This window comes from Brachyistius frenatus, unplaced genomic scaffold (assembly GCF_029030835.1).
Source record: "Brachyistius frenatus isolate BFR_SWC_R1_liver_20210118 unplaced genomic scaffold, ASM2903083v1 Contig_81, whole genome shotgun sequence".
Classification (NCBI taxonomy): domain Eukaryota; kingdom Metazoa; phylum Chordata; class Actinopteri; family Embiotocidae; genus Brachyistius; species Brachyistius frenatus.
In genome coordinates this window covers 1,338,912-1,483,090 of record NW_027210680.1, presented here as the reverse complement: position 1 = coordinate 1,483,090, position 144,179 = coordinate 1,338,912, and the positions used below count along the sequence as shown (strand labels likewise).

Sequence of the window (144,179 nt, the reverse complement as noted above, 5' to 3'; positions counted from 1 at the left end):
GGTTTAATATTGCTGAGGCAATCCAGAGTCAAATGCAATGCAGGGAAGATAAAAGTAATGATTGAGTAAATATGGTTTATTAGCAAAATTACAACAGAGCTTTTTTTCCGTTCTTCTGACTTTATATATATTTTTTGACTGTCTTTTTAGAGTTTTGTCAAAATGAACTATGTTTTATTAGTGTATGCCAGTGGTTCATAAATGGGAGGGGTCACAATAAATCTCATTATCAGATAGGATACTTCTTCTTCAGAAAGTGATTTATTCTTCATCGTAAAGGTTCAGCCTCTTTATGCCTTTGATTGATTTAAAAGTCAGACTCTTATCTGACGCCCTCATATGTTTGTAATAGCTTGGATTGCTTGGAAGGTTTCAGCCTTGATTACACGGAGGTTACAAACTGTTTACTTCATGAACGTTTTGCCACATGCAGCGTGATGCAGACATCACGATCTTTTCAAGGGTCGTAAGTAAAAATGTTTGGGAACCGCTGGTGTATGTTATCGTGTTGCTTAGTAATGTTCCCGTAACCTCCCTTTGGCACTTGAACATGTAGAGTTTGTGTACAGAGAAAAAGGGGATGGATACTCGAATTAGTTTTGTTATTTTCCATTTCTGTGGGTGTGTTTGACCTTTTGGATAAGTTGAATTCAGTGAGTTGGGTGAAGGGAAAAAAAAAAAAGAAAAGAGAACCTGCTGCAGAGAACAGGGAAATTGGTTGCAGTGAGAAAAGAGAATCGTGGGAGCGGAAGGAAAGGATGAGAGAAGAGGAACAGAAACAAAACGAACCTGCGACGAGAGCTCAGGGGATTCAACATGTTACTTCCAGAGCAAACGAAAATCAACTTAAACCAAGTATCTGTATCATGAGTTGTGTACATCAAGTTTTCTACACGTTATAAATCTTGAAACAAAAACATAATAGATCAAAACATGCAGGCAATGACAGTAAAATTCATTCCTAGTGTGAAAAAAAAATCTGAAGGCCGAGCAAAACACAAACACAATATCAATACTTTATGTGTTTGTGTCTTCCACTCTTTCACCTTCACCTCCATCCAAAGTCAATAAAATGATGCTGCCTCATGAAGCTCCCCTCAGTGTTCAGTCCGCAGCCACTTAACTGTGACTCACTGTGTGTGTGTGTGTGTGTGTGTGTGTGTGTGTGTGTGTGTGTGTGTGTGTGTGTGTGTGTGTGTGTGTGTGTGTGTGTGTGTGTGTGTCCCCATGCACACGTAAACTGTCCTACTGTACACAACTTCTCTCTTAACCACTCCACTTCTAAGTTTTGGCCTCACTCTCTCTGGTCACCTGGGTATCAGAATCTGTGTGTGTGTGTGTGTGTGTGTGTGTGTGTGTGTGTGTGTGTGTGTGTGTGTGTGTGTGTGTGTGTGTGTGTGTGTGTGTGTGTGTGTGTGTGTGTGTGTGTGTGTGTGTGTGTAAAATTGTCAGTGTCTGTTTCTGTGTATCCTAAAGCTACAGCACTACAAATTTGTGCAATACATCATTTTCAGTCAGGCGTAAAATAAATGTGTGGCATCAGTGATTGCAATAGGAATGTATGTAAATGTACATGTATGCAGCTCACCACTTCAGCTGGTGTTGTGTGTTGTATTCTCTCTCCTCTGCAGCTTTCAGTTCATTGTATGCCTGGAGGAGACTTAGCCTCAGTTTGTTGACCTCACTTTCGGGCTCATCAGAGGTGCTCTGCTCCTCGGCACTCTCCACTTCAGACCGAAGTCTCTGCAGTTCAGCACGACACCTCTTTGCTTCTCCCAAAAGATGGATCTCGGATTCCTGAGCACTGCATAAAAATCGAGTATTTTTTTGTTCTGTGTATACTACATATACTCTAGTATATACGAGCTGCTGGGCTGATTTCCACTCTCACAACACAAAACCTGAATAAGGCATTACACACTGACCCCTTAATCTACATATATGTTTAATGATGTCACATATGCATGCTTTAGGGATGTTTTTAATTGACAGGTGTTTCAACTTATAGGGCAGTTCTTACTTCATACTGCATCAGATATATTCTCCAATACTTTGCCCAAAATTCTGATTTTTGTCCCCATGCGTAAGTGAGTGAGAAATGGACTTAATTTTAAGCCTCAAAAAAGGAGTGACACAACGAGATCTGATAAGGATTAAGTATCGCTTAAGGACAATTTCTGTTGGAAGCAAAAGATTTAACAGAAGTCCCCTCCCCTTATACAAAGACAAACGTGTTTTGTCAAGAACAATAGGACAACATACCTCTTCAAGGTTTCATGGAGGAGTTTGTAGCTGGCTTTCAGTTTGGTTAATTTGGTGTGGCTGATCTTGCCCAGTGACAACAGCTGAGGAGCACAAAAATATCAATATTACCAATGGTATGGTCTTGGATGAAAGACGGAAGAATAATTATGGATGCGGGGACTCAAACTGCACGGACGACATTTCCAAACTCCTATCAAATCTTTGAACTGCTTGGGTTTGAATCCTTCTGCGTGGCTTTGCCAGCTTAGATGTGATTACTTCAGAGTCTCTGATCTGACCCAGAGGTGCCTGTACAACAGCTGAAATATTAATAGAATTTCACAGTCTGTGGAAATCTCTAGTTGCCAGTTTTTTTCTGATTGAATATTCAATCAGGCAAAATGGCAGGCAACTAGACACACTTCTGACCAGTAAGCAGTTTTGTGCAATATTATTTAGTGACAAAATTAAGTTCCAGAAGTTGGAAAGTAAATCACAAGAAACTCGAATGTGCATTTCAAATTTCATAACAGTCAGAACCTTTTTACCAACAAATGCTTTGTTTCTGCTTTAATATGCAGGAAATTCAGTTACTGTTGTGAGAAAAAAGCTCTTTTATATCTGTCTGGACTTGCAAACAGAAAGAGTGGCTTTCTGCTGCCCATAAAAACAATTTAAACCAAGTTGGGGTGAATAAACCTTCATCATTAGAACAGATATCAACAGAATCAGAACATCTTATCAAGAGCAGTGGCAAAAACAAACATTAAACTATCTGCGATCTCAAAAGGAGAACACCATTTATTGAAAATGGCCCATATATAATGATACGTGCCCACAATTCAAGATTACAAGTACCATTATGTCTGAATGATTTAAAAAAAAAAAAGTCAATCAAAATAAAAGAAGATACACAGTGGTGAAACTCTGGAAAACAAAAACAACTGACAGCACAAGCAAAGACAAAGCTATCAGGTCAAAAGCGCTGCAAAAGGGAAATTGTAAGAGTAGTGAAATTCCTCTCCTTTCCAAGGGAGTTCTCTCTTTGTGTGTGTAACAGTGATAGAAACAGAGGACAGGTGTTGTTCCCCTCTTATCTTCAGAGCCAGGCTGGTAGAGTGGGGAGTAATGAGGGATAGCCTTGTCTGTATCAAAGAGCCGCAGGACTGAGAATATCTCAGGTCGGACTGTGTAGCAAGTAATCTGACGGCAGTGAACACACACAAGTGTTCTGATTACACACACACACACACACACACACACACACTTATCTCCTCCCGACTTCAAATATTAGGGATAGCCGATTATGTTTTCAGATTCATCCCATTATTTGTTTATCTGGCTTTGGTCAAAAGTGCTTGCAAGAACCCAACCACGTTCCAAGGGCTGAAAGGACAGAGATATCACTGTTGTGAATGATGAAGATTAGGGCTCTCGTTAATATGATTTATTCCAATGCTTTCACCCAAGGTCACATCACTACAAGTAATAACCGTGACGAGTATTACATATTATCTTCAAATGTTTAGCAGGTCATCTGGCTGTGAATTATCTCGAACTGCAACTTCAGTCACTCTAGGAATTATAATGACCAAGAAATGTGAAACTCTCATTTCATTGAACAATGTATAACAGAATTCGAGGCTAAATGATATTTTAAAAGCAGCCAGTTGTGTTTTCAGGGGCGTTGATGTCATGAGTGATGGAACAAACATCCAAGCCGTGCACTGGGCATTTATCTGAGAGAAGCAGCCTGAAGCAGTTTTGGGCAGCCTCTCTTAATTCTGGTGCCAAGACTTATCTTCAGCAGTAGAGGGTATTGGAGGCTTTTATGGGCGGTTGCATCAGGCACACATGTGGCAAACCATCTCTGAAGTGAGGCAGAAGATATTTACGCAGACACAACTACCACTACCACACAGACACGCACGCGAGCATGTGATCTGTCCTGCAGAAACCTTCCAGGAATATGAGTGTGTAGTGCAGCAGGTATGTGCTGTATGTGCGTGACAAAAAGAAGCTTTGATAGCCCCGCCCCCCTCAGGGTGAAAAATAATGACAATCGCCACGAGGCACAGACCTGCATTCCACTGTGTGATGAGAGAACCACCATCCTTCGCTCTCTCGCTCTCTCTGTGTGTGTCTCTACCGTCACGTCCTCATATTGACTGCTTGAATCGGAGTTGAGCCTAAAGCCAGATTGAATCACTTTGTAAGGAGAAGTTTTGTGCTGCAATATTTTCCTTAGTGTTCCTCCACTGAAGCTGTGAGCCATTTCTGGAGATGAAATCAATTGCTGGAACTGTGCCACTTCTCGAGAAATATAACGCCCGGGAATAAAGAGGAAAATAATGTAGCTATGTCCCACAAACAAATAATCAGTGCCAACTCAATGATACAACAAGGTCACAACAAGACTCCCAAGTAGGGTAACATTCAGCCTGAGAGAGTCACTGGATGAAGAAATGCTAGGACTGCTAGCTCTCACTGTCAGAGCTCATTTTAATAGCTTGCATTGCTCAATAATTTCTATAAGATGCTCCATGAGATTGCCTAATGTATGAAAAATGTTTGTGGGAAAGTATGAGTTTCAATCTCAATTACAATGATCCTTAAAAACCACCCAAATATGACCACAACACCACATCATCACTATATACGAAAAACATTGTTCATTTCACGGCTCCTTTATCTGTTTGTTAAATATTTAAACAATGCAAATTAATTCATAAATCTCCGGTGACATCAGAGCCATTAAAATTTTTAATTCATTTTATATCCTTGTTGTGTAATCTTATCAGCAGCTGGAGCCTCAGAGTGAAGGGGATGAGACCGTAGTTCGGTTCGGCTCAAGCGCTGTCCCATCGGCATACATCTGCCACGTGGAAGCATCTTTGAGGAAAGCACTTGTTGTAACATTCCAGCTGAATAGCCAGTTTTCTCACCTTTGATCTCCCTTCAGAGGAGGCAAGTTCAAGTTTTCTGAGAGAACATCAAGTTCAGAAGCCTGTTGCTGAAATTCAGGCCAAAGGCATTATTGAACAGACTTGTAGTAGGTTCAGCGTGACAAATTCCAGTTTTTGTATGTTTGTAACTTTCCAGTCATAATGTCCCCATTTGCCTTCATTGGAATGCAAGAACTTATTTCTAGTGAATCATTAAGCAGCATAAATTAAAAGCAGTTTCATTTAATGGTATTCTAACCAACAGGAAGCGAGCCACATGGGGGAAAAAAAAAAAAAAAACTTGCATTAAAAAGGCATCTTATTAGTTTGTTTTGCATCTCTTTTAGTGACATGTTGCAGGTGCCTGTTGTTGGTTACAAATGCTTTTGTATCAACATATTTTCTCCATGCTTGAGGGGAAGCTTTTTATATTCAGTCCAAACTTTTCAGACACAACACAGGAAAAGTCTGTCCATGGATACTTCACAACAGAACATTGCAACAAAAAAAGATACAGTGTGAAGTTATGCAAGATGGTATTGCTCCTATATATGGATAATCACAGTTTTGCACTCTATTCTTCACATGAAATGTGAGAAGAGCAATTGTGTAAAAAAAATTAAAACACATAAAAAAGGTTCAAACCTGGCGTACTTTCTGACTTTGGGAAGCTGTGTGGACAAGCACCAGAGACAGAATAGCAGTCTTTTAACATGGATATAAACAGTGAGTTTTTTTTTTTTTAGAAAGCATCTAAAGGTACATTAATACAAAAATACACACCGTGTGTTTTGGTTAGAAATTGTTTTGAAGAAAACAAAAAGGGCTACTTTACAGTGGGTAGGGATACAGGCTACGTATGATCAATAAATCACAAGTCAGCCACCTGAACATATCTGAATTGAAGTGGTTTTTGATTTTGAATGCAGGTCTATCATGAGTTGAGTGTGCACAGAGGACAGATTATCGGCAGGTATGTGATATTCAAGAATGTCAGCATTAAGGAACAAATCATTTTAAAGAAGTGAAGTGGATCTTGTGCTGAATTTGCAACAGCTTGATAAATGCAGAACAACAGGTCGTCTGTTGTACTGAACTGAAACCAACCTTTTCTATTGTTGCTGCGGGCCCAACCATGGATTTTACATTCACTGTGCTTGCCTCAGCCTAATTAGGAGATTGGTACTTTTTGTAGAGATCCAGTGTTTTCACTTAATGATCTGAACGAGGTCAACGTGAGGCCTTTCAATTGTACGGACATTTCAAAAGCACAAAACAACAAAGTGGGGAAAGACATCATGCCAATGTCAGCTGAGTGGATAGTTCCTGTGCACTGAGTCATTTCACTCTTCAGGGAAATGAGCTGACTTCAGAGTGAGGCGGGATGGCAACATGCACGGACTGCAGGCAAAAGGACCTCACTTTCCTCTTTCTTACGTCCCCCCTGCCTTTTTTTCTGCTTCTCCTTCCCACCACCAACACCACTCCCACAATCTGTCTGCATCTCCGTAGTTTTTCACAATGCTGTTGATATGGTGTTTTGCATTACGCAATAGTGCTGCCCCTCCCATTCTCTCCAACTCAGCACCCTCCCTCGCTCCCATCCCTCTCTCTGCCTCTCTCTCTCTCTCTCTCCCCCTCCCTCTCTGGTACTGATATTAATGACACAGCTATCTGAGGCAGCGGCAGTTCCCCTGCGCTCTCTCCCTCCTGCAGGCTGCACTCATACACACACACATCCACACACAGACACACATCCACATACTGTTAAACCAGTAAGATACTGGACACACAGTCACATACTCTCATACCTACAGACAATCTGCAGGCACACACACACACACACACACACACACACACACACACACACACACACACACACACACACACACACACACACACACACACACACACACACACACAGTCACCCTCCAAATTCACATCGGAGGCAGTTATAGACACTCTCGCTTTACACTCACTTATTTCTCCTTTACAAATCTCACAGAAAAATGAGGACAATTGTGCTTTGCGTTTGTGGCAGCCTCCTGCTCACAGCCACCTTGGTGCCGCGAACCAGCCGGGCAGCAGACTTTCCTGTTAACTCTCACCAGAGATGGGACGCTAGAGGACCCTATATTTTGGGATCTGAATCTGGCACCCCTGCCTCCTGCCCCATGAAACTTAGACCCTCGGGCCAGTGTGGGAGCTCTGGGTCCGGGGCAGAGGAGGGGGAGGACTGCCCCTACCAGCTCACCCTGCCTCCCCTCACCATCCAGCTGCCCAAGCAGTTCAGGCTGCTGGAGAAGACGATGAAGGAGCTCCAGAGCCTGAGGGAGGTGGTGAACAAGCTGAAAAGCGGGTGCCAGGAGTGCCGCGGGGCACGGGGCAACGGAGCTTTTGGACATCAGCAAGGAGACCAGGGACAGACGCAGGTCCCAATTCAGAGGGATGCTGGGGAAGAGGTGAGACTGGACCGGACAGGACAGGCGGTGCAAGGTGGGTCCAGCCAAGAGGAGAGGGGAGATAGGATGGTTCCTGGATCTACTTTGGATGGTACTGGACGGGGGCAAGGTTCCATTTTTGGGAAAATTACACCGAGCCCGAGCAGTACGCAGGAGATGCAGGTAAGAGGCAGACATCAGTCTTTTCTAAAATCAAAAACAGACACTAACACTTACTTGGAAAATGTAAGATTTTACTAAGGAATGAATATAATTTATTTAAAATGAAATCAGGTTAATTTTCAGAAATATTTACAGAAGTCTTAAATTGTCATGATGTATGTCAGTTAAAGGGAAATGCATGCTGTGTCACCTTGATCTGAAAATAGAATATAATTTTGGCATTGTTCAAACTGTAAAATCTAGACAAGTCCACATTTTCTGTATATAAACATAGTTTAGAGGGCTGTACAAACGTGGCCCTGCACGTTTGTGTATTTCCATCAAAACTGTGCAAATTGTCAGTGAGACAATATCATTATCAGCCTTGTGAAAATGTCAGGGATGCTGATCTAAATAAACTGAGTCTCCATTCAATGGCACCTAACATTTGCCCAGTCAAACGTACCCAGCTGGAATGTAAACTGGCCAGATGTTGAAAGACCTGGAAAGTCCTACCTGGCACCAATCCGCCAGGGAAAATTCCTGGTACTGTAAACAGGGTGGGGAACCAGCGTTAGACAGCAGCCAAATGGCGGTAAATTTCTGCTGTCTGGTGAGCTTGTTGACTCTCACAGCTACTTTGGCAGACGGCCAACCATCACGCAGACCGCGTGTCCATTCAAAAAAATTCAAATTGGCTGGTGAAACAATGAAGGAGGCTGGTGACTTCAGTAATCCACCTGCTTTGTATTCTGTGCCAAAAATGATTTTCTTTACGCCCGCTCTGGTCCTCTCAGGTGAAACTGAATAGGATGTCAGCCAGCCTGCGCAACGCCAGGAGCCAGATCTCAGCCCTGCAGGGCCGTCTGGAGGGTCTCAACCTGCTTAACATGGACAACGTGCAGGCCATGGTGGACAAACGGGTGGAGAACATCACTGGAGTGGTCAACAAGCTCAGCTCCACCTGCACCAACCAATGTGCAGTGCAGAACACACCTCAGTGTAAGCTTGCTTTTACTATAATTACTCTGGCAGCATTCTCTTGTCCTGTTACTTTTGCTCTGTTCTTATAGCTTCACCTTTATAAGCCCTCTCTATCTTCCTATAAGGGGTTTCAGTAAAATGAGAATGTGTTTTCTATTGTGTTACATTGCATTGTGTTCGATCTTTGCCATTTCATATTCCTTTCTTCCTCTCGTGTATTTTTGTAAGCTCTCTGAGCATGATCAAGAGCCCCACTTCTCTATTCTTTTCTATTCCCATAAATTCACCGCATACTGTTGTTATGGTAATGAAACTCCGGCACCAAATAAGTCCAAGCAGTTTGGGTTGCTGTGAGGAAAGTTTTCTGGCATAGGATGTATCCAATCATTCCTAAGTGAACTTTGTGGATTATGATCACTTCATAAACAATCAAAGCCTGGGTGGCCACCTTCACCCGACGAGGCCTTTCTTTCTGGGAAATGAAATCTTCCAGGTTAACACTGACCTTGTCAGCTGCACACAGTGGTTTGTTGTGACATGCCTTCTCCATTACCGATATGAACAATATTGCATATTTAGAAAATGTTCCATCATCGTAATGAGTGCAGAAGGTTCCCATATCGAGGACTGATCTGGAGCGGTCGGTTCTGTGCAGCCATAACAAGTGAAATAGCTTAAGGTTGAGATCATACGATACAAGAGAGAAGCAATATGGCAAATAAGGTCAAATGTGAGAATTCACATTTCCTCTTTTATAACTAATTCAAGTGCTATGACCCTCCTCGACTCACCATTTGCACAAACACAACAAGGGGAGAGAGAAAAAAAAAAAAAAAAGCTTAAAAAAGGTAAAAATCTGATGATACTGTCTGGAAAATCCCATCAATATGGATTGCAAACGAGCTAAGCATAACAAACACCCATTACATTGATGTAAAAGCTTATTTAGATGAGAGAACAGTAGAAATGCTGGCCACTTTTCAGTCAGAAAGTGAATAATAATATCCCGATACTGCATGAGTGAATGTGACACTATATTGGGGCTTTTATGTGGAAAACAGATGTGAGCTTATTTCTAAGTAGATTAGCTGGGACAGTGTGAAGGGAATCCCATCCCTTTCTCTTCGGTGTTTGCTTCTCTCCTAGACTTGCCTCTTTCTCCTTCAAATTCTCCTTCCCTTTCTGTCATTCCCCACCCCCCCGCCCCTTAATGTCTATCCTGAGAGCAGCATCCCTCTCTTCATCTCATATTATTTTTCTCTTTTGCCCAACTTTCACTGGTTTGCCGTCTCTTTAATTCTTTTTTTTGCCTTCCCTCCGTCTCTCCCCCTACTTCTCTTCCTCTGGAGGTCATGCTCTTGAGTACTCATTCCTGCATAAAACCACTTGCTCTCATTATCTCTTGCCAATACCACAACTAATGTAGGCGGCTTTCCTGACATTAGAGTAGTCACGGATGGCACACGGGGTCAGTAACACTTGTCTTTGTACATCAATCTGTCATGTTAAGGTCGCGAACTGGCAAATTATTCTGCCTCAAGTGAGGAAATTGAGGCTGGTGGTGTCTGAAGTCTGTCCAAAAGAAGCAGAAAAGAAACAGCTTGTGCTGCCAAGAAAATTGACCAATATCTTGTGATAAGAGTGCTGCGGTTTCACAATGTTGGAAACGCTCTTTAACTCAAATTACATTTTTTACCCAGAAATGGCACTAAAATCTGATAAACACATTTATTTTTGCAACCTTTAGAGAAGTCAAACAATCCTATTACAGTCCCATGTTAGCACACAGTGACAATTGCTCTTAATCTTTAAAAATGAATACCAGAGGCTGAATTAATATGTCCCTCTGCTTGCTCTTAATAGTCCTCGTGAAAAGGACTTCCATTGGTAAGTGTTTTCTGGTTGTTTATCACACTGTCAGAAGTGCTTAGTGAAGCAATTCATGGTAAAAATGGTTCCCCTGATTCCTGAATAAACTATTAGCTGACACATTCTAGCCAAGTCATTCAATAATTGTTCAATGGAGAATTACAGAAACTAAATCTATATCATTCTCATCCAAACAAAGACAAATAAGCAAAGAGACCCAAGGTGCACACATTTGGAAGCCATTTCAGGACATGCCATACAGAAAATGTGGGTTAAGAATGCGGCTACTGTTGTTGGATGTGTGCGAACTCCACTGGTACAACTCATTAGGCTACACTGTAGTTCTATATTCTACGGGTTGGAAAAAGGCCTTTGAGGGCACTTGGAAATAGCTGTACTACAAAACATTTAAAGCTTTTTTTTAAAGCCAACTATAGTGAAGACTAAAAAGAAAATACACCATTTGATGAGGACCATGCAGCAACTAAAAACTCCCACTGTGCCCAAACATTTCAAGCCAATGTAAAATTGTAAATTCCCTATCAAGCAGGACCGAGCACATTTGTAATGAGGCTTTTATCACTCAAAGAGCTGTAAGCTTGTATTTTCACCTTTTTTGCCAATTTCCATTTGTGCCGCCAGCTCTAATCTTCACTCTCATTTCTGCAAGGCATATATTGGGGACTAGAAGTGAAAGGACAGCAATGACAAGGGATTCCCAGTCCCCTGACAGGAACTGCTTCTCTACAATTGTAGTGACACACAACTTCCTAAAGGAAGGGTGGTTTTTTTTTTTTGGACCAGTCTCTTTCCATCAAAACAGAACTGCAATGTTCAATTTATGCTGTTTTGAAGAGAAAGATTGTACTATCACTTTCGATACACATTTCCTTCGTTGTCACAAGGCACACGTCCTTGATAGCAGTCGTCTTCCTTTCATGATAAGTTGTATGGTCTGAGGTCAAGCAGGCATTGTGGTACTTAGGCAGTGAAATAGTCGACGTGTCAAGTAGTCATCTATAAAAAGCAACTCAGTCAATATGTCATTGAAATGTTCAAGATAAGTTGACTTATCAGTCAAAGAAGCAAGCAACGAAGGAAGCAGGCCAGACAATCAAAAAATGTATGTAAACATATGCTGTTTTGGGGAAATTACTGCTGACGGTTTTTCTCAGAAACAATTTGGCATTATTGTGACTCAACAGTCAAAACAGATAAATTAGCCAACAGTCTTTCAGGCATCAGTAAGTGGCTGAGTTATTTAGGTCAGGCACAGTGGCAGAAGTACCTAGCTTGAGATGGCTCTTGTCTGTCGATGGACACTGGCTGCTCAGTCAGATGGAAGTGGACAAATAGGGAGGGAGATGTGAGGAGAAACTGCACTCAGACACTCAAAGTGAGTGAGACATCGAAAGCTATCACAGGGCACTACTTTGAATGCCAAATGCCGGCAGAGCTGTTGACGTGACAAGGACACATTTCAACCTCACGCTTGACTCCCGGACTGCTTTCCATATGGAGTGATTTTCCACCTGAAGTATTCCGTCCAATGTGGCAGAAAAATGCAGTGGATGGCTTTAGAGTCACAACAAGTAAAATCCATCCATGGTGCTTATATAGTTGCACCAGTTACAAGTCTAATTTCGCATTATGGCATCTTTGAAATAACACATTTCTCCCCTCCACAAACACTATTCAGTTTAGACTTCCCCTCCTTGTACCTAACGTCTGGCCCTCCGTACTCAGTATTGGTCCACCTACCCGAACTCTATTATAACCTACCAACCCATTAAACAGATTTACCAGTATGACGAAACTGTATCAACAATGGAGTTCATCAAATGGACACAAAAGTTGTCCACATGCTGCCTGCCTAATGTCAGGATGATTTAGACCCAAGGTGCTGAGCGTGCAGGGAGGGAGTACGCCTCTCTAATCCAGTTTTAAACTTTCCCACGTTTTGACAAGTCTGTTCCTTTCAGTTCCCAAATGCTAACTGACAGGGGCCTTTGGACCTCGGTTTTGGGTTGAGTACGTGGCCTGCAGTGCAACACAGGGGACAGAAAAATAGGGGGAGGGGGTGATCCCAGAAAGCAGTGAAGGTGTATAAAATGGGCCTGTGGTGCAGCACATGTGAAGGTTACTGACTTTCATCCCCCTGACAGCGGCGTTTGTCCTTTCACTTTCGTTACTTTCATGTTGGAGCCCTCTAATTGTCATTGTTACATTTCAGAAAAGCAAAGAAATGATGGAATAGACTGAAATGATAACTGAAAGACAGTATTTAAAGACACAAGTATTTTGTTATGCTACTATGCTTAAATTTGGTTAGAGTCACACAAGGAATGGCTTTGTTAACTAATGGGGAAAAGTCTGGTAGCAAAAGAAGACGGTGAGCTGTTTTGTGTTTGAATACATTCCCCGGAAATTAAAGCAAGAACGAGAATCTCTGCGACGGTAAAACCGGATTTCCAGCTAATTTATCTCCTTTTCTTCTCTTTAGTCTTCCTCCACCCCAGGGGCTGTGTCTATTACAGTCTCTTGGTTGGGCAGAGAAAAATGACAGACCAAAGTAAAATGATTACAGAATATGATCCAGTAACATCCCCTTAAAGCTGCCCTCTCTTCTCTTTTTCTTGCCGCCCAGCAGTCATCTTAGCCCCTCGGGACTGTTCAGACTACAATGTGCTGGAGGCGAGGAAGAATGGGGTGTACCGTGTGACTCCTGATCCCCGCAATGGGACTTTCGAGGTTTTCTGTGACATGGAGTCGTACGGAGGTGGCTGGACTGTCGTACAGCAACGGCTCGATGGGTCTGTCAGCTTCAACCGCACCTGGACTGAGTATAAGAAGGGCTTCGGGAACCTCAGGTATTTTTTTTAATTTTAGTTTTATGCTAATATACAGTTTGGTAATAAAATGGTGGAGTTGGTTGAAGGATTCATGGATTTATAAGTGATTTATAAGCTTAGTACAAGAAAAAGTAAAAAATTCCTGCTATTGGTATGCAGGATATGAGGCTCAAGTACCACATAACTGTAGGTAGAAGAGGGTGGATTTTAATAGGACCACAAAAGTGGTTGTATATTGACTTTTTGTTTGCTGACAGTAGCGGTGCCACCACATTTAGAGGGCAGTTGATGCTGTGTGAAACTGGAAACATTTCTAAAGTTTGACAAATAACCCTGTTTATATGATCAAGGCTTGACACGTCAAGTACTTGACAGAAGACCTGCATTATAAACTGGGCCATCTAACACGGAAAGAAGGTCTGATAAAAGATGTTACTGAGATGCATTATGGGATTTGTGGGATGCAGCATTTTTTAAAGCTCAACTCCCCAATTTTATTGAAGTGCAGTAAACTGCTGGAGCACCCTTTTAATAATGAAACAGGCAAAACACAATTCTCTAAAAAGTTCCACAAAAAAAACAGAGTGGTATTCTCTGGCCATCCCACAATTCAACTCTATCACATTTCAATTCAGAGCCGAGAGTGTTTTATCTCCAGCTGTGGAGAACACCCTCTGTGCTGCAATGTTAATACTGGGAAAAGCCATCATCGTCCAAAGCACTGTTAAGGGTGCAGTTCTTTTGAAGCAAAACGACTATGTAGACAGATTTCCCCAGAATTGGGTTATGTGCTGCAGTGTGTGTTTGTCAGGCAGTCTCAGTTGTTAGTTCTGGAGTTTGGTGCTTCACTGACATTAGTTTGTTGGTGACAGGATATTAAATATTCATGAAATACTTCCCCTTTGACTTGCCGAGCTCATTATTAAGTCATTAAATCCAAAATAAGCCCAAACACCTGCCTTTTTTTTTTTTCTTTTTTTTTTTTAAAGAGATAAACTACAAGATACCTCCAGTAGCTTATGTGTGAGCTGTTGCCATCTGGGTGTTATGCCATGGTTGTTGAACTTCAGCTTCTTCATTTGATAAACAAAGTATAAGTATCACAAGTAACACCCCTCAAACCCTCACAGCAGATTGCAAACCATGTGGCCACTGAATGAACTCCTATCAGTTTTCTCATCCACATGTAACTGGAGAACCTACCATCTTCTCAGGGGTGAGAGAGACTAATACAATGCTTTCAAAGAGAACATAATAAGGAACATACTTTTTATTTAACGTGTTTTTGTTACTCATAGTGACCCCCGTTTATCTATTGACATCGCTGCGCTCGCCAGTGGACCAACTTCGACATAATCTCATTTGAATCAGAACACGTTCACCCCTCCTCCCACAGCTTGAGAGAGCCCAATCGCTCAGTGCTTAGAGGACCTAATGACACACACCTGTTCTCCTGAGCACTGATTGTTCACCACCTGTTTTCTGTTGATTAGCACACATAAAACTAAGGAAATATACAGACCCATTGGACCCCATTTGACAGATCACAAACTTGTATATTTACTAACAAATAAAAAATAAACATTAATGCAATAAATGCAATAATCAGTGAACACGCTGCCTTTACTGCACCTTGATTCCAATTTCAGCCCCTTTTCTTTGTTCTCCTGTAAGTTTGTGTCAGAAATAACCACGGTAACTTCTTGATAACCATGCCTGCAGATCGAGCGTTACCTCCCACTAAAAGAATAAAGTCTTCTCTCATCCATTTTTCACTGTCACACTATTCTCCCCTTGCATCTGCTTCCCTGTCCTCCTGTGTGTAGGGGGATAAGTACATTTTGTCTGAATAACTCTATTCCCTTTCTAACCAACTATACAAGCGTGGATGACTTATTTTGTTCTCCTCTGTCCCCTTCAATGTCCCTCAACCTATTTTCTGTCCTGCAGAGGTGAGTTCTGGCTGGGCAATGACCATATCCATTTGCTGACAAAAGCCAAAGACATGATACTGCACATTGAGCTGGAGGACTTTGAGGGTGTCCGGGAATATGCAAAGTATGACCAGATGTATGTGGCCAATGAGTTCCTGCGCTACCGCCTGTCTGTCAGTGGATACAGGTACGGTGTTAGTATTTTCTGCACGCAAATACAACCAAACACAAGTCAGATTTGAGCACTCCATCTGATATATCAATGCCTCCTTGTAGTGGGACTGCTGGGAACGCCATCAGTTTCAACAAGCACTTCAACCACGACCAGAAGTTCTTCTCCACACCCGACCGCGACAACGACATGTACCCCTCCGGAAACTGCGGTGCCTACTACAGCTCCGGCTGGTGGTTTGACGCCTGCATGTCCGCCAATCTCAACGGGAAGTACTATCACAAGAGGTACAAGGGAGTCAGGAACGGGATCTTCTGGGGAACATGGCACAACATGTCGACAGAGTACTACCCCACCAACTACAGGCAGGCCTTCAAAACTGTCAAGATGATGATACGGCCCAAGAACTATGCTCCTTAAGAGGACAGGTGAATATTTGTGGGCGTGGTCAGGCAGACAGATAGGTGAAGAAACGCAAACAAAGACAAAGAATATGAAGGAACAAGTACATGAAGAGTCGTACACATAGTCATGCATCTTCACATATTTCCACATACATACGTGTACACTGAAAGACTATAAGACAGCTTGAATGCAGTAATAACAAAAATAATTGTGAAAAGTTTAAGTGTCCCATTTCTTTTTTCCACTGTAGTGAGCGTGGCCTTTAATATGTTGGATTAAAATGAGGATAATAAAGGACAATGGACCACAAATGATGATGGGCCAATAAAAAACCCCAAAAAAACATGCAGTGTAAAGGCCAACCTCCTACATGGGCCATAATATTATACGAAAGGGTTACCATTAGATTTTTCACTGGTCTCTGACATTTCTCTGCTTTCTGTCCCGCTGCCCTCTGGCTGTAAAACCAGCTGAGACACGGCACAGCACGTACTAGTAGTAAAAACTAATGAGCTATCATTTTCTCTGCTATCAATGATTTCATAATTAACAGCAGCCGCTCAAGTGAGGTATACGAGAGCTGATGATACAGTTTTGAGTGGGTTTGGAATTGAAAGACTTCACGCTGGGGTCAGAGTCAAGCTATAAGAAAAACTACAGCCAGTAATATATATATATATATCACTCTTTAGGAAGCTGTGCACAAGTAAAAGCTTCTGTGCCATTTATTGAATACACGGAGGCAGTTTGCTAATGTATTATCTTAGAGATATAAAACAGCCCAGTATGAATACGCAGTCTAATTTAAATTTCTTTTTGAGCGATTCCCACGTGCATTCTGCATTACTGATGCTTTAGTAAATTCCTCTTGACAGCAGCCACAGAGCAGGCCATTGCTGTTAGAGAGAGAGAGAGAAAAAAAAAAACACACTTCCAATTGTTTTTCAACTTCATCTCTGGGTGCACTGGACTACTGCACATCTCGATGCCATGCACCACTTGTAAAATTCTCCACGACTCACCACTTGTACAATACTGCTATCTAATGTTAGGAACCTGTACAGCACCATTTAATCCATTTTATACACACTGTGAACGGGAAGGATCGGGACAGAACTATTTCACTTTACGGATGTGTACAGTATTTATTTTACTTTGTGAGGTATGATAGCTTTTATATGATGCATAGGTCATGCAGTGCAGCGTCTAATGAGTGTCGATATTTGAGCAACGATAGAGTCTTTGCATAATTGTGACCATTCATAGCATATTTGGAGCTCTGTGTGTATACCACATTGATCTTTTTCTATCATTCAACTGTCGTACCAAAAGATATGCACTTTTTTTTATATTAAAAGAAATAAATAAAGTTTAAAATACATGGCTGTGTAGATTACAGTGTTTGGCAGTTTGAAATCATACTGATGCCTGTTCATCTTTTAAAAGCATCTTCTGTAGTGGAATCACCTTTCAATGAACGTATACTCAAAAAGTTTAGCATGAGTATTCATGAATAGAAAATGTCAAACTCTGAAGTGTCTGCCGTCTAGTATACAGGGCTACAGGATGCCTATAAAAATGGAGGATGAGGTGCTGCATGCCCATAATAAATGGGTGAATGAAGTGTAAAGCAACTAAACAAAAGATTGAGTTCATATTGACTTCACGGAGGATAAATGATCAAACTGTGGGACTGTGACTTTAATGTCTGTTTATTGTCTGTGATGATCAAGTTAATAAAAAAGTTCTGTGCTCATCCACGTGATGATTTCAAGTTCCAAGTATTCTTTTTTTTTTTTAGGTGTTAAAAATATTGTAAATATTATGGTAAATTTTGTAAACCACATAAATCCATTATTAGTACTAGCAGTTACATCATAAAGGTAAACCCCGTTTACAAACAAGACACATCTAGGCCACTGCATAATCTCTTAAAAGCATTCCTAATATTTCCTTGTATCTTTTTTTTAAAGCAATTAGGGTGAATAATGTCACTTTAACTGCCAAATACGATGTTTATCTTTCCTGTGACACCTCCTAAATGCCTCTCACAAAAAGTATGATCACACAACAGTCTTACCTCATCTATGCACTGGAAAACAGGACTGGCAGAGACATCGGGACTGGCAGAGGGCTGCTCCTCTGGGAGTGAAGCATCGGGTGCCGTGGCCGCGAGAGCGGTGCCCTTCTCCCTGAGGAGGTATCCTTCCTTCTCCTCTTGTTCCTCCACTTCAGCTCCTTCTCCACTGGGAGGCCTGCTATTCTGCTGCTTCTCATATAGATCCACTAACACAAAATACAGAGATACAGCGGATGAACAAATCCTTCTGCACGCATGAAAACAGGACACACACTGAACAAAAATCAACAACAAGCCATGTTAGATGATCTGCTCCTTAAGGTAAATATCTAATCAGCAAATCACGTGGCAGAAAGTCAATGCACTCAGATATGTGGATGGGGGTCAACAGGATTTATTACAGTCCATTTGTCACACACTTGCAGTTTCAGTATTCACAGTTGACTTTGAGGGACATTTTCCTTTAACAAAAATGACATAATGATGTGCTGATAAAAAAAAAAATATATATATATATAATCCATGTTTACAGGAGGTATTCAAATACTTGTGTGAAAAATGCTGGAGGAAATAAATCAAAGAAATATCTGGTGATTGTGAACCGAATATGAACTAAGAAAAATATATTACAACAGCATTCAGGTCTGGGTTTCCTTTAAAGTAAAGCTTGAAGTATCTCTGAGACATTGACAGCGACACCGTCTCGTCGTGAGGTTAACGCGTGTGCTCATATCGCTAAATAAAGCCAGCTCACGTTTGTGTCGGTGCTTGTTTTACTAAACGAGGAAACAAACATGTGAATACAAACGACTTACTTGTGAGTACTCTTGAGGCTTGGTGTGGGTATTAAAACTCCTGACCTGCTCGTGGGAGAAAACAACACAACTAAACGGTTTAAATAGTTTTACAGCGAATCTCAGCAAAACACAACCACAGCTCTCTGTCGGCTGGTGTTGTGGTTACCATAGGAACGACGTAATACGTCCCATTAAATGTTTGGTGAAATCCCTTATATTTACTCTGGTTTATTTAAGTTATGTTTATATTTTGCTCCTTAAAACTACTCGTTGATAATATGCACAGCGTACAGTGTAAGAGTGTTAAACAACTTTACTCGAAAAACCAAAGCCTTATTTTACACTTCCCGTTTCTGTCCAGCAGAGGGCGGCAACTAGTAACCTTGTCAGTGTGTCGCGCATTGGCCACACGCAGCTGCATCAAAGGCCAGCTGGATCAACACACTTACTGACTGAGTATCGAAAGTCTTAAAATGAAACTGGATTCAGGTGAATCCAAGGTGAAATGGTGGTGATGATGCAACGCCACCTTTCTCCTGTTAGCTTCTTTCCCACAGTGCACTCTGGGAGCTGGCATGGATCATTCCTCATTCCCTGCAACAGCTGCAGAGATTGGTCATCTCTCCAATAAACAGTATATGTGTGTGCATGCCAGAATGTGAGTTTGCATACAATATGCATAAAAGGGAAAAAACATGATTTCAACATAGGGAGCCTCTGCACTTGCATGTACATGTATACTAGGACATTTTAACTGGCACTGTTACAGTGATGGCTTTAATCAGCTGCATGTAATGTGTGGCCAACTGATTGTGATCCCCCCCCAGAACTTTCAGACAAGATATTTTTGTGTACAAAGTCAACAGATGAAATGACAGATCCTCACAGTGATTGCATTTTTGTTTGACACATTAACCATGGTTTTGGGTTCTTCTATAGATTTAGGAACTAGCGACACATGGGGAACAGCACCAGGTTTGAGCCACAACATAAAGTGAAAGTGGGGAAAGGTGAAGGGGTACTGCCACCCCACTCCCCTTAATCACAAGTAGACTTTTTTCAACTGACTTGCTAATTAAATGTGTTAATTACATGGACCTAATTTTACCATGCCTTTTTAAATCTGAAGCCAATTACACCTTAGTTTTGGGATGAATGATTTTTGGTGGAAGCCAGGGTTCCAAATTAGTCTCCAACAGTCTGGACATGCGAACTTCTAAGTGCTGGTAGGTTCCAGTGTATTTTTTTTTTTTTCATAAAAAAATATGGCCCTCTCTGTGCCCCTGGTGTTACCATTTTTGGTTACATAAAATGTGATCCAGACCTGAGCTATTTTGGGGTGAATAAGTCAGAATTGCAAATGTATGTGGTAATGCTGGATACAGAACTTTTATTAATAAAGTAGACATTGTTGGGTACCGAGTTCTTATTCATATTTTGCATACATTTTATCACCTTTTTAAGAGTCAAAATCTGCTGACGATATAGTGTATGTTATAAAACTCTGTTCCACCATGTCTTCCCGTCAACTCACCCATAATTACTGGCTTGCAATTTATGAGCTTGTGTCAAAGTAACTGCTGTGAAGTTTAACAACGTACAACAGATGTGATGATGCATGCTCTGTGGGGTTTCTGGGTCACTTAGCAGGGTTGAAAACTGGGATTATACAATGTGCAAAGGTCCCGATCATACTGTTGATGATGATACTGATCTTGTGAGCAGAACATGTAAAAATGAGGATTCAGAAATAGATAACCATCGCTTAAAAATATGAAATGTACTCATACACAATCCCTGTGGTTTTGTGCAAAAATAGGTGAAAAGCCACAGCCACTAGTGTAGATGTTACAATGTCTGCGTGCATGTCTGGCGTGGGTTTGTTTGCTCCAGAGCCTTGGAAAAAGTTACTGTACTCCAGGGCACAGAGTCCAGGCCTCAGTTTTACTGCTGTATTGTTGTCACAACAAATGCAACTTGGGGTTTGAAGAGGTCATTTTAACACCCCCCACCTCCTTTCCTCTCTCTTGTGTGAAGGGGTGTTGGGAGACCATTTCAACTGTCCTTATTAACACAATGCGCAATATTATTTTTCCATACACGTAATCTGATGTGACACTTTCTATTGACAAAAACTTTGTCCTTCCAGACAAGGCGTCTGGAAGCAGTTTATGAGCAAATGTTTAAAATCTCTTAAAACCTTAAAAGCAGCTTTTGGAGTGAATCATTTGTGCGTTTTTAGAGTAAAATTTGTGTTCTTGAGGGATCTTTACTTTATCTAGTGATAGAAAGGGATAGAATATGATATAACAATCGATCTAACTGCATGAGATGTTATGAGGTATGCAATTTGTTAGTGAGACGGAAACATAAAAGTTCTTCCAACTCCCTTTTGTCCTCGGTGTTGGATCAAACTTCACACTGTTTGGCTCTGTGTAAAATTTTGCACCATCAAATTTGAGTTTAGCGGACTATCTAAGACATAAATCACTGAGAGCTGCTTTTGGCCAACTGTCAGTCTGATGTCATTTATCAGAGTCTCTGCAGGATCTCTGTGGAGAATCTAGAGCATTGTTCCACAGTGTGTCAGTGGGCAGCCGGCGGACCCAGCGGAAAAGGGTTTTACTGTAATGATGACTGTAAGACCCCCTCCAGCTTGAACTCCTCTGGCTCACACAGTTCTTGCAAACTAAAAAAAATAAAAATCACATGTACTGGCCAGCTTTGTCTGTGTTTTCAGTATGCATGTCTCCAAGAAATGTCAACTGAAGCCATATGTGAGAGCCGGTAACAGCTGTGCACATTTTCAGAGGGATATCTTGACTCATGTGGAACAAATTTAACAGCGTTTTATCATCAATAACTTGATCAAAAGTTGGCATCATTTTGCATTTCATCATGTGTGCTTTTGCCATGTCATGATGGATCTTTGGCTTGTAATATATCAGAAATATTTACATGTTTTTACCCATTAAATCATCAAACAAACACAATTACTGGATTAGATAATCTAATTTAACATGCAGGATGTATTGCGTTTTTACGTTGAGGTCTGGGTGTCAAAACATCAGTTTTACGACCTGCTGGACTGCTTCACTTGGTTTTTATAGGATGATGTTTCTTTAATTACTACTTAGGACAACACCTGGCAAAAATATGGTATCTGTGTGTGTGCCAATGTGTGTTTGTAGGGGTAAACACTTTGGGTGACATTTGAAGTCTCTAATTATTGATCTTTATTATTGATGTCGTCCCACATTCAACAAGTCCACAGCCAACGGCGTGAATGAAATAAAACTCTGTTTTTATGGTTCTGTTACGGTCTATTGAGATGTTTCAAAGAAATGGGTTCGTGATGTAGTTAAAAATACTGATAAAGTTGCAATGACACAACCTTGTTCTCTCCATAAGTGGACACAGAATGATTCTCTCCGTGGTATCAACATGACTCAATTAATTTGTCCCCAATTGGAGACTACAACATTAAAAAGGCTTCTTCTCTTGCTCCTAACTCTCATGTGCTCTCTCTTGTTAATTAACCTGTGGCCTGTTCCTCATAAGGCCTTGTATACTTCTAAGTGAAGTACATGTGGTGCTGCTCATATGATATATATCTATATGCATGTGTAGCCTGTGCAACAGACTAATGTCCAATAAAATGATAATAAGTTGCCAACTGATACTTAACCATCTTAACCTCTAACGTTGGATGCTTGCCTCAGCGTTTAGTTATAGTATTTACTATGTACTTTTATCTCGGGGGCCACTTTTCTGATACACTTTACAGTTGTAGAATGTTGTTATTATGTTTACAGTATGTTTTTCACAATCAGCAATTTACATTTTGGATTTCTATTGTGTCTACAAAATACATGCTTCTACTGCCAAATGAATTTCCCTAAATTAAATAATTAAATTTACCCTGACTTTTGACATGAAACAATGACTGTATTTATTCTCAGCGCACATAAACGTTAATTCCTGGAAAAACGTTCTTTAAAAGATAATTACACATCATTTGGGGTAAGAAAAATACCAGCCTAACTCCATACTAAATGAAAGGCTGAATCAACTTTAGTTAATGCCTTTCACCTCACATGCCCAGTCTAATTATAGTTTACTGGAACCTACTGAATCACTCACTGTCTTTGTTCATGCAACTGTTTTTGAATTGTAACCACTGAAACAAAACAGAAAACTGTAGCAAATGCTAATACTGTGAACAATAAGACTGCAGCTATAGGTGCTTCCAATAGATACAGCACATATTGAAATATTATATCTTTAAAGTTTGAATACCGGTGCTGCGGTGGGTTCATTGACTCTAGCTATGTGACCCTCCACGACCTTTGAGATGAAATTTACCCCAGGACACCTTACAAATGTCCAAGGGGATTTGAATAAATTTACCACCACCTTCCTGTTTCCACTGAGCAAAAGACAAATAGTCCTGTATCTATTTTACTGCTCTCCATAAACATGTGTGGATTTCACGGTAAAGGATTTGGGGGGTAAATTCGAACACCACAAAGAGGTCGCACAGGTCACATTACCCGATTGGAATTTTTTTTTAACACTGAACCCAAATAAACAGACTAGGTCAGGTTGTCTTAGTGCACGGAGCACAATCAGTGTGTTTTAAGGGATAAATCAGTTTGACTTGATTCTCATGGGAAAGCACTCATGTTGCATAAACATCTCTCTGTTTGATTCAAACTTTACAAAAGTTAATTCAGGTGCCAGTACGGCCACTTTTACCGCTCCGCCAGTTGCTTTTGTTGATTCAGAGAAGATTAACATCCCTCACATTTCATCCATACCACCATGTGACTCACTGGTCGGACATACATATGAAACCTTGACCTTTATGGTCTTCTTCCTCTCAACTGTCATTTTTCATTCTGCTGGACAGAGAGCGATATTGGTTGTTTGATTTGAAAATGTATGTTAGAAGAAATAAACATTTTACTTAGTTTCCCTTCATGCTATTTTATACATCTCCACAATTCAGGCAAATGTTGTGCTTTTTTTCTGGGCAGTGTGAAAGATTTAGTGGCAGCTAGTGATGAGGTTAATCACTGCAACCAACTGAATAGTACTCACTTCACCCTCTCTTTTCAAGCATTCCCACAATCTCATCCAAACAACAATTCTTATTTTAAGGGTTTTATACACTCATTTATGAATATTGTATTACATTTTTGGGAACCAGTGGATTTAGTATTTTTAACTATATTGGTACTACCTAAGTAAAGAATCCAATTGTGTCTATCATATCATAGGTCTCCTTAATCACTCTATACTGTACAATAGTAAACAAAAAGACAACACAACAGAGGCGAGAAAGGTATTGGAAAACAGAGACAAGCGTGCATGTTTCATCATGTCAGAGGAGATTTAATCATCTACAAACATCTGTTGGTGACCCATCCTTAAGTGTATTAACCGCTTTTATGGGTAACACTGGAATGTCTGATGAGAGAGACAGAAAGACAGAAAGACAGAAAGACAGAAAGAAGAAAGAAAGAAAGAAAGAAAGAAAGAAAGAAAGAAAGAAAGAAAGAAAGAAAGAAAGAAAGAAAGAAAGAAAGAAAGAAGGGAAGAAAGAAAGATGGAGAGAAAGCCCAAGAGAAAGAGAAAAAGGCCCTGTTATGTGTGTCTGTGTAGGGTTATTTGATTTCTGACTTGCCCATTTGAGACGGATGGAAACAATTAACTTCATCTGTTCACCAGATCTCGAGGATTGCCTCTCATTTACATACATGTTCACTCTGTGGGTTTGTATGTGTGCACGTTGTGTGTGTGCTTCCTTTCCTTTCATCCCAGCCACAGTCATCTACAGACAGCCACATCCTTGAAAACTCCACCCTCGCTGGTTAAGATGGTCAATACTACAGAACATCTATGTGACAAATCATCTCCCACTTTCTCGGTTTCATATTCGGTCCGTTTCTGCCATATGGGTCTTTTTCTTCTGCTTTATCGCTGATATTTCTCTGCTTTTCTGTCCTTTGAGTGAACATCACTTTTTCTCATCATGATTTATTCTGTCTATTGCTCTCTTTTCTCTTTTACACACACAAACAAAAACACACACACACACACACACACACACACACACACACACACACACACACACACACACACACACACACACACACACACACACACACACACACACACACACACACACACGTTTCCATCACTTCAGAGGACATTACATTGACCTACATTAATTTCCTGGAAACTAATCAGACGATGTCTAACCTGACCTTTATTGTAACCTTAAGCTACAATAAGGTTTGAGGGTTTCCACCCTCAAAATGAATAAGTAACATTGTAGGGAGTTGCTTGTTGTCCTTAAAAGGGAAACAGGTCCTCACAATGTGATTGTAAAGACAGATTTATTTCCCCAAATCACACAACATCTGGTAAACATAGAGACTTACACCACTACTAAATGACAAGAACAAAATCTCAGAGGGAAAAATATACATTTCATATTCTTGGATTGGCTGTTTTGGGCTTATATTGAAAGACGATGGTGGAAAACTTAGTATTCAGTGTTGTGGAAATATGTGTCTGTGTTCAGGACAGTGGCCACACAGAGATAGAGTAATACCTCTTATTAAATGAAATCATATGGTATGCTGTGAGGTTTTTCAGTAAAGTATCATTAAGTAGCCTTGATATTTATATTTGACTAAGAACATAATTTTTTTTTAACTTGCAATAAATGATTTTGCGCTACTTAGAGCCAGTAGAAACCAGCTGAAACAAAACATCTGATGTTATGACATTATGAAAGTCATGAATTGACTAAATGTGCTAGCAAATAGCCTATTTACACATCCAGCAGATCCAGTGCAACATTAGCATTTTTTTTCAGGCCTGTGTAAGTAACTAAAATAAAATATAAGGCTACAAAACCCACATCATTTATAGGTGTATTTGCATGTTGTTCCTACATACATGTCCATCCTTTTAAATAAAGTGTGGCGGGTGAGCCTTCCGGTCACCAATCGACCAAAGTTCTCTTCCTGGAAATAAACTGTGAACTGTCTCAGTAATTCTTGGTATGAAACGCGACAAAGTAAGCCTTACATTTTGAGCATTTCCATATATCACCGACAATAAGCTCCATGTTCATCAAATTTCCTGTCAAGCTATAAGTCTATGAAACTTCAGTGAGTTGAAGGTAACACTGAGCTAGTCAGTTACAGCCACAGTGAGGAGAACCCATACTGCTATTGAAGTTCAGATACTTTTCAGCAAACACCAGTCAGGGTTGTGAGAATGTTTTCTAACTTTTCCTTCGTACTGTAATGCTCACTGCTAAGCTAACTGGTAGCTTTGGCTTGAGGAATAGCTGACAGCTTGGTGAAGCATTAAAGACGCATTGCAATAACCAGATTCTAAAGCCATTCAGTTTTTGTGGGGTTAACTAACTTTGTATTACAACTACAGTGTGGCTGAGCACATTTTGGTTATGACAATGTACACGCAAAAAAAGTAAGCAGTGATAACATAATTCAATGTCACGTTAAAGTGGAACATATTTACATTTGCCTACAAATGATGTGAAAAAGTGGAAAAAAAGGTAACTGAATAATTTATTAATGCTAATATACCATATGTTGTTGCGATGCATTATAATTCAATCCATTGTAATTCTTTTTATACTAAGATATCAGATTTTGCTGTGTTATGTGGTCATTAAGCTTGTTGTAATGAAGTATGTCTTAAGTATTGGTTACACATTATGACATATTCTAAATTAATTAAGAGGTTAATAAGATGTCATGTTAGAAACAGAGAGAGAACAGAATGATTCATCACTTTGCACCATGTTGGCAGGTTGTTTTTTTTAGACAACCGGATACAATGAGGATTTCATGATGGGTGCGGACGGTCGTGGAAGCGGTGTGGCCAACTGCAGGATGTCCTCAGAGGATCGCGATATTCTTTCAACAAACACTAGATAAGTCCTTTCACAGACACACTTTTAATTCTACTTGGGAAGAAGTACTCATAGTAATTGTACATCCAATATGCATACATAAGGACAAGGAACTGAACTGTTCTGGAGCTCCTTAATTTAAAGGAGCATTTATTGACAGTTACAACTTATTTTTTGTTTTCTAGATTTTTATTAGATTTTTTTTTGCATTCAAATTTAGCATTGTATTTGTGGTTTCATTGCTGTAGGGAAATAAAATTGTTCCCCATTTTACTCCACATCAACTCCTGTTGTGAGTTAAAGCAATACCATTCCTCGAACCTAGGCAGATATTAATTTCTCTTTTATTATCAAGAGTGATGAGAGTGAAGCATAACAATTAAGGTTGCAGGCCAGACAGACTGGAAGAACACAGTGTTTTCCTATCCATTATAAAGCTTTGGTGCAGCACTGAAGCCAAATTGGTCACTGGCTCAGCTGAATCATCAAAGAGAGATGTACAGTGGGTACAGAAAGTATTCAGACCCCTTTAAATTTTTCACTCTTTGTTTCATTGCAGCCATTTGCTAAAATCAAAAAAGTTCATTTTATTTCTCATTAATGTACACTCAGCACCCCATCTTGACAGAAAAAAACAGAAATGTAGAAATTTGTGCAAATTTATTAAAAAAGAAAAACTGAAATATCACATGGTCATAAGTATTCAGACCCTTTGCTGTGACACTCATATTTAACTCACATGCTGTCCATTTCTTCTGATCCTCCTTGAGATGGTTCTACTCCTTCATTGGAGTCCAGCTGTGTTTAATTAAACTGATTGGACTTGATTAGGAAAGGCACACACCTGTCTATATAAGACCTTACAGCTCACAGTGCATGTCAGAGCAAATGAGAATCATGAGGTCGAAGGAACTGTCCAAGGAGCTCAGAGACAGAATTGTGGCAAGGCACAGATCTGGCCAAGGTTACAAAATAATTTCTGCAGCACTCAAGGTTCCTAAGAGCACAGTGGCCTCCATAATCCTTTAATGGAAGAAGTTTGGGATGACCAGAACTCTTCCTAGACCTGGCCGTCCAGCCAAACTGAGCAATCGTGGGAGAAGAGCCTTGGTGAGAGAGGTAAAGAAGAACCCAAAGATCACTGTGGCTGAGCTCCAGAGATGCAGTAGGGAGATGGGAGAAAGTTCCACAAAGTCAACTATCACTGCAGCCCTCCACCAGTCGGGGCTTTATGGCAGAGTGGCCCGACGGAAGCCTCTCCTCAGTGCAAGACATATGAAAGCCCGCATAGAGTTTGCCAAAAAACACATGAAGGACTCCCAGACTATGAGAAATAAGATTCTCTGGTCTGATGAGACCAAGATTGAACTTTTTGGCGTTAATTCTAAGCGGTATGTGTGGAGAAAACCAGGCACTGCTCATCACCTGCCCAATACAATCCCAACAGTGAAACATGGTGGTGGCAGCATCATGCTATGGGGGTGTTTTTCAGCTGCAGGGACAGGACGACTGGTTGCAATTGAAGGAAAGATGAATGCGGCCAAGTACAGAGATATCCTGGAAGAAAACCTCTTCCAGAGTGCTCTGGACCTCAGACTGGGCCGAAGGTTCACCTTCCAACAAGACAATGACCCTAAGCACACAGCTAAAATAACAAAGGAGTGGCTTCGGAACAACTCTGTGACCATTCTTGACTGGCCCAGCCAGAGCCCTGACCTAAACCCAATTGAGCATCTCTGGAGAGACCTGAAAATGGCTGTCCACCAACGTTCACCATCCAACCTGACGGAACTGGAGAGGATCTGCAAGGAAGAATGGCAGAGGATCCCCAAATCCAGGTGTGAAAAGCTTGTTGCATCATTCCCAAGAAGACTCATGGCTGTACTCGCTCAAAAGGGTGCTTCTACTCAATACTGAGCAAAGGGTCTGAATACTTATGACCTTGTGATATTTCAGTTTTTCTTTTTTAATAAATTTGCACAAATTTCTACATTTCTGTTTTTTTCTGTCAAGATGGGGTGCTGAGTGTACATTAATGAGAAATAAAAGGAACTTTTTTGATTTTAGCAAATGGCTGCAATGAACAAAGAGTGAAAAATTTAAAGGGATCTGAATCCTTTCTGTACCCACTGTAACTGGTTGTATTTGGTCCGACCTCCAAATCTTCCACAAACATACCGTGTAAACAATGGGATAACATTTCCTTTAATTTTTTCTGATGTTGCCACATTTAACTGTTGTACAATACACTTTGAAATATCAAACTTTTTAATCAACAAAGTTGACATGTTTCAGATGCCCAGCGCAACAATGGGCAATAGACAAACTCTTTCCTGCTCAAACTCTCTTCCTTTTAAAATTTAGTTTCAGCAACCCATTCCAGCTCTGGCATTCTCGCTAATTCCACTTATTTTACCCCCAAAAGCCCCAAACTACTGCTTTCCTTTGTTTTATTTTTCTGAATGTACAAACCACAGAGACAGACTATGATTTTCCATGGTTGGTGGTGCCATCTTGATGAAGGCACAGTTCAGTTTTATTGCATGATATGCTTCATCCACAACTTATTTTTTTCTTTTAAGTGTTTTTTTTTTTCCTTTCCTGCCTGTGGTCAGACACAAACTGGGACTGTTTCTATGTAGTACGGAGGGTTTTCTGTTTAGTCCCTCAGGGAGTAGCCTGCACTCCAAAACCAAAATTATAGGAGTACAGAGCTCAGATTGAAGGGAAGAGAGGGAATGTGATTTTACACTGATGCAAACATCTGACTTTCAAAAGGACAATTAAGCTACTTTAAAGATCTAAAATTCATGAAAAACATAATAAAACTCTCTTGAAAGAGTCTTTAACTTCTTAACCAAGAGAAAAAGGTAACTTACCTATTGAACAACCAGGAATTTGAATATGCTTATACGTGTCTGGTCAGAGACCTCTTAAGTGAGGTCACCCAATTTCCTGAAAGAGGTCATGGCTCACTACTTTTCTGTCTCCCAGAGCTCAGTGAAACAATTACAGTCTAGAGCTGGAAACCGACCCCCAATTGTGACTCAGTCTTCATGCAGTTACACACATTCACAAATCCTCCGGAGTCCACTGCTTGGCGCTTGGCCAGCTTGCTGAGGGTCTTCGGAGCTTTCTACAGCAAAACAAAGTGATGACACATGTAACAGAGGCACAGGATCGCATGAAGAAATGAACGAATCACATTTAACAACATAGCAACTGATTCATTCTTTCAACAAGTTAACGTGCTCAGCAAAGGTAGAAGCTGAGATCAGAGTGAAGATATGCATCTCCAAACCCAGCTCCTGGCTCTCTTGGTGACCTTTGAACCCTCATTCAACTGGGGGGATGTTGGCCAGTGTCTGAGCATGTAATGGATGTGCAATTCACCATGCATGCATGAAGAAACACGCACAAACTGGAGATATATTTATTGTAAAGCAATATGTAGTTCAGTGCAAAGCATGATATGCAACACAAGTTGTTTTAGTGTATGATCCTATGATGCTCCCAAATACATTTTAAAACCTATGAAAAGCCTGTTAAACAATATATAACTTGGAGAGTATTAGTTGGAAATAGTCCATAATGTAGTTTATCCTTGTTGTACACTTTTACACTGCTGTTGCCCCAAACTAAACTCAAAAGTTCCCTTCAGGGCAAACGTATAATTTTATGATGGCTGTAATTTGAGTCTCAAAGAATACAATTTCACCTCACATCCAAGAACGGTATCTTATATTTTACCATAGCAGACGTAGATACTTTATTCTGCAAAATATTGTTCCAGAGGTTGTAAAATTTTTATTGTGTGCATGTGTGCAGACTTTTCTGTTTTCACAAACTCAATTAAAGACAGCCACAATTGAATTTCGATTAAACCCTTTTGGAGGAGATGCATTTGGAACAAGAAACTCAAATCTTAAAGGAGGTTTCTCTTCATTTTGTAGCTTGGATTTTTAAACAAAGGGCCGTTATAGAATAGTTTCAACTTGCAGAGGTTACAGGTGGCGACCTTATGAATCAGAATGCAGTCATAGAGTCTTTGGTTTCTATTGCTTACATTTTGTATTTCATTGTTTTTCAAACTCTGTGGCAGACCAATAAAAATTGTAGACCCATTGGTGGGACAATGGCCTCTTTGTTAAGTCAGTATGAAACAATGATGCCCACAAAACAAGACCAACTGTAGTTTATCTCACTTCAGTCCTCTTTCTCTTTGACTGTTTCTTTTTACACCACTTTTCATCACTATCCATGGAAACTGACATCATTGCAAAGTTTGGCCAATTAGCTGCTTTCTTGTGGTGTTTTTGATGGTACACAAATATGAAGGTATTTATTTTACATTACTCCGACTGCAGGAGTGCTTTCCTGTCTTCCTGCTGTTTTGGCTTTTCACCGTGAACTCAGTAGAGAGAGCAGCATTTCTAGTAAGTGTATAGTGCAACTTCCATCAACTGAAAACTGAACTGAGTGGATTAAAAACAAAATGCCACAAATTATCATATGATCTGTTACTGAATTTACTTCATTGCAAGAATCTTAAAAGTCCAAGGATTTTAACATCACATGCATACCACATGATTTAAATTGAAATGCAAAGTAACCAGCCCCACAGAACTCAGTAAAAAAAACAACAGAAGCAGGGATTTCAGAACAAAAAGCTGCATTTTGCTCCACTCACACTAAAACTACAAAAAGGGGTAAGGGTCAAATCCAAATGTGATGACATGTGGACGTTAAACATCGTACCATGGCAGTACCTAAAATACAAGAAAAGTATGTGCAAGTGTGTTTTAGAGGGTGTAATATAATATTGCAACATGTGAAACACGATAAAACATTTAGTGGGATTTAGGTATGTCCCAAATTCTTTCTCACAAAGCTGTTTTAATTCAGCAATTCTCAAAGTTTTTGGCTTTCATAATGTTTCATCAGAAAATAAAATGGAGAAGTGATATTGTATCGCAGACTCCACTTTGAATTACTGAAGCTAAGTTTAAATTTGTGTACAGTATGTCCATAAACACTGTATATATATAGCAAAAATTTGTATCAAACATCTGCCCATCTTTTTCTCGATGATAAGATTTAATTTTAGTTATCAGCTTTATAATGAAGATATTTTGTGGCAGAATTTGATCGACCAGCAACACTAGACATCATTTCAGAAAATTATCGGGCACACCGTGAACGTATTTCATTCCAACACACAAACGCTCCAGCACATACTTCCTTTGATTACGCCATAAAACACAAAGACATTTGAAGACAGCACAAAGAAGATACCTTTTAGTCATCTGGAAACGGGAAGTTAAATCATTATGGAATGATTTAAAGATGTATGTGTGAGCAGGCATGTCCATACCTGGCTCTATGTGCCAAGCTCTGTAGACCATCCTGTGATAAATGTATGTTATTATTATAGGTATGTTGGTATTATAGGTATGTTTAGATTGATATAACCACTTACAGGAAGTTCTTTGACATGCTCAGGCAAAGTGAACCCATGCATTGATTTGATTTTATGTTTTTCTGTTACTGTACTGTAAGTTATATCATTAATACAAACTATTCATGCCATTGTTTTTGAAAGAACTTCCTTTTTAGTGCCCAAAACTTTTGTGAAGTTCTACAGAAGATTTTACTTTCTGAACTGAAACAAAGAAAAGCAGTTTTTACAAAAAAGACAAAACAAACATAAAGACAGTTCATTGTCTGTGCTTCTGACCTAATCTGTCTTGCTCAGTTGGCCTCTTTAATCTTCTGTTGGTGGATGTTGTCAGCCAAGAGACAATTTGGAGTTTGGTTACGTGCTCAACTGATGTGTGTATAAGAAAAACAGTGACAGATATTGACACACACACACACACACACACACACACACACACACACACACACACACACACACACACACACACACACACACACACACACACACACACACACACACACACGTTTCTGTGCATTCCTTTAGGAGGAGATGACTCAAGGGTGAAGAAGTAACACGGGGAGGATGAGAAAAGGACAGATTAGGGGAGGAACATTGTGATTAACTAGAGATGAGAGCAAAGAGATAGAAAATGTGGAAAACAAGCAGATGAGAGGGAAGATGTGTAAGAGCTGAAAACTTTGCTGGCGAGCATGGTGCTATAAAGACAGGACAAGAAAAGGGGATATAGAGAAAAAAGGATTAGGCACTAAGGAGGGAAAGGATGAACAATGTCTGTTATTTGAATAATAACTATATATGTAATGTTTAAGCAAAGAAACCCTTTCATGCCCCATATCTGTACCCCCATTTACTGTCATTTTTCTGCTATCAAATCTCCAATAAAACTTTTTTTTTTTTTTACTCAGAGCCTCTCTGTTCACATCTTCCAGCATTGTTAGCAGTCATTATTTAATTAAAACCTCTAACTACTGGTTCTATGTTTTAAGGCATCAAGTCATTCATTCACAACAATGTATGCAGTCCATGTTTAAATGCAACTGGACAGATGTCATGCACAAATGCACTCAATCTTAATCATGAGGATCTGTAACAGTGTGTAGATCATAATTTATTATTCTTTTTTTAAAATAACACCAAGGTGACTCAAATGCAGGACACACTTGTGTACATATGTACATGCAGAATCCAAATCACGAGTAATACTGGTTTCCATCACATGATATGATGTTTGCATGGAACAGAAGGGAGATGGGGAAAAGAACACCAAAACAGGGTCCTTGAGAGCACTGGAAAGGAGGATTTTGGAGTACAAATCCCACAAACGCAAAATTGGGGGTCACTGGGAAAGGCGAACAGAAATACAATTTTGAGGCTGGCTGGAGGTAGCAGTCTTTTATATGGTTTCCAGTTAAGGAAAAAAACAAACAAACTTTCACACTTCACACACACAGTACCCCCAAACCAAACACACCACAAACCAGACGGCCAACTGAAAGCATTGACCCTCTGAAGACACATACACACAACTGAGCACCAAACCAACCCCTTGATATAACCTCTGATTCAGTCTGATTGCCATCAGGTGAGGGAGAACATCACAGGTGCAGCCAACTGCTACTAATGAGCCAAGGTGAGTGAGCCTCTGTCTCAGGATCCCTGGCATCATAGCAGATATATAAAAAAAAAAAGGTGGATGAAATGTGAAAGCAGTTCTGGAAGGCGATAAGTTAAAAAAAAAAAAAAAAAAAAAGGAAGACAAGAAGGAAAAGACACAAATTAAGACTCATAAAAAGGATGAGACTGACAAAAAAGTTAAGAAAAAGGAAAAGATATGTGTGCAATCTTTATCTGCTGTACAGATGTAAATTTTGGATACGAGAGAAGAGGTAGGGGAAGAGATGGCAGCTATGAGGGGAAGGGATCTGGGTTGAATGTCAGGGTTTTGGTGCGGGTTTTGGATGGGGAACAGCAACAGACTGCAGAACACAGGAGGATCTTTTACACTGATATCTTATGCTTTCACTGGAATGAGTCAGCGCATCCAGCTTGGCTAGATGCAGACATTTACCCTGTCACAGTTTCACTACACACTCAGCTCTAAGTTATTACAAGTCCTTTTATATATTGAAAATAAAGTTGTTCCACACTTGCATTTACTACAGTGATGATTGATTTGTAGATTGTAAAATCACATACACAACCTCCTTTTATGGCCTCTGCTTTTGTTCTTACATAGTACCCTGAAGTTCCCACTTCCCAAAAAGAACACTGATGTTGGCGTTCAATGGAAACTATTTCCAATGATCACACTTAAGTTTTAAAAAAAATAATTATTCAAAAAATAACCATGCATGACAACTACAGTTCAGGTAAGGTATGCTTAAGGCTAGGCTGCCAAAATAATGTTTGGTAGAGGGAAAGAACGTCTCGTTGGAGGTCTTTATCAAAATAAAACTACACTTGTGCACTACTGTCACTGCTGCTATAAACAGCATGATAAAATGGCCCGCAGATGATAGCCTAGCCAGATGTAACTACTAATAAATGCTTAATCCAGTGACTCAACCGACAGTCTGGTTAACTCAACAGGTAAAAGATCCTACTTCACCAAGGTTGCTATTAATGGTTCAGATTCCACCACGGCCTGTTGATGGTGATTCAACTTTTAGTGAAGTTAAAACGTTTGGAAAATTGAAAAGGTTTTGCATACACAACACATTACAGGAAGATATTTAATATCATTGCAGACCATCTTGAAAACATGTATATCTATTATCCAAAGAATGTCTACGGCAATTTTGGTTGCATTTGAATGAATATTTGTAGATGGTGGAGTTATAGGTTGCAGTGAGCCAAAGGTTTGTCACAATGCATTATGTCTCCTGAGAAGATAGGTGGTGCAGTGGTTACTGCTTTTGCCTCCCAGTAAGAAGGCTTTGGGTTCAATCCCCCCTTTGTCATGACTTTTCTTTTATATCATACACCAAATTATGAAAAAAAAAAAAGTCCTACTATAGCAAAAAGTTTCCCAAAAGTCATTTTTGGGTCACTTTTTGGACAACATGCTATAGTATGACCTTTGGGTCACTTTTTGGTCGCCACGCCATGGGCACACCGATTGACGAAAACTAATTCTAATGATAACTTTTGATTCCAAACATGTTAAGAGTGCACAGAATAAATTTCAAGTCGGTCCGACAAAATCTGTAGGAGGAATTTGTTAAAGTACAATGTGTGAATTGCCAAAAATGGCAACTAAATTCAAAATGGCGGACTTCCTGTTGAGTTGACGTAATGTTGCATTGGATTTTTTTTTTTTGTACATCTAGGTGTGATTCACATGTCCACCGAATTTCGTGCATGTGGGTAAATGTAGCCGCTGGGGCCTCTGTTTAGGGGCACTAGCGAGCCATTTGGCCACGCCCACTCACGATTCCACTAAAATAAGACATTTTTCACCGGGAGAGACACGTGTACCAACTTTCATGAGTTTTTGAGTATGATAAAGCTGCCAAAAATTCAATTGTTTACGGAAAATAATAATAATCGCTTCAATAACAATAGGGCTTTCGCACCATTGGTGCTCGGGCCCTATTAACTAAAAATGAAACAGTGACAGTTTCTCCTACCTTTTTTTTTCACTCCAGCATGTTTTCTTCTTTTTTCAACCTTCCCCCATCTGTCTGTCAGTGGCAGAGGGCTCTGAGAAGTCTTGTGATATGGACCAACAGATGAGCAGCTGTGGTATGCACTGGCATGAGAACAGCTTGGGACAGTGTCATCTTCACATTATCATCTACTTGGTAGCAGAAGGTCTGCAGTTAGATTTTTACTCTCACACAACAGAAAGTGATCATTATCAGACACCTCTGTTGGATCATCTACTCTATTTTAATAGTTTACTCATTACATTGAACATTTTCTTCAATGTATCTTGTGTCAGCAAGCACAGCAACGTAGCCAAGGTGTCCTGAAGTAGCAGCCTCTCTCTGTCTGTGACCCGATGCTGAGGTTACTGTTTAAACAATGAGACTATTATTGTTGTCATTCGCACTATCATTCTCCTGATATATAACATATAAGAGTCACTATTACACAGACAGAAGAAGTGATCCTTCACAGCCTTCCCTCAAACAAATACTCCCATTTGTGTTTCATTGGGATATAATTTTATTTTAAACAAACTTTGAATGTTTCAGATGATACTCATCTTAACATCAACCAGTTTTTATCTTCAATAATATGGAATAATCTGGAGTAATCTGGCGTAAAACTTCAATTTATATTTTACATTTGTTTGTTATTCGTTGTCAAAAGAAGCAACATCTCATCGCCACATAGGCTTGGTTTAAATGCATGTCTCTCCTCATGGGTCACAACGTTTCTTCTACTAGTTTGTTCACTCTGATGCTTTGTCATAAAGTAAATAAAATGTAATCTTTGGTGGGGCCAAATTGAGGATTTCCATTTAATGCCTGATTCCAATTATTGACAGGAGCATTACATCAGAACATGGGTGGAAACACTGGAACCAGATATCTAGCAATCCTGAAGGTGATTGAAACCATTAAATGTAAGACAGTTTGGAGCCAGAGAGCACATCTGTATGTACTGAATACTATACTGAATGTAGCCTGCAGCTCATGGGTATTAGAGATAGGCAAATTTGTAATTCCCTGGACAGGGAATATCTTATCAGCACAAACTTGAAATTCAGCCAGTACTGACAAAGATCATAATGTACATATCCAGAAACAAAAAGTTTTGGATACATTTTGCTCAGTACTCAATAGGCATTGTGGGATGAAAATGCTTTGAAGTGAGGTTTTTTCAGTTCTAATTTGATCCAATCCATTCTCCACGCAGACTCCAACACATCATCCTTCACCACAGTTGGTTTGACTGGGCACAGATTCCTCAGTCAAAGCAATTATGATTGGAACAACCCAAAAAGATGTTCCCTTTACTCTTTCCAATATGCTGTCAGTCGGGTTTACTCTTTTATGCAGCAGCGCAAAAGAGTAATATGGAGTGAAAGGATATTATGGTTCACACACTTTTTTTTAAGGCAGAGACCAGAAGCACTTTTAAGGCCGATGTTAAAAATGAAAGATTCAGACTTTTTACATAAACCAAACCACTGCAAATAATAATAATTAAAAAAAAATCTCCATAACATTTTCAGATGTTAGGGGCTCTTGAATGCGACTCACTAAAGCAACAATTAACCACACTGCTACTAATTAAAACTGTTTTATGTGCTGAAATTATACTAGACAACAACACAGTTAAACATCTTGAAGAAGTTAAAGAGAACCCATTTTCTTTTCAGAAAGTTATTCCACTGGTTTTTATATAAAAAAAAAAGCCCAATTTCTCCCTATATGGGTTATTAAATAATAAAACACAGCTGTTTTCCTATTTTTAAATGCATACATATAAAACATAGAACAAAGGGGATATCAAAATACAAATTATGTACAACTATATATACATTTGCAATTAATTATGGTTGTATGATTTTTACTCTGTTCCTCTTTTATCTCCAATTGAGGGAAAGATGTAGTAACAAAAGACATGATTATACTGTATTTCCTTGTAAACAAGGAAAGGTGAGAAAAGTCATAAATTTTTTTAATTTTCCTTAATAACTTTCTGACACTCAGTTATGTTAAAACCGATGACCTGTTTGAATTACTTCCACAGCTTGCTATATTTCAATCTCTGTATATCTGGAAAGCTTTTCTGAAAGTAAGCTCCATCAGATTGGCAGCTCATCACAAAGCCTGAGAAATGATCAAACTTTCTTTGCAAATGATTTTTACATAAATATATCTCTATTTTTCTTCCAGGCTCTGAAAACATTGGGCTTCCATGGACTCCTGTTTACTTGGCAGAGGAAATTTCCGGTGCTGGATAGCTTTGTCCTCGTGACCTTTCTGTGCACTTCCCACAGGGAGAATAGGTATGTGGCCTCTGGGCTAACATGACTTCAAGTTTTTGTCTTCTCTACTAAGATTTACACATGTAGGGTTTTGACCATTAGTCTGTTAAAATTGTGTGGTAAAGTTTGAAGATCAGGTGAAATATTACTGAGATTTTTCTTAATGTTTAACTGCATTAGTAAGAGAGTCCCATGTTAACATGTGTAAGCACTTAATCCTACAAGTACTCCCCAAAGCTGTCACAAATATTTTTCACTTGATTTTGTTCATCATGACTTCATCACTTTTGGTCCTGAGAAAGAACAGGAAGCCGAGACAGATAAACGTGTTTCTCTCTTACTTGTTATTTTATCACATTAGGGAGAATAGCTCAGCTGTGATGGTGATCGCTCTGACAAAAGTCATTGGGTGTAAGAAAGAGCCTGATGGTTTGACTTGGAAACCTTTAGTGCAACTCAGTGAAACATTTTATTACTGCAAATCCAGTAGGGTGCTCATTAAGTTGTGTCTACCTGATGCTGATTTGTGTAAACTCCTACTGCAATGGATGGCAATAGGTATGCAGTAGCTACTGTACAATCAAAATGTATTCTTCAGTTCCATAACAAGGTCCACAGCCTCTGACATTATTTGATGTTTAAAGTAGTGTTTGTTGAGCTTTTGGTCTTTTGGGAGCAGCAGATAAACCTAATTGACCTTTGAAGTACATTATCATTGAGTTAGAGTCATGTGTCAAGCCATCTCAAGAATGTAAATCTAATATTAGCTCCCGTTTTAGCACCGTTTTGGTGTCCATCAATTCCAGTGGGAAATATCTCCCTCTTATCTGCTAAATGTTCCACTATGTTCATGAGGTAGTGACTAACTGTTGCTTTCTGGTGATGGGCCGGCAGCATGCAGTGGGTTTATAATATGAGTTATAATATGAGTTACAGTACACTGTGATGGGATTTCTATTTCTATTGCAGTACTCAGTAACAAATTGCAACAGCAGCTGTTGATAAAAATGTATCCAAACAATCTCCTGTCCACCCTCCTGTTAGACTGGATTCGTAGTCCCTATTACTCTAAACACAGGTACAGTTTAGTGATGTTTAACCCTCGTGTTGTCCTTGGGTCAAAATGACCCGCAGCTGTGTTCAACCAAGTTCTATTTTATTTCTATATTTTTATATGTTTTGGGATCATTGGTCATCATTCTTTAAAGAAACCCTCACAGCCTCCTTGTCACCAATGATCCCAAAAATTATGAAAATAAAATAGAACTTGGTTGAACACAGCTACGTGTCATTTTGATCCAAGGACAACACGAGGGTTAAGTCATTAAAGCTCACACATTATTGTCTTCTTTGACACCCAGTTACATGTTTTAAAGCTTCTTTCTATTTTTTTCCCTCCAACTTTAATTTGTTTTTGCAGTTCATTGTTGTGATATGTTATTATTCTTTAATCCCCTCTGACATGACATCAACAGATTGTCTTAGACACCCAGTACATCATCGATCCCACAGATACAAAGGTGAAAAGGTGATTAATGGATTTTCTTTAAAAATGTCTTTATTCCTGTTTTTTTCCTATTTATTTGTCTCTAAGACAGAATTACTTGACACTTAGGTTGTCGGATTGCAACATAGTTATATTCCAGTCCTCCAGTGTCTTTCATTGCCTCTTGCTATTCTCAAGCACAGAAGAAAATAAAAGAGACAAAAGGGAGGATGTGTTAAAAAAAAAAAAAAATTACGCAAAACAAATAAATCACCAAAAGAAGTTGGAAGGGGGGCAAACTATGACAGAATGAGCAAGATAAAAAAAAAAAAAAGTGCGAAAAAGATTGGGAGAAGAAAAGTTGGGAAAATAAAGAAGGCAAAAAGAGGATGACGTGATTCCCAAAGCTCAAGAGTGATTAATGCTTGCTGTCTTTGAAGTGAGCAATTACCTGCAGAGCGAGGACTGGGTCAGTGCTATAGATTGAGTTTTGTAGAAGATATTCAGTGTACAGTGCTTTGATTAAATTTAATTCAAGTTTATAGCTTTAGCAGATTAAGATATGGAGTCATCTGGTTTATCTAAACTGTTGCATCCGTACGGTTATCTTTGTGTGTACATGTGTTGTTCTAGTGTGTTTCCGGTTTGCTATGGATGAGACAGAACGAAGGCCAAACAAAGACAGACAATGATAAAGAGACAATGCAAAGAGAGGAGAGCAGAGTTAAATAACTAAATATGTATGTCCTGGATTGAAAAGTGTCCCATAGCTGATACAATAAATAAAAACTCTCAGCCCTACCCAGAAAAGTTCATTCAGACCTACGATGTTTTCAACCCTCTTCAAAAGTGAATTTTACAGAGTACCTTTTGTATGAAACATTTATGTTTAGGACAATGCAAACTTTACATTACTATTTTTAATTTCTCTGGCAAAGCAATGGAAGTAAGTCCAATATTGACTTTTCTTTTTACTCTATTTCGGTCTCCACCACCTCGTGAGGAAAATTCATTTTCACTAAAAATGTTTGCTGCTTAGTGCTGATGTTGGTAATGTAGAAATAGAAGCTGGAAGTAGCTGCTTGCTATCAGTGGATTATCAATAATACATTTTTATAGTAGCTCTAAGTTAAGTTTTGCGTTGTGAAACCAAAATAATAGCCTTAAAGATGCCAAAACGATCTATTGATCTGAGAGGCACTGGAGAGTTATATTTCGCTGTGGTTTCATTACTATCAGCAACCTCTTTCACATACACATCGTCATTTGATTGATTGACTGATTGATTGATTGATTGATTGATTGATTGATTGATTGATTGATTCATTCATTCATTCATTGGTCTTAAAAATGTGAATTTTGCAGTTATAAATCAGATTAATATATTAATTATTACATTATTGTTATTATTACATTAATTAGATTCATATATTAATAATTAAAACTCTGTATACAAGTTCAAAAAATAGCAGTCACACAATGCTTCATTTTGTGTCACTCACAACGTATTTTCCCTGTGGCAAAGGCTGCAAAAGGAGAAAATGCACATGTACCCTAATTAGAGGGATGTTTTCATGTTTCTCCAAAGCAGATCACTAGAATAATTCATAATGGCATTTAGTTGAATTTCCTACCTCTCAGAAAGCCTTTTGTTTCTATTTGTTTTAATAGAGCACCATGTAGAGACAGCTTTGTTGTTTTTTCCAGATGATATAATATATGATTTTTCAAGGTATAAAAAGCGTAAACACACCTTGGAACCGCCTTGTCTGACAAAATTTGGCATGTTCACACATTTTGCTCTCATCAGAGATTTATTTAGAAATGTATATACTACGCGGAGGCTGTAACAATGTCTTAAATGTTGGTTTAAAAGTGGGTTCAAAAGTCGACCTGGCCCTTTAAATAATGCGTTTGAAGCATTTTAACAAGGGAAGCATCCTTCATCTCTCCACTGGCAGCACAGCTGGTCTGGCACACAAACAAGCCTTCCCATCCCTGCGTATGAACAAGCACACACTCACGTTGCAGCTCTTAAATGTGTCCTGCAAGCATGCTTTTGTAGAAGAGTGTAAACAGTAGGTGCATGTGTCTTTGAAGGCTGACTTCTGTATGTCCACTGACCGCTGCTCAACAGGATGATTGACTATTCTAGCCTTTCCTGTAAAAAAAAACAAAAAACAACAACAATCCGCATTTCCATTTCAGCTCCTCCTACTTGTTCAAGTTTAAGCGCCTTCAAGCCTTTATTAAGTGTTTGGCAGTAAACAATCCCTTTTAGACTCTGCAGAAAGAGGGTCCTAATATGGAGCTGTTTCGCTCAGTGTTGGAGAAGAGAAGAGAAGAGAAGAGAAGAGAAGAGAAGAGAAGAGAAGAGAAGAGAAGAGAAGAGAAGAGAAGAGAAGAGAAGAGAAGAGAAGAGAAGAGAAGCGTGCATGTTGATTATGAGGGATAAATGTTGTCCAGCAGTTAAACTACACAATATGCCCTTTACTTTTTGAATAAACTATCCTGCAGTAGGTATTTTGTGTCAGCAAAAAATGGTAGAGAATGTCCAGCCTTTCATGTAAATAAATGTCTGTTATGTCACTAACTTACGCCAAAAGAGGGAGAACAATGGTTACTGAACCTATGCCAGAAAGGGTAGGTGGCGCTAACGCAACAGGCTTTCTCTTTAACTGTCAACTGATGTCACACAGGTGACACCGCCTAGATCTTTGGGAAGTCTAAAAACAAAGATGCAATTACCGCTTGTCACCATAGGTGTCGCCAAGGAGAAGGATCTTTGAGATAACTTTAATGAATGTCTACCGAATTTCTCAATAATCCTTCCAATACCTATTACAACTACGAAAAACAGATGTCAAGCTGCTGGTGGTGCTAGAAATAAACCAGGGTACGCCAAAGTTAATAGAGTTTATACTCTGGGGACTAAAATTTCAGTATAAAATGTAATGATATACCATCCAACAGCTCAGATATTCCAGTCTGAACCAAAGCTGTGGACTGACTCACTTGACTAACGAACGAAACGGACACGCGTGTTTGTAGTGGTGGATGAGTGTTTTGCTTTTGTGTCACCCAGAAGCTCGATCTCCCTTTCTCTATCTCTTAAGTCTATGTTTGCAGCCTATCCTGAAGTAAATCCACCGGTTTAACAGAGGAGACCAGGGGAGGGTTGCAAGGCAGCCCTCCCACACATGCGTGAGAGTGTTTGTGTGTGTGTGTGTGTGTGTGTGTGTGTGTGTGTGTGTGTGTGTGTGTGTGTGTGTGTGTGTGTGTGTGTGTGTGTGTGTGTGTGTGTGTGTGTGTGCAATGCTAAACCAGACACAGCCTTGTGGCTCCTATGAGAATCAGTTTTACTCTGCTCACGGTCCGTCTCTCTGTCTCTCTCTTCACACTCAGCGCGATCCAGCTGAGTGGGTGAAAAGCAAGGGGGAGAGGGAGAGAGAGAGGGAGAGAGAAGGAAAGAGAGGAGAAGGAGCCACTCGTTCGTCCCTCACTTTCAGGCTCCAAGTTTACAGGCAGCCAGGCAGATTTTCTTGGCTTGGATGCAGCGCTCATGACAGGATCAGGAGCCTGGGACGCAGGACCAACCGGAGATCTGCAGGTCCTAGTGGATGAGCCCGAGCCAGATTCTCACCCTGCACAGGTAGGACTGAAACCTTGCTATCATACCAAAGCACATCCGATCTATCTACCTACATGAGATTATGCAGCTGAAACAACCGCTAATCCCCAAATCACTCTTGCTCAACCATTGTCCAATATGCAATACAACATGTTTGGCAACTATGACTTGGCACCATGCACGGCATATTTCTTAGTAATAAAATCTGATTCCCGACAGCTAATTAATTTAATTTAATCTTGAAGTAAAATAGGTACAAGGTTACAGAGTATCCTATAATATACCAAAGGATTACTTCTACCTCTTTTTTGTCATATTTTTTTTAACGTTTTACAAGACATATCACTCGCCTCCTTTTTTTTTTTTTTTTTTTTTTTTTTTTTTTTGCTCCTTTGTTCCTTAGACATTAGAGGCATGCACTGAGAGTCAATGTAGAGACAAAGAATGAGTACAACTGGGTCATGCTGAAAATGTCCTAACTGCTTCATGATAAGCAATTAAGAGATAAATTACAGCAAATGCAGCAACAACATCAGAAAGTGTGAATTTACCATCAAACATGATGAAATTATTGCAGTTTAGATGTCTTTTACACAAGCAAGATGGCAATGCAAGTGTGGAGATGTGAATGGACAGAGCTGAGCTACTGATATACCATCAGTTCATAACATTTATGCTGTAGCACTAAACAGCACTTATTGGAAAATGGACACATAGCTGACAAACAAGCACGAACAAAAACATGAAATCTTGTTTTAAAGATTTCCTTGAAGCTGAACCTTGTTCCAGCCTTGCAGCTGAGGAACTGCTGATGTAAGCCTCTTTGTTTCTACTACAAAAATTGCATTTGGAGTTGTTGAAGAGCTGCCAAGTTTATGGGGGGGTGGAGGGGGAGCATTGCATCCGGGCATTTATCTTAATTTCCCCACAGAGGCAGATAACCTCTGCAGCAACAACAAAACAAAAAAACCTTAAATTGCTTGTTTTAAGATGCTTCCTTAATGCTTCTGTTATGTAACTGGCTGGTGGTCCCACTCACACCGACATGACAGCTATAGGGCTGACCACCACTTCTACCAGAGTGAGGGGCTAATTTCTCCACTTGGACCCTCTTTTTATACTCTAATGAAAGATTTATGGGTAGCCATGCCCACTAAATGACTCATGAATACACAGCTAGTTCTTTATCTTGTTAAAAAAATGAATAGAATTTTCTCTCAGCCATGCGCCATCTGCAGATTTTCAAAATATTGACTTCAGGATTGCAAAAAGGGGAGTTTACTGTACAGCTGCTGGATGCATGTCCAGTATACTTGCAGGTTGTTTTGGTGTGTGTGTGTGTGTGTGTGTGTGTGTGTGTGTGTGTGTGTGTGTGTGTGTGTGTGTGTGTGTGTGTGTGTGTGTGTGTGTGTGTGTGTGTGTGTGTGTGTGTGTGTGTGTGTGTGTTTCACTCCGGAATTCTGCTCCGAGAAAATAAAAGGGGGGAAAGAGAAATGTGCTTCACTTGCAAGTTTACTCCGATTACAAAGTGTATGAATCCCTTGTACCGAACTTTCTGCTGTTTCAGCTTGCTGCAGTTAAGTAGAGCTCTTTGTAGTAACAAGAGTGCGAGCATGAGTGGGAGAATCCACATGAATGTGTGTGTGTGTGTGTGTGTGTGTGTGTGTGTGTGTGTGTGTGTGTGTGTGTGTGTGTGTGTGTGTGTGTGTGTGTGTGTGTGTGTGTGTGTGTGTGTGTGTGTGTGTGTGTGTGTGTGTGTGTGTGTGTGTGTGTAATCGCCAAGATGTGTCTGGCACTAATCCAGACCAGTCAGTCAGCGTAGCCAGGCAGTGGGGGAAGACTTTGTAATTATGTGTTTGTTTGAGCTTTGTTAAACAACTCGTGACAGCTTTTTAACTACCTTATTCTAATGAAGCAGAAACTCAAGATTTTGTAATAGATTACTAAACACAGTAAAACACTGCATAGCGTTTAAATGAATAGCTTCCCAAACTATTTGTTTTTCTGCCCCAGAATTTATCTACCTGACACATTTTTAGCTCCAGAATAATCCCATGAAGTTGAGTGTTTTATCGTTAGCAGTTTTAGAACATGGGGGGGGGGGGGTACCTCTGACTCCCTGAAAAACTAAAGTCTCCTTCTCTCTCTAGACTTTCTTTTTTCTGTGTCCCTCTTGACTTTCCTCTGCCGCAGAAATTAACTTGTCTGGTTTCAATTAGGCTCTCAGGGATGTGTGAGGATTCTTTCCTGCATGCTCTCCACAGCACATGTCTGTTTCTGTCACTTTTTCATCCTCAGGCTTTGTGATTAGACTTGTTTTTCCTCCTCTCCTCTGTCACAGTCTGCACTCTCATTCTTTCCCTGTATCCCTCCCCGTTTCTTTGCTATAGCTTGATGGCAGGTCTGTCAGCCACAGTCCTTTGGACAGACACACACACACACACACACACACACACACACACACACACACACACACACACACACACACACACACACACACACACACACACACACACACACACACACACACACACACACACACACGGGAAACTTAGCCCAAAGGAAACAGAGTCAGGTCAGCTTACCGGGAGGCTTTCTGGCATATGAAATGAAAAAAGCTCACCTATAAGCTCACTCCTTGTTCCTGCTCTCCAATTTTCTCTCACTTTTTCTTGCAATTAACTGGCCGATTGACCGACTTACGGCTTCTCTGTTCATGCAACTTGGATAGAAGCTGAATTTTTTTCATTTTTCCTTGAAACCTAGAGGGGAAAAAAGTTCAGTCTTGTTTTTACAGCCTTCCCTTCTTGTTCTCGCTTTCTCTGGGTAACACAGTGACCCTTGTGTTTCTGAGCTGTTTCCTCTGGATGTCTGAGCTCTTTCCATCCCCAGTGGCCAGTGTTACTGGAGCATGAAGATCCTTTGTGGGAAACCGGTGCAGGTAGCGACTCTGCATTTTCAAGGCTGTGCTGATTAGAGACTGTGATATGAATTAGTATGGATAAGACTTTTATGAGTAGGTCTTGGTTATTCTTCAGTCTACAAGTCGTGTTTGCACTGCCTGGTTTGCACTTCATTTTGATATTGTATGTTAAGCCAGGATCACGTACCTTCATCATGTAATGTCCCTGCAGTGATGGGGAAAAATACAGAAGGTCATGAGCAGTTTAGGACTAAAGCCTCGACACCCGATTGGGTGCCAGAGCAGTGGGAGCCAAAACCTTTGTCAAACATGTTTTCAACATTTTTGACTGGAGTCTGAATGAAAGTCACAAATTAAATCAGATGAGGTCTACCACGCTGCTGTTGCCTCTTTCTCCAGTTTGTTAGAAATGAAAATTATTTTTCTTGTCTGTTTCTGGGTTAACGGAACAAAACAAGTCTCCCCTCTCTGCCAGTGGAATCTCCCTTTAGGTGACATCATGATACTTTCTGTAAATCTTGTCCTTACGACTTTCCCAGGGCTTTTCACTTTCTCCCAGTAGTTTCTTTTCAGTCTGAAACACTGTTTGCAAATGGTTCCCAAGCCTGTGACCATCTGTATTTCTCCTGATCGCAGTCAGTGTCGCCTTCTTCTCTCACCCACTCTTCCTGATGTAGGTGGTTTGTGATGGTGTTAGAGGCCAACCTGTCTGTGTTTCCTATGGTCTGGTGAAGCCAAATGACCCATTTCAGCCCACACAGACAACTCAGAAAACATACACAGGCACACAAAGACAGACCATGTGTTCTTCTTCCAGTCTCTGCATGGATGACTGCAGTATGCATGTCTCTCTTTATGTCTATATACGTAAATATATTGTTATAATAGACAGTTTTTTTCTACTGTGTCTGCGTGTGTCCGCTGCTTAATTCACACATTTGCACTTTTACCTCCACCTCTTTGTGTTTCAATTTTCTCTTGTCTTGGCTAATGTCACCCCAAAATTCTGGTCAAAACACATTATGCAACACTCGCAACACTGCATTATACAGAATGTACATAATGTACAGTAGGTAGTGTGCTACTGTACATGTCACACTTTGAGTTGATGCTCTCATCAATTAATAACACTAAATATGAGTTGCAACTAATTTTGGACCATATACCTGCCTGAGTAGGGTGCAGTAGTTGGAGGATTATCTGTGCACAGTTGGTAAGCTAGCATCTACCCATAGCACGTGAGTTGTTTGGTAACATTGCGTTTGGTGTTAGTTTCGATGTGAGACGTTTAAGGGACATCATTTAATTGTAGCTACTCAAAACAGCCTTGCTTACACTCTCCCCCTCTAAAATGCATGAAACATAAAGATTTGTACCTTAACATGTAATGTCATTTTCTTTTTCTTAAAATGGATTTCATAAAATTCTCATCGAAAAAAAGGATTGTTCAGGAACCAGTATCAGAGTCAAGGTATCGATACCGGTATCAGTACCAATAGATATTCAGCTCTATCTATAAGTCTACACTCCCTGTGCACTGTTCCCCAAAACAAATTCCACCCAGAGAAACACAGCAGACATATAACTATTTATTCAGTGGTTTGTTTTGATTGAGAGTACATTTGTGCCGAGGACTTGCTGTCTTTTACTAATCAGACTTGGTAAATTGCTATGGCTTAATGAAACATTTTTTTTTTAGAAAGTATTAATGCAAATGATCAAATAATGATTTTTCCATTTGCTCAGCAGTTGGATACACAAGGATACGCTCAATCTTTATCACAACTGATGACATCATCATACTCTCAGTGTTACAAGTACAAATCTTTGAATGGCTCTCAGGCTGTTCTGCCTGATTATGGTCTGCTTGAAAAATCCACCCGATGTGGTTGTGCCAGGAATGTTATAAATAAAATGTCAAATAATTAGCACCCAATATAAAAACCAAACAACATCACCGTTAACAGAGTGACCCCAAGGCTTTTAAACTACACTCTCGTAAGCATGGAGGTCCTTTGCTAAACTGAGGAAACTGATAAAACTGTCATCCAAATATGGCACTACTCTACATAAAGTATGAAACATACAAAAGCAACTTTTTATTTTTCAAGCCTCAGACTCTTTCCACAAGTCTATTTTTACATAATCAAAACTGAGAGATATGTTACTATTATATTTTATATGTAGACCAAACTTTATGTTGGTACAGGACAGATGACAGGGGCAGCAAAAACAGTCTGCACATTTAGAGCAGGGTCCCTGAGGAAAAAAACCCAGAGGTCTTTCTGCTGGATGGGAGACAGATATTTTTAAGACTGCTTTGGGTTGGCACAGACTGACCAGTGGGATGTAGGGTGGGGAATGACACAAGATTAAAAGGGCTAATTTGGGCTGGTATGCCCATGAGTTGAACCGCATGGATGGGTTTGGCCCTGAGTGGGTTTGTTATGGTCACAGCCGTAATGTGTGCTGGATGTTGCAGGCTGACCGTGGCTATATTCTAAGAAGGGCTGGACTTTTCCTGCTGAACAGCTGAGATGTGGAAAAGATCTGACTAGTACCAGCAGTGGTTCAAATGACTTTGTGATGGTTCAATGGTTACAGAGGAAGTGGAGAAAAAATGTCTCTTTTGCAAAGAAAGTGAATGGTTATATTAGCCTGTTTCAAACGTGACATTTGCTTGTTATTCCAAGTGTCATCCAAAAGTAATTGAACTTTTCTGACTTTCTTGAATAGATATTTCGCCCTTCATCCAAAAGGCTTCTTCAATTCTAACATAGTGGAAAGGAGTTCCAGGTTTTACCCTCTTGTGGTGTCATTAACATCCTCAGAGTCAATGAGTGCACATGTGAGATATTTATGCTAAGCTAACCAGCTGCTGACTTTTGCTTCATATTTATTTACAGAAATGAGAGTGATATCATTTTCCCATCTAACTAAAATGTCAATGAAACCCTTAGGCAGTCAATACTAACGCCAAGTTTCCCCCCTTGAACAACTGACTTAACCTGAAAGCAGTGTCTGGGTCTACTCAAGACTTCTCTCCATGCTTTCCACCTCAGTCTTGTCTAGTCTGGAGTTTGTAGCACGAGTCTCTCCTTGTGTTGAAACATGTCTCTCATCAGCTGCACAGCACATGTTCTTGTGTCATGTAGCACAGACACAAGAACATGTGCTGTGCAGTTGATATAGGGTGTCCAAGCATATGGCAGACACAAACACAACAATCTACAGCAAGGGCACACTTGTACATAAATACAGTGAAGGAAGAAAGACAGACACAAACATATACACACTGATAGCTGGTGCCTGAAAAGACCACTTCACGAAGTTTTTGTTGAGATTGGAGAAACAGCTCACTCGTGCATTGTTGGATGTGACAGTTTCTGCAAAAGAAATTGAACTTTCATGTTTGCTTCATTTGAAGTGATTGATAGTTGGACAGTTGCAGAATGATCAGCGAGCTGGAAAGTGTGTCCCCAGATACATTCTCAGCTGTTTCTGTCTGTAGCTAGCATACATGCCCAGTCTGCTATTCACAATGGAACGACACCATCTGCATTGACAGGTTTGTTCCACTCTGTGAGACTGGAAGACGGTAAGAGGGCTGCGGTTTGGTACAGTTGGATTGAGTGAGCGTGTGTGTGTGTGTGTGTGTGTGTGTGTGTGTGTGTGTGTGTGTGTGTGTGTGTGTGTGTGTGTGTGTGTGTGTGTGTGTGTGTGTGTGTGTGCGTGCGTGCGTGCGTGCGTGCGTGTGTGTGTGTGTGCGCGCGCAGTGTTTCTTGGCAGAATCTTGGGCCCTGCCATTTTGACTCTGATCACACAGGGGACCCATGACTCACTTATTTTGCCATATAACCAATACACACACACACACATAGACACACAGTCATTGTCATAGGCAGCGAGCTCAGAACAAGTGTCTGTGTAGCAGAAAAATGACCGTTACCATCATTATTGAGCTATAAATTCTGATATTTCCATTCTTGGAATGTTCATTTTTGTGGCTGATGATAGTTTCAGTTTGGCAGTACAAATGACAAGACATCAAGGCTGCAAGGAAGAGCAAGACACACAGTCACTAAGGTGCTGTCAGATAGGTGCTTTAAGGCATGGTCAAATTTTGGGAAAAATTCCTTTTCTCTGAGGTACAGTAAAAAATTAAGCTACGTTCAGCTTAGTTAGCTTCACATAAAGCCTTTAAACAGGGAGATGTTCAAAGGATACCACATCTACTTATTATTCTTTCTAATCAGCACCAATTATGATATTATATGTCATTAAATCCATACAAAAACAAAAGTGTAAAAACGTTGACTTATGGTTTTACAGCGGCAATTGTGTGCAGTATTGTGACTTGGCCAGGTGCTGTAACTTCATGGGAATCTCCGTTGGTTTCCGGACAACCTAACAGAGATGATACCTCTACTGTCAAACTGTTTAACCAGGCAGGACATTATTTCTAACTAAGCAAATCTTTTAGTTACTTAAGCATAACCAAATCCGATAACAGCAGAGAGGTCTTGCTTAAATTCAGATATATGTACAAGTTGACTTTCACAAATGAAAACATAAATTTCAGATGTATTTTTTTGCGAGGGATTTGTTAAAACGCAATGATTCCAACATTCAATACACACAAATGCTCCCCAACAAAAAAAGAGTAAGACTATTTGAGAATTTGTCATCAAAATGAGGAGACTAAGTCTGTTTAAAATGATGTCAGCAAGAGAAATCATTTGAGTTTGTTCAATTGGAGGTAGACAACAGAGAAAACCGCTCTATATTTTAACCACGTTTTTAACCTTTGATATGTTAACATGTACCAAATGTCTTTCTTTTCCTCCAAAGCCTTTTTCCTGTTTTCTCTTCCTCACTCCCTCTCGACTCCCACTCTACCTTTCCTCTATTCTTTCCACGTGCGGTTTTACCACTTTAGTTGTCATCATCTCTCAACCAGCACAAACTCCTTAACATTTTACCATACAGATTCAAACTCTCTTCACTTGTAAACTTTTACTTTTCTTTTTTTAAAACATTCTTCTCACAAGTGTTGTAAATGTATTGCTTTCATTGAAGACCTTTTGAAAACTTAATTTTCCCTCTCTTCCTGTTTTTCTCTTCGTACACACAGCTGTGACCGGCCTCCTGTGTCCCGCCACACAAATCTTCCGACAACAATCTTCCAAGGTTGACCTGATTAACAAGGGGCAGAACTGCCTCTCTTCTATCGCCATGCATCTCCTCGCTACCTTCCTCCTCTTGCTGCTCCTCCGGTCAGCCGAGCCCCGGAGAGGCCCTCGGTCAAAGGCTGTGGAGAAGGGCGACTGGGGACGAGTACGGGGCAGAGGCAGGGCTGGGGTCTCGAGGCGCCAAACTCAGGAGTGTAAGGAATACATGGAGGCAGGAGAGAAGTACCTGGACTGCCAGAACAGGCAGCTGACCACTGTGATGCAGGACTGGCCCAAAGATATTCACCACCTACTGCTGGCAAGGAATAAGATTCAGGTATTTACAGCCAGATTTCCTCTGTTATTACGGAAAAGTTACTCGACACACCTACTCCAGGGAAGCTATATAACAAAATTAATAACACTTAACAAACTCTGTGAATGTTTCCTACAAGTTTGTGTTAAAAGTGAGGTTCTTTACATTAATTATCTCAGAGTTAAGTGTCTCGCGTGCCTTACACTGAATATAAACCTGGCAAGCTTGTTGATACCATGAGCATCTGCTCGCCATTTATTTGGGGCAGAGATCAAAGACTATTCCTCTACATTTGAGTGCATGCAGGTTTTTGCGTGTCTGAGCGAGCACACAGGATGTGTGTGTCACAGGTGTTGAAAGAAGCAAAACAAAATCCGATGCAGCGAGGTAATAAACAAAGACAAAGGAATTACAGACACCGATCAAAGCAGTAAAAAGTTAGTATAATTAGTGAAGGAAAGATGACCAAAGTGTTTTTTTGTTGGGTTTTTTTGCTTGCTGTGTCTGGTCCTGATGGATTTTGCATAATTATAGCATAAAGCTATAATCTGAGTTATAAAGCCATAACCTGAAGTTTGCACTACAAGCTGTAACGTATCTATTTTGTACTTTATATTTAAAACGTGTAATGTGACAGGTGTTGTTTGTGGTTGTAATTATGCATTTTATAAAGCTCATTATTGGAGTTTTACAGGCTGCAATTTTCCTATTTTGTTTTACTCTCATCGCTCACAAAAATCCTGCTTTCAGAGAATTTAGGAATTTGTGTCCACTAAAAAGCTTAGAAAAACTACTCTGTTCTTCCTACCCATGAGTCCACACAGTATACATCTGGTTGTTTAATTAAGACTTTTTTCACAGAGTAAACTGAATTTAGAAAGTGTTATCTGATTATGTAAAGGATCCATAGCCTGGATATAAAAATGGATGTAGTCTATTGGTCTTAAAGTGCAATACCACTGAGGGCCACTAGGGATTGGCCCCCAAAAAACTCTGCCTCCAATAGACTCTCATCCAAGAAATGTTAACTTCACTCATGAAATACAATGTTAACGATTTTTTTTTTCCACCAGTCATTAAGGCGTCATTAGTTAAATTGACTCTGTCTGATCAGTGTTCCGGTGGTTCTTCTAAAAATATTTCCATCATTAATTAGATATTAGGCCACAAAGAGGTATATAAGGGGACGTGTCTGGTTTGATTGACATGTCTGGGGTACAGTCAGGTTTCCCGTATAGATCGGTGGGCAGAGTGTCCTCTGGTTCTGAGTCAGATTAACCTGTCACTCCTATCCAGCTTTTCCAAACATGATCACTTCTGGCTCCAAAAAACACAAGATTGTGAAAATGCCAGACTTGAGGCTATGAAACCAATGTTTGATGTCACGGCTGCTACTTGGAGGCATCTTGCTTGTGGCTTTACTGGGCAAACTGGAAAAAAAAAATTTAAGATTGGAAACCATTTGATTTGCTCAGAGCTAATTTAGCTTCCCAGCTAGCATGGTGATTGCACTGCAGTGTCAACCTGTCAGGGTTTTCCAGATATAAAGGCCTGTCTAAATGACTGGGATGACAAGCCTTGGTGTGTGATGAATGAAAGAATTGAATCAATTCTTGGCAGCTGGTAAATGTCACAATACAGGCCTAGATCCACGAAAAACATTTGCTGACGGTTCACATCTCCCCCTTTAGGTTTTGAGAGACAACATGTTCGCTCAGTTTACCCAGCTGAAGAGCTTGGACCTCCAGCAGAACGACATCTCCATGGTGGAGGATGGTGCGTTCAGTGGCCTCTCCCAGCTCACCACCCTGCTCCTGCAGCACAACCAACTGAAATCTGCCGCTGAGGAGTTCCTGCTCCCTCTGCCACGCCTCACCTACCTCCGTGTCTATGACAACCCCTGGAGCTGCCTCTGCCCACTAGACAGCCTGATCAGAACCCTGCAGGTGCCGAGCAACCGCAACCTGGGCAACTACGCCAAGTGTGCAGAGCCTCATTCGATGATGGGCCAGAAGCTGAAAAAGCTGGATGTGGACTCATTGTGTGCGGGCAGGAAGCCGGTGGATGGAGAGGGATCGCGACCGAGGCCTCCACTGATAAAACTGAAGCCAGAGGCCACTGCTTTGTGCCGCACCTACATGTTTCCCAAACCTCTGCTGGACTGCAGCAACAAAGGTGAGAGAATGTCTAGCTCTGTATCGCTGTGACTATCCTGTGTTGTTTCACGTTAAATATTGTGAAATTACACAATAACACACAACACGTCTGACACACGATGCAGTTATGGCAGCACTGGGTACCTTTTTGCCTGTCAGCAGCATTGCTCTGTGAATGGTGGTCTGTCCAGATTGAAGCATCTCACCAACTATAAGATGGATTGCCATTAAATTTTCTGCAGACATTCATGGGACTCAACAAATAAATCTGGACTGAATGAATCAAATTGATAATACTAAAAGGAGTCATTTTGCAGAGCTTGTGAACATTTTAACCACCATTTTACCAACGCTCTTTTTCCAATTAATGTGTGGTGGGGGGAAATCAAAAATTGCCTCACTTCTTAATTTTGTTGCTTGGGACTTAGTGAATACAAGGAAGTGTTAGCATGTTAAGATGGTGAATATGGTAAATATTACACCTGTTAGCATGCTGAAGTTAGCTTTTAGCTCAAAATGCTGCTGGGCCTAAGTACAGCCTCAGAGCCTGCAGACATGAACTGTAATCATCAATCAGTCAATCACAAATGCACTAGAAAAACCCAATAGCTGCCAGTCCACAGATATGAGTCAGCTTGGAACAAACCAAATATGACTAGTGACATAAACTCACATAAAGTATCATTGCGTTTTTTTCTGCACCTGAAACTGTTCATTTGCAGCCAAACACCAGTGAAATCAATCAGTGTTAATTGTTGAGCTGCATCTTGGCCGCCTCTTGGACAGCTGTCATGTGGAACAAAAAATAATTTCTCTGTCCAAAACATCCAGACAAATGGGCTGCCCTGGCAGAGGAGTGGGTTACCTTACATAAAAGGTACATTTGTTAGGTTTGCTCAGCACTCTCACGCTTACTTGTCCAGCAAAATTGGGCCCGAGAGTTACTTTTGCTGTTTTGGTTTCAACCAGACTGCAAGCAGACATGTTTGTTTTATTAAGTTGGTGCATGAACTGTCTGAGCCTCACAGGGTGGAAAGGACCTCTGAGACTGGTTGTGGCTTTTTTTTTTTTTTCAAACTCACAGCAGCTTCTGGTGGAAAGGTTAGAGTGAAAGTCTGGCCTTTCATGCATATCATACATGCACAGATTTGTATTAAAAAGCAACTTCTTTCACTTCATTTTATAATATTTCTGGCATCCTGTTGTGATTCCTTCGTGTCATGTTGTATGAATAAGATGTATCTCAATTTGTGTTCTCGGTTTTAACAAGTAGTTAGCATGACACCTAAGTGAATCGAGGTTCACATTTTACATTTTTACATTACATTGTTCATCCGGTTAGTTTTTGTGGCACACAAAGCATCACTTTGCATGACACACCTTCGTCCTGTCATCATAACCCACGTGGGCTGCGTCTCCCTCTAGTTGACATTGTTTGATTTGTCGACGGGTGTATGGCTGACATTGGCATTTCCATTTCAATGGAGAAAAGATTAAATTTGTTGCCGCTATATTTATAATAGTCAGCCCAAATTACAATTAAATGCTTTGTCTCCTCTTCTCCTTATGTGCTGCTACTGAGGCTCTTTTTCACATCTCTACTTGTCTTTTTCTTCTTCTATTAGTGGGTGACAATAGCCTGGCTAAACTTCCTGTAATTGGTCTGAAAGTCTGAAACATCCAAAAATGTTTTTCCTTCTGCAAACAAACCGAACCATGGGTCAGTTCATTCCTGGATTGGTTCCAGGTCTGAGGCATCTTTCACACTTGGACTTTTAAGTTTGGTTTGAACCAAACTTAAAAGTCCAAAGAAGATAGGTGTAAAAGCACCTTCAGTCAAAATAAAAACATGAGACAAGGGAAAGTGAGTTTTTCTCCTGCTTTCTTTCTGTTTTCATGTGGTCCTCTCCCTGTGCAAAACTGCCGCTATGAGTCTGCTATCATAGTCGCAGTGACTGCTCCAAAATGTCTTTTCAAAGAGGCAGACATGACCATTTCTGAATTTGAGCAGATGGATCGCTCTTAGTTACTTTTATGTGGGCTCTTTATATTTAGCTGCTCTCTCATCTTCTCTGCTTTGTTGTTTTCTTGCTTTCCACAGAACTCAACACACTGTTCAACACACTAAGATGAAAGATTGTCTGTGTCCACGATTCAGACCAAGAGAAGTCCCACATTAAAATGAGCAACTGAATGCATCTATAAATGGCGAGTTTATGTCCCTCAGAGAAAGCGATCTTTCACAGAGCATCGACAGGCCACAACCACACAATGCAGCGTCTGTATTGTGTAAATGCCCAAGGAAGCTTTTTGCATATTTTCCGAATTCTTTTTTTTTTTACAGAATGAATTTTTAATCAATTCTTTATCTGAACCACCAGAAGGTTTCTCTTATTTTTCTCAAAGGCTGATTATTCCATTTATCTCTTTTTTTTATGCCCAGTTTTAATTCTCTCCATCCTGCCTCCTTCAAAACCATACCACACCATTAAAGCTATGTGATGTGTCAATTTTTGATTAATATACTGCAGCTGCAGTGCGTGACATTATGTACATGCTTTCTGTGCTTTTCATTTGAAAGGATGCTCCTACTGGTGTTCTGGGAGTTGATACCAGCCTTTTCATTTTGTTATTTTGTCTTCACTGGATCCCAGCACGATTGCTTTCATCAGTCAAAATTGTTGTATTAGCTGTGTGAAATCTAATCTCATGTAGTTATATCATTATACTTCCATGCTCCCCTTCCTTTTGTCTGTCTTTCCATCTAAACACTTACAGATGTGGACCAGAGTTTGGTATGCTGTAATATTACATAGCCTTGAACACCTTGAGTTATAATGTAATATGATATACAAATTCATAACCTATCAATTTGCATTCACTTAACCTCAACTCCCCGTGTCTCTCTCGGATTATATGGAGCTGCTTGATTTTACCTGGAGAGAGAAATGCGCCAAAAATGAAAAATTGAAGTGTAACTAAAGTGAAACCAGGCTGCACAGAGGGTGAACATGAGTGTTGGACTTTACATGTGAACAAGCAGGGAGTCAGAAATAGCTGGAAAACTCAGATCAGAGTGGAAATATACTCTGATCTGTGTGTCGTTAAAAATATTTTTTCTTCTTGTCTATCTCATACTGTGTTTTTCTCCCCAGTCTTCATGTCTTCCCTTCTTCTGATTTGAAGGCTGTTACTCTGAGGTGAACCACAACATATTTCAGTCTCCAAGTGGTTGGAGTTTTTCAGGCTGTGTCCCAAGATGGGACTTGGACTTTAAGAGTTACTCTGTGTTAACATCAACATCTCCCATCTAATTCCTTCCCTTTTATATAATGGACACATTATTGAGCTCCTTCCAAATTCCATATGTCCTGGATTTGTTGTCCTCTCAGAAGTCAGGCTTGTTATGCAAGTTTAAGGAATAGAAATCCTCAATTTTTGTGCACAATCATTTACAACCGCTGGAACAGGGGGGTAGAAAACTGTTTCCCACAAAGTCATTAGTCATTTTGTTAATATTTAGAATTACAGCAACCAGTTAAATAATTGTTTAGAGGTAAATTTGTATGTGGATTTTTTGCTACATAACATATGTTTAAGCATACCACATGCAGTTCAGCTGGGTTCAATGGTAACAGTCAAACAAAGTTAGCTGCACAGGTAGTTAGGAACGCCCTGTGTATATTGCAAACCATCAACGTGCAGTTTAAAGCAGAGGTCTCCCTCACAGCAACACTAGCGCAAAAAAGGAACGTTATCTTAAAGAAGTAGCAATGAATTATACTGTATTGTACTGAGTAAACCATCCCTCATTCTGAACATTGTAAAACACCAGACGTGCACATGCCAGATGTGTCACATTAGAGCAAAACCAGCTAGTTCGTTTTTCTCCCCCAGATTTTATGGTGTTGCTCAGAAACCCAACCACACCGTGTTGATTGTTTGGTTCCTAGACTTTGCCTTCCTGACTGTACCATAAATCGTAGGTTTCAGATGTATCATAAATCCTGTGTGAAACCTTCAGGCCAGCTGGGTAGGCAGCCGAAAAGTGAGTCATATACAGTATGGTGAGTCGACTGCACACACACACACTCACACGCACGTTATTATGTCATGCTCTCCCTGGACTTCCTGGATCAGAGAGAGAGAGAGAGAGAGAGAGAGAGAGAGAGAGAGAGAGAGAGAGAGAGAGAGGCAGATAGTCAGGAGAAAACAAAAACAAAAATCTTCCATTGTGTCATCATAGGAAGAGGTAGAGAGCATGAATGAGAGAGGACAGTATCAGACATCACTCTGTACTAATAGCAGGGTATAACTGCAGACTTTTGCATGCCAAAAAGGTTTTCTGCAGAAGTCTCAGTGTCCTGTCCACACGGGAACTGTGCTACTGAGGTGTAAAACGATGTGAAAACAGAACAGATCAGATCAATTTACCATGACCTAAATCCACGAGACCATCACTGTGTAAGGGAGGACTTGGCTACTATCACCATTATATATAATTGTAATAGATATAATATTCAGTCAGCGGAGTTGTCAGCACATTTAGAAAAAGCTTCACTTCTGCCATCAGGGCTTTGTGCAATAAATTCTCTGTCATTATTCAGGCAAAAGAAACAAGCATACCTTGTATGCAAAATCCACATGCACAATTGGAACGTATAGAAATAATATGTTATGTCATCTTGCTTGTTTAACTTTAATGATGAGAAAACACCAACGTTGTTCAGTGTTTTGTTTCGGCCTGAGTTTGACGATAATAAACAGAATAATCTTACTTCTTTTCCTATTATGTGATTACTGCATATACAACACAATCATGTTAAACTGTATTTCCTTTGATGCCATTAAACCACTCGTCTTGCTTCATAATTGTGACATGCATCTCGCTATGACCAGTGGGTTCTTTCCAGCAACAACAACAGTCAGCCGATGTAAGGTTTCCAAGGTGTTTATTCCACCCAATACAAACGAACCATGAATACTCCACAATTTCTGTCTTTTCTCTCAAGCAGCCACCCTGCTACTTCGTCCTCCCTCGCTCATCTGGTGACCTGCGTGGGTTTTATCTGGGTTCGGGAGGGACAATCAGGGATGTGATTCAGCTGGGGCTAATTATGCCCCTTCCAGGCACAGTGCCCTGAACCACTCTCCCAATCAGTCCCTCCTGCAGCTGAGCCAAACCACACCCCACCACCACAATAACTCAACTGTAAACAGCTTAGCAGCGAAGGTTGAAGTATCATCAGGCACATGCTAAATGTGGACTAATTCACTGCTACCTAATGTTACCTGTTCTGCACATAATCTGCATAAAACTGAAGAAAACATGGAAATCAATCTTTCCCCCTGTCAAGGCTGAGGCGTGGGTCCCAACTGCATGAATTCACTGTACTACGCACAGTTGACCCCTGGGTAATCATGTCAGCACTGTAAAAAATGAACTGCTTCCTCTTCTGCTGTCTAAACAGTATGAAATCGCAAGGCCTGCTCCAAATAGACTTGGTAGTCATGCGCAAAGTAAATATAAAAGCTCTGGAGTAGATGTATATTTCACGTTCTGCAGAAGTGACAATGGTAGCAATGCTGCAATATATATATTACAGAATATGAGGTGAAGAAAAGACTCAGGCTACAGACTTATACTTAACTTTACATGTCCATGTAAATCATCAGCAGTGCTAACCTATACCCACTCTGTCCAGATTAATGGGCTGCACTCGTACTAAATCATGGAAATAGCTTTGTTCTATCTATTGAAGCTATGCAAATACTGCTGTACATTTACTGCAATGCATACTCCAGGTGTTTTAACAAATGTTTGACCTCCGTGTGTCATTACTTATAGCTGGACCTCCATGTTTTGGCAACCGGTTGACTAAATTACTGCAAAAGTAATTTAATCCTTGCACGTTGACAAAAAGCAGGCAATAAAATTGACAGTTTATATATAAGAAATGATAAAATAACTGAGAAATGTAACAAACAAGCAGAATTTATTGTAGAGTTTTATATATATATATATATATATATATATATATATATATATAAAAAAGAAAGACTTGGAAGAGATTTTTGCAGGTAGTAACAGTGCAGAAAGCTCTTTTTTTTGACAAAAATGTCCAAGGGGAACAGATGTTCACAGATGTATAATGACTCCAGCAGATTCAGAAAAAGCTCAGTCCAAACCCGGTATTGAATGACAGACTCTCTCTTTCTCCCTCTCTCTGTCAGCAGTCTGGTTAATGGAGGTGTGCATTAACAGATGTTAAAGATATAGTTACGCTGTTAAAAATCACAAGATAACCCAAAGACTCCTGATAAAACGTCTGACTTCCTGAAAACACATTTAGCTTCAGGAAGCAATGCTAAAAGATTACAACAAAAGATAGTATCTCTATATCAATGTTACTGTTTTTTAAACGGTCTTACCCAGAGGAAAATAAGGCCTTCTGGTCACAGACACCACTTATCGTGTTTTAAACTACTGTTACTGCTGAATACACAGTGTGTGGGAGATTATTCTTGTCCACTGTAAAACACAGAAGACCACAGATGCATGTCTCTTGGACAGAGACCATTTGTTTTTGTTCCAAAGGGATGAAGTTTGATTTCTCAAAAGAGCCTGGGAATTTGAGTCTGATGTTAGAGTGATCGTGTTTTTCCATCCTTTTTTTTTGTTTCCCCATCTGAATGTGTTGTAGACACATGTACACCTAAAGCAGACAGGGATTCCCTTTGGACTATTCAGAGGAGCAGTTCTCACTGGAGGACTGACAGCTCACAACATGGAACTGAAGAGTCTCCAAAGTCTGGTCCTGCCTTTGTAAAAGTCTCTGCTTGTTTCACATTCATCAGCCATCACATCACAGAACAATAATAATTACACTTCCTCAGTATATTTGGCTATATCTGAGTATGTGTGTGTGTGTGTGTGTGTGTGTGTGTGTGTGTGTGTGTGTGTGTGTGTGTGTGTGTGTGTGTGTGTGTGTGTGTGTGTGTGTGTGTGTGTGTGTGTGTGTGTGTGTGTGTGTGTGTGTGTGTGTGTGTGTGTGTGTGTGTAATTGTGTTTTCATAGAGTCACTGATGATTTATGGCACCATGCCTTTGTGATAATGGGCCGCAACATCTGTGGCAGTAAAATGTGTGCATAAATACTGCAACATCTGCACAATAACACTGTCTATAAGCATTCTTCTGGTAAAATGGTGCAGATGGTGTAAACAAATACAGGCAGGAAACTAGTATGAATGCTTTACCACATGCATATCATACACAATATTTTTATTTTTTATTTACAAAGACAGCAGTTATTTTAGATCAAAATAAACAGTTTGATTGTATCTTAGGCAATACTAGCTGCCTAAACACACTCAGGTTTCCCCTCATCAGCAACCATTTTTCTTTAAAAACAAACACCCATGTTCATCGTGATGCAGCGTGCACAGGCCACCTACTGTGCTTTAAACAAAGTGATTGGGACATGAGATGTGGCCTCTAGTTTCAGGGATCTTCATGTTGTTGCACACACAGACAGGTGAAGTAATGACTGAGGGAACAACAAAATAAAATTCATTACCTGTTAAAATACCTTCAAAAGGCTTTGATCCATAAGTAGAGCTTGCGCAATCTCTTAACACAAACTCTGATCTGTTCATCGTTGGTGTGCATTTAAGTTTCAGCTCTTTTTTCTTTTTGTAGTTTTGGATTAAACGTATCAAATCTATGTTTCAACTGGCCTAACATTGCGGAGATGATATGACATTTATAATATGTGCCTGTGCGTGGGATTTAAAACTCCAGAGATGCTCTGCTATCGAGATCAGAATATGTAGGACTCACTGTTTGATGAATTAAAGTCTTCAAAGACAAATGTGTGTGTTTGGAAGAAAAATAAATATCCTGCTTGGCACATAAGTGAAATAGTGTTACATATGATGTCACCCTTGAGTCCATCTTGAAAATGTCAAATGTCCTGCACAACCCACAAAACATCTTGAAAACATTTAAAGATGCAGACAGATTGGATTTCCGGCTCTTCTGATTCCGGGTCTGTTCGATCTTTGTTCAGATCTCATTTGTTCTGCACATCTGTCTCAGACCTGTAAATCTATCAGCAAGTATACATGGATGCACCAAATGTTAAGTTGAACCTTTTACACACTATTGTTTATTCAAATGTTTGTATTGATTTCAACTGTGTTGCACAAATTTAAAAAACAAAGTGATAGATGAATGAATCTAACAATTATACATACTATCACATATTTATATACACTTATACTAATTGTGCTCACCAATGATAGAAATTAAATAAATCAAAATACCAAAAGAAAGAAAGGGAAAGGTTTAGGCTTGTTTGTTACACCAGCAGATACTAGCAGAGGGAGATTTGTGTGTAGAAGTTTTAAGACTAGCCTTGTATGGTAAATTTAACACTGCTCAAGTTTTAGATTTGCCATCACCTCCACTCAGCGTATGTGGGATGGTAACGCTGCCTGTTTCCAACAAAGATTCAGTTGTCGAGCTGATAATGTAGAAGAAGCTACTGCCTCTACCTGATTCACCAATAACTGCGGCTCGTTCGATGTCAAAGTCAAAGGGTTAGAATCAATATCTTACACATGCCTCAAACAGCTGCCTGAGGTTGACTGACTCTTGGTTACATTTTGGTTAAGAGACGAGGAAACAGTTCTTTGAATGTTCTGGTATAGGATGGATACCATTTGCTTTTAAAGGACAGTAAACATTCTCTCCTGCTGTCAGCTCCTTTCAGAGATAAAGACTGAAAGTTTCTCCATTTTTCTCCCTCTGCAGATTTGAATCACATCCCATCTGACCTACCGTCTGACATCGTGAAGATGGATCTGTCCAGCAACAGCATCAAACATCTCAGGCCCAAACAGTTCCTGCTGTCCAAAGACCTCAAGCTGCTCAACCTGAGCAACAACAGCCTGCACCGTATAGACACAGGTAACACAACGATCCCACCTTCAGAACGCACACACCAGAATGTACGTCTGGTTACACAAATAACTTTTACTGTCACGGCTCAGGGAATGAAGCCAAATCCACAGCTCAGACATTTTGCCTGATGAGCTTTATCAGGAACAGCATCAAACATCTCAGGCCCAAACGGTTCCTGCTGTTTGGAACAAACCAAATGGTGGCGGTGAACTGGTGGTATATGGCTTGTACTGAGGAAATGAATGGGTCAAGTGGATGCATTTGAGCAGAAGTGGGAAAGCACGGCAGGTGAAAGGTGCTTGTCTGAAACAAGTAAAATTGTATCATTATACTATGGCCACTGAGGTATTTGCTTCTGGCTGTCGGGCAGATGTTTGGTGAAGATGACAACATAGTCAAAAGTTCACTTTTGTTTCTGCTTCAGTGCCAGAGTGACTTCACTGACACAACAGGATTGGCTAAAGTGATAAGTTCAACATACGTGACACTTTGAACATGGCTTTTATATGCGAGATCAGATTTTGCAAAGTATCCACATGTAGAAAATTATATTTCTATAGATGTAGTCAGGACACATCATTGGGATTTATTTGTTACAAGAGCAGTGCACACGTCTTGCAGTGAGCTACATTAACAGCCACATATTAACACAGGCAATACACACACCAAAACATACAGAATACACATATAGGTGAAAAAACAGGTGCCATTGACATGTTTATTTCTAAATAATGAATCAGGATTAGGTTAAGGTTGAGCCTTTTTGAAATGTGGCAACACATCTCAGATTAAAGTGAAGGTTGTGAAATGTTTAGGTAGTTTCTTGTGGAAAAACTAGAACATTCAGTCCTCCAGAGATCAATCGTATTGAAGCAGTAGCTACTCTGAACACCAAGTCTGCCTCAGCAACAGAGCAGAGCCATTAAAAAAGTGCAGATTCATTACTCTCACCAAGCTAATGATGATAATAATGTCTGGGCTCATGTCTTCCTGCCCAGAAGGGAACTCCTCTACAAATGCTTGCAGTCCAGTTCACTACCCTGCAACACATGTAAACAATCTACTGCAGCTTGCTCTGGTGTCTCTAAAACTATTGGGAAACCAAAACAATAAATTCGGAGAGCATTTGATAGCTGCTGACATGTGGTCTTAATCCTCGCCCCCTCCTCTAATCAAGCTCATTTTCAGAGTCAAATAAAAAAGGTGGGTTATTTATGCTTTTCATGCAGGGGATGACCAGAGAAGGAAAAAGAAACATGAATGAAAATAGAGCACAAACGTCTCTGGTGCACAATGCAGATGCACAATTATTTGTAATCTTCTTTCAGTGTTGGTTTTGACCAATTCTTACGCCAGATCACTGTTTTTTCTTGGCCAGGCAAACCCCAAAATAGACGAAACAGTTGTTTACACAGTCACAGGAAAGTCCAGTACATTTAGAAGGTAATTTTCCGCACTTTCCTCCGACTGATAACTTGATATTTTAGGATTTGTCACAATATGTAGGGAGCCACCCATCTGGAACTCCAAACTCAGTGCAGACTGCAGACTATCCAACTTGTATTGTTTTTATTGCTTCTGTAAGTGAGACTCTGACAAGACGGTGAGATCAGGAGGGCTCGAAACAAAGGACAGATGGAAAGAACAGACATTTCACAGCAGCTAGGTAAGGGGGGGGTTGCTTTTTTTAAAAGATGCTTTTAGGTCTCTGGCAGAGAATGAGATGAAAAGATTTGCTGATTTCAGTTCCTGGGAAAATACCATGAAAAGTAAAGCAGAGTGGGGCTTCCTGTGGTCATAGTGGCTCCGAAAAGTAATGAACAGTAGCCAATTTGGGAGAGCCGTTCTCATGAGTGGAGAGATGAACCAGGAGCGTCCCTGACCCTGACATTACTCCTCCTCCCTCTGCTATAGTTCCCTCTATCTGTTCTATCCTCTGAGCTGAATGATTATATTATCTGTTACTATGGACACTGAAAAGATCTCAGTACCTAGCTTCAGTTTAAAAAAAAATAGCATTTGTTCTCACCATATTTGTCTCCTTCTATATGCTCCACACACTCTTGCTCCTCCTCCCATTGTCCTCCCCTCTTCCCTTCTGCTCTGTAAACATCAAAGCTGGGCCAAAGGCTAGTGGACAGCATGAAATCGTCTCCATAAATGTAATACTCCAAACACACACACAAACATGAATGCATGTGTACACATTAGAAACCAGACTGCTCACAATATCTGGAACAATTCAAGGACCTCAGCAGTCACCTTTTTAACTCAAATTAGTTGGGTTTTGGTGATGATGAAGCCCAACTCAAAGTCACTGTCCATTTATCTATTCAGGTTTTGGGTTTAGCTGTTAAATTCACTTGAATTATTTACATGCAGTTAATTAAGAAAGTGCAACTGCCTTTTAATCTGTAACAAAGTGTCATTTTCAGCATAGTTCAGATAACACTTGCCACACTATGAATTGCAATAGTTACCTAAAAACAAACTTGTAACTGCAATTTTGACGAGTACAATGTTTTTACTTTATTGGACAGATTAGGTGCAATAGAAGCATTCTAATATTTTATAATATTTCAGAATCAACCAGCTCAAGGTATACCGTTACTCACTCCTGAAAGACTTGCATTTTGGGCATATGGATTTGTCATCGGACAGCAACAATGTTGTGTTTGACTATTCTGTGTGTTTTCTTTAAAAGCAACGGACTATAAGGGTGCGATTCATTAAAACAACATTGTTAAACAGCTTTGTTTTAGGCCATTTGGGGGCAGAAGAAATCCACAACACAATGAAAAAGACTTTTGCTTTGCAAGATTTTTTTGCTGGCATTTAAGGAATGCTTATATAAGACAGGGAACAATGTATTCAACTGAAGCACCTAATCCAATGTTGACTTAAGTTTTAGCTTTGATTTTGTTCAACACTCTTGACAATATATCTTCCTATAGTTCCTGACTCCCATCAGTGTTTTGTCTGGTGATGGGCCGGTAGTGTACAGAAATATATACAAACTTTCTCTTTGAAAACAACCAGCTTCAGCTGAAATGGGGTTGATAAAAAAAACAAAAAACAGAAGCAACCAAAACAACAAGCTGAAAGAGGCTAATAATCGTAAGTACTAATAAGAACTGCAGTTGTGTGGTAATTCAATGTGGCGTCTTTCACATTACATAGTCATGTGATTATTTGTTGATAACTAAAATACTTCTTGGCTCTTGCTTTATGAAAACGTGAAGAAATAAGACACACAGGTAAAAAAAAAATCATCAGTCCTCTGACAGGAGGACAAAGGACAACGTTTTTTTGATATTCAAACAGCAACATGAGATGGCATCTAACTTGGCTTGTTTTTTTTTTCCCCTCCTAGCTGCGTTTGCAGGCCTGCTGTACCTGCGTGAGCTTGATCTGTCCAACAACAGCCTCCATCACTTCCAGTACGGCGTGCTGGAGGACCTCTACTTCCTACGGAAGCTCTCACTGGAGAACAACCCGTGGATCTGCGACTACAACATCCACTACTTGATCTATTGGCTCAAGCACCACCCCGGCGTCTATTACACCGGACTGACCTGCTCAGAGCCGCAGGAGTTCAGGGGCTGGCGTGTCGAAGATTACGTCAAGACCTACAACGGGGAATGTCCCAAGGATAAACAAACAGACACGGGACAGGGAGTACAAGGAGGGTCAGAAAACGAGGCTCAGGAAGTGGTGGGGGAGACGGGTGAGGGAGAGGGTGAACGTCTGCCTCAGCCTCTAAAAGAGAAGGTGCCCAACAGGTTTGAGATCATCAGGCTGAGTTAGGATGGAGGTGGATCAGCGGACTGGTTTGGTCTAGTGCGGAGAGAATTTTACACAAGAGGATTGAAATGGAGGTCTGAGGAGCTGAACGATGGATTAATAAAGGTAGACTCAGTGATTTGTTGTTTTTAAAAAAAAGTGATGTGGATCAAACTCATGAATTGGGCTAAATATGTCCTTTTAGGAGTCAACCTTCTTCATCTTGTTTGGGTTACAGAAGCTGCAGTGACATATTGCTGAGTTTACCTTTAAACTAAAGAGTAGGAGATGCATTTTATCTTTTCTTTTATCTTTTTTTTTTTTAAACATTCCCAATTCAGTCTGTTTCAGATTTAATTAACCCTCAATATCCCCAGCTTGTAAAATGTCCTGAATTAAATTCCCCACACAGTGAACTTCAGGTGCTCTTTTTTCCTACATTACAGTAATTTTAATATTGCCTTCAGGAAATACTTTTTTCTTTTCTTTTTTTTCCAAAGTGTTTTTGGTCTTTTTGTATTAATGTATGGTAATTTCTACCTGTTTTCTGAAAATAAAATTGGGTTTATTTTTTTCTTTGATTTTTTTTTTAAAATGATGGACATACGTGATTGAAACCCAAATTTGGGTAGATGTACTGAATTTGTACCCACAGTGCAACCACTCAGCCATGAAAAATAACAGGAAGTTGCGTCACACAGTAACTCATGGGTAAATAATTTCTTGCTCATCAGATGGAGCACAATTTTATGAGAAAAAGCCCAGACCACACCTGGATAGTTCCTTTAAATTACATCCAGACTGTCGCACTTAAATCAATAAACACTGATGCAGATTAACAGTAACAATCAGAGTGGATTTAGCTACATGACTTCAAGGTTGGTGTTTCAAAACGGTGTGTCAGCTTGGCACCAGACACAAAGACAGATGAGGTCCTGGATGTGAGCCCAGTCAGCTCAGCTCAGAGGAAGTAATCTTGGCAAAGTTCAGCCTGAAGGCTGACTTGACTTTTTCCGTCTCCTGGCTTGCATGTAAACTGAGTTAATTGTTTCTTAGTGCAACCCCATATGTTTTAAATCACCTCGGTCTTTACTGTGTAAGCAGTTATAGATTGTGTGTAACAGCACAGTGCCATCTAATGTTCACATGGAAGTAGTTGTGTCACAGGATGATATAAGGAAGCTTTTCTTCCAGTGCTCACATGAATGAGTGGAAAAAAAATCAACATCCATATGGTCCACAGAACACTGAAAGGTTTTAATTATATGTTTATTGTGTAAATCGTGTTATGACATTAATTCACAGTCAGCCTCTCTCTACCAGGGAGCTGTGGGGGATGTTGGACTGACAGCACTCTCCCACCATCACCCCAACCAATTAGGAAATATATGTAAGAAGCGTGCTTCCACTACACTTCAAGGTACTAGTAGAAATAAGCCACAGTGCATTAACATTTTAACATTTTAAAGACACTTAATTCGTCCCATATCTGTTCGTGACACCTTCATCCAATGCTTCTAGAGAGCCCTTGTTTTTTACAGCAAGTCAGATTTTATCTTCATCCTGTGAACCGATAAGAAAATGACAGAAACCAGTTAGAGAGGACATCCAAAGCCATTTATGACAACATACGACATCATGAAGCATGGAACTGTCACAGGTGAAAGGCAAATAGAAAAGTAAAATTCACAGTGTTTTGGCTTGTAGCAGGTTCTCCGGCACATTTTCATCCAGAGTGCAGCAGCAGAGGTTTAAGGCTCGTCACAGAGGCACCACAAGAGGTCACTTGGGTGAAATACTCAGAGTCTTATATTTAAAATCTAATAAACTTTTCCTAGTTTTTCAAAAGTTTTATTGACAGAGGGAAATAAGACACTATCTTTGTCTTATTTACTGCATTTGTTGTATTAGGGATAGCAGAGTTGAGGCCAATATACATGTTGAGAATGATTAGATTACAAACAATTCTTTAAAAATCAGAATTAGATTAGCTTTGTTCGTGCAAACGTAAAAACCAAGAAGAGCAACACCTCTACAGCATCTTTAGAAAATAGGACATTGACTGGGGGATTAAAACACACCTACTATAGTTAATTTATGTGACGTTAGTTTACTATAACTTTTCCAAAACACTGATCACACCCATCATCAGTGTCTCTGATTCCCTTACAGGTCAGCTCTGCTCTCAGGTCAGGTGAAGTCACACAAAAGTACACTGAATTGATTTTTCAATACTTTAAATAATTTCATAAACTTAAATAAAAGATTCTGAGTTCTTGAGGTCTTTTTCTGGCCCCAATCCACATTCATGCATTTCTTTTCTAGCATTCATGATAATAAAAGTGTCCTTCATCCTCTTCCTCTTCCACAGTCAGCTCTTAATTTCCAACCGCCTTTCGCCATCCCTGTACTATCAGCAACACGTCTTCTTCTCCTCTGGTGGTGTGTAGGCGACTGCGGTGCCGTTGACTGGTCGAGAGTTGTTTCGGAGGAGAACTCGAGGTGTGCTGCTGCTCTCCAAGTCCCCCTGCGGGACGTTGAGGCCGTTACGAGCCAGCAGCTCTTTGGCCATCATCATGAAGGCTTCCTCCACATTCTGACTCTCCTGGACAGATAAGAAGCTTTAGATAACAGATTTAACTCATTTCCTCTGTGTGTTTTTTTCATGTGCGAGTACCCTCATTACCTTTGCAGATGTTTCTAGAGCAGCTAGTATTCCTCTCTCCTTTGCCAGAGTGCAGGCTTCCTCAAACTGAACCTGACGTTCCTCCTCCAGGTCACATTTGTTACCTAGAAGGAGACAATCTGGGAGCTTTGAGGTGTTTGCACAATACCTTAAGTTATGTTAACACTGTTGTTAATGCGCCCAATTTAGATTCTAAGGCCAAAATGCTCAAGTGTACCTAGACCTACAGTATTACAAATAGTGCTGCAAGCATACGTTTTAAAGTGTAATGTGTTGTGTTGCAAAGAAATTAATCCAGTGAGGTGAAAGTTTATATTTCAAACTTGTTGACATTGAAAATATATCCATTTATTTTCAATGTCATTATAACCAAGTCCAAAACATTTGCCACCCAACCACTGCAGCAATTAGTGTTTTATTGCTTTGTTGAGTTGGGTGCAATGCCCTACATTTTCCAAACAGTACCTTTGAAGAAAGTACCATAGTTGAGTATTGTTACCATACCAGGGGTAAAACAGTATTATTGCCAAACCAAGTGGGAAAAGAGCTTTGCTGAGCTGGTTAAAAATCTAGACTTGTTGGGAGTTTCCTACGCAGGTACCATTCCTGCTTTCAATGCCCTGTGTGATTCTAGGTTTATTTAATTTGCAGATAGCAGAAAGATCTTAACTTTTAAAGGAGATGCTAAATCACTTAGCAGGTGTTGTTATTGCAGGACATTTCACAATGTTCTCAAATGTTTCTGTTATTTTGTCCACCCCATACACACTATACAGCAATCAGTATGTTAACAGTCCCATTCACACTCACCTATGAGAACCAGCACCACATTGGCTGCTCCGTACAGCTCCACCTCCTTGATCCAGTGGGTCACTGAGTCAAAGGTCGAGCGCCGTGTGATGTCATAGGTAATCATGGCGCCGTGAGCGCTGCGGTAGTAGCTCTGGGTGATCGTACGAAACCTCTCCTGACCTGCCGTGTCCCACACCTGCATCTGCTCCACACAGACGGACAATAAATCAGCTCTAACATACATTAATTAGAAACCCCTGTGGCTGTATGAGGCTACCAGGATAAAGTATTAGATCTGAAATTAAATTGTGTTTTCCTGCACAGGATCAAATCCTGCTCACAATGCTCTGTATGATGCCTCAAAAATAGGCATTCGGGCTCTAACATGCACATTAACTCCTATAAAAAGGCAACATATGGCTGATGTGCAAATAAACAACAAATAGGCATTGAAACACACATATACACTCACACACTCACATACACACACAGTTGAAATAGTGTTTCAGAACAGATCCCTTTGGTCTCCTTCAGCATGATTCTCCCTGAAGATCGAACAGACCACGCTCGCGTAGTAACAGCTGTCATAGCAACCAACTAAGACTCACCAGCCCAATCTATTTGTTTTCAGAGCTTTTGTTAACGGTTTGAACCATGTCTAATTTTGCTGTATGGGTAACCTTAAAAAACAGATCAGAAAAATGTTTCAACATCTGAGTAATGAAATTAGAGGTCACGTCTTTACATTTCTGAATATAAACCTGTAAACACATAATGATGATGGGACTACAGCCTTTTAAAAAGACTGACATTGCTTTTTCCTGCCTAATGAATACTGTATGTACAAAATTAATAAGGCAGTAAATTTAGTGCTCTTTTATTAAGTCATTTTTTTCCTTACAGTAGTTTCCAAATGCATGCCTGCTGCCTTGATTCATAAAGCTGTTATTTAACTTGTAGGCTATACAGTTTATGAAACCTTCTGCATTGATAGTTCACATGTTGCAGTATCAGCAGTGATTTTAACAGCAGAAGAGGAACTGATTAATTCATTTTAAATAGTGACCAAAGCTGAAAAGACTTTCCCCTTCTACGCAGTTTTAGGGAAAACAGAAAAACTGTTTTTGATAATTATTTTGATGTCACAGTGAAGTTGACCTTTGACCTTTTGGTTATAAAATACTATTACTGCATAATTTTATCATATTAAAAATTGACATAAAATGTTGTCTTAACTAGCATATAAATTCTTGAGTTATGGCCACAAATGTGTTTGTGACAACAGTGCTGTACTGCAGTGTCTGTGTCTACCCACTGAACAAAATAAAAGCCAATATTTTTCTGAGTAAAGAGGTATTATTTAATCCAAAACTGTTTTCAGAGCTATAGTATGCAGAACCTCTCACAAACCACGAAAACAATTATATCCTTTTCTTGCTTAATGGTAGCACAGAGAAGTCAATACAAGATTATTTTTGCCCTCACAAAAGCTCGAACAGAGAAACCTGAACAGCAGGTTCTGCATGTGAGCCGCTGGTCCAACTTGTTTTGAACTGACACTGTGACCAAAGGACACCTCACTGGAGTCTTATTTACTCCCAAACCGAGAAAAACCGTCACATCCGAGTGTCTAGAAAAGAAACCCAGGAATTGTTCCATTTAGTCAAACAATAACTTTGAATTTCCATTTTTTCCTTCTACTTTTCATTTAGTGTTTTAGCAGAAGTCCTGCAAACATTCTGTTGTTGTCAGCACAAGCTGACTCTACAATATTATTATTATTTAGCACGGATGTCTGCAGAGTTCAAGACCGTTTTCATACCCCATCTGAAATAGCTATATCACAGTCATATAAGAAAATTATTTTTAGTAGTCTCTAACAATATTTCTAATGATATAATTAATGGAATATATTTGACCCATTTAATCAACATAAAATGGATGGATGGATAAATTAACCTGTTTAGAATTAGATTTAATCACAGAGTTTCATTTAATATTTTGCCACAAATCAACACATGCATCTCTATGAATGAAACTCAAAAAAGGGAAACACACAAAACCACCCGCAAAAAGGACAATCCACTGTCAGAAGAGTTCTTAATCTACTTTCCATTGTGATTTCTTACACAGAAAAGCCTGTTGATACTTCTCTTGATGGGGTTTTGATATTCTCTTCCTCATGCTCTACATCCATATAATATGTTCTTCAGCATCCCTGTTTTTATGACCACTGCACATATTCTCAAACACACCACATGCTGAACTAACCTTCACTTTCCTCCCCTCGATATCCACAGTTCTTACAGTGAAATCCACCCCGATGGTGTTCTGCTGTTTCTCAGAGAAGAACCCTGACTTGAAATTCTGAACCACACAGGTTTTCCCCACGTTAGAGTCTCCGATGAGGATGATCTTGAACAGGAAATCAAAGGAGTCGTCATGTGCAGGTCCTGGTGTCTGCATGGTGGACAGTGTGTGTGTGTCTCTTTCTTTGGACGTGTGTGAATGGAGGAAACGATCTCTCCAGATCACCTGGAATGTTTGGCCTTTGAGGGCCGAGAGATGGTGGAGATCTTAATGGTTGAATAAAGGCTGAGTAATAAGACAGGAAAAAGTTGCTCCAGATGCTTCTTCCAGTGAAATCCACAGTTGGTCAGTAGGGTAGATTTCCAGCAACAGAGTAGATTTTGTTAAATTAGAGCATGTGCAGCCTGTAAAACTAGTTTAGGGCTGCAAGAAAATTCGTCAAGATGTCAAATGGAGCTTTTTGGAGGTTAGAAAGCACAAGAGAATCTATTTGCCTCTAAAATTTCAACTATTTACAGTGGACACATTCAATAGCACAAGGTATCAACTGATTCTGTTTTCAGCTGCTAAAAACTGAAAGTATTTTCTTAGTATTTATGTTTTCCCCCCGTCTTGAGTCCCCAGAAAGTTCAGTCTTTCCCTCCCCTCTTGTGCTCTTTCAGTGTGGACAAAACTGTTTCAGTTTTGCTTCTCCTTTCAGCTCCTTCTCAGGTGTTGACCCACTTTATGGCCCGCAGCAAAAGACAGCATGAATACACATCCCATCCTTTTTTCGTCCCCTTCCAGGTCAGGCTCTGTTTATGGAAAGAAAGAAAAAAAGGAACCTTGTCCAAAAAAGATGTTTGTCAGTGATCCCAGCTGCTGTCTAATCCACCTGCTGCTCTTTCACACACATGGCAGTATGTTTCGTCTACCTGACTTGCTCCTTCCCTTTATTTCTGTGTCCTTCCCCCATCAGTTTTTCCTGCTTTACAGGCTGATACTCTCCTGCTTCTCTCTCTCTCTTCACTGCACCTGTGGTAACAAAAGAAACCCGCCCTACCTGCTCTGGGTAAGTAGCCCAGCCCCATTACAGCTATTGGATCCTGGGAAATGCAGTCAGTTTGTCAGGAACTCACTGTCTTTAACCTCCACAAACACAATGCTACATTATTTTAACTGATTATATGTATTCAAGTACTGCTCTTATGTAGAAAGGTAATATATACATGTTTGACTTTTTAGTAGTTTCTTGTGGTGGCATTAAATGAATACCTGTATGTTCATGTAGACGATGAGTTATGGTTATAATTAGAACCTGTTTTTACACCCTAGAGTATTTTAAATTATGTATTTGTTCCGCTCTATCTGCATACTCAACACTTTATTCAAGCTATAGTAAACCGTTGTGGCTGCACCACAATTGTAACTAATTATTTCAGATGTTTGTGCCACAGTGTGCAGACACGTTTAGGATCTTTTAAAGCTTTAGGATCTCAGCTAGAATCTAAAATCAAGTTCTGTCAATTTGAGTAATGCTTACAAACATAGCAGCAGAGAGAAGTTATGTAATGGCATGCACACAATAGCAAATGTGGATTATGACTCATCTGTAAGCAAATAACTGTGAAAACAAAGAGGGTGTCAGAGATTTTAAAAGGTGAAAGGCTCTGCTATAACTGTCACACAGGTAGAAACTAATAGCTTGGCAGTGTCCCAGTTTACCTATGAGCTGTTTGAAATGAGGAAGTCATTCACAATGGTTTCATATTATTGGCTGTATGAAAGCAATGAGGTCACATCCTCTAGATTTTTATGCATATGTATTTTTTCAAACCTGAAAGAAAGTCATATTCTACTCTGAACAGGTTTACAGCTACAAAACCGCATAACCCATCATATAATTATGGTTTAAAGCCTCTGAGAATGGTGAGGAATGTGCACAACCACTGCACCAGCCACTCTCGGGTAAATACTTGACATCACTGCCGTGCGTTAAATCCCTTAATTCCTACATTTTTGAATGCACCTGAAGGCAGCACCGTCCACTCATCCAGCTCATCAGTGACGTCCTGTGCGGATACAGTAGATAGATGCCCTTACTGCTACGGTCTCCAGATCCTCATCCCTCCTAGTTTCTCTATGTAAAAGGGCGTTTTAAAGCCTGGGAGAGCAGCAGCAGCAGCAGCAGCATGCAGCGGAGCGCAGTGGTCGTGGTGGCGGACAAAACGAGCCTGAAAAGGCCGTTTATTTTTGCAAATGCTGTGCATATGGTAGGTACTTTTCCATGGGTTTGAATGCAATTAAAGCTGTGAGGCCTGTTTGATTTCTCTGTCATGCGATGAGAGGTTTTATTTGCTGCTGTTATTCGCACTCAGATCATCAATCAACCCAAACAAGATAATAGATTTATGTGTGTGCACGCTGCAGCGCCGCCCCTCCATTGAAATCACGTAGGTAGGCTACAATGTCTGCAGTATTTTATTTTTTGCCAGTATTATTTTAAGACAATGCACAAATGAGAAAGAAAATCTCTGCTGGCTTATTTAAAAGACGTCATTGGAATGGTTAAGTGTGCATTTATTAAGGATAACCATCATTTTTCTATCCCTCCTTATGCCTCCTCATCCACAGAAATATCTGTAATATTCTTATGATGCTGTTTACAGTGTGCTGTGTCTCTCTGCTGTGAGTCACATGCAGCACGGGCCTTTGTGTATTGGCTGTGATATCACTCTGTACTGTTCAGTAATCCTGCAAAGCGTGTCACTTTAATGAACCACAGCTCCTTTAAGTAGTGACATCTTTGAGTTCACATATTCAAAACATTTGATACATTTCCATCTGCAAAATAAAATTTACAGAGACACTGATATTATGAACCTAAAATATTTGTGTCATTTAACGTCTGTAGCCTTAAACACTTCATCCTTGTGTCGTTTTAACAAATGTTTATGTTCCTCTCTCCAAAAGGCGCTGTGTTTCTTCATGTTGACAATGACAGTAGCTTGGCACAGGGAGCTCTTACAAACCGGCAAAGTAAGATCGACTTGTGATGTTTGTTTCACTGGATGAAAATAGTTGCAGACGCAGATCATATTTAGTGGAGGCAGAAATAACTCCTGTCTTTGTCAGTCTTCAAAGGAGTCAACTGTTAATGCATGAGTTGACTTTGTCCTCCGTCAGTTTTGCCTTTCTTTTTTAATATTGTATATATTGTGTATCTCTGTTAGAGCTGTTTTCAATCGCTGATATGTAGGGAAGCTTGTTGAAGTATCCTCTGGCAAGAGTGAATTATCTTCACATGCTAGGCCTACCGTCCTGTAGCCGGCCCTGACCTTTGACCTTTTGTAGCTCGGCAGCACATCCTTGACAACAAAATCAAATTAATGTGAAGCATAAGTGAACAATTCAGGTCAGGTGAATTGTACTTCTTCCGCACATCAAATGAGCTTTTTTATTACATACATCAAAAACAAGTAATTGACAGAGCGTATCCTTCTAACAGCAGTGCGATTTTTCTCTTCAGATGGTGTCCAGTGTTTCTGTAGTGATCATGTACGTCATAGAGATTGGCTGCCTGCTGCTCTCGGTGCTCGGCGTGTTCGGAGCCTGCACAGGAAAGAGATGGTGTTTGATTCTGGTAAAAACAACAACAAAAAATACCTCCCCCATGTGCTTGAGTTACTACTGTGTGTGTATTATTGTATCTCTGCAGGTATCATAAGAACATACTTTCTTTTGTGTGTGTGTGTGTGTGTGTGTGTGTGTGTGTGTGTGTGTGTGTGTGTGTGTGTGTGTGTGTGTGTGTGCAGTATGCAGCTGGGATGGCGGCAGCCAGTCAAACAATAATCGTCAGAACGGCACTAAGTTACCAAGATGTTTATGAGGTATGCTACTTTCACAAGTGAATTTGTTTTTGTTTTTAACAATATTTATTTTAATCCTTTCTTTAGCCTACAACATCAGCAAACACTATTAAAAAGCTTTTACCTCAGTATGTCTGGATATATAAATGAACAGACTTTAATGGGATCTCTCTCCCCAGAAGCGTGTGGTCCGTGAGGAGTCGAAGTTGTTGTCCATGATGCCACTCAGTGGAACAAACAAAGCCAACAAGACACTGCTTTATAGTATTCAAAAAGAAGTAAGCAGCTGATTTTTTTTTTTTTCAGCTTGTTGTTCATTGCTTTCTAGTTTGATAATAATACATCCCCGTTTTCTTTAAAGGCCAGTGCACATAGATGTAAAATTAATAAATTATTATTTCATAATAATTTGACTTTTAGAAAATTACTCAAGGCCAGATTACAACACCATTGACATCTGTTTATATTCATCTTGGATCTTTTAGTTAAGACATCATTACCTAGCACAAACTATAGTGCGTGCTGATAGTCAAACAGATTTCGAATGTCTGACATTGTGAAAGCAAAAGTATGACATGAAAAAAACTTCATATGAAATGAATTTGTGTTCCGTTATATTTCAATTTGGGGGTTTAGCATGCCCCTTGTTGTGGAACTACAGTTCCCATAATGCTTTGGACATACAAGCAGGAAGTGTATTGTAACATTCAAGAGTGTTCCCACTCAGTATTAACTTCCCACTTCTTGTTTGTCACCAGCATTGGGTGATAAACATCTTCACACAAGCAAGCCACTAACATCCACTCTATTAACTTGTTCTGTGTTCACCACACAGTGAAGAATTCCCACCACACTGCTTCTAACCAAGGGGGATATTTGGGCTTTTTTTTTTGGCAACCTCAATCAGTAACATGTTGGCTCCCATACTTTGCTGTATTCTGGGAGTTTGCAGTCTAACCCCAAAGAAAAAAAGAATAAAAGGAAACCCAAAGCTGGTGCCAGAAGAAACAGGCGCTCAGTCTGCTCAACACATTCGACAGGATGAAAGCTAAAACCCCAAAAGAACACACACTCACACACACTCGGTTGGTAATCAAACCTGAGTAAAGGCACACCTGCAGTATATGTAGTCTTTGAGGCGTGGCTAGACGAGCAGGTGTGTCTTATCTTAAAGAAGTATTCCTTTGCTGTGGAGGAGTCGTTTTCACATTCAGCCATCAGCCTGAAAGATCAGGAGTTTTAAGTCAAATGTGAGGAATGATGCAAGAAATAAGTGCTCCAGCTTGTGTTGATGAAACTTGAAAGGATATTACAGCTTTCATGAAATGATCTAAATAAATGTTGCTTGCTGTGTGATATATTGTATAATGGACTTACTTTTTACTTGTGTTTGTCATCTCCAGTTTGAATGCTGTGGTCTCATTGAAGGCTACAAAGACTGGGGCTCCACCATCCCTACATCCTGTAACTGTCAGTATCCAGGAAAATGCGTGAGTGTCTCCCCTCATTAAAAACACATTGTCTATCAGCATTCAAAACACTTTAGATTTCTATTTAATTTACCTCGATTTTATTTTCATTGTTTCAGCCATTTTTGCTTTAAATTATTAATATTTTAATCAGACAAGTTTATTTTGTATTTTATTGCCATAGCAGCTGTTGATCATCCTGGGGTCCACAATTTGGTGAAATGCCCACATTAAAAATAATACAAGGTCCAAATACAAAATGTGAAAATGATTAACAAACTGATCTTAGTCAAACAGAATCAATACTAGAAGGCCAACAATATCAATAGATGGTTCAAATTACAGCATATGATATACACAAAATAAAAGAGAGAGTGTACACAGACAAGCGATAACTAATTATTACAACAACGCAACTTCATTTAAATACACAACTACTGTAAAGACTAAATGAAAACATGTATGTTTAGTTTGAATCTAATACTGTCTACAAAAGCCCTGCTAGTCTTAGTTTGAGGGATAACCAGTTGCACCGTACTGAGGAAGAAATGTGTGTTTGACTAGAGTACTGCAACACAGATGAAAAACGTGCAGCTACTCTGAAAAATACAGTTTTTCACATGAAAACAGGTAGATTGAAATGTAATCTGGCTTCACCTGAGAGCCTTGAAGGTCTGTTACACCTTTCAACACTTCTGGTACCATTTTAAAACAAAGAAGAAGCAACACGAAGCTGAGCTGCGAGGTAACTCTGCAGTGTTTAGCGTTCTTTCTGCAGATCACGACAACAACGTTGTAGTCATATGTTATGTGTTTGGTGATGGCCAAAACAATGAAAATATGTAAAGTGAGCCCATACTTTATGATTTATTTGAGGTTGTCATTTTGTCATATTACGAAAAGGTATTTCGTTCTCTTCAACAGATTCGACTACGGGGCAGCGCCACGCTTGGAGCTCCGAAGAACCAGTATGTTTATCAAGAGGTAAACGAATTCTAATAGTGTTTCTCATTGGATTATTTCACATAGTGAAGCAGTGCTGCTCGCTGGAGTTTAAAAAAAAAAAAAAAAACTGTTTTACAATACAATATAGAAAGAGGAAGTCTAAATGAACTGTAACCTGATCAGTTCCTTCTGTCGTACTTCTTTAAACCTTTATGGACCTGCACTTTTATTCACAGCCTTGCCTACCAATTTATGTTTCCGAACTGAAGCTTGCATTCTCGCTGGCGATGGCTATACAGTTTGGAAGTGGAGTGTTTTGGGTATGTGGTTTTCTTTTTATGCATTTAAATGTTTGGTAAGACTTTACCCAGCTATTCATTTTAAATAGCTTTATTATGCTTGACAAATTCAAAGCAGCATTAATATCTGGTGCTTTAGCAGTAAGTATGTTGAATTATCTGTCTTGATCTAACCTCTGCTTCCCTCTGCAGGTTGTTTTACTTGTTATGAGCATCAAGCTGATGGGCCAGATAAAAAGGAAACAGGAGTTCATGGCTCTTCTCCAGTCTAACAGATATGTACCTGGTGCTTTCTAGTCACCCTAGTATGTTTTAATACACATTACGACATACTATTAAGCATACCTGGTTTGCATTTGCACATAATGCTGTATACCATAACCTGGCTACTTTGTGCTAGAGCAATATATGTTATGATTTTTCTACATGTTTATGCATGTAAGTGATGTTTAAAAGTAATCGACATGCATAGATCAATTTCTGATTACTCTTTTTTGCCTTATTGCTATAAAAAAAAACAAAAAAAACAAAAACGAAGAAGCAATTTAATGAATTTAACCAATCTTTAATAATCATCACATTTTCATTTGTTTTCTTTGAGTAGCTGGAGCCACAATTTATTATTTAGATAAAGCGTTTTATTGTTTGGCTTATATTCTAAACGGAATTATTTCCATTGCCATCACACCTGGAGACATCAATGAGCCCTTGTAGTGATAGATATTAATACAGTTGCATCTATTTTACTTAAAACGTGCACACACACACATATAAATCCTGATTTTTTTTATTTTTTTTTTTAGTAGGGGGCAAATGAACATTTAATTTCAAAATAGAACAAAAATAAAGGTTCTTTAATTTTTTTTATTTTTTTTTTACGTACCATGTATTTAACTCTATGTCCTAAGCACACATTGCATTTTCAGCATTAGAGAAACCAATAATCTTTGAAAGAATTATAATATTAATAACCTTTATGTAGCACCTTTCTTAAACAGTGTTTACAAAGAAATATAATCATTTATTTATCAATGTATTTTCTTGGGTAAATAATCAGGTTAGACAAAGGAATGAGTCACATCTCTCATTGGGACACAGGAATGTCTTGATGTCTTGATGCCTTGCTGCACACACTGTACATTTGAAATGTCATCACCTGTTTTTCTTCAAGCACATTGAAACAATCTGTGCTCGCATCCACCAGGAGGAGAGGGGATTCTGTTTCGTTGCGCACTCCGTAGACATGCAGTAAAATAAAATATTGATTTCAAGGTGTGGGGAAGTTTAGGCGAGGCCACTGCAGACAGGTTTGAGAGGCTCTTCTTATTTCTGCAGAGACTGTAATGTTCCAACTAATGCCACTCCCACTGGAGAAGCCTTCCTGCCACGTCACTTCTAGTCTGACTTGCTGCATGAGCTGCCTGCAGTGGAAAAGTCTCTTTGACTAATGCATTGTCAAATGAATTTCATCTGAAACAGCATATCCAGTGTCTACCTGTGCACTTTAACCATTAATGCCTAATATACAGTATGTTCTTCCAAAGTGTTGTGTTTTTATTTCTGTCGTACACTGTTTTTATTTATTTATTTATGGGATATGTAATATTTTGTAAATAGCAGGAATAAAAATGTGATTCTTGTTTCTTGTCTGATTTTAATTTGAAGTTGCTTCTTAGAGCGTAGAAACTTTACATTCACTAAGTTGTGTCCCTGTGATGTCGTTCACAAGTCATGGTGGAATATAAAGGTAATATTAAGCCTTGCCGTGCCAGTACAACTTATGCATTATGAAAGCATAACCCATGACCATTTTTAAAGGTGGCCATGCACAACACAATCAATGAGGCTGCTCTACATTTGTATGATAAAAATGGATGTTGCACCTGCTGTGCTTAATTTCTGTTGCATCAAATTTGTTGGAGTTGCGGTTGAGAATTTTTAGAACAGGTTCAATAACATTTGTGTTTTCTGACTCAATATTATACAACTTGTATTTGCTTTCTTTTAGTACTACTTCAGTAAATGTCCACAGTTTATCTTTACCACAGGAGGTACATTGCTTAAATTCTAGTGTTAAAGTGAACTGTACATGTACGAGTTTCTTCCATAGCTGCTCAGACTCTAAAGGCTACGTGGTCTGAGAAAATACCTTGACATGACAGAAGTAAGCTTGTAACCTAAAGGCTGGATGTTGTTTTCCCCGTATGATACAGATCATTTACATTTGATCAGTGAGACTGATGACAAGTAGCTCATTACTGTTTATTAGTCATTTTAATTAACATGTCCTCCTGATAATGTTACATGTAGACAAGTTTTGGCCCTGGTGTTAAAGTTTTGTGCATTTTAAACAACGTGTCATACCAATAAAGACAAAAAAAAAATGTTTTAATACACAAAATATCAACAGTAATTCTCAAAAACCCAGGAAACACACACACAATATAAACACAAAGTTGTTTTTCTTTCTTTTCTTAAACATATGAGGCCAGTTGAGTTACACAGTGGCTCAACCTTCATGTACAGTCTCCTTTCACTTATGCAGTAGAAAAGGAGTGACAGCAAGGCTAACGAACAGATGCAGCTCGATTTCAATAGTTGCATCCCTATCGCTAATGATACAGTGCCATGAACAGAAATACCAGATCCTGAACACTAATGTTAGAAAGCATTACAAATGTAAAACAATTAACTGCAAATCTGGACAAAATGTAAAAAACTCAAAGTTTGCAAATAAATTGATTGAATAGAAAATGTAAAATGTAAAAGCTGCAAAACCACAGAATACAGAAGTTCTCATTAAAACTGCAGAATACCCCAAACCTAAATTATTGCTTTTTTTGGAAACCACATTATCTTTAACAATCCCTTTTTAATTATTCACTCTATTTGCATATCTAACCACAATTTTCTGCATGCTGACATCATGCAGGTGCTTCTGGGGAGAAAACACCACAAGAGAGTTCAATTTACACACATCATCACTTATTTGATCCCCATTGAAGTGAGTGGTTGGAAATATGTGTGGTTATCACAAAGTAAGGGGATTAACTCTTTCACAGTATGTGCCATCTCTGGCAGTAAAATAAATGTTCTTTCAAGGGTGTTAAAGAAAACCTACCCAAGATTCATGATACTGGATGTTCAAGCATCATAAATTCATGTCGGTGCTATTCCCATTGTTCCCAAAGTTATTCTGCTAAATATGCAAACAGTATGACCTTCGCCACAGTGAGCAGGAGCCCCCCCCCCCCAAAAAAAAAAAGTAATCAGGTGTCCTCTGGAGCTTCTGTGAGAGTGGTGTAGTTGCCTGCTTTTGCCTCTGAACTGTAAACCACTGCAGGGGTTTCCTGCTTCTGGTTCAGCTGGCACAAGACGACCACAGCCAACACGACTGACAACACCTGAAGGATAGTGAAACAGAGACGCTTCTTTACTTCCTAGTCTTCCTTTGTTGTTTTAATCTTGTGTGAAAACACTGTTTCAAACAAAGCTGTAATTTTACAAAGAGCCATAGGGGGGCAGGAAAGACAAAGCAAAAGAAGAGACAAGTATTAGCCTGAGAAACACAGAAGAGTAGCTCTTGGTTCCGAAGGTGACTGGCTGCAAAGTCTGGAATACAATAAGAGCCTGTTTACCACAATTTATATGATTAAATTTAGTCAATTTTGTGTAAATTACCATTTACGTTTACATATTGATTTCAAATTAGTAATTTGAACACCCATTTTTAAGCTTCAGGTGCTCAGAAACAAATTGAAAATTGCCCACTTCCTGTGTTGTGATTACTTGGGAGGAAACTTTCAAATAAAACCAAAACTCTGGAAACTCTACTTCAGATGAGATTTTGTCAACAGCTGTGAATTACAGTCCATATAAGTCAAGTGACCTCATTAAAAGGAAAAAAAGAGCAAAAATAAAAATGACAATCATGGGGACCATTGGTGCATGTTGTGAAGGTTAGCATCAGAGTTGGAAATTTACAAGTGAAGTAGATTCAAGCTGGTGGGAAAAATCGCACAGATAGTACATACCCACAATAATGTGACTCCTAGCATCGTGCCCAAAAGGGTATCTACTAAAATCATATCATTCGCGATGACGGATGGAAGACATGGCTGAAACAGGAGAACAGATCAATCAATGAAAAACAAATCAATGAAAAATTTCTTTGTAGTTCCAACTATAAGAAAAGTTCAGGGAGACGGTGATAATGTTTTAAAAGCCGAAATGAAGACGAGAGTAGTTGAACTAGTGACTGAACTGATAATGAGTAACTGAATGATGCTTCATTTTATGCGATCAGAAACCAAATAGGTCAGAAAACCACCATTTGAAACGATTCAGTTCTCACTTGGTTTGCTGTTTAGGTCAGAATAAAATATTAAGAAGGAAATAGAAAAATGGCATGAAAAATGACTTAAAATCATTTTTATTTATTTATTTTTTTAATCATGATGAATGTAAAGTCTGATATGCTCCATTCTCTTCGGGAACTATATTTGACAAGACAAACTCAGTATAATTAGTTCCACACTTTACAATAAATTCCTGATTTTATTTTGATATTCTTAATAGGTGTTCCTTAAAATTCAACAGGTGTACTGTTGTTTTATGTGCACACACTCAGTAGTGTATGTTTAAATGGAGACAAGCTCTTTCTTGCATCAATGAACACAGCAACAGTTTACCCATGTACCTGTACATGTATAAATTAGCATATTGATTAGAATGACTTTACCTTGCCATAAATCATGATGGGCTCGTCACCCACCCTGTCCTTAAACAGGCTGCTGTGTCTGGGAGCAGCCACCTACAATACACAGACATGAATTATTTACTGAGTGACTAATGCAGTGTAACATGTGCTAATAGAGTAGATAAGAATAAGATCAAAAGTTTTTAGGGTATTTTTTTTTTTAACCTAAGAATTGAGACCAATCAGAAATTTTAACCCAATTCCCTTATAGTGCCACACGAAAGCCATAGGGATCTTAAAAAATTCTCAATTAAGGGTAATGTGAATGAATGTCCAACATTTTAAGGCTATTAAGCAGAGTTTTTTTTAGACATTCCCTTTTAAATCTGAAATATAATCCTTGTAGTGGCTCTGGATGAAAATCAGCGGATCCCCATCGTCAAGAGCAGGGGTCTAGTGCTACTTGTTCTTAATTTAAAATAGATACAGGAAGTGTTGAGTTTGTATCAATGCAATTCAGGCTTCAAGTTGACCTGAATCAATCAATACACCTTAAATGTCAAATGACAACTCTGACCATTGCATTTGTTGTCATTGGCTCGCTTGTGTTACATATGCTTTACAGATGATTGCATCCTAAAGCATGTACAAAATATAAATAAATTTAAAACGGACCAAGACAACTGTGAAGTCTTTAGTCTGGACTAAACCACAAAACTATAACCCTGGCAGAAATGAATTCTAAAGGGGGATGAATTTTGATCTACATTGTTAAAAATGATCTGATCCACAATGATACACAGAATTCATGAATTCTAACAATAATACAAGACATAACTGAGTCCTGGTATCCAAGAGTTTAGTACAGAAATGGAGTAGCTTCCACACTCACACATAGATTAGTGGACTCTTCAGTACACAGGCAGGATTCTGGGATGTCGTAGTTCCACTCCACGTAGCCTTGATCCAGTCCACAACACTCCCACTGAGAAGCAGGTCATTAGACTACAAAGTCAGAATTTGTAACTAAAAAACAAATCCAGATCCCACCTCCTAACGATCAATCTGCCTTCTCTTCTGAGCAGCATTTGATTGGTGCTACTTGCTTCTTGGCTTGGCTTGTGTTTTCAGGAAGATACAGCCCTGTCAAACTCTAGTCCATGTCTCCGTCATCAGCAGACTACATTCCTGAAATGCACTAGAATTTGAGTGTTTCCTCTGCTCTAAATTCAGCTGTCCTCCAAAAACATCAACGGTAAGGTGTTCATTTTATTAGTAGAGCGAGTGCTTCTGTATTTTGTGTTTCCTGTGTCTCAAAAATCAAGTTGACTTAAGTGTCTTTGTTTAGTTTTGCCTTTAGCCTGAAATGTTGTGTGTTGTTTTTTTTCATTATTATTATTGATTCATCACTCTCCAAAGCGCTTGGTAGCTCATCTTTCTGAGATTTCCCTGTTTAAAAATACACTTGAACTTGAGCATGACTTCCAGCACGCACACACACACACCCACACAAGGTTACCTACTTCTCTCTGGAAATAATTGAGGCCATCTATAAAAGTCTCACTGGCATTCGCCAGTGGCAACAGATCCAGGTATTGCTTCTTCACTTCTTTAGCCAACTACAAAAAAAAAGATATATAGGTAATTTTTTTAAGGCTTAATTGTGACTCAATGTGCACATACACAAAAAAAAAAACATTTCACTGTCGACTTGGAGATACCTGTGGTCGCGAAGCATATCCTTGAATTTCACTCGCAAGCATGAACAGTGAGCTGAGAATCATTCCAACTACAAACTGGGACACAAACACACATACACAGATACAGGAATCAGATTTGTATCCATTATATTTTATTAAAAATGAATATTAGTATACGAAAACAAAAATGTGCTTCTTCTTTTCCTACCACTATTAAAGCCCACTTCTTGTGTTTGCAGGCACCGAACGCACCAGTGATGGTCAAGAGCAGAATTATGATGGCAATACCGTACAAGACATGTAGGGTTGCGAGCATTTCCTGCGTCTGTGGGGCAAGCAAACAGAAGGTCAGTAGGCTGGGCGAACAGAGCGCAACCCGAGTTCAGCGCGCCATGTGAGAATGCATGCACACTGCGGAGACTTTTAACAGTCGCCGAGTTATTAGTTAAAGGAACATGTCAGTGTTTTTGCACGTTTAAACTCCCAAATAAACAATGCGCAGTCTAGTTTGTATTTTTCTGATCTCTTTTAAATGCATGCTAAACAGTTTTTTTTTTTTTAATTTGAATGTATTTTGAAGGCAGCCACTGGTTCCTCTACCGTGCCAAAAACATTCAACAGACACGGGAAACTTGTTTACTCGTTTTGCCACAAACATGCTAACGGTTGCCTGGTAACATGGCTTACAAAATGGTTAAATGCTTAAGTGTGATGTACAAAATACTGGTAAAACACACACACACACACACACACACGCACGCACGCACGCACGCACACACACACACACACACACACACACACACACACACACACACACACACACACACACACACACACCATTGGCAGAAGACTGCAAATCTACCCCTCCTGATAAGATTGCTGTAACTGCATGCGTTACCTGGTCCTCTCTGTGTAAGTATCCATGGCTAAACAGAGCGAATCCCAGCAGCAGGAAGCTGATGATCTGCAACAGCAGCAACACACTTAATTATTCATTACCATCAGGTCAGCAAACAGCAAGTATTTTAATGATTTATCATGTAGACCAAAAAATGACTTGTGAGATATAAATCTATTCATAACAAAAATGTGTAATCTTTATAAGTTGCAGGTTTTCTTTGTAATCAAGTTTTTTTAATGACCTATCGGCAACCAAATTGTTGCATATTGCAGTTAAGCTTTTAGTAACTCTTTAGGGACAGTGAATTAAACACTGAAACACATTCTGCCTCTGTAGCTTTTCAAGCTGAGGAGCAAATAAGGTCACAATTCCCGTCTAAAGCGTGTTGTCTGTTATTTTTGCAACTCTGCTTCCAACGACTCTCCCATCCACCCACCAGATGTCCTCAAACTTCTCCCCAGTGTTTCTGTCACCCGAGTCTCCACATCCACGTGACCCCTCCCCCCCCCCCGTGTCTCATTCCCCAATCCCCTCACTTGTTTCTTCCATAGACCTTTTTCGATGGCAGACATTTTGACAGTACAGGTGGGCTAATAACAGCTGCTTTACATTTAGGGGAGGTCCTCAATGGAACTGAGACATATCTAATTCCACCTGTGCTTTCACTGACGAGTTTAAATATCAGCCATATAAAAGGTCTATTCCCAATCAGCACACAGTAGCTATGCTGTATATACCGGCCATCTTTCCCAGGTCTTTTTCCAGATCGTCTCATCATTCATGTTCTGCATGTCGTTGCATTCTTGCCATCTCGAATGCTGTTTTGTTCCACTACCAGCGTAGCGCCTTCCTCTAAGCTTTTACTCAAACTACAACTACAGAGCTGTTGCTGCCTGTCTGGTGGTCTGCGTTTGGGTTCTCCTTCCTGCCGCCTCATACAAACTGGGACAGGAAAGATTAAAGAGCTGTCCCATTTGGATAGGCCTGAAAGCCTGGGCGCTGTAACTGTTTGGGCCCATGCATCAGCAGTTTATCTGGCGTAAGAAGGGCAAGGTATATATGACAAAAGCATCCCAACAGTCAGGTATGGAGGGGGGTCTTTTATGTGATGTGGCTGTTTTTTCTGCAGATCCTTTGGCATATCAAGCCACATTGAAGAGGAAAAACGTGTTAATCACTGGACTTTCTGGCAAGACAAATGATCCTGCAAGTATACATCCAAATCAACCAAAGCTTGGTGCAGGAGTACTTCCTGTATTAAACTTGAGTGCCATCTCAGTCCCAGATTTGAATCTCACAGAAAACCTGTGCTCTGGTTTAAAAAAAAGCTGAGGCAGCACAGAAACTCAAGAATATTAGTTAACTGGAACGTTTGCACCTCATGAACAGGCTTAAAATTCCTAAAGAGATGTGAGAAACTGTACCGGAAATGTCTGGCATCGCTCAAATGTTGGATATCACCGCTGCAACTTCCTGAGAAATCAATTCACTCATCTACATAGTCCACTGACAGATATACAAAGTTGTTGTTAATTCAATTTGTTTGTTCTCACTTCAACAGCTGACAATTATGTGTTTGTTCATTTAAATGACACTTTCTAATTTGTGTTTACGGTTGAACCTAGTTACTTATTTGGCTATATTATAAACTGGCAGCAGAACATACATTGAGTCAACATCAAATATTTTTCTTAATCGATTATTTAATATGTTTTTAATTGATCCAGCGTTTTATTCTTTTTCAGTGTACTGGTAATCTAACAGATGGTTTCTGCTGACTTTGATAGTCAATTTATTCTGTTTGACCCTCCCCATGAGCTGTTACAGGCCAGTACCAGTGTCACAAAGTCTGTTCTGTTGTGAGCCTCGGGGCCAAATCAAGAGGAAGGCTATGTTGGTACACAGCCTCCATGGAGAGTCAAGTGCCATTTTGAATCCATAAATACTTAACAAGAGAGAGGCAACAGTCAGACTATCAGAAAACAAGTGGCAGTTAAAGCACACCAGGGGGGACACTGCTTGAACATGACAAACCACATTGCACAATAAACCACATGTTGCACAATCCAGTTCCCATAAATGAGAGAAGAGGGATGAGGGTAAACAGAAACTTCCCAGGTTTGATAAACCTGATAATTAAACTGAATTACATTGAATAATTGATCTTTGGTCGTGTTGTCTGTGCTAATGTGGCTTGCTTGAACCACATTCTCGAGGACACATTTGAACCACATGTTAGTCTGAAATGTCGACATTTAAATGGCTCAGGAGAAGTTCCAAAGATCACAAATAGTGCATCAGCACTGTTTTATTTTTTATTTTTACCAGAACATTTTCACCTTTCTGTCTTTTTACACAGCCATTCTCTCTTGATGAACAAATCTCCATTTTCTTAGTTTTTCTTTTATTCCAAGAAAAGAATCAATTTGGGGACATCACCTTTTTTTTTTTTTTCATTTTCACAACAAACAATGAATCAATCAAGACAACAAACATTTATTTAGTGTTACAATTACACTGACTCATAATGCTGACTAATCACCCAACACATTGTGTAACATCGTATTAGCATGTACTATAGTGTTAAATGTTAGAAGGGAGTTGTATTAGTTATTTTAAGGGCCTTTTGCTGCTCAACTATTATTGTTTTTTTGTTATGTAAAACAAAACAAAACAACAACAAAATTGGCTTATTTTTCCTGGTGAGATTACCACCACATCCATCACCTGTCCTCTACGAAGTTCACTTCTTTTTTTTTCTCCGATGTGTTTATTCCAACACATTTAGAATTTCAAAGTTACTCTCAGAAGTTCCAATAGCAGTGCAACTGGAATACCTCAAAATATTGTATCACATCTATTGAACAAGTCCCACTGAAAAGGATTGAAATGGGCTATATTAAATATCCAGCTGCATGAAGCTTTCATTCTTATGGTGTATAATAGAGTAATAAGTCAGGGATTCTTCGTGATAAAAGTTCAGGCATTAAGAATATCTCTGTTCCCTGTGATCGCGTACACCACACAAGTCCAAATTCTGCTTTTTATTTTTCTGTGGAAAAATGGCAATAACAATTACGCATACTGCCCCCCACAAAAGGCTTTTAAAATAACACCCAACCCACGTCACTGGTGGTGCCAAATACGAAACATTCACACGTTAACTCAGGGCACTCTGGGAAAACCCCGTTACTTATCTCAACACAATAAAATACGAACAATAATCTTCACATCTGCTCACTCACGTCGTTCAGCGGAATCGTTTGTAAAGGGCAGCAGAGACAGGAAACCCACTTACCGCGATCAAACTTATCACAACGATGTAGCTCCGCTTCAACCACACGTTCACTTTGCCCATGTTGTAAACAACTTTCTGTCAAAATAAATCCAAGTGCTGTTGACACACCGAGAACTGTGAGTTTAATGAAGAGAAGCTTGGTTGGGCTCGATGGGTGTAGACTAGACCGGATAAACCCCGCTTGTCGTGTTGTGAAAGTCCCTCCCCAATCTGGAAAGAGGGGGGTAGACGTGTGGCGTTGGAAAGGCATTTATAAAGAAGTACACATTGTTGTTCTTTTTCTTCTTCTTCTTTTTTTTTTTTACTTTAATGGTCCTTTTTCTGGTTTTGGGGTGTCTTGTTTGGAATCAACTGCTCAGTGAGGTGTTTACACTTTTCTTTGTGACAGACTTTACAGTTTAAAGTCTGTCACAAAGATAAGTATTGTTACGTTGTACAACGTATTTATTGACAGATTTACAGTATGACCCTGTTAACCAGTAGTTGAAAAAGTATTCAGATCCTTTGCTTAAGTAAAATTACCATGCTGCAACGTAAAAATACTAGAGGTAAAAGTCACCCATTAAAATCCTACTTAAGTTAAAGTACAGAAGAATAAGGAACAAAATTCCATGAAATAATGAAGTGAAAGTTCTCATTTTGGTTCCCCTGACTGATAACCTATATGAATATCTACGACATTAGTAGATTACTAATCCTGCAGTATCAGTGTGTTAACAGGATATTACTGTTGTATCTGCTGCAGGTGGAACTGGTTTGAACTACTTTACAGTTTGGAGAGAAAAAAAAAAAATCACAAAGTGGCGGAGCTGTTAACAACTCAGACATCTGAAACATGACCCTGACCACACACTGCTGGTTGTAAGACGTCAGAAGACAAACAAGTTGGAAACCATTAGTTTCAACTTGGTTGAAGCCTGTTTTATTATCCATTGTGTCAAATCTTAATCTGAAAAAAAAAGTTAAATGAATAATTTATTTTATTTTTTTGATTTGATTTTATACATTTTATTAATATATATATATATAAAATATAGTGTCGCAGAAAGTAAAATGTTTTCCTCTGAAATGAAAAACTAAAGCAGTAAATACTTCGATAAATGTACAGAGTTACTTCCCACCACTGCTGTGCTGTGTGGGAGATTTGATCACAGGTGAGCTGCCATGAAAGGTGTCCACTTGGAGGAACCAGGGGTTAAGCCACCATTATACAATTAGTGGGCATCCCGCTCCACCATCTGGGACACCGCCACCCTCAAATAAACGTAGTAAAGAAAACATCATATCAGGTTGTCAGTAGTGCACGTGACTACATCACTGTAGTTATGACCATTTGACAGATTCATCGTTCGCTGGAGAGGAAATATTTGTGTGCACAACAAGACAAAAGAACAGCTCCTCATAAATCCACAGTATAATGTAAAATCTGATTGTTATTTTTGTACTGACAAAATTAGTATTTAGCATAAAGCGAGAGGAGCAAATTGTGGTCTAAAAACTTGACTTGATTCAGCTTTATAGATGTTTTTAGTGAGACAGATTTGAAAATGCTTACGACACAGTGAAGTGGGCCCATGTGACCGCATGTGGCTCTGAGGGGGTGTTTATGTTACTACATGCAACACATTTTTTCTGGAGGGCAAAGCACACGTCCATAAAGACACGTATATGGCGCTTTCTTCGTGTCCCGCGCTTCCTTATGCTTCACTCAACTTCACCAATGCAAATCGGGAAAATCTTTGGCATGCACTCACACATCTGTTTGACATGAAGACACAGAAGGATTCTGTGCCGCAGAGGATGTTGGTGGGCGGACTGACATAAAGGGTCAAAACACCCCAAAGACTTTACTGTTGCCCCTCTTGTTGTTCCCCATAGTCTAGATTGTGAAAAACAATCTGCTTGCATTATGCTGAATGCATAATCATCCTCATTTATACATGTTTTGCATGGCTTTTTGCCTCATTTTCCCTTTGTTGAAGTACTTATTAAAGCTCCCTGAAAGTACTTATTTATGCACACAAACCCTGTTGATCTTTTCACATGTCTAAGGGGTATCTGTACAGTGCTTCTTGCATATTGAGCTTTACATTTCTGGGAAAGACACGGGGATAGGCTTGTTATATCCCCAGCTCCCATTGTTTTTGAATTCTTTGTTTCCTGCGGGGCACACAAACACTCCATCCTAATCTTAAACACTGTGAGGGACTCTTCAACAGTCGTGTGAATCTTAATCGGAGCGTACACTTACATCATTATCATTGAAGCATGGCGTTTTGGGGTCTTATTTGGGGAAAGCCAACAAAAACATTACACGTTTGTGAAGGTATTCTCTGCTCTAAACTTGTTCGCCAGATGTAAGTCCTTCCTCACTCCCAGGAAAACACTTTCAGAGCTTTCTGCCAAAGCAGCTGAAAGCAGCATCACAAGTACTGGAAATACAAAATCACTGTAAATATGATTACTGTGCAATCTGTAGTCAGTGCTTCCAAGATTTGCAGGAAGCTGTGTAACTAACATGGATCTACAACCTTGAACTAAAGCCTAAATTTCAACTGTCAGGAAAAGGACTTTCACTCCGGAGAATCTGCTTTCATTCTATTTCTTTCCCGTCAACACTCTGGCTGTTGTTTTTTTTTTGTAAAGGCTGCAGATGACCTATTGCTTTGGTCACAGGACATCTCTCAAATGTTGCTAAAAGAGTCCCTTTTCCTCTCCTTTCTCAGCACTCTGGTGGAAGAAATGATTGTCAAACAAAATGCTAGGTTTTTTTGTGCACAATTATGCATACATTCATGATGAGAGAGTGGTAGTGTTTACGTAGTTATCAAATAGGTAATTTCCTGTCTCCAATCTCCATAATTTATAATGTGTGCGCATATTTTGAAGTGCATATCCGAGAACTGCTCAAGTTGCTTTCAGTTAATGAGTGCTATAAATTAAAAACGTAATTCTTATTATGAGTGGTGTCTGACCACAATTAGTGGGAGTTAGTGCCAGGAAACTACATACCCACTGGTGAGGAACCTGCCAGTTCTTAAGAATCAATCATATTACATTTATAAAATCAGTAATAGATGAAGAACATATGTTTTGTTTGTTTCTAATGTAATATAGAATGTATACTACTACTACAAGTACTATTATTGCTACTAATTGACCATATTGATTACTACTACTACTACTAATTAATACAAATGATAATAATAACATAGATATTAAAATAATTGTTAATGTTAGACAGTAAAAAATACAATAGATAGGCTACTCAATAAATTTAAAAAAAATATGATGAAATGTATTGCTGAAACATTACAGTGCATAAAGAAAAGTGCTATTGTAACAGTCACTTCAAGATCCACTTTGTAGCCTTTCATTGGCTCATAATCACATTATCAAGTTATTGCAGGTTTAACTTTTAATTTATGTAGGCTTGATTTGCTGTAAAACGATGTCCAAAATGATATATTCTGGGGAAAGTAGTGTGCTGCTGCAGAATTGTATATCACCATGATCATCATCATCCTGTTGGTATACTTCCATATGATTTACAACGCTATGAATATATTATGTTGAACATTCAAGATTCTTCTTTGTCACGTCCCTGAATTGGGCTTGAAGTTCAGGTTAAGTCCTCCCACCACGGATCCGTCGCTCCTCCCCGCCGTCATTTTTTTTTTTTTTTTTCTTTCCGCTCCCTTTAAGAAAAGTCACATGACCGTCACGTGACGCGGAAGTAGACGGAAGCCTTTCAGCGTGGTTGTGTTTACAAGCGTCTCCTTTACACACGGCATGCAGGCCCGTTTCGTAAACAAACAGTTAAGTTATTATTACTAATTCGTAACACACTTATATTCCCATTCAAAGGCATCAATTTGATTCGCTTTTCTTTGTCGTAGAAGGCACGGCTCTCTGTCACCAATGTCGAGGTAGGTCTGTGCGCTGGATAACACATATTACTTCTAAATAGACGGGATATTACGCGTGTATAATTCAATGTTTACGCGGATATAAAGCGCCCCGTCAGTTTCCTAAGAAACCTGGTGTCATTTTTTTTTTTAAATTTTAAATTTTTTTTTTTTAAAGCGTGTCTCATCTGCAGCAGGCTACAGATCCGGCCGCGAGTAGTGTCTCTGTGCGTGTGTTAGCATATTCGGGTCAATATAAGATGTTTGACAGGTGTTGCGCCAAAAAAAAAATACGGCTTTCTATCCGCGGGAGCGCGCGTCTCCTGCGAAAGCTGCGCTGTATTTCCCCCCCCCAAGTTGGTAAATGTGGGAAGCTGCTTTCGTCGATATCAAAACAGTCACAACGTGAACATACACCTCACTGAAATGTGAAATAGAAATAGAAAAAAAAAAAAAAAAAAGGACGAAGGAGTAAAATGTACAAGATTAGAAGATGTACAACATTTGTACTTTTACAAAAGTAGAAGTATAAAGTTGCGCGCAATGGAAATACTCAAGTAAAGTAGAAATAGCTCACATTTGTACTTAAGTACGGTACTTGATTAAATGTGCTTCGCTTTCATTCCGTCAGTGTGTGTTTACAGGCAATACTGTTATTGGATTGATATGTCCTCCCTTTATATTTGGAAACTTGTTGTTAAACATGATTCACAGGTGGGTTATATTGAATTATTATCCTTATGACTCTATTTGTTATTTTACCTTTTCTAAGCCTCAGATTATAACCCACCCTGTCCTCTTTTTTTTTTTTGTAACCAGTTTGAATATCTTCAAAAGAGAAATATGCCTACAACCTATTCAATATGTTTTGCATTTGCTAAACAGGGATTGCAGCGTCCACGTTGCCACTGAAAGATTCTTTTTGCCTCGCTTGATTTCATTTGTGAGGGTTATATATCTTTAAGATTTTAGCTTTCAGTCCTTTTTACCAGTTTAAAATAGCTTTAAAGGACTCCGATTTTGGCGGACAATCATTTTACCACAGATGTTTGGAAAATCCCACAAGTTAGTTGAAAATTAAATTTGTTCAGACAATATTTTTCATTTAGTCGCATTCCACATAATTGTATTTGACACAGCCTGAAATTGCTTTTTGCGCAGGAATTGTTCTAACTGTCATTAAAGTAATTTGACTTGTTTTGTCTACAGCAACATTACAATCATTGCAGATTTCACATTTTATTTCTTTCCTTTTCACCAGCAGGAATTAGTAAAAACTCTGTTGTATTTGGATAGAGTGACCATGAAGCAGGGCAGTCAGGCTGCGAACGTCCCTGCATGCTTCATATCCAACCATGAGGGTTTTCTTGGAACCATCAAAAACTTTATCGAAGACTTTGTGGTGACCGAGATTGACATTGACGGACAGCGTGTTAAAACAGCCGCACAGACACCAGGCTGTGCCTCCTCCGATGGAAACAACAAAACCAGTGCAGACTGTCAGGAGAACAGTCATTCCTCAGGCTCACGGGACACTGATGTTTCACTGGAGTGGGGGGTGGATGTCCCCCTGACCAGTCTGGGGAGTTTTGATTTAGGTGTGATTTTAGGTCAGTCGGTCAGTGAAGAGCTCGAGCATTTTGTGTTGACTCTTCGAGATAAAAAGCCCACCGAGCTGGAGCTTTCTTTGGGATCTTTTACTGACAAACACCAGAGAGCCAACGTCCACCGGGCCGTCAGGCACCGCTTCCCCTTCCTCATGACTGTCACCATCCAGCCCGAGATCAGGGTGAGGGAAGACCCGGACTACAGAGAGCTCTCGCAGCTGGTCAAAGAGGACGAAGCAGAGGACTTTTTCAGGTTTATAGATGCTAAAGTGCGAGGCTCGTCTTATACATTTGGGCCTGATGACAATAAGGACCACAGGACGGCAGTCCACCACTTCCTGAACCGAAAGTTTGGGAAACTGGTGGAGACAAAAAGCTTCAACGAACAGGGGAGGACGTCAATCTCGGTGAGGCTGAGAGAGCGAGGGAGGCCGAAGAAGAGAACCGCCGACGAACGGAAAGAAGAGGAAGTTTACACAGGTAAGGTGCAGGAGTGTAATTTTGAATCAATTGATTATTCCCTCAATTAAAACATGAAATATCATGGAGATATTCAATAGCGATAAAAAGCTTCCCAAGGCCCAAGGTGACATCTTTAGATTGAGTATTTTTGTCCAACCAACACTTTAAAACATGTTTATAGCAGAAAACAATGAAAGTTTGTTTTTCTTGTTAAAAAATAAAAGACTATTTCGGTGAAACAGCTTTCAAAATTGTTGTCTACTTAATTACCTGCATATGACAAAAATCCTAAAACGCAAGCAGAGAAACTCTCAGCATACATCATCACAATCACACGCACCAACTGATACATTTCAACGAGACTGATTTTTTATTTTTTTATTTCAAGATGTAGGAGAAATAAGAGGATTTCAAATCAGATTTGCCATAAACACTGAGGATCAGATTAAAAACACAGCTGTGTCGTGTGCGTCTTTCAGCGTTCACTCTGTGTAAGGAGAACCTGGAGACTCTGGAGGCCATCAGCTACATGGCAGCAGCTCTCGGGGTCCTGCCGTCAGATTTCACCTACGCTGGCATCAAGGATAAGAGAGCCATCACCTACCAGTCCATGGTGGTCAAGAAGGTCTCCCCTCAACGGTAGTGCTTTGTTTCTTTCATCGATTGGTTTTTTTTTTTTTTTTTTTTTTTTTCCTGATTCACAAACTGGTGAGACATGAACAGTCTTTGGATGTTGTGGTTCTACGGCTGCGTATGTATGTATCTTTAGGTTGAAAGAGAAGACGGCAGAGTTCGACAGGAGAGGGATGCGTCTGTCTCAGGTCCGCTCTGTCAGCGAGCCTCTCAGGCTCGGACGACTCCAGGGGAATCACTTTGACCTGGTGGTCCGTGACCTGAGGCCACACGGGGCCAGTGATACACACTCCTCTGGCACAGATGTACACTCTCGCCTGGCAGCACTGGTAAAGGAAGCGGTGGAGAACGTCAAGGTACGATTCGCTTTGTTTGCCAATGTCAGGTAACGTTAGTTTTAGTTTGTCGACAACACATTTTTCAGCACAATGTGTGTTTACATTTGGACAGAAAAGTAGATCTTTTCACGCCCAGGTATTTCTTTATTTTTTTTTTTTAACACGTGCGCCATCACAAATGATCTACTTTTAAGTTATGTTATCACTTCATATAGACATTACAAACATTATACGAACAGAGTTTTACTCCAAATTGTATTTTACATGCTTCTTTGTTATAAAAGCGTAGTCTTGCTTAATGTCTTGAAGGAGTGATGAGCCCGTTTGGTAAAATGATACATTAACAGGGCACCATTTACACGTTAACATTATATTGCAATATGTTGGATTAATGACACTAAAGTCTTTTGAATTTTTTGTTATTTAATGAAAAGACCAAAATCATCATAACGTGAACCTACTGACACTCATTTCCTGCTTAAACAAAGCCTGATATTTCTTCTTCCTCTGTGCTGTAAAGCTGAACCCAGTATTCATGTCACTGGGTGAAATGTTCCTTTGTTTTCATGACCATGAGCTGCTGCTATAAATACTCACTACTAGGGCATCACGTGTATTAATCCGCAGCTGACAATAGTCCCCAATGAGTGCAGTGTTTTCTGTTTAATGTTTTGCTGAAAACTGCGGTGGCCAGCTGTTGTTAATTATTTGAATCAAAGAAAAATACAAAACGATACCTACGTAAAACTAAAACAGAAGGATAGTCTGTTGTTTCTGTTGCACTGCTGCTTCAAACTGTAGCTGCAGTATCCACTGCCACGTGTACCTTTGTTGTTTGTGTTTGCAGACCAGAGGTTTTGTGAACTACTACGGACCGCAGAGGTTTGGGAGCGGACAGAGTGTTCAGTCTGATCGAGTAGGACTCGCTCTACTGAAAGAGGACATGGTAGGTGTTGGAGACATTTACTACGTGCGGAACTGCGTAACACTGCCTCTAATACTGGCACATTGGGATGAGCTGCACCCAAAAGCTCGTCAGAATATACAGCGCTGTGTTGATATATATTGTTGTGTGTGCTAGGTGAGTGGTGTGCGTCTCTTCTTCACTCCAGAGGAAGGCGATGATCCTCAGAGTCACGCCAAGAGACACTTCCTCCAAACAGGTTAGAGCCGAGACTGCACGCGAACGTCATTTAATGTGTCCTGTTTTTGAATCAAATGTTGAATACGAATAAAATGACAAGTCTGCGGTGTGTTTATGGGACCCCGTCATGTTTTTATGGTGGAAAGAGCAAGTTTCATAAACCGAGTTTTGGTGTATTAAAATGGCTTTATCGTAAATCTTTTTCAGCATCTGGGAATTCAACCTGCTCCGAGTGTTTTATTTTCTTGTTTCGCTCTCTGTTTTTGACTCTCGTCTCTCTTGCTGCTTCATACCAGATAACGCCAAAGAGTCTTTGGCGTTGATGCCGTTGTCCAAAGCCAGGGAGCGGCTGATGCTTCGGGCCCTGAACCGCTACGGTACAGGTCCAGATGGGTGCGCCCAGGCCTGGCTCAGTCTGCCGCACAGCATGAGAGTTTTCTACCCTCATGCCTACTGTAGCCGGTCAGTGTAAATCCACACCAACATTTTATGGGTTTTCGAGATCAGCTCAAACACAAACATCTTGACTCTTTTGAACAGTTACTGCAGCACCTACGAAATTAGTACATTGTTTCTAGGCGTAACACAGGGCTCGTTCGTGTCGTCTGTAAATGATCGTTGCATTTGAGTCACAAAGCTAACATCTGATTTTTACAGTCTTTTAACAATACTTAATAAGTAATTGTTTATGTCTTTGAGAATATCTTTAGGACAGCGCTGAATGTCCTGAAGTGTTGTGTGTGAAATGAGTGTCCAAAATGATAGTTATGGATTTTTTTTTTTTTAATGGATTTGGGCATCACCTTTCACCTTTCAGTCATTAACAGATTCTTATTGATAAGGGATTCACTTTCTTTTGATGAAATAAAACATAATAATAAATGACAATAACATAAAATTGATACTAAGTCATTGGAAATTAAAGCCAGCTCTCTTTAATTCTTCATTCATGGTAATTGTGTTTGTGGTTGTGGTTGTCAGAGTGTGGAACGAGGCGGTGGCACACAGACTGGCTACAATGGGTCACAGTGTGAGACAAGGAGACCTGGTGTGGAGGCGGGAAGGACACGGCAAAACGGAGGACAGTGGAGAAACGAGTGCTGCTCAGGTGAGAAGGGATAGAAAATACAAAAGGACATTAACTTCATGTCGTAATATTGTTATGATGTGATTTCATCAGGATGTGCAAGGGAGAGGCCACATGAAGCCTGCTGGAAGACTACAAGCTGATATAGATATTGCAATCCATATAAACACTATTTCATAAATTACATTGTTGTAAAAACTAATATTAAAGTAATCCACACTAAAATGTTTAAAACGGCTAAAAGATTCCTTAGAAGATACACGGAGCCGTAGAATATTATTTAATATGTTGTATGTAATGCAGCTGCCTTTTTGCTATGATCAGAGCAAACCCATTTGCTGCTTCAACTCAAACCAGTTTCAATGTAGATTTTAAACCCAAATCCAGCTAGTGTTCCTCCGCATTGACCTCAAGTCTGAGAGGGTAAAGTTTGGCCTCATATTCCAACTGTAGACTGTGGACGGGCCAAACACAAACGAGGAGGAGGTTTTAATCTCAGTATTGGCCGGATTCCAAGGTTGAGAGATGAAAACCGAATCTTGGTCTTTCACTGCAAAACGAAAACAGTTATCGTTGTTTTTTGTTTGATTGCCGGAGAAGGGGTGTCAACATCAGGAAGTGAAACAGCTCATTCAGCACATCTAATCGTTGTGGTTATTGTGTGTTAATATCTGTTTCCTTCAGTGAGATTAATTACTCCTCCAGATCACGGCAAATGGCAGATTAGAGGTGAATAATCTGGTTGTTGTTTTACACACGCTTGATACTGCGACTCTGCAGTTTAACACACTGTAGCGTAATGATATCTTTGTTAGAGTTTCATTTAGTGTGATTTTGCTGCATTTTTCTTGTAACCCAGAGATGTCTCACGGTCATTTCAGCAGTAAACAAAGTTAATCAAGGACACAGTTTTGTGATCTCCTGGTCTTTGGACAGACTCTCAGTGTGAGGACAGTCACATTTTCAGTGTCAGTGACATCTCTTTGCTTTTCCAGATCCATGTGGTGACAGACGAAGAGGAGCAAGGGGCAGTGTACACACTAGAACAAGTATGGAATTTAGGGAGCTACGTGTACTTCTACTAAATCTTTTTATTTGTACTTAAAACACTATCGTGTCCTTCATTATCCCGTCAGGTGTTATTACCGATGCCAGGAAACACTGTGAAGTACCCAGAAAATGCCATGGGGACTTGGTACGAGGAGAGACTGGCAAGAGACGGACTGGACGACTGTCGGTTCAGAGTCAGCAGCCTCAAACTGAACCTGCCGGGCTGTTACCGCCCCCTGCTGGCCGTTCCACACAACCTAAACTACCAGCTGCAGAGAGCAGCCAAAGCAGAGGTTGGAGGAGCGATGACGGGAGGAAGGAAGCAGGACTCACTCGCTCTCACCTTAAACTTTGACCTGGACTCCTCCTGCTACGCTACCATCTGCCTCAGAGAGATCATGAAGTGTGACCCCTAAAGCTCAAGGGGAGATTGTTTTTCTGTTTGTGTCAACTTTCAATGAGAAATTATTATTATTGTTATTTTTTTTTTTTTTTTTTTTAAATTCTTTGGAGAAAAGATGCATCTTTTTGTAACAAACACTTGGTTTTTTTACCTCCATTGACAGTGACTGTGATACATTGTCAATGGCCTTTTGGTTTGTTGTTGAAGTACAGAGTAGCAAAGTGTTGTCATACGTAGAAAAACCCTAATGTGCAGTTGATAAAATATCAAATATCAGTATAATGAAAAAAGGGGCCACTGCCAAATGTTAGCAACTTTAAATGTAAAACCATGTAAACAGTTTGTGTTTTGTGTCATGAATAAAACCTTTATAATAATTAGAAATCAGTGCATTTTTTGCAAGTTTTTTTTCAATTGTCTGCACATTTATTTTGAAATTTCAAGTTTTCCCAATCAGTGTTTTGAGCTTTAGCTTCTTCATTGACTGTAGTGTTATACTAGTTACAAAGTAACTATACAATCTTAACTGTGTCCGTCTTATGCATTACTGTATACCATAAAGATGCGAAAATAAGATTGTATGTATCTGACCAACATTTCTGCAACAATTTCATTCTCTCTTTATCCTTTTCAAATAATAAAAAATAAATTAGTGACAATAAACAACAATTTTAAGAATATAAGGAAACATACCTATTGAATTTATGAAAAAAAAACATTTTCCAAATATGAAAAGACAAATTCTCTAGTTTTGCCTCTGAAGAGTTAAATTCTTTCACTGTCAAAATGGAGACAACTGGTCAAGAAACAACCTGAATTACTTTGAAGTGTTTTTATTCCAACATAACATTTCTTTGCAAAATAAGTCATAGTTATTATTCTAGATTTTTCTGTTATCAAAAGAAAAGCAGGGCGTTGTGTCTAAAAGATGCAGACACAAATGTTTCTGCTTAGAAACCAAAAGTCAATCTGTTGGCACTTTCAAAAGTTCATTGGATCTTTGTGTGCATTGAAACAGTTTCCAGTACACTTAATTTGATCACATTTCCATTAGGAACACACTACAAACTGAACAGTGAAGTAAAAACTGTGATATGGATTTGGGATGCTGCATACATTTAGGTTATTGTACTTCCCACTAACCACCACAAGATGTAGACGACAGACCAGACTTGTCAGGCACATGTCAGAGGAGCTCCCACTGCTGCCATGTCACAGAGGGAAAGCAGTTGCAACTAATTTGTTAAATATGAACATTTAGCTGCTTAAATGTGGATCGATTTACACTTGACCTCATTTGGATGATACTGACTTCCTTATCTGAGAAAAAACAGCACCTGCGCCTCGTGGCTAAAAAGGTTAATGAGAACGTTTGTGAGTATATTTCCCTCTTAATCTGTGACTTAATCCACCACACCAGTTCATATGATCCACTCTCATATAAAAAATAGAGTTGTGGGACAGTCAGAAAGCCATTTTAGGAACCAATAAAAAAAAAATAAAGAACCGTAAAACTCAGGTGTAATGACACCGCTAAAGGGCAGCTCTCGATCTGTATTCAAATCCAGCCAGCTCTGCCTCCTGTGACTAATTTGTAGAATTTTGATGAGAGCAGCATATAAAATATTTCATAAATAACTCATAATGGATATATACCTGTGAGCTAATACCTATCACTGTAAGCAAAGCCACTGACTGGATGGGTGTTTTAGTTGGAGGTGGGTTCTGACATGCAGCCTGTCATAAAACCATAGCACCATTTGATAAAGTACCTGCCTGAGAGCTAAACTGTCTGCCAAAGAGACACATTAGCAGTAATGAGTTTCTTCACTTGTTGGAGAGTTTTGTTCCAAAATGACATCCATCCAAACACAGAGAGGAGAGTTCAAATCCTCGTAGCTTCTTACAGAGTAAATCGGTGTTATTAAATGTTTCTTGCCTCAGGGGTTAATCAAAAATCCTGACAGATGACATCAAACTCTTCTTTGTTTCTAGTAACATGATTTTTTGTTTTGAGCAGAAGTCACATTGATATGAGATGAGTTTAAATTGGAGTCATGTGTTGGGTGAATTCCTAGTCCCTCCATATTGCATTAGATGGTGCACAGAACTTAAGTGTGACTATTATCACAGAAAGAAAGAGTTAAAGAAATAGTTCAACATTGTGGGAATGTGCTTGTTCACTGTTCTACTGAGTTAGTGAGAAGATTATCACCATGCTCTGTACGCTGAGGCCTTGCAGTTTAAACGCGGTTATAACTGGTCTGATTCTACATTACAGGCAAAACGAAGAGGAGTGCACTGTAAAGTCCTCAGCAGTGATTCCTCATCTCATCCTCGGGCTGATTCCAGCAGGCTGCAGATAAATGTTGACCCACTTCGGCAGCAAAGATGACAAATTTATTACACGTCTCTCTGTGGTTAAAGGAAGCGCAGAGGCCTGAGAATGGGAGGGAAGTAAGGACTTCTGAAAAGATACCATTTAATTTTTCAGCCCTTTAAAAGCCCCTGAAAACAGTTTTTTTTTTTTTTTTTAATAATCTTTGATGGAACTTTAATTGTTGGCTATTTTTGTCACAAATATTAAAAGTTTGCAGAATAAGTGTGACAGCCATATATTTGGCCTTGGAAATTCCTGTAGTTATTGAGGATAAGGGAAATGATGAAGGAGAGAACATTAGATGGTGTGGATCAATCTAAAGAGTCACAAAACAAGGTCTAAATTAAGTGTAAATATGTGATTAAAATAGTAACGGAGGAATAAGAGAAACACTTTTGTCGTGCACACTGCTGTTTCTGGCTTGATGAAAACAGAGTGAAAAGTTCACACACACACACACATATATATATATATATATATATATATATATATACGTGCAGGCACACACTTTCATGATTAGCCATATAAACATTCTAGCGACCTTTGACCCGTCTGAGCTGCCTGTCTTGCAGTCAGTTGATTGGCAGGTGTTTTTACAAGACCAGACACTGATATGCACGTGTACCTGTGTGTGTTTTTGAGTTTGTCTGTGCCTGCGAAAGTGTGTGTGTGTGTGTGTGTGTGTGTGTGTGTGTGTGTGTGTGTGTGTGTGTGTGTGTGTGTGTGTGTGTGTGTGTGTGTGTGTGTGTGTGTGTGTTGTTGTTGTTGTTGTTTCTAGGCCCTGTCGACCATGGAGGAGCCACCGCTGAGTGTTGTCCAGACGTGACAGTCTGTGTCTATACAAGGTGGCTGAGTGCAGTCATGAAAGGTGGGATAGGAGCGAGCAACACTGTTGTAGTTACAGCGTCAGAATGCCTTTTGAATAGTGTCAGTAAAAGAAAACAATCCCAGTTCCGCTGTCAGTTTATTTGTACAGTTTGCGGCGTTTTCCTTTGAAGCTGCCACATGAATGTGAAATTCAGTTTAGTCTTCATGTCCAGTGTTTTTAAGAACACCTACACTTAACAAGTGTTCGTAATTTATTAAAAAAAATTATGCATTAAGTTCTGAGTCGGCACACTGAGGGTCTTAGACTGGATTCTGGTACTTTGGATACAAAGAATGGAGCTAATGAGGGGGAAATATTTAGTTAATGATTTTACCACATGAAATTTACATTGATTAAGCTTCTTTGAAGAAAAATGTATTTCCATGCCAATAAGCTTTTGATAAGGGCACAAGTCAGCTTCTGGTACAGCAGTTTTACGTGGATACGAGGAACCGTGAAATATGGTGTCCCACTGAAAAGAGAATGTCATAATTTGGGTTTTACAGATATATTTCCTGGCCTGGGCTTCATCAGCTGATGTGTCGTGTGTTGTCTTGTTACCACACATGGGCTGGCCATTTGACAGTAAAACCACCAGCCCTCTTTGCTGCCCAGAGGCTGCTCTGTCACCCATTTAGTGAACTCCAGTCCGTGTCTCACGTGTGAGACGCCTGCATGTGGAAAATACACTGACCTGATAATGGCAGCTGAGCTATTGACAAGTGGAAAGGAGGGAAAAGGATGTCCATGTGAAATGAGATTGATCAATGGATACATTAATGCTGCGCCATTTTGGATGCATCACTGGTTGCTGCACATGTGGAACAGTTAGATCCATAGGACAAAAAGATGGTGATCAAAGATAATGTCTTTAAAAAGAAAAAAAAAGAAAATGAAGGTTGAGAATGAGCTTAAGGTTCCATGTTTTTTGGTTTAAAAAGACGTGACGCAGGTGTGTTGAGTTGCACTGATTGACAGCTTAAATGCTTGAGTGTGAAGCCGACCCTGGTGAAAAACTTCACGCTCCATTAGCTTTCCCTAAAAAAAAAAGTCATGATCAAGGATTTGAAACCATAACATGACAAGTTTATGTCATGTGCCACTTAAAGTTTTGGGATATCCCACTTTTTTTTTTTATTCCCCAACACTAACCGCGGCACACTGTGGTTTCAGCAAGTCTGGAAAAATGTATGTTATAACCATGAGCCAAATTCAATTTCTGGCTGCAAATGAAGCACAGATCCAGCAAAGCTCCATTTTTATTGCGAAAAAAAAGTCATAAAATATCTGGCTGCAAAAATATAAGAAGTGGCTGTTGACTTCTGGATGCGACCAGTCACCATGTCCAGTCAGTGGAAAAAGTTAATTTCCTGCCCTATTTGTGACCCAAAAAAACAGCCTAACTTTTTACACACTCCGGCACAACACCAGCAGGATCGCGGTAAACTGCCTGCACATGAGCCATTAATGGGTTACACGCTACAACTGGGAATTTTTCTCACACTGTAAAAGTTAAGGGGAAAAAAAACTGTTAAATCTCTGCCTGGGTACACTGAGCTCTCTGTGCCAGAGTAAAATAATCTGGTGACCGGCTGCAAAGCACAGGGAAGTGAAGGAAAGCTCATTATTTTTAATGGCATCCCTCCATCGGTGGATAGAGAAAGAGAGCTCGGAACCAGACTTCAACACTGAGACCTTGTTGACCAGAAATTCTAAGTGGACTTTAAGATATACAAAGCGTACTGTATACACACCAATGCTGTTAAACAAAAGCAGAAACCATGTGTTCGTTTTCAGAATTTGAACTATGCACATGAATTATTTTGGGAAAGCATTCTTATATGAAACTGGAGCCAGGAGACACTTAGCTTAGTTCAGCATCAAGCTTTTTGGAAACAGGAAAAAAGTTGCTGTGCTGGGTCAAAAAGATCAATCTCCACATCAACATTTTTCACGTTAAAACGTATCTGTTTAATTTGTACACCAATAGTAATGTAATCAACAAGTTGTGGTTTTATGGTCTGCCTCTCATTGTCACACTTTATACTCTATCACCTACCATCTTCAGGTTACAATAAAACTATGAGTTTAGTTATCCTTCCACAATTAACCACTTTTGTCATTTGTAGTATGAAGATGGGCTGCACAAGACTCCAGGAAGTTACTGTCCTGTCTTTAGTCGTTACGCAAAGCTGTCTCCTAATGTGTATACAGTAATGCAGACATGAGAGTTGCATCAAGAAAATTTAAATAAGTGTATCTCGAAATGTTAAACTATTTCTTTGAGGAATACCATTATAGTGTTGCATTATAGCAACATAATAATTTTGTAATTAATAGTCTTTTAGTATTACAATTTTCAGACACATTATTTATTCAAGATAACCTTTATGTAACTGTTATACGTATAAAAGGGGGCTTGTTTTCTTTTCTATAATGTGTCTTGTATGTCAAAGGGATTTAAAAAAAAAAAAGAAGTTTTTTCACTCACACAAACACACTCACACAAATGAAGATCCTGAGAGGCCAATCGCTGAGGTTTGGCGTCCTGTGTCCTCTCATTGCCATCAACCTCTCTCTTTCACATCAATCAGTGTCTCGGTGGTGAAGCTGGTTTGGAGCCTGACTGTAGTCCTGTAATTACCTTGTTGACTAAATTCCAGCTGTGTGTGTGTGTGTGTGCGTGCGCATTGGCAAAATGTGTGTGTTCACAGAGAGATAGGAATGAAAATAGGAGTCAGGTCGCTTCGAAGCAGCTGCACCGGTGCTTCTGGCGGTTTCAGCGCCCGAGGAGGAAAGTAAGAGCGAGAGAGGTTGCTGTCCTCGTGGTGATTGATGGAGCAGCTTCCTGTCTTGATAGAGGTTATTGAGGAGCTCTGAGGGACCATCGTTATTTCCTGATGCTCTTAAATATTGTCCTCCTTCATCTTTACTTTCTCGCTGCTTCACCCTCCTCTCTGTGAAGCCCCATGCTCCATTTCCCCCCCCTCTCCCTCTTGTTTTACAAAGGAATGACATATTGTTTACATATGACCTGCTGATATCTCCATACACCAAAATATCTACACAATATCTCACATCGAGCCATGCTTAGACTATTAGATAATATGTTGAGGAAAGTAAAAGCATCATTAGTCATAGATTTAGGCTAACAGACACATTATAGCCTGCTAAAATTGGATATGGCATATACAGTACGCTGTTATTCTCTCGCTGTCTACACAAACAGTCAGGCATCAGGCCTATGGCGCATATATCTTGCCCATGTTTGTCTACTCCCACTGTTTTTACTCCAGTTTTACTCTCGTTCATTCTTTGTTTCTCACCCTACTTTTCTTTTGGCCTCATGCCTTCACTGTGATGCAACGAAAACATGAAGGCATGATGGAAAATGTGCTTATTCACTGTGTCGTCCAGAGTTAGACAAGATTAATTCCAATAGTCAGCACTCTAAACATCAAGCTAGAATGAGGACAGAATTAGCTTAGCATAGCATTGGCTTAAGTAAAACTGTTTGCTTGGCTGCCATAGGTAAAACCTGTCATATTCATTTTTCCATTGTTAAACAAATAAATGTAACCAGGCTATATCTTGGCCTGGCACAGTGAGGAGAACGGATTAAACAAACAAGCTATTGCATGCTAATTGTAAATTCAGGTTGTTTTTAAAACTTTGGTCAGTTTTGCCTTCTGTCTTTTGGCTAAGATAATCTCCTGCCTCCAGCTTTATACGTAAAGGCATAGATGTGAAAGTGATATCAATCGTTTCACCAAACAATTTCCCAAACCGTCGTGCGCTTTCTTTTGCAAGAAGTTTAAATCAGTAAGTCAGACTGTGTACGAGGAAAATGTCACTTATTTCCCCTGAAAATTGAACCATCATCTGCAAAACTAGCTGACTGACTGTCAGGATTCCTGTCTGCTCCTCTGTTTTGTCCCCAATCACCTCGCCTCATGTTTTCTGTCTTTCCCCTGTCTGTTTGTTATTGTTTTCCCATGTATTCTGTGTCCTCCTCTCCCCGCCTCCTGTCACCTCCCATGGCCACACCCCTCACCGGTACCGGTACCCCGTTTCTGCTTCTAGTCTGTGCGATCAGTCAGTGCTCCCAATCTCAGCTGATCGCTGAAACTAAGGAGGGTCGGGCCTGGTTAGTACTTGGCTGGGAGACCACCTGGGAGTACCAGGTGCTGCAGAGCTACCAGTCGGAGCTGCCAGTCAGAGCTGCCCGGTCACTCCAGTACCAGAGTCTGTTGCTGCTGGCTGTGGAGGACCTTGGGATTCCCCCAGGCAGGATTTATTTAAAAACATCCATGTCACTCGTGGAAAAGAAACAACCTCTGACACGCAATGTTTTTCATATGACCTCCATCACCTTGATTGTCATGTCACACGTGTCTATTTTTATGAACTCCTGTAGATCAGTGGAATAATGTGAAACCATTGGTAGTATTTTACTTCTTTAATTGGACACCGCTTCCCAGTCAGACATATTGTAACACAATATAGAGACGCTACACCAGACTCTAGCCACAAAGTGTAAAACGCCATTCACAACATTTGAGCATCACTCTACTAGACTGTAAACCCAAATGACATGAAGTGACGGTGAAGAGAGCAGAGACACACAAAACAAAAGGGTTGAGAAGCAAGAGCAGTTCAATGTCTAATTAAATTTAGTGTGAGGGGAATTTTCCAAGAATGGAGCCTTTGTTCTGCAGCATCTGGAAAACCCTGACACACATTTGTGTGTGTGGTTCTTCAAGATCCATTGTTCTGCAGAGGAAATTGATTCGGTTCAGTGAGGAGGAGAAAAAAAAAGAATGAGAAAAATCATTCATTGTCACAGATGAACATGAGAACACTGAACTGGTGGTGTTCTGTTGAGGAGAAACAACTGAGCAGATCATATAGAGTTAGCTTTGGGGAGAAAAAAAACTGTTTGGGCCACACAGGGAGAAAAGAACATAAAAACTGCTTTTTGGAGATGTTTGAATTGATAAAACAAAACCACTCTGCAGCTACAAAATACAAAACCATGCCATGACTGGTCCCAAACACCCCAGCCATCATTTCTGTATTGTTAAACTCTCTTATCAGTCTCATGATTTGAGCAAATACACAGGATAAGTGGACCACCATGACCTCCTTTTTATTCACTGACATGGTTCTTTGGAGGAGCACAAAGCCTGCTCGTCTCCATGATCTCCTATGGGAGTTTAACTCATTCAGATAGAGACATGAGAACATCCGTCGCAGTCAATTTATCCTGAATGGATTCATCTCCAAAGACAACATAGTCAGCCTGTCAAAATAAGTCTCATCGGAGGGCAAGTACAGGGCGCTAGGTCGTCTTTTGACTGAATGTTTGCGTTAGAGTTGCCACATCAAAGTGAATCTGAGAGAAATGCAGTTGTAAATTTTCACTGCTCTGGTCTGAGAAATGTTCATGAAAGCAGGTCACAAGATGCTTCTCAAAGTGCTTGTTAAAAAGCCTAATAAACATAAAATGCAAGGATGACTAAGCCTCTCAGCTGGAAGATTTTGCTCAGTGTTGTTCAGGGAGCACTAACACATTCAGTGTTTCCAATGTTAATACAAACTGAAGAGACTTAAATCCAGTTATCTTGGATTGGTTCAAAAAGTCCTCAGATTGAAAAAGTTTGTACTACATGAAAAAGCTTGGTAAGATTTCATGAATGCATTTTGATTTTGAAAAGTTAAAGGAATATGTCACATTGGTGAGGGTTGGTCTACTGATTGGGTCCAGACTGAAATACATACAGTATATATATATATATATATATATAAATGCAGTTGTAAATGCATATATATATATATATATATATAGAGCAATATTTGACTTTTTGTGCAGGTCTTTGACACACTGGCACCAGACCAGGGTGTGAAATTTGTCAGCTTAACACTGTTCAATTTTGTGACTTTGTAGTCATATATATAAAATTGGAAAAAGCTGCTCATGTGGTGGTGGCCTCAGCCAGGACTTCAGGAAGGATTCTGTGCTGAAAGTCTTGACTCTGACGTGCAGCTTTGTTGTGACGTCTGTTTGATTTATCAAGATAAGGGTTGAGTGGCTGCAGAAAGAGTGCAGCTGATTTCCTACAAGTGTCACCGCTTACATCTAAGGATTTACAGTATGGCATAAATTCTGTCAGAGAAGATCAAAAAACATTCTTGTATGGGAATATTCAGCATTCGAGGAACACTCAAGACAGATTGTAGCATGAATACGTCTGAACATCTGTTGGCTTTTATACTGTATAATAAAAGGATTTCTTCACTTCTGTCACATCGAGGTTATTACATCAACATTTCTCATGTTTTCTTGGAGCTCCACAGCGGACGAAAAGCAAAGGGGAGAAAGGGAAATTACTGTACTTCGGTATATTTAGACTAACCTGGTTAAAAAAAACATTATCTAAACGATATGGCTGATCAGAGTTACAAAAACAAAATAGTGTGCTTATGAAGAATCACGTAACTCGTCTCTTTAATTCCCTTTCATTCCTGCGCTCTCCTGTGAACAGCTCATTGGGATTAGTGCCACTGTCAGCCTCAAAGGGAGCAAAGGATCAGAAATAGGTGAATACCCATTATTCCCATCACACTCCCTCTGATTATCCCCGATTTGACTTCATAAACACACACCAAAAAAAATTCGCAGTATCCCACTTTGTTGTCTTTGTAATTTCTAGCTTGCAGTTTTACTCTTGATTTGTCTTTTGTCTCACAGGGTTTTCCTCTCTCTCTGTTGTCTTTCTTTATCTTTCTAAGTGACACTCCTCTAACACATCCAGCTGGAAGTGTTTGACTTTATCGTGAGGCCACAGAGGAGATAAATGAGTAATGACCAAATATGAACAAATGTATTCCTTTTAATGTTGATACAGAGTACGAATTGACTGGGCCATTATTTCTGTATAAATTGGATTTGGATAAGTAACTTTCTCATTAGTTTTCCATTTGCACTGTTTTGACAAACCATGTATATCTATTCAATACTTAAAGCTGCTATAGTCAATATTTTTATATTGATAGTGAATGACTAAGTGTAATGTGATAGGGTTCCCTCATAGTGACAACCCTGTAGATCAGGGGTGTCAAACTCATTTTAGTTAAGGGGCCACATACTGCCCACTTTGATCTCAAGTGGGCCAGACCAGTAAAATCATAGCATAATAACGCATACATAACGACAATATTTCTCTTTGTTTAAATCATTGGTGAAGGTTTTTGGATGATAAACCCTATTTTAAGGTCTTTCTACAATAAACTAGAAACATAAAGAGCAAAAACTCAGACATCAGCCCACTGTTTATCTGCCCGGGCTCTCCTCTACAGATTCCCTCGCTTTGTGACGCGTTTGACGTCAAACGCGTCACAAAGCGAGCAGCGAGCACTGCTGCCTCCGGAGCAGACATCACATTTACGCTGTTTTTGAAGCAATTACTGGATCGATTAAAAAAAAAAATTACAAAACATTTGTACTCATAAACCTCCATATTCTCATAGAAATGCAATTTATGTCTTTCTGTAATTTTCACACTTAGCAAAGTCATCCGGCGGGCCGGATCCGGCCCGTGGGCCGTATGTTTGACACCCCTGCTGTAGATAATGATCACGCAACTCATCAGTTCCCCTCAGCTCTACGAAGTATTGAGCATCTTTCAGCACAGTGCTTTGGTTTTAGGTCCCACAACTTTTCACTTCTGACGGCGAAAAGATACGTGGCAGTGAAGGGTTGACAAAGTTTGCATCTAGGGGAGCATTTAATAGCTGAAGAACCTTCGGGAGTTGGAGTGAATATTGTACATCAGGTTTCCTGAAATATAACTCCAGATAAATGCTGATGTTGGCCCACATCTGCTAGATGTGTCACCCAGTCTTGTTGTTGGCACAAAGATGGGATAAGACTGGAATGCAAGGATGATCTGAAAAAGAAAGCAATGCTTTAATAAAGTTAGCTTTTATTGTGAAAGACATCTGTTCTCGCAGTGGAAAACGTAAGTTTTTCTCACTTCATTTTCCTTGTTACGCTTTGACCAGGATGGACGTCTGTAACAACAAACACACTCTAAATGAGACTCAGTAAAACACACTTACACACTGGAAAAACTGTAATGATGATTTAAACTATAGGAACTCCATATATTAAAGAAAACACCTACATCCGTGTCTTAATGGAGTGCTGGGCCACGACAAACTGCCAAAACAGTGTCAGTAGAACTTGGCCTTGATTCAGCATAAAGCGTGTGACGCTGATTTAAATTTTCTCTGTGGCGTTCATTGGGGATGAGGTCCTGGACAGCCATGAGGTTGTTTCCACTGTAGCACCTAAGCAGCTGTTACCTCTCCTTAAAGAATTTCAATTGACTCGTAGTCCAAGTTCCTACATCTGCCAGGCATCCTTTTTGTTTCAGCTTGCTGAAACAAGACCCAACTCCACTTTAAAGTTGTGAACCATGTGATGCAGAATACTTGTGCCCTATAAAATATCTCTCCTTTAGCGTTCCACCTATCTGTGTCGCCGTGTCGATCGGATCAGGACACGCCCCTCTCCTGCTGGATTACCTTCCCTGTCCTCACAGGTGCCACTGGAGGTATGATATCGGATGACACATTCCCACACTCCCAGTCAGGCGTGGGAGAGTCGAGTGGGTGGGCAAGATGGCACGATGTGGCCCCACACGTGCCTCGCTGCCTCTGACAGAACTGGCCCACACGGATCCCGACACCTACGCAGATAATCCACAGCAATGTCCTTGTGCGTGTACAAACTGTAAGAGTATACGCCATGTAAAGTACCTAAGAAATGAGAAAGCAAGCACACATTTGTACACTGAACTAAGAAAGGAGACAAGCTCAGGCCGCTGACCAGATTAAGATGATTATCTGATCCTTGCGAGACAAAGGGCTACAAGATTTCTAGACAGAAGGAAAGAAAACTGGGATGAGCGAGAGAGCAGTAATGAGGAACCTAAAGAGAAGACGGTTGTAAAGAGGAAGAGTTTCTTGCTTTCTCGCTGAGAGTTACACAAGAAAATTGGTACCGTTCTTAAAGCTAAAAGTATTTCCAGCAGCCAGGTTAGCTCAGCATAAAGACTTGATTCAGAAGAAACAGAACTCGTTTAACTCTTAGCAAGAGAGAGAATAAATATTTACCAAAATGTCTTTTAAAAGGAAATAACTCTTAGACTTTTAGGCAGGGTAAGCAGTCCCGGTGATGGACTACATGTCTGATCACACTACTGTGAGGTCCTTGAGTTTTGTGAAGTGTCTTGTTCATGCTCCCACTGCGACCCTTTGTTATAAGAAAAACCCTCCGTGTACCTTTTACAACACCCCCACGGGACTAGTTTTCCACAGGTCAGCGGAGTAAACGGTGAGAATCAAGTGTCAGAGTTCAGCACCGTCACGTGAATGGACTGACAACATCCATTTTACAGTCGGAAAAGAACCGCTTCACACATGACTTTGATGGCGGGTTTCATTGGTCATTTGGTCACTGCGTGTGTGAGGGAAGGGAAAAAAAAAAGAAGGAAATCTGAAACTAATCCATTTCCCACAAGCATCAGGCTCTCTTCATCTCAGTATCACCGATTCACAACACCGCATCCACATGCTCGAGTGCTGGCTGGCGAGTAAATAAACCATGTGTTTGTGATGTTTATCGTTTCTGGCTTGGGGTTTTACCATTGAGCATACAATTTCATCACGAGACGTACTGTTGAACCGCCCCTTGGCGCACAATGCTGATTAAGGACAGATTTCTATGTAACAATAGACAAGATGCAAGACAAAAAAAGACAGTCTACTGGTTGATAAAAGGCACAAAGGCCTCGTTTTTTGTTGGGAACTGAGTAAAGGAGTCAGTTATGCTGTATGTTACTGATATGCCACTAATTGTATGGTATAGTCCCTGAGGCGTTGAATCCGTCTTACAATTCAGCTTATAAGCACTTCCCATATTAACAGGAACTTAAGGGATATATGTGATGGAAACTATCATTTTTATATTTGCGGCCACCATACCCTTGTCAACCCCCAAAGGGATCACTACACTGATTGCACACCTCCACCCATGGCTCCATTTCAGATCAGTTAGATGGTGGTCTTTTGTTTGCTAATAGCATCATGTCCACCGAGTAGAATCACTGTTAAAAATCAATTTGTAGTGGAAAACAAATTAAATGATCTCATCTATTGGCTAAAATGTTGCTGGCAGGATGTTCAGTGTGAATTTTAGAACAACTGAAAGGACTTTTTTTTTCTAGAGTGGTGGTCCGTGTCACTGGGTGGCTAGTTATTAGTGTCACAGGCCATCACCGTCAGCCTGGATTAAATATCTTTAAAAGAGCCTGAGCAATGTCCCAGACTAAACTCCATACTGCAGGATTTTGTGAAATGCGTCCAAATTAGCGTGTGATAGTGCCTTAATGTCCCAGAGTTATTTTTTTTTTCTTTTCCTCTTTGCTTGGCCCTGTGAACGGTGCAGCCAGCCAATACAAACTACATCAGGTTAATAATTTCGTCACTCATGGATGTTATGTTATGTTGTAATATGAGAATTCCCAGCTAGGCTCCGTCATGTGTTGGAATCGGGATTGGTTTTAAAAATCTCTCTCTCTCCCCACTTTTATCGACTGCATCTCCAGCCTGCAGCTGTTAACAGTAAACAAACTCGGATGAACCAAATAGACATGACCTCACATCAAACAACAGACAGACAAAGTTTGAGGTGAAGTGGGGAACATAGTCGAGCATTTAGCAGCTAAGGAGACCAAAACAAAGCTGAACAATGATTTGTCAGGTGGAAATGAACAAAGTCCAAATAAATGCTAAAGTTGGTCTGTGGATGTATAAATAGTAACTGATGTTACCTGAACAGCTTTATAGAGTCATAATATGTCAGCAGTGTGTTTATAGCTTGATGTGCTGTCCTCAAGTGAACACCAACATTTTTTTTTTAAAGTTTAAATATAAACATTTATATAAAAAGAGTTTTTCCTTGATCACTTTCACCCAGAATTGGATTTCTTAACGAAACATCCCAAGACATCAAATACTACAGTCACAGCCCACTGGTATCTCAAGGGATACGGACAAGGAGCCTTAGGTTTAGGCTCCAAACACCACTTAGTTAGGGTTAGGAAAAGATCATGGTTTGGGTTAAAGTAAGTAAATGCCAGTGTCTGACGAAGCCGTTGGAAAAAAGAACAGCAGCTGGTCCCCGGGCACTGCCAACTGCTCCAACTTTGTGTTTATAGGATGGGTCAAGTACTGAGGATCAGTTTCTACATGGAAAATGGTTTCTATTTTCAGAAGCGCAAAGGATGGGAATCTTCAATATGGTTAGAACAAACTATATAATTTGCTTGAGTTAGATACAAAGCAGAGTTTTTGAGATCAGAGAACATCTCAAGGAACTGTTCTCAACATCTCATCAATTGACTGAATTCTTTGACAGAACAAGTTGAGGATTAAATGGGCCTATTTGTGTTCATTTCAAAAGAAACTCTTAAGAGTCCAAGACCAGTGGAAAAGGCACACCAATAATTGGGTGGCTAGCGCTGATATATACTGCCTGCGATGTTGATGAGAATCCCAGGCCTGGTCTAGACCAGAGACAGAATACTGAGGCCCAATAGATTTGATTTCTTTCTTTTAGTACAAACGTTTTTAGTTTCATTGGTTTAAATTGGTAAATACATTGAAAGGTTCTTTATCAACTGCATGTTTTTCACATTATGTTTACTTTTTCACTCAGTTTCCATTAATCACCATTATTAATGGCAGTAACAGGTTTCTATGATAGTGTTTGGATTTGTTCTCACAAATGTGTAATGGCAACGTTGTGGTGTATTTGATGGCTTTTGTGTGATGTCTGAAGCTACAGCTCGGTTTGGATGTAAGATTACATTTCAGTCTTGAGTGGAGAGTTTGGTTTTGACATTGAAGTCTGTGAAAATTAATGTACAGTTACGCAACATTTTTTTTTAGTTCTTTGGGATATGGAGCATAATTTCAAGAAATGGAGGCCGTGCTTTCATATTTTTTTACAGTGTATTCTGACTGCAGGCGTTTCAGGTTGTGGCCAAAACAAGTCTTTATCTTGAGATCCAACTCCTGGCTCAGAGTTTCTCAGCCGGTCTAGTTTAAACAAAATGCAGGTTCATGCCAACATAAAATATATTCCATCTGACAAATGACACCTACACTTGAAAATACTTTGAGGCACTACAGCACTTGCTATAACAGAATGAGTCAGCAGTGTATTTGAAGACACTTGACACAAAAGATAAAGATTACCAAAAAAAAATTTCATCCGCAGTTTTTAAATAACAAGGTAATATTCCTTATGTTCTCAAGGATTGAAAACACCTGGGTACATTTACATTCATTGGTTTGTCAAATGAAGAAACTTCAGTGTGCTTTCATTTTGTGCTTTAGTGTAAATCATTCTGCAAGCGCAGCTGTCTTTTTTTCAGATTCTTTTAGTTCATTTTGGAACAAAATCAGCAGTAATACATTCCATACGCTTCATCCTGCACACCTGGTGGGTGGAGTTTAAGGAGACCTACAGGCATCATCATTCTCTGATAAACATATTTTGTAATCCAAATACATGCATGTATACCCTTTAATTTAATTTGACCAAGTGTAACATATATATAAACATGTGGGTTGATCTTATGAGGATAAAAGTCTCAAACTAAAAGGCACATCTTTTTAGAAAGGAAAAAACTAAGCCCCACTGAAAAATGTTATGTTGCCAAGTGCGCAGCTGTAATTTTTTTTGAAAAAAAACTAAAGCCTATTGAAATCAACCCTGCTTAAATGCCTACTTAACAAATCTCACTGACAACAGTTTGTGGCTTGCTGAGCCGAGCCGACAGAGGCCTATCTTTGCATCGGCGCTGTCACAGATCCACCAGGGAAAGGAAGAGCATGTCACAACAGATCAGCCGTTTGTTAAAAGGCAGAGTCACACGCTAATGGCAACAATGTGTTTTCTCTCCCAACAGACGCCTCAGCGGAGCCCGTAGCCATGTGCTGTCCCGGCTAGCTCCGCTCGTACCCTGCAATTTTCCAAGGATAACCGAGGTGGTTATTTCCACTCAGGGGTCAAACACAAACGCAGGGGCATCATTTGATGGCAGGTTCAAGGGCAGTTCAAGGCAAGCAGGGCATCATTTGCACAATTAGCCTCGCTGTAAGTACCAGGGCACTTTGCAGCCTCACATGCTTTTGGTTTTTAATTTCAGTGTTTATTAGGTCCATTACGGCAGACTAAGATCTGGTTTGGCTCGTTCTTTCATCGTACTGGACCAAACTACGCTTCAGGTGCAGGTGTGTTTGTATGTCAGTATGTGTTTATTTGTATCAGAGAAGATTAGAGGGTTTGAAGACAGAGGTTATGTCATTTTTAGTTAAAGCGTGGTACTTTTACCATATTTTTGCCATGCTGCTCGCAGCTGTGGGGCCTCTAGTGTCTACATCTCCTGGATGGTTTGACAGAGGTCCATCACTTTGGTCTAGACTAAAATATCTGAACTACAGTATATAATGGGCTGATGGACATTTTGTGACAGATCACGGTCCCCAGAGGTTAAACCTTAAAATTTTAGTGCCACCCCCCTGACTTTTCCTCCAACACCAGTTTCCATTGATGCTAGACTTTCCATTTACCGAGTAAAATATGTCAACATCATTTGGCACAGAAATTGGTACAAATATTCATGGTTTCCAGATGATAAGTCCTATGGACTTTGATGATCCTCTGACGCATCCTTTGGTTCCACTGTGAGGTTGTCATATATGGTTTTTAGTGACACGTCTTGATAATTTGATGGATTGCTATGAAACTAATTTGGCAACCTTTGGCAACCTTCAGGTCTGAAATTTGAACTGGTCCAATATTTTTGGTCGTGACCAACAACCTGTTAAACAAATCACTGGATCTCCTCCGCGTTTAGTGTGAATTACCATCCCTAAGCTACATGCCAATCCAGTGTAAATATTACCTGCCAAACACCAGCATGTTAACATTGTCATTGTGAGCTTGCCAACATGCTAGTGTTAGCTTAATGGGCTGCTGTGCAAAAGAACAGCCTCAGAGTTTCGAGCATGTTGTTTACCTCATAGATTTAGTTGCTACTGTGACCGAATGTATTGCCCAAAGATGCTCTCGGGTCTTCTTTATTTCTTAATTGGTGGAAGGGTGAAAAGGACAAGAAAAGGAGGAAAGGTGCCTCTCTGTCTGTCAGATGTTTTATTCATTGTCTATCCTCAAGCCAGATGGAAGAGGTTTGTTACACAGCCTGTCATAAATTCTTGAGACACAGGTTCGGCTTGGGCACGGAGAGAACAAAATCAAGCATTATGAAAGTCACTGGCCATGGAAAGAGTGTCATATTTTTCCTCTTTGAGATGTTGGAACAGACTGAGCAAATGTTGAAGACAGAGAGAGGTTCATTAACTTCTTTTGGGCATGTGAACTGTCTGGTAACATAGAAACATGTTTGCACTTTTAAAAAGGTGTGTGTGTTCAAATGAAGACAACAAATCATTAGGAAGGCAGGAAAAGTGCTAAAAGGGAGGGCAGAAGGTTTCAAGGCCCTCAGACAGGATGGGGAGGTTACGGCAACTGGGAGAGCAAAGGGCAGGAAAGGTAGACAAGGGTGAGAAAGAGGAGACAGAGCGGAGAGGAGTATGATGAGGATTGGGCACAAGGGGGCACAAGGGGGGGGGGCCTTAAAGTGTCTGGGACAGATTATCCTTGGAAGGCAATCAATCTTCCCCAGGATTTAGACAGCCACAGGGGGCCCGATGCATGCACACAGACATCCACATGCAAACAAACACATTGAGAGCTCAACCCCTCTTAACCCCGTCTGTCTCTCTCTTTTTTTTTTTTTTAATCTTCATCTCTCCCTCTCGTTATATACTCAAAGTCTAAAGGCAATTGTAGATAATAGTGTTGTTCCTCAAGGTGTGCGTTTGAACCTGGGGTTCCCCTCGAACATATGGCTGCAATTTCTGAAATATAAAAGGGAGCGAGGAACACAGAAAAGGAGAAAGACAGACAGAGAGGTTGGTTCTGTTTTAGAGGAACATGAGGGTGCATTTATCTGTGCCAAGGATCCACGTGAGCGCCAGAAAATAAAAACAATCTGATATGCAGATGGTCGAATCACGGTCCTGCATTGTGTCATCAGCTCAGACCTCAACAAACTGTGTCATATTGGCTAGAATTCTCCCAACATTTGTAACTCGGCACATTTGTTTTTTTTCAGAGTAATATTTTCCTTTCCTTTAAGGTGGATTCGTGTGATTATTTCATTCCTCCTGCTGCTCGTCTCCATAATAAACCACATATCAGAGGCCATCTGTGAATACTTTAAGTCCATCTAGTTCATGTGGATGTCATGTTGATAGGGAAGGCAGCAAAAATCAATCAGGGAGAAGCAGCAGTAGGTGTGACATGGTCAGACCTACTGCTAAAATATACCCAGATGGAAAATAAGGAATTAGCTTGACGTGTCAAATGCTGCAACAAATCATCTCGAGGTGATTGACGTTGATGTAAAATTGTATTTGATGACCGGGCTTCACTGCCACATTAAATGAATGCCTGATATCACCCATTGATTTACAGATGGGGGTTGAAACTTCTCTTTTAATTTGAATTTAAATACAAAGTGAAGTTTCATGTTCCATGTCTTTAACAACACAGGAAGGTTCTTGAATTTAGGTCATCTAGAACAGGTATAAGGTTTGTAGGTTAAAAAAAAAAAAAAAAAAAAAAGGCCCAGGGTTTGGTTTTTTTGTGATAAATGTTTAAAGAGGAATACCCACCAAACTCCCAGCCCAATTTAGATCCCCGAGAGCTTTGCAGCCTTAAGTAGGCTCTCACACAGTCCGCAGCAGCCAATCAGGAGGAAGGAGGTAAGAGGCCCGAGGTGTCGTCAATGAACTCGTTAGTGTGATGAGACTGTTCATACAAACAGCTGTTTTGCATTATGTCGACAATGTGCTGCATGTGGAAAAGCTACAAAAGCTACGTTCATTTAAATGCACATGCAAAATGTAAAAAAAAAGTATCAATGAAAAAATACGCTTCAACTAAATTATGTTTCTTTTGATAAACGTGAAAATATCTCAATATTTAGCAGAAATTACGAGTTGATTATTGGATTAGTCAATGGAAAGAAAACTATTCAGCAACCGTTTAATCATTTCTGCATTTTAACAAAAAAAGTTAGTTGCTCTTAAATATGAATATTTATTGGGTTTTTTTTTTCCAGCAGCTATGTTACAAAATTTTAGATTTTTGTGTTTTTAACTGTTATTAGAACAACAAAAGCACTTTAAAATGATACTGTGGTCATTTTATAAACAAAGTGGAAAACTCAGAAGATAATCGGCAGATTAATTACAAATTTTGTAATTAATTTGTTGTCGGCCTAATAATATCCAATGGCTTTAGTTTTCGATCCTTTTTTCCAGGGGATTTAATTGTTTAAATAACAGCAGAAAAAGTGTCAATTTTTGATTTAATAACACCTTAATCTTCCGCCTAGATCTTTATTCAAAGCATACTATTCAGGAGAAAAGCTTTCATGCGCTGCATTTTCAGTCATTCGCTCTTAAAATATTCCCCTCGGTGAAGAATGGACTCCTTGTTGAAAGGCTGGCCATGTGTGGCTTCACACTGCGATAAATCGAAGCCATGGATTTTGAGTTAAAACCCAAATCCCTGGATTAAATATCTCTCTTTTTGCTGCGTCAGAGTGATTGATTCCCGGAGTGGTGAGAGAGCATTTGGCAGGATCTGGTGGATGACAAATTCTTTCTGTGCTCTCACCTCCGAGTGCTGTGTGTTAGTTTGTCGTAGATACGGAGGCGGACGACACGTTTAGTGCAAGAAGTTACAGAAACTTTTGCAGTGAAAAAGAAAGCAGGCCTGTCCTTGGCTTCATGCATATTTCTAGCTGAGATCATTATGAGCATCTTTTTTTTTTTTCTCTCCCCTCATCACCTCTTCCTGTTCTGAAGAGTGTCTTCATCAAGAATGCTCACATGCACATATGTGGACACACACACAGATGCAATCACGCTGTCTGTTCAGCTGCCAAGGCTAAGTGCCCTGAATCTGTAAGATCTCTATCAAATTTGCAGACCTACAGAGAGCAGTTTGTCAACGTGATTGCTCGTGCACGTACGTCTCTGCGAATGTTTTTCTCCTTGCGTGTGTGTGTGTGTGTGTGTGTGTGTGTGTGTGTGTGTGTGTGTGTGTGTGTGTGTGTTTAGCCTTTGTACACTCAGCTTGGCCCTACGCCACAGCATTTGTTAGCATGTCTTTGTACTCAGTCTTAAGACAAACATCTCCTGGCAGATCACATCACATCTTGCTGTCTTTGACGCACACGCGCACACACGCACACACACACACACACACACACACACACACACACACACACACACACACACACACACACACACACACACACACACACTGCGGTCTCCTGTCCTTGATTGATAAGATGTCTGTTGAGAAGTCTATCTGATCATTTCAGCATGGCCATGTTGACTGTGGCTTTGCCTGGCTTAACTCAATCTTCTCTTTCCCCTCTCGTGTTTCCTTCTTTTGTTCTGCGTCACTTTCACTCTCCTAGTTTAACTTTGCTTCCATTTTTGGTGTCTGTCAGCGGTGGAGTTGTTGTGGAGATTGTTTCTTGGTCGTGATCAACAGTATTTCAATTATTCCACTGTGATCTATCCTGTTACTCTCCTGGCTATTCCAGGGAAACAGAGTTATTATTGGAAACAGAGTAGGTGATCTGAGAAATGAAGCTCACTCTATTATTGCTGTCTGTAAGTCTGGATAAAAGTATCCGGTAGATGCTTAAGATGTAAATGTTTATACAAAGAATACAAAGTTGCAGTAGATTGCATGAGATGTTGGGCCAAAGGACAAAACTGGCAAAAGTTCACAACAATTTTTTTGCAAATAGACAATGTTCACATCTAGATTGAGACATCAGTTGGGACTCATTTCTAATTGGCTCCTCACTGCCAGTACAGGTTATTCACATTCTGTTTGAAAACTTTTATATTTATCAAGTTTTATGTAGACAGAATGTAAAACGATATTAGTGGTGGCAGGACTGCCACTCTGTCCAGTGCTGGAAAGATTATATAGCTCATCTGGCCTGGCAACACCGTGGGATCCCCGAGGAGGAGCTGGAAACGTTAGCCTGGCGTTACCAGACCTAAATTAATTACGTGAATATACAAGTCTGGGTATGCTCCATAGGGAATCATTTGCAGTTGCTGCATCGTACTGGGCATAGATCTCAGGCTACGTTTGAAACAATTAGAGCAGTCAGGATGTGTCAAAACTGGTCGAAACTCAAGTGTTTTCCAAAATGTTTCCTTCCGAATAAATTGTAAGATCCTTAAATCACAAACTTCTGCATGACGCACTCTATTTGTCTGACCTTTCTGTCCCTCCATTTGTCAGTAGAGTTGTTAACCTCTCCTACTTATCAGTTTTTTTCTTCAACCCTGATCCGCTCTCCCATCAGGGAGACTGCTGCTGCCTCATCCGCCTGTCAGTGTCTTTCCTGGGCGGCTGCTGGGTTTTTTGTTTTAAGTGGGAAAGATTCTTGGCGATGCTGTGAATCATATGTTGCTGTCTTGATAGATGTTTGAGGAACGCCCAAAGGCTATTTCAGTCCCCCCCCCCCCTCCTCAGACCCTCTACTGTTTCTCCTCTTCCTCTGTGACTCCTGTAGTAATACAATGACGTTCCCTCTAATGTGACTTTCTCTTCCTCGTTCATCAATCTAAACTCATTTCATTATGACAGACAGACTGGAGATCTCCATGAATGAAGCCCAAATTTGTTCATATTAATACCAGTGTGAACAAACCTGCAGAAAAAGGACAAAGCAGCTTTCCACTCACTTTCATGTCTGAGTGAACCAGGACGTTATTTGTGTCCTGAGATGCTAAATATTACTTCACTGGATGATGCAATAACTTAATAGATATTTTAATGATAGTTTTCATTGATGACTGATATCGTTGTTGATATGGTTAATTGCCAAATGAAAATGTTTTTCTTCCTCATCTATCTGTTTGTTGTTTCTGTTTGTTTCTGCAGATTACACTCAGCTTTCCAACATGAAAACATTCCGAGCAATAGATCAGTAAATAACTGTCTCTTTTACACATTTTTGTGTGTTTCCAATACTATTTACTTGTTTCAAGTCTGATTTGTTTTAATTCTGTCTGATGCAGCACTTTGGTCAACTTGAGTTGGGTGTAAATGTCCTGGATAAATAAACTGACTTGACCTTCACTGGCTATGCATGTGTGGTGTTTTAGTGTTTTAGTTTTTACATTATTATTATTATTAGAACGAATGGTCTATCAAATTCCATGTCAATCTATTTCGTTGTTGTTCGCATATTTCACTCAAAACAACACATGTGCACCCCAAGGCAGAGAATAAAATATGGGGATCATAGGATTGTTTCTCCGGGGACCATGAATAACCATTCCTAATTTCAGACCTGTGTATTAATAGTTAACATTTTTTCAGTCTGGACCATGTTGTCATCAAAAACAGTTTAAAGTAAAGTGACTGCCCTTGATGATCTGTCTTCATCTTACGTAACTATAATAATTATAATCTGAAGAATGATTCAGCTGTACAGACTGCCTTCATCCAAGCACTCTCCCTTTTCTTTTTTTTTTATTCGATACAGCAACAATGGAAACAGTGTATCACACATGATGCTCCCATGGCTTAGAAGAAGGCAGCTGATGTGAAAAACTGAAGTCATTTGTCTGCTGTGGAAAAAAGAGACTGGCAATTAGGACATATGCTATAGACAAAGTCATAAAGGCAGCGTTGAATGAGAAAAACATTTTCATGGTCTCATCTAAATGTCACATTGTGGCTTCAGACACAGTTTGTCATCCTCCTGGAGTTTGGGAACGTCTCTCTGAAATCCTCTCATGTGACTTAAGTCTTTTTCCACTTCCTTTGTCCTTTGTTTTCTTTCCTTCCCACATGATCTCTTCCCTTCTTCTTGTAATTTAGCTCTCTCTATGTACACATCTGTATTTGTGATCTTTCCTCCTCCTCTGTGAAGCAGACACAACCCTTCTGTCCACTCCTATATTATTAAAGTGGCTCTTAAAATCACAGTAACCCAATGCAAAGAGGCTACACAATGTGCACCTCATCAGATGGGAGCTGAACTGTTAAGTAAGCATCATGACATTTCCTCCGGCTGATTCCAAGATCAACATATCTCCATGACTGGATGGTGATCTGCTCCATGATCTGTCTTGTACTGACTGCACTTTAGTTCTTATTGGGTGGCCGTTTTCACCATCAAAATAAAAGCATCTGCAAATACTTAATGAGATTTTAAATATTCCAACAAATAAATATGATCAATATTAAAAGGGTTAGAGTTAAATCAAACAGTTACCTTTTTTTTTTTTCCTTGAAACTTTTTTCTTTGTATCTGTCATAAAGATACAGATTGTCTCACGCCGGTGTTGTAACTCCATCAGTCTTCATCTATCATAGTATATAGACTGACCTTTGACCCCTGTCTGCTGACCTGCTCCAAGGGATGTGTGGAGTGTAACACTGAGCCAACAAGCACACTGGAAGTGAGATAGTTATCATGTGAAGTGTCTGGAAGAGGGAATGGCTTGCCTTTGGTTTTGTGTGTAGGGGATACTGGGAAAACTTCATATCAATCAAACTACTGAAACTAATGTTATAATTATAATTTAAAATAAATTCATTTGCTTTTCCAGTTATTTCAATTTTTTCTTATGTTTCTTAATCATATTCCAAACAGATAGTTGAATGCCTGTGCCTGGTGTCCTTGTACCTCAAGGTCTGATAATCCACTTGTCAAGTGACCATAAACTCTAGAGTGTGTGGTCGCCGTGATGGCTGCTGAGTCTGCGTGTGTGATGTGTGACATTCCTGCCATACCAGACGATCACGCAGACCGACACACACACACACACACACACACACACACACACACACACACACACACACACACACACACACACACACACACACACACACACACACACACACACACACACACACACACACACACTCTTACTCTCTGCGAGAGAGAGAAAGAGGTAAGAGGAAAAACAAGGAGGGAGGGAAGGATCTGCTCTTAACTTGAAAGTCACAAGTTTGATCCCTGAAACAGCCAGCCTGTCCATGCTGTCATGTTTCTGGCAGTATGAATGTAAAAATATGCAAATGTGAAAGGTTAAATTCATTGATCTCAAGTCCACAAAGGGAGAACTCAGAAGAAGTGTGAGGGAACAGGAGTTACAGATAAAGATAGACAGGTAAAAGGAAGACGTGAGTACATAAAGCACTTCAAAAACAAGGATTTAGGGAGCTGTCCTTACAGTAGTGCAATATATGTTTACATTTCACGGCACCAATTAATCTGTTTTTTTAGCACTTTACTTAGACGCTCCCTAATTTCCAACTAAATTCCACCATTCTCGTTCTCTAAATCCCTATTTTCTCCTTAAAGCTCTCTGGCTTTTTGTTGTTAAGCCTCTCAAGATGGTAGAAAGCACAAGAGCATCTTTAAACAATTATGGGCTTCAGTGTCATTAAAACAAAGCTGTGTTTGAATGAACAAATGAGCATAATCCTGTTTTTTCAAGGTGCCGCTACACAACCAATTGATAGGACTTAATGAAACTGGAGAAAACAGGATCCCAAAACATTTAGTCATATCATGTCTGTTTTGTAACTTCAACCAGAGATACAAACACACATGCATGCGAGCGCATACACACACACACACACACACACACACACACACACACACACACACACACACACACACACACACACACACACACACACACACACACACACACACACACACACACACACACACACACACTTCTCAGTGGTCAGATTTATGACATCCTCCATCCTAACAGAGACAAATGGTAGTGCATAGTTGTGTGAATGGGAAGATGAACGGTGAAGCTATAAAACAACACGCACAAGGCACAGCTGACATTGTATGTCTTATCCAGGCTGGCTACATGCCTACTGCCGTGCTTTTTTTTGCTGTACCATGATCACTCAGGGTTTATGGTTTGGTGTTCATTCAAAGGTTTTGATCGGGTATCATTTGAAAGTAGTGCAGATAAAAATACATTTTAATTATTACATGGGAGAGGCTGTTAACTGATCTGATATCAGTCGAACTCGTCTTCATCATCCAGCAGGACCTCAGTAGTTTCATTCTCTGTGCTCTGTACCAAACATCCTATTATTGATTTAAAATGCTTTCAGATATCCAACTAACTTTTACAGCCCCATCTTATAAAAACGGACAGATTGGATGGATAACCACCTCTTAAATCAAAGCAATAAAAAGCTCTGTCTTCTTTTTTGCATTTTCCACTCAAATCTTTCCTCCTTCTGCCCATTCAGTTTATTTTCCTTCGGTCATGCTCTAAATTATCTTGTCTTGATCCACCTCGCTTTTAATTCAATTTGCATACAAGCTTAGAGTTTCTGGGAAGAAATGTAATGTTCACAGCTGACTGAGAGGAAGAATTACTGCTCTCCAAAGTGTTTTGCAATGAGCCTTTCCACACGTACTCAGAAAACCAGCAGGAGGTCCGGGCCAATGTGAAAAGCATTTTCACAACTCTCCCCTGCAAGTCATGACTCTTGTAAAAAAACAAAAAAACAACACATACATGTTGGTCCTTATTCACTTATGTGTTACAATGAGAACCAGTTTGGAGCCAGAGTCTTGTGGTGGGATGAACCCCCGGGAGACAGCATCAGGGATCTCTAGACAGTACAATCGTTTTTCCTCCGTTTCCCAACGAAAATGTCTGCTTTCGACAATCCAAACACTCATTGTATTGTGTATGTGAAATTAGGGCATACCAAGAAGCCTGCTATTCAAACAGATTTACAGTAGTCATATTGCAGCAATTAAACTTGCACTTCCCACAAGCATCTGTGTAACACTTCAGGCTAAAAAAAAAGAGGCGCCTGGTGGACGAAAGACTGAACTCAGTATTCACGCTGCAAGCAACACCATCATCGAGTCAGAGAAAGTCCATTCATGTCCCACTTTAACTCGTGGAGGATGAACAAACTCATCAGATGAAATGAAACTGTACAAATTCAACTTATCTTTTTATGATATTAATCTATCTGCAGCCAATCTATTATCCAGACTTCTTCTTTTCTAGAAGTTAATTTTGCTTTTGAAAAACAGATGCCAGGGTAATTTCCAACAATCAAGGCTACAGTTCTCTATATCTTTGATTTCAAAGATCATTGAAATCACATCTGAAATTCAACAAGATCTGACTGAACTTGCTCAGTAATATCTTTAAATCTTTTAATCATCGACTGCATTGAAAAATGAACGTAATATCCAGGTCTGAAGAGTAAAGTCAATGTAAAAGTGCCTTTGATTGTATTACCACTGAGGGCCACCAGGAGCTGGCTCCCAAAAATGTTTGTCTCCAATAGCCTCCCATTCAAAGTGTCAACTTCTCTCATGAAATACAAAGTCAATTAATTTGTTCCAAAGATCATTTTTGGTGTCATTTGCCAAATTCCTCCTTCTGATCAGTGTTCTGGTGGCGTTTCTGAAAATAATTATTGAATTGATTGGTTTAAGGTCTCGAATAGAGGTATATTTGGGGGCGTGTCTGGTTTGATTGACATGCCTGGGGTGCAGTCAGGTTGCTGGTATAGGTCGGCAGGTCAGATCTTCCCCTCGCTCCATTCAGGTCATACAAATGTGAAAAAAATAAGATAAAAAATGATGACAGTGACCAAATTGCCAGACTCAAGGCTTCAAAATGGCAGTTCACAAAGTAATGGGTGACATCACGTAGGGGTGTGACTTTGTTTCTGCATGTTTAAAAATTAAACAAATATGATAGAACATTATTTAGTTAGTTTTAGAGTTGTACTTGGAACTTAGAGCAAATCCTGCCGTTTCCTCCTGATTCTTGTCTTTAAGTCAAAGTTTTAAACAGTAACACTTCAAGTGTAGACTTCATTTGAAACTGAAATGCTGTCAAGTGTGCACACTGATTTCTCAAACAGTACATGTTCTTTGCTGTTCACAGCTTGCTGTAATGCCCTTCTCAGTGTATTAGTCCATTATCTCTCATTCTTTCTTTGTCTTCCTCTTTCACAATAACCAACAGTTTTATATGATAGATAATTTGTTTTCCTGCCCCTGTCTGACTCTCTCTTTTGTCTCCTTCTTTCTGCAGCCCAAGTAACAAACCAGATATTTCTCACTCTCACAATTATTCAGATGACTGCGGGGTCAAGCTGGTCCTCCTGCCCACGGCTACATTTCACCTCCTGCTGATGAATGACGAGCTCGTGAATGTGTTTGCAATCCTGCACAGAGGTAATGTGTCTCACTTAGCTCCTCTTCTTGGTTGTTTCAAAAGTTTTCAGAAGGTACATCTGACCTTTCTTTGGCAAAGAGTTTGGCAATGCCTCCACTGACTCATACAAAGTCCGACCAATAATTCACATTAAGGGGGTTGATAGCTGTTAGTGGTTGTCATGTGAAAACTGCAATGCCTGGGTTTTGCTTGTTTTTTTTCTATCTTGAACTGAAGATTTATTTGTCAATTTGTGGGTTTCAATTTTTTTGTTTTTTTGTTTCATGACTCTTGTGCCCTTAAGACAGCCCAATTAGTACAACTCCTGAAATATGTGACAATCAATAACAAAGGAAACAACTTTTTTTTGTCATTCCCGGCTAACTTATTTTCTTTAAAAAACTGTTTTGACAGGACAGCTGAGTCACACAGACCCGGCTGAGCTTGGCTAAACTGTAATTAACTTTGAGAGAGAGTTGCTGGACATCCCCTATCACCAAATCACACAGATAATGGCTGCATTTTGCAGCACCTCAGACGTAGATAGGAGACACACTGCTGGATCTGTCTGGAATGTGGCACCGACCCAGATAAGGAGATGGTTTGGAGAAGTTACAAAGAGAACCAGGCCTGAACACTAATCATATCTGGTTCTTTTTCCCCCTTTCTTTCCCACAACACACTCCTTATTCCTCCATCCCATTTTTCACATCCTACGCTCTGGGTCCAGTCTTCTGCCCTCTCCTCCACTTTTACCCTTTTTACCTCTTTGATGTGTTGTGTGTCTTCTCCCAGTCCATGAGAGAGAGCTATAATGCCCTATAATACCCCAATTGACAGTATGAATACAGCGGTTTAACGCAGCCCTTCATATATGCATTATATCTCTGTGTCTGGCCACACACTGCTGGCTGACCTCACCATGACCACACTGTAATGTAAAGGTACAGCAACTAATAGCTGCCTGTACATGCATATCCACTCACACTGATAAACACACATTCACAGATAAATAATAATATACTGATATATACAATTACCAGTGATAAGACTATGTAGGTCAGAACATGGTGGCACATACTATATACTCTCTCTCTCTCTTTCTATCTTCTGTTTTTACCTTTGTTTAATTGTCTGTTTTATAGCGTGTAACCTCCTCTCCACAGGTAAGTCTGAGGTCACTGTTTGGCATGCGCTGCCTGATCGGTTGCCTCTGACTAATCGTTTGTGCACGTACATCTTACATGAACTTGTGTGTGTGTCTGTGCTCACAGCTGGAGCCTGCACACTGTGTTGGGAGGAAAACATGAGTAAATACTTGCTAAGCACACCACATCCTCTTCACCCTAAAGCCTTGCAAGGTAAGGGGGTGGTGTGTGTGTGTGTGTGTGTGTGTGTGTGTGTGTGTGTGTGTGTGTGTGTGTGTGTGTGTGTGTGTGTGTGTGTGTGTGTGTGTGTGTGTGTGTGTGTGTGGCATGACTTTGGATATACAACCATGGGAAGCTGTTGATTAATTAATGTCATCTGAATACAATTAGCATCATAGTGGACAATACTTAAACATGAATTTGCATTTGAGTAAGCCCCCACATGACCGTGCAGCCACCAGCTGTAATATGTCTGCACGGTTAGAGAGGCATCTCAGCATCTAACTAGTGTCATGCGAAAATGGGCGACCGCACTCAACTCAAAGTCATATGAGATGTGTTGACTTTCATCTCGGTTTTATCTCTCTGTCCCAAACAAACCTTGGTTGATACTAGCATAAACATTAAACCTTCAGTTACATCTGCACAAACTTGGAAAGATATGAAACATATGGAAATGTGACAATCAATTGTAGCAAAGGTAAAGAGAAACTAGGCTAACTCTACAGCAACGCAAAGTAGCTCTGTGAGTCTGTATTAAGTCCTAAAGTCAGCAGCCAACATGTTCCCCATGACAATGCTATCATGCTAAATGTTTGACAGCTATGTTGTTCACCATGCTCACCATCTCAGCTTAAAATGGTGACTTTATTTGCTATTTGCTAATTAGCACTAAATACAAAGTACAGCTCAGGCTGATGGGAATGTCATTCATTTTATATGTGGTCGGTCATAACAACAGTATTGGGCAATACAACTTGTGAAATGAAGTTAAAGCGTTAGTTCAATGAGGAAGATCTGTTCCCTCATGTTTTATTTCATTCCTCCGCAGGTGTGCTTTTCTCACGCTGTCAGAATCACTCTTTCATAATCTTATCGTCAGCGTACTTTCCCAACGATATTCCTGTCCGCATTTTTTTTTATAAACCAATCAGTTTCTTGCCTTTGTTAAATACCTTCGTAATTCTGTCCTTCTATTTTTTTTTTAATTTCCTGATGAGCAACCCTCCTCTGCCCCATCGCCACCTGATCCATCTGTTTTTCCTGAGGGCCTCAACTGAAGTTTCCATCAGTCATTTCTGTTCTCCCTTCTCCCCAACCTGTTGAGGCAGATGATCGCTCTCTTCTGAGCCTGGTTCTGTCCGAGATTTCCTCCTGTTAAAAGAAAGTTTTTCCTTCGAGCTATCACTCGTGGGCATTGTTAAATTGTTGGGTTCTTGTCTTAAGGGCCCTAAAATGTGTCATGTTGTGATTTGGCGCAGCATAAATACTTTTTCTTTTTTTCTTTTAAATTCACACACTCCACTTCACCTCCAGCGTTTTTCGCTCCGGGAGGTTCTGTCCTATCTCATACATCCATTTCAGACATTGTCTATTAAGTGGCCTCTCATCGTCTGAGTCAAACTGTCAAGAATTACAAGTCAAACTTTCATGACTTCAATAAATCATTATACCCTCCTTATGATCTTTCCTTTATTGGACTGATGATGGTGTCAAATGAAAAGTGTAGAGGATTGCTGAAGCAATTAATAATCACCCAGAGGAGAACATAAGCATCTGTACCAAATTTGAAGAATATCCATCCAATAGTTATTGAGATTTTTCATTCAAAACCACAAATATCAACCTGAAGGAGACGCCAGAGGAAAAGTCTGTGGTTAGGCAAATTCAGTAGGATTTATCTTGGTAATGCAAATGTTGGTATATTTGGTAGATATTGAGATATTTAACTGGATATGTTGCAGTTTCGACCTGCAGGGGATCACCAGAGTCAATAGAAGTCATCGTTTTGGGACCATGTTGGTACAAGTTTTATGGGCCATCCAGTATTTGTGACATATTTCAGTCTAAACCCAAGTGGTGGGTAAACAATCACCAGACTGACTTTCGATGTGGTACACATTTTCAACACAGTTATTCAAATTCAAACCGAGACAACAGACATGTGTGCTGGCAAGTAAAACAAATGTGCATTGTCCCAAACAAAAGCATCCTTCTCCAGAGTGTATGTTGCAGACGTCAGTCCAATACATCAATTGCTATCTTGCATGGAATGAAATGATTTTATTTCAGAGAGAGGATGTTGGGACCACATCCTCTCTCGTCAGTAAAGCCTTGTGTTTGATTTCACTCTTCATCGCTGTTTGTCTTTAGCTTGGTGGTGTAACACTGTGTCCACATCCTGTCTTTTGAAGTTGGGGGAGGCGCGGGGGGAGAGGGGGGAGAGAATATGCTGTCCAATTCACGAGCATATATGTTGGAGTCATAGCTGTCTATTTTAACATCTCTTGGGTCTGATCCAGTGAGCTGTCAAAGCTTTAGGCTTCAAGCACATCATCAAGGTATGCAACGCCTCATCCAGTGCCAAGTACGTCTTATGGAAAAACACTCATGAGCCAGCATCCCGGTTCTGATTAATGCTGTTTATGGCACAGCACGATGCAGGTATCCCATCGTGACTGACATTTTACATAAGTACACCACATGTAGAATTAAAAAGGGCTTTAAAACGGCTTTAAAACGTCTGAATTCAGCTGCAGAGAAAATTAACTTTAGAAGTCTGCTGGTGAACATTTTCACTTATAGCAGTCAAAACATTGCTGTAAGTCTGAATGCTGGGATGAAATACTTGTTGAGACGAGTACTTTTTGTGGTGGAAGAGATGCCAACTGAGGACAAGGCAGCGGGAAGGAGAGCTGGCTGTTAGCGGACATAATGGGAACCAGACCTGCTGTTGGAGAGGTAATTAAACTGCACAGCACAATGGCGTCACCCCTCATAAAGTCTTCAAGAGACGTTTTTTTTTTTACCTCCTAACTCTTTTCCTTTCGACTTCCATGTATCCAAGATCCGTAAAAAGAGATTCAACTGAATTTGGTGACTGGATTCAGTTTAATATCATCAACGGTGGAAAAAGATTAAAGAAGAAGAAAGAAGATTAATCCCTCAGGAATTTGTGGCACTATTGTTGTTTCTCTGTTTTATTTCCTAGTTTCATTTTACTTATTTTTATTACACACAATATCATGCAATGTTTATCTGCAAATTATAGCACATAACTTAACTGCTACACGAAAACCCTCAAACTTAACACAGTAAAATCCACTGAATCCTTTCCGTTTTCATTTGTAAACATTTTTTCTGACAACAAAGTCTCATAGGAATGGAAGAGGTTTTTTGTTAATGTTACTGTTTTTCCTATTTTCCTGTTTTTCCTATTTACCAGTCAGACATCTAGTAGATGCTGTTTTTGTTTTTTAATATCTCTGCTTGCAATTTAGTTTCTGGAAACAGATTGTTAAGGCTAAGATTGGACTGATTTAGTACAATTACTGGATGTCGAGGAAAGTTATGTAGCATTTCAAGTGGCAGCTGTGCTCTTCCTGAGCCACTCAGCAGCAGTACAATACTTAATTTGACATGTTTACATGTAAATAATCCTACTTTCTATATCTGATGTCCATCCATAATCTATACCTGCTCCCATTGGGGGACTGGAGCCGATTCCAGCTGACTTTTGGTGGAGGCAGGGTACATCATGGACACATCACACCTGATGTCATGCCATTATTTGTAATAATTTAGATAATATTGAATCTGGATGGGTATTGTAAATACACATATTTGCGGTGGCTGGTGATCTGTGTACATAAGGAGTGGATTGAATCAGTGTGATGTCCAATTTGCTATCAGTGTAATTAGTGACTTTATAGCCAAGTAAATTGTAGTGGATGTTGCACAAGCCATCTTTTGACATGTAAATGTGTTTCCAGTTTCCCTGATCTTCTTTAGAAATGATCAAATTCCCACCAAACTTTCCCTTTAGGTTCAAGTATATATTTGATTTTCGAAATGATGAGCACCACTTGCACTTCTCTCCTCCTCGCTCCATCGGCACAGACGAACGGAGAGCCCACCGTCGCAATCCCAGGCTCCTGTATGTGTGTGTGTGGAAGCCAGTCACCCCCGAGGAGGGTGTCAGGGTTCAGGGGGCAGCACGGGGGTGCAGGTCACGACCTGTCATGTCACGCTCTAATTGTGATTGTCATGTTGGTGGAGAGGAAAGAGACTGGAAAATTAGCAAGCTAACATAAATCTGAAGGATAGATACTGGGCCGTGAATGTCTGAGTGTTTGTGTGGGAGTATGTGCGCATGTTTGAGTGTTTCTGCTCCGTGTGTGTGTGTGTGTGTGTGTGTGTGTGTGTGTGTGTGTGTGTGTGTGTGTGTGTGTGTGTGTGTGTGTGTGTGTGTGTGTGTGTGTGTGTGTGAGAGAGAGAGAGAGAGAGAGAGAGAGAGAGAGAGAGAGAGAGAGAGAGAGTGCAAGAGAACGGGTTTGTGTGTGTGTCGGGGTGGAGGAGATTGAGTTATTTTGTCCCGGGGCAAACGGAAACCATTGTTTAAGCCACAGCTCTTCTCTCATGATTATTTGCTGTTGTGGGAGACGCTGTGGTTTCAGAGTCACAGAACAAGAACGCAGTGTGGCACTAAGAGAAACAGAAACAAAGTAAGGAGGGGGAGGAGGAAATGAGGGAAGAGGACAGTAAGAGAGGGAAAGACAGAGCTACGGAAACAGTATGAGAAAAGAATTGGCATGAAAACCAGAAAAGGAACGATGAAACTACTAAGAAAGAAGAAAATCAGAGAGGTTAGAGGACTACATACAATAAAAAAAAAAAAAAGTTAGAGAACACCTAAGAAATAGTAATGAAAAGAAAAGTCAAAGTTAATAGAGAAGAATTGTCGAGGGGAGACGTGCAAAGGGAAAATGGAGAGAGGACAAGAGAGAGGTGATTCCTCCCATGCCTGTCATTTCTTTTTTTTTTCTTTTTTGCTGTGATCCTTCTCAACCTCAGGCTGTACATATCCTCAGGCCAGCCCGTCGCTGGAATTTACAGTCCGACAGGCCTGCCTGCTAATAAAACACATGTGGGCTTGTAGAGGAATGAGGAGGGACAGGGGGCTGAGAACAGCCTCTCTCTTGTATCTGTGCACTTACAGCACATGCACAGGAACAAACACACTCAAATATACATATACCTGATCATGCATATAATCATGTTGTCTGGACAGTCATTGCTGGGAAGGATTCTGGTTCTGTTCCTCCTTGCATGTGGATATGCAGATGGAGATATTTCATGAAAACACACGAGGTATAATCTCTTGCCAGCTGATATACAGTAGATCCTATTTCATTTACTTTTACATCATCTCTTCAAGTGCTTCCGTACTTGTGGTGGTCAAAAAAATAGACATGCCATAGATACATGTTCTATATGCTTATGTAAACTGTTGAATTTTCCATCAATGATTCAAAATTGTACTCGCCCTATATTGCCTTAGGAATCCTCAATGATCCGTTCACAAATCATTGTTTCTAAAGACATTAAAAAAAAAAAAAGCTATCCTGGGATGAATTATCTTCCAAATTTGTAAAGTGGATCACTTGGGGATTAAGCTATAAATGTTCCACACATGTAATCGATTTCCAGGCGATGCAGAGCATGAGATTTGGCCAAAGCGAAGTGGCCTTGAGTCCCACTGAAATCAGTCTTTCCTGTGCTGCTAACAAATAACAACTGACATGAAGAACACATGCAGCTCACAAAACCGGCTTTGGCCATTTACCCTCCTATAAATGTAAAAGATCTCTGTTTCTCTTGTTCTCTCGTGTCTCCTCTCTTTGTCTTATCCTATTATTTCTCCCTCTCCGTGATTCATCCCCCAGCTGTCCACAAAACATGTCCCCGCTGTACAGAAACACTCAAGTATTATCCCCTGCGTAGAAAAGCTTGCAATTAAATGGTTTTATGTACTTGCCGCAAGAAGAGTGTGTGTGTGTGTGTGTGTGTGTGTGTGTGTGTGTGTGTGTGTGTGTGTGTGTGTGTGTGTGTGTGTGTGTGTGTGTGTGTGTGTGTGTGTGTGTGTGTGTGTGTGTGTGTGTGTGTGTGTGTGTCCGACAGAGGGAAAGGAGAGTGTGTGCATGCCTGTCATGTGTGCGGTGTGGCTTCAAGCAGAGATCCTGCCTCCAACCGGGGCCCTTACTGAGTTTTGTGAGACTCCAGGGGGCCCAGAAGAGAGAGAGACAGAGATAGAGAGCCCTGTCAACAAAACCTCTCCAGCTCAGCCTCTCTCCTCGTTAATCTCCGACTCTCTCTCAGGGCGTCTGCAGGGATGCATGTCGACGTCGAAGAAATATGCTCATGTTGGCCCATCGGTCAGCATTTCCACTAAACAATGGGGCACCGAAGTCATCTATACGTCCGATATAGTGAGCGTTCACTCAGACTTGATAAGAGTATTATGTGAAAATGAACTTGCTGCTTCTGCTATGAAATCTTAATGGTACTTTATCAGTCCATGTTTGACAGTTTTCTGCAGAGGTTAAAAATAAAGCATACATGATTAATTTTCCTGGGACCTTTAGGCTAAAGCCATTGCAAAGCAGACAAATGCATTGTATAGGGTTGTTTGAGTTAATAGCATTTATTAAAATGCCAGATATACTTGCAAGTCAAAATTCACAAAACAGTTTTTAAAGTTAATGGTTCATGTCTTAACTAACAGTTGCTAATTTACAGATTCAACCATGTAGCAGTCATAGCATTGTGTTTGTGCCTGTAAGTCCAATATTTACTCTTTTATTAAATGCATTATTATTACTCCTAACAGTCTTGTATGTTTACCAGCCTGGCTGTCTTTTTGCCATTTGGTGCAAGTAGCATTCTGTTTTTAGAGTTTGCTGCAAACAGCGGCATGCTTCATTCAGAAGTGAGGCTGGTGATAGTAAAACCAAAACAATGAGCTGAAAAAAACTACAAAGGAATTCATTCTTCCTGTAGTAAAAAAAAAAAAAACAAATCTGAGTAATAGCTGTAGTATAAAGTTTTGTGTATTAAAGTGTTACAGACTGGAGTGTTATGGTGTGGGTTAGACAATTTTTCCTTTAAAGTAACATCCATTTGAGGGACAATAAAATTTAAAACACTTTGTAATAACATTAGTTTTAACTTCTGCATTTGCTGCAGTGACATAAATCTACTTATAGCTTCTTCGCACCGTCTTTATTTGGACTTCATTTACTTTAATTGAATGTTTATGTGATCACTTGTGGTTACTGTTATGAGTCATGATTTTTGAGACTTGTCAAAACTCCTGTCCTGCGTCGGTCCTCGGCGATCACCTGCCTGATACCGTTGCAGTACCACCCGAACCCACGCTGCCCTGGTGTGGAGCGCCCACAGGCCAGCTTGGACTCGCCTGTCTCGGCCCCGGTGAGAATTATGGGGACACCCTCACCTGCCTGCACGGGTCTCGCTGACTTTCTCCCTTTCCTGACAAGCCCGAGTGCCAGCCATCCTGGACTATTCCTGTGTTCATGCACGTTTCAGTTTATTTTCCCCCTGCTCAATTGGAAAATAAAGCTCCCTGTTTTCAAGTTACCTGCTGTGTGTTTGCATTTGGGTCCGTTTACTAACACCACCTCATAACAACTCTGACAGCAGCCGTGGAACGTCATTTGTTTTGACCACCAGATATGATCGAGCACGTGTTATGCTTGGAGGATATAAATGATGAGACAGCACAGGCTTCAAAAATGTCTCCATTGTTTCTCGAGCTGTCCCCCATCATCTGGAAATACAGACAGGGGTGGGGGATGGGATGTATCTGGGGTCAAATTAAGGCTGAGGCTCAGTCTGTATATTATTAGGATGAAGGCAGATAGTCAGGAAGGGACGATGAAGGGTTGTCTTGTGATTAGATAGACTTTCCTAATGTATAGGAAAAATTGGTAGGATTTCCAAACAGTCAAAAATAAAACATGGAGGGAAATAAACAAAAAAGTACCAAAGTAGGACACATCATCATACACCCACACGGAGCTATGAGTGAGCGGGTCGGGTGGGGGTGTGGGAACTGTTGAGTCCTGGGGCTTTGGACGTCACGAGAAATTGTATCGGGGTGTCATATCAGTGGTAGGAGAGGTTTGGATGGTTGTTTGTTTGCTGCTGAGTATTTTCTTTGCACATAATCTGTGATAATGAGGTGGAAAACATAGACAAGGCTGCAGTTTATATAGGACATGGAGAAGGCTCATTATATTCATTCATCTTCATAGCAGGAAATGAATGAACTACAGTCACTCATGGCAAAACTCTCCCTCATAAAGACATACAGACTTTAAGTTTCTTTCCTTAATTGACCAGACATATTTGGATGATTTGCTCATTATTTGTTTGCCATTTTGTAAAAGGCTGATTTGACATTTTTGTCCTTGGATGTCTCATTATGAGATGAAGCAGCAGACGCAGGCTTGAGAATTGACATTTGACCCAGTATTTTTTCAGCTGTGTCTGACAGCAAACCTCCAGGGACTCATAGGGAATCTTCTCTTTGCATGTAAAAAGGAAATGGGTATAAAGTTCAGGAAACGTCCCCCCTTGTATAAGTTATATTCCGTGCGCCCTTTACTTTAACTGTTTATCCCTTTGAACAGTTACAGTTCTCACCAAAAGAAGACACTATATCAGTGGGTGTTTTTTTTTTTTACCACAGCCACATAAAAACACTCACTGAACCCTGGAATTATATTTCATCTTTATTACTTTTTTTTCTTCTTTTTTTAAAAATTTAATTTATGTTTTTTGTAAATTAATTCTGAAATAAAAGTGTAGAGGTTTCAGATTGGGACCATGAGGTGGAGGAACCAGATGAGGAGGCAAGAAAAATCTTTACCTGTTCTTAGGATTGTTTATTCTGTTCAGTCAAACAAGACAGTTCAGGCTGGGTTTGGTGATCCTGAGAGAAGGAAAAAAATAAACCAAAATGTAAAAAAAAAGAACTGATGAAAACAATTATCAAAAGGAAATAGCAAATTTTGAAATCAATGCAAATGTTAATGTCTGTTTTGCAGAAAACTAAAAGCAACACAATGTCATTTTGGAGAAGATCAATTGTTTAATGATATTTAATATGTAACACTGTGAGATCTAGCACAAAAAAGTCATATTTTGAAGGCAGAATTCAAATTTTTAGTGTGTGCAGGTTCTTCCGTGTTTTCTGTATTCATGTGCGTTGTGTGAACGTTGGGGTTTCACACCAGCGTGAGTGTGAGCAGTGTTGTAAATGTGGTTTACATAAACCTACAACTGCCTTCACATCTCCAATCCTTGCCGCGGGCATTTCTCTCCCGTGTCATGTTCCTGCAGTGTCAATAGCATGCCAACGTACACTATGACATACATAATTGATCAGTCTCCGTGGTGACGTGGAACCGGAGGAGTCATTACCATGGCGATCTCGATTGGATGCTCAGGTCTGTGGGATGATGTCATGACTGCGTAATTCTTGCTTTAATTAAAACTGTTTTTAAATGTGATTTGATGATTCTGTCACTTCTAAACCCGATTAGGGGCTCTGATTCGACATGGCGTTTGTCATTTCCAGTAAGCAGGACTTAGTTATTTTTGCCTGGATTCCACACATTTGGAAAAATACCAAACAGGACATGGTAATAAAATGTGTAATCCATGAGGGTGAGGCTGGGGAAGCCGTCAGAACTGATTTGTATGAAGACCACTGTGGTCTGAGGAGGCAGTGCATTACCCTAATGCAGGATGTCTATTCAAAGAAAAGAGGTCATGCTCAATACATTTAGAATTTAGAATTTCATTATGAATAAAATGCTGTGAGTCCTGGGGCACATCTATTTATGCCTTTCCCAGCATCAATGCTTTTATCTGACAATAAACCTGAGTGAAAGTGGAAAACATCTATCTGAACTATTTTCTGTGCATGAATTAATCAGAATAATAACAAATGATGTGTTTTAGAAATAAACCACATTAAATCTCTAAAATATGATAATGTGTGATTAAATCTGTACAAATTGCCTGAGGTTAGGGGGGTAAAGCTGTGCCACAGTTTGAAATATGCCAAAAATAAACTATCAGAGCAACAGGTGCACATGACAAGCTGCAGTTTCACAGTTAAAAGCTGAGAGTGATGGGCTTTTGTTCCAGGATAAATAAAAAGTCACCCGGAGTTCAGGCGCACATGTCTCCGTGTCTGTCTTTCTGGCTGATTATCACTGTGAATTGTCTTTCTGTATAACGTGAAATGGTGAGCATGGTCAGCCAGAAAGGGCACGGCTGAAAGTGAACAACATGGTTTAGACTATAAGTTCAGCGTGTCCCATTAGATAGAGCACGGTACTAAAACTGTTGGGGGTTTTGCATTTGACTGCCATTAGAGTCATCCAAATATAAAAGTTTGGAGGGAAAACTGGAATGTTAAGTGGATGCCTTTCATTGTAAGATTTGCCTAAGGAATTACAAAACCATTAAAAGGTCTTAAAAACTAAATCTTTATTTTAAAATTTGCATTAAATATGTAGCTCTGCTTTTGTTTTTGAGCTGTTTTCGAAACAAATTACTTAAAAGAATAAATTACATTGGAGGAGTCTCAGATAAAGACATTTTTATAGATGCATCTTGTTTTGAAATGTAATAATTTATACAATATTTCTCTTGATTGTCTCCCTCGTGTTCAGACAAACGGCTCACGCAGGAAATAAATAAATGTCAACACACCCAGCGTGACTCCAGAGTTGTTGAATTGCAAATGCAAAGAACATGATGTGGTACTGAAATTCAACCAAACTAAGATGCGATAGTCTGACAATTATAATAGCAGCTGTAAGCCGCGGGAAGGCTATGTTAGCCATTAGCTTGCAGAGACCCATTAATACTTTCTAATAACTTATTTTTGCAAGGAAGCAAACCAGAAGGATAGAGTTAATGTGCTGTGTGAGACATTTCGTTAGGGTGTGTGTGTGTGTGTGTGTGTGTGTGTGTGTGTGTGTGTGTGTGTGTGTGTGTGTGTGTGTGTGTGTGTGTGTGTGTGTGTGTGTGTGTGTGTGTGGGAGAGAATGTGTCATCCTGCTGCTTTGATTCTGAGTTAACATTGCTGAGCTGATTGATTTCCCTTATAGGTTTCATGGTGATGCTATGGCCTTGTTTGATTTGTTCAAACATGTGTGACTGCATGGATTCATCTGATGTCGAAATGCAGTGTAAAAAGAATTCAACAGTACATTCCACGTCAGATATTTCAGTCCAACGTGTAAAGGCTTTCCTGCAAGTGGAACCCTGTTGGAAAAAAAACACAGCAATATCCCAAACTAAACAACAAAATACTCAAAGCCCATTCTTTTAAAATCTCATCTCTGCCTTTTCTGATCTGGTGTCCCTGTTAGCAGGATCACAGAGCTTTCACAACGTATTCTAAAAATTAATATGTCCCATACACAAACAAATGTTTTAGGAAAAATGTTTTAGGAAATTACTGCACCACGGTTGTTTGCTGCCACCAACCATCAAGTGGACGTTTACATTCATACAGGTCAAGATATGTAAAGAGTTATTTAAATGTCATTTCTTGACCACTTTATGAATGAGTTATGTCCACACATTTGTTTTGTGATGTCACGGTGGCCTTTGACCTTTGGCCGCCAAAACAAAATGTTTATCCTGAAGTCAAAGTGAACGTTTGTGCCAACGTTGACAAAAATCCTCCATGATGTTCTTCAGATATTGCGTTCACGAGAAATTGGTCAATGTGAGGTCACAGTGAGCTTGACCTTTGACCCCCAAAATCGTATTAGTTCATCCTTGGCACCAACTCAACGTTTGTGCCAAGTTTTAAGAAATTTACAAAATCAGGTCGTGATCCGCTTACCTAACTACGTGTAAAGAGGAAACAGAGGATATCTTATTTTCAAAGAAAACTGTGCATATTTCTATTTCACTCGTAAAGTTTGCAATGCACATGGTGGTGATGCAACCATTTGTGTTTACAATATAAAAAACAACATCGTAACAATTTAAGCCATTGTTTTTTCTTGCTTTCCAAATATTCACCCTATTGGCAGTAAATCCACATAATGAACATGCGGCACCATTAATCCTGAATGCAGATTATAAAACAAAGGGTTGGCTAATCCCCGGGTACTGCTGAATACGGAGCATCACTTGTTCATGTACAACAAGTCCTTGTATTAATGAGCCTACTGTACACCCAGTCACTGCTTTCTCACCACTCTGCCAAACTCTAGGAGAGCTTTTGTGCATAGTGAGACCAAAGTGGTTGATGTTGGCTGACACGGTTCCCCCAGGCGATGGAGTGATGTCGTCTGTTGCTCAGCGCACCACCTTGTAATTAACCTGTTTATTTAAAAAATGATTTATAATTAAAGTTGACGTTGCTTGATGTGATGGATGTGAGGTTAGCTTCATGCATTGCAGCCCAGCTGACTTCTGAGGAGCTTCAGGATCTGATTGTAAAACAGCCCTGTTAGCCACCGCCTCTTATATTTACTTAGATTAGGCTTTGAGCTGCAGGGGGACCACGCCACTGGTACAGTTGTAATGAATGCCGCTGTAACAGCCAGCAGTTGCACACACACACACACACACACACACACACACACACACACACACACACACACACACACACACACACACACACACACACACACACACACACACACACACACACACAAAGGATGCGCACAAAGAGAAAACACATGCACAAATGTATGTACATGCACACATTCGTGGTTCCTCAAGCGAGCATGATTCAGCCCCCATTCAGCTGCTGTAATTGTTGTGAGAGCCTCTTCTGCATTCTGCAGTGCTGCTTGATATCATCTCTAAAAGTTTGTTTAGGTTTTGTAGTTCCTTCTTATTTTCTCAAGATCACACATCATTTGTGATTCATGTAGAAGAGCAGGTTTATAAGTGTGATAAGAAGAAAGCTTAGACTGTTATTTCATCCTGACAATTAAATAATTCTTTATTTAAATAGTGCCAAATAACAGTTAAAATTGTCTTTTGGTGTTTTACAAGACCCAGAGCCTCAACCCCCCTTGAGCAAGCATTAATTCAAGAGTCGCAAGAAAAAACTCTCTTTTAACAAGAAGAAAAAATGAGCAGAACCCAATCGGTAATCATAATGTTGGTTAACCATTTAGCACACATAACAGAAGTTAAATTTAACATGCACAAATAGTATCCAGGAGCAGTTTCCACAGAGTGATGTATGGTTATTGCCGTGAACCATAGGCTATATAAAAATGGATGTAACTTTGGGGTCTAATGCGGAAGTGCCATGAAGTGCAATTCCACCAAGGGCAACTAGGGGCTATCTCCAAAAGCCTCTGTCTCCATAGACATAAATTCTATTTTTTATTTTACATATGTCTTTATGGTGTCATTCGCTAAATCCACTCCTTCTGAGCAGTGTTCTAATGGGCCTTCTGAAAATAATCTCATAATTAATTAGATATTAGGCCTCAAAAAGCTGTATATTTGGGGGTGTGGCTGGTTTGATTGACATGTCTGGGATATGCAGTCCGGTTTTCGCCATAAGCAGGCGGGCAAAGCGTCCTCAGGTTCCCAATCAGTTAGAGTCAGATCAACTCCTAACTCCTCCCAAGCTCATCTAAATATGGTCACTTCTGGGTCCTGAAAACCAAGATAGCAATGGCTGAAATGCCAAACTTGGAGCTTCAAAATGTCAGTTCACAAACTAATTGGTTATGTCACGGTAGGTTGATGCTTGTCATGGATGTAGCTTTTTTTTTTTAAATATATTTTTCTTTTTAACAAAACTTATGGCCTCACAAAACACCACTGACTTATTTCTGCTGTGTTGTATGTCTGCTGCTAGTTTACTACACATGCTAAAAGTTTGATAAAAGCAGCTCATGAGGTTTTGGAGAGGATTAAAACCCCCATCTCGACTCTTTGTCTGTAGTGTATTGTACACAGATTATCGCTCCTTCTACAACCCCAAACACAACACTTCAACATGCAGATAAATCAGGTGACAGTGAATGGATAGTCATTGATTTTTTTTTTTTCCTATTTTGTTGTTTTGGTTATAAGGATGAAAGATGATTATTCTTCAATATCAGTTAGTGTTGTCAAATCATCACCAGCGATTTAACAGAAGAAGGCGAGTCATTATATTGCGCTTACTTTTCGATTATGGGTCCTGTTATGTGACCTTCTCTGCCTCTCCTCTATTCTGAAATTATCTCCAGCATTCACTCTACATGGCCTGGCAGAACAGCTAGGCTTCATTGTGACTCAATGAGGTGTAAATAATAAGCATGGGCTTTCTGCAAAGACACGTTTGGGCATTAAGTGATGAGCTGCAGCACACAAAGGCTCAGAGGGTGTCAGGGACAAACTGTGCCAGCCTGGAGAGGTTTACACACACCTAAAGATCACACAATACAGTGGAGTATCAAAGAAGAGGTGGATAAAAACATTCATCATTATGTCTTTACTGGAATAGAGAATGCTGTTTTGTGCTTTTGTCTGTTAAACATAAAAATGGTGTTCTTTCGAGTTGGCTTTCTCACATTTAAATTCTGTCAGGCAGGGCTGGAGATTGTGACTAAATCAACATATGTTTTCTCCCACCTCTCCATAAGTCAACAGTCATTGAGTCAGTAAGTCAATGAATGGTGTCTTTATTCCACTTGGATGGCTGCAGCACCAAGCAACTCAAAAATATCTCAGAGGTGGTCTTGGTTCAAGTGCAGACTGGAGCCGAAGTGAATCACTGACTGAATTAGTGATGAAACGATGGATTTTCTTATTCAAAATGACAAGATTAGTTATTCAGAAAACAGAAAAGAAAATTGCCCTGAAAACTAGATTTGGAAGGAGAACAGTAACAACATTAAAAGAGGATGTGATGTAATTACCAGACAGTTGCTCTACACGTAAACGTGACT

The 144,179-nt window shown here is 39.9% G+C and overlaps 7 protein-coding genes across 11 annotated transcripts in view; 4 read left to right on the top strand and 3 right to left on the bottom strand.

The window, feature by feature from the left end:
• Nucleotides 1-18,984, bottom strand: part of ccdc146 (coiled-coil domain containing 146) — a 47,791-nt gene extending 28,807 nt beyond the window's left edge. The window contains exons 1-4 of the mRNA XM_069709229.1: nt 18,904-18,984; nt 18,089-18,294; nt 2,263-2,345; nt 1,589-1,804 (exon numbers count right to left, since the gene is read on the bottom strand). Coding sequence (XP_069565330.1) covers nt 1,589-1,804; nt 2,263-2,345; nt 18,089-18,294; nt 18,904 — 506 coding nt within the window. The 5' untranslated portion in view covers nt 18,905-18,984. The remainder of the gene's footprint in view (nt 1-1,588; nt 1,805-2,262; nt 2,346-18,088; nt 18,295-18,903) is intronic.
• Nucleotides 6,890-17,782, top strand: fgl2a (fibrinogen-like 2a). The gene is made up of 5 exons (XM_069709247.1): nt 6,890-7,813; nt 8,590-8,794; nt 13,296-13,515; nt 15,448-15,618; nt 15,708-17,782. Exons 1-5 carry the CDS (start codon nt 7,199-7,201, stop codon nt 16,021-16,023), a joined length of 1,527 nt encoding a protein of 508 aa, XP_069565348.1. The 5' UTR covers nt 6,890-7,198; the 3' UTR covers nt 16,024-17,782.
• Nucleotides 18,985-43,094: 24,110 nt separating the features above from the next.
• On the top strand, nt 43,095-67,241 carry lrrc17 (leucine rich repeat containing 17). The gene is made up of 5 exons (XM_069709200.1): nt 43,095-43,388; nt 51,425-51,798; nt 53,469-53,952; nt 62,751-62,906; nt 66,274-67,241. The coding sequence occupies exons 2-5, from the start codon at nt 51,526-51,528 to the stop codon at nt 66,705-66,707; spliced, it is 1,347 nt and encodes a 448-aa protein (XP_069565301.1). The 5' UTR covers nt 43,095-43,388; nt 51,425-51,525; the 3' UTR covers nt 66,708-67,241.
• A 695-nt stretch (nt 67,242-67,936) lies between these two features.
• Nucleotides 67,937-73,469, bottom strand: LOC138627104 (ras-related protein Rab-19-like). The gene is made up of 4 exons (XM_069709202.1): nt 72,433-73,469; nt 70,180-70,363; nt 69,370-69,473; nt 67,937-69,288 (listed from the first exon to the last, which is right to left on the bottom strand). Exons 1-4 carry the CDS (start codon nt 72,625-72,627, stop codon nt 69,097-69,099), a joined length of 675 nt encoding a protein of 224 aa, XP_069565303.1. The 5' UTR covers nt 72,628-73,469; the 3' UTR covers nt 67,937-69,096.
• Nucleotides 73,470-74,510: 1,041 nt separating this feature from the next.
• LOC138627119 (tetraspanin-8-like) lies at nt 74,511-141,882 on the top strand. 4 transcript variants are annotated; one of them, XR_011311360.1, is made up of 10 exons: nt 74,512-74,723; nt 75,424-75,489; nt 75,980-76,093; nt 76,266-76,340; nt 76,499-76,597; nt 77,723-77,809; nt 78,713-78,772; nt 78,970-79,053; nt 79,225-79,786; nt 141,825-141,882. XR_011311360.1 is itself a non-coding variant. In XM_069709252.1 (9 exons), exons 1-9 carry the CDS (start codon nt 74,643-74,645, stop codon nt 79,327-79,329), a joined length of 768 nt encoding a protein of 255 aa, XP_069565353.1. In that variant the 5' UTR covers nt 74,511-74,642; the 3' UTR covers nt 79,330-80,672. The 4 variants fall into 4 exon arrangements, 3 of the variants coding, with proteins under 3 accessions (XP_069565353.1, XP_069565354.1, XP_069565352.1); XM_069709252.1 differs by lacking the exon at nt 141,825-141,882 and having other exon boundaries at nt 74,511-74,723; nt 76,502-76,597; nt 79,225-80,672; XM_069709251.1 differs by lacking the exon at nt 141,825-141,882 and having other exon boundaries at nt 79,225-80,672.
• Nucleotides 81,274-89,781, bottom strand: LOC138627118 (tetraspanin-8-like). The gene is made up of 9 exons (XM_069709249.1): nt 89,631-89,781; nt 86,330-86,395; nt 85,640-85,756; nt 85,453-85,527; nt 85,255-85,350; nt 84,624-84,716; nt 83,774-83,845; nt 83,067-83,150; nt 81,274-82,436 (listed from the first exon to the last, which is right to left on the bottom strand). Exons 1-9 carry the CDS (start codon nt 89,688-89,690, stop codon nt 82,302-82,304), a joined length of 798 nt encoding a protein of 265 aa, XP_069565350.1. The 5' UTR covers nt 89,691-89,781; the 3' UTR covers nt 81,274-82,301.
• pus7l (pseudouridine synthase 7 like) lies at nt 93,376-100,633 on the top strand. Of its 2 annotated transcripts, none has more exons than XM_069709258.1 (10): nt 93,376-93,559; nt 94,803-95,625; nt 96,087-96,246; nt 96,377-96,596; nt 97,426-97,524; nt 97,660-97,741; nt 98,019-98,184; nt 98,704-98,830; nt 99,805-99,858; nt 99,946-100,633. In XM_069709258.1, exons 2-10 carry the CDS (start codon nt 94,842-94,844, stop codon nt 100,273-100,275), a joined length of 2,022 nt encoding a protein of 673 aa, XP_069565359.1. In that variant the 5' UTR covers nt 93,376-93,559; nt 94,803-94,841; the 3' UTR covers nt 100,276-100,633. The 2 variants fall into 2 exon arrangements, with proteins under 2 accessions (XP_069565359.1, XP_069565357.1); XM_069709256.1 differs by having other exon boundaries at nt 94,800-95,625.
• Nucleotides 141,883-144,179: the final 2,297 nt, after the last annotated feature.

Coding starts and splice junctions, on each gene's coding strand:
- fgl2a (XM_069709247.1), top strand. CDS start 7,199: ATGAGGACAATTGTGCTTTGCGTTTGTGGCAGCCTCCTGCTCACAGCC. Junction 8,795..13,295: donor AGTGCAGAACACACCTCAGT/GTAAGCTTGCTT, acceptor GCCGCCCAGCAG/TCATCTTAGCCCCTCGGGAC. Junction 15,619..15,707: donor CTGTCTGTCAGTGGATACAG/GTACGGTGTTAG, acceptor GCCTCCTTGTAG/TGGGACTGCTGGGAACGCCA.
- pus7l (XM_069709258.1), top strand. CDS start 94,842: ATGAAGCAGGGCAGTCAGGCTGCGAACGTCCCTGCATGCTTCATATCC. Junction 96,597..97,425: donor AAGCGGTGGAGAACGTCAAG/GTACGATTCGCT, acceptor TTGTGTTTGCAG/ACCAGAGGTTTTGTGAACTA. Junction 98,185..98,703: donor CCTCATGCCTACTGTAGCCG/GTCAGTGTAAAT, acceptor TGTGGTTGTCAG/AGTGTGGAACGAGGCGGTGG.
- LOC138627119 (XM_069709251.1), top strand. CDS start 74,643: ATGCAGCGGAGCGCAGTGGTCGTGGTGGCGGACAAAACGAGCCTGAAA. Junction 76,094..76,265: donor AGAGATGGTGTTTGATTCTG/GTAAAAACAACA, acceptor GTGTGTGTGCAG/TATGCAGCTGGGATGGCGGC. Junction 78,773..78,969: donor ACCAGTATGTTTATCAAGAG/GTAAACGAATTC, acceptor TTTTATTCACAG/CCTTGCCTACCAATTTATGT.
- LOC138627104 (XM_069709202.1), bottom strand. CDS start 72,627: ATGCAGACACCAGGACCTGCACATGACGACTCCTTTGATTTCCTGTTC. Junction 70,364..72,432: donor TCGAGGGGAGGAAAGTGAAG/GTTAGTTCAGCA, acceptor TGTGTGGAGCAG/ATGCAGGTGTGGGACACGGC. Junction 69,474..70,179: donor TGTGGTGCTGGTTCTCATAG/GTGAGTGTGAAT, acceptor GTCTCCTTCTAG/GTAACAAATGTGACCTGGAG.
- lrrc17 (XM_069709200.1), top strand. CDS start 51,526: ATGCATCTCCTCGCTACCTTCCTCCTCTTGCTGCTCCTCCGGTCAGCC. Junction 53,953..62,750: donor GCTGGACTGCAGCAACAAAG/GTGAGAGAATGT, acceptor CTCCCTCTGCAG/ATTTGAATCACATCCCATCT. Junction 62,907..66,273: donor CCTGCACCGTATAGACACAG/GTAACACAACGA, acceptor TTCCCCTCCTAG/CTGCGTTTGCAGGCCTGCTG.
- LOC138627118 (XM_069709249.1), bottom strand. CDS start 89,690: ATGGGCAAAGTGAACGTGTGGTTGAAGCGGAGCTACATCGTTGTGATA. Junction 85,351..85,452: donor GATATGCTTCGCGACCACAG/GTATCTCCAAGT, acceptor TTTTTTTTGTAG/TTGGCTAAAGAAGTGAAGAA. Junction 83,846..84,623: donor AAGAGTCCACTAATCTATGT/GTGAGTGTGGAA, acceptor TGTGTATTGTAG/GTGGCTGCTCCCAGACACAG.